Here is a 144,179-nt window from a genome sequence, read left to right on the forward strand (position 1 = left end):
TGGTAATGTTGCTGAACGCCAAAGAGGATGTTTACATTCTCTTTCTGAACATGTCCATTATCTGGTACTTGTGTGATGTTACTTGCCCTTATCAGTCTAAGCCTGAATATTCTTCTATCCTTGCTGCATTTGAGATGGATAGTTGCAGTATCAGAACATTTGCAAATAACACCAAACAGTGTGCCATCATCAGTGAACATTCCCAGTTCTGATTTTATAATGAGGAATGATGAAAAAAAGCTGATGATGGCTGGGCCCAGGACATGAATTTATGGAACTCCTGCAAAAATGTCCTGGGGTTGGAATCATTGGCTAGGTGGATTGACCATGCTAGATGTCCGTTGTGTCCAGGGAAGTGTGTGTTAAGTGGATTAGCCACCTGAAACGCAGGGTTACAGTGATAGGGTAAGGGGTTGGTCTGGGTAAGATGCTCTTTAGAGAGTCAGTGTAGTCTTGATGGGCCAAGTGGCCTGCTTTCACACTGTGATCCTATGAACAACCATAAGTTTTTTTTATTTAAAAAAAATACTTCAATCATAGAATATACAAAAAAACATTTTTATACACCTACCCCATCATGCTAACCGCTCCGGGTTACCCTGGGGGTACGTACACCAAGAAAAGAAAAAAGCAACAAAGAAAAACCCCAGCGATCGTCTCCCCGCACAGCCCCCATTGGCCCCCTGACCTGTTGGGGAAGGTGCCAGCTGGGCCCAGTTGCCAAGTAAGACTCCTGTTACATCTTCCTTTGTACTAGGTATGATGCAACCTATACTTTTCCTCCTGATTCCATCAATTTTGTTCAGGCTCTTGGTAGAATACTCGTAAATGGCTTTCATTCTCACTTCCTGTTGCATTTAGGTCAAAAAATCACAGACACCAGGCTATAATCCAACAGGTTTATTTGAAAACACAAGTTTTTGGAGTCCTACTCCTTCAGGTGTTAGTGAGAGAGCTGGCATCAGACACAAAATTTATAAACAAAAGATCTAAGGGTCATAGAACTGATGCAAATATGTTGAACAAGCCTGCATTTACGCAATCCCCAAAGGGAACCTGTGAGCAACTTAGCACTGTGCAAATGCTGCTTTCTAGCTCTGTCATCATCTCTGCTTATGCCAGAAAACAGATAGTGCAGTAATTGGCAGGTTAGGTTTTTCCTACGGTATTGCGAAACAGGTAATTTTCTACATTGTAAGATAAATATCATTACTGGCATTTCCGAGCCTGTTTGAAATGCTCGTGTAAATACATTCTGATTTACAACTACTGATGTACCCACCAGTTAAGAGTTTCACCCCGTTCCTGTCTACATCTCTGTAATAAACCAGTTTACAAAAATAAAATCAACACACACTTCATTAGTTTTGATCCAGGAAACCAGTGCGTGGTGATGAAAAAATTATGTTAATATGATAAAACAAAAATTCTACAGCTGTGATAGTGACACCGTTTACTCATAATAAATGTGAAACGCAGATAGATGTTTCGACTTGAACAAGAAGTTATATAAAAGCAGCGATCATATTGTAACATTTATCCCCCGTGACAAAAAGTGGGGAATCGCTGGCGCGCTTTAGGTTTCTCTTTAGGTTTCAGGGAGCGGAATGCAGAGCTGCAAGTGGATTAGACCAAGCGGCCGTCAAAAGCAAGGAACTCCATCGACGCCGAAGATTAAAAAAATATCTGGGAAGGAGAGGGAGAGAGATGACGATCACATTTTGTTTACTTGAATTAGCCTCCCTTCATTTACGGGAGGCAAACTGTCAATGACAATCTTATCGGTAATAATGTGTGGCGTGGTAGCAATGAATGGGAATGAAAGATGAATGTGACTGCAGTATTCGTGAAGCAGGTTTTTATCATGAATCGACGCGCACTGTCTACCTTAGCCGGGCAGGATAGACTTCTTTGAATGAGCCGGGGTAATTTTTTTTTGAAAGCGGATATCCTGCACGATGGAGCTGTGATTTGCCGGCTGTCGGCGAAGCTGCTGCTCAGTTTCAGATTTGCGTCGACTCAGTTCGCCCAGGAGCCAGGGCTCGAACCAGATTACAGAGCGAGAGGGAGAGTCTTTGCAGCGCAAGCTGTCAGACCTTCCCCTTCGCCTCTCACTAGCAGGGACAAACCGACAGCAGGTAAATCCACTCATCGAATTACACTTACATTGAGGAGACGTTTTGGCTATTACACGGAATGTAAAAGCGACTAATATTGTAATAATTTTGTCATTTTTTAAAAAAAGAATTGCGGACCAGTGTCTTTTGCACTCAATCAGAAGTCGCTGGGTGCAAAGCTCCCGTATTTCATAAGCAAAAGCGATATGCGGACTGTATGCAGCATATGTGTGTGCGCGCGATATGGTGCATGTTAGCCTTTATGCTAGGTTTATATTTAAAGTATGCGAAACAATAAGTAAAAACGTTTCCAGACTGTTCGTCACATCCCGAGTAGGTATTACTAAGGCTCCTGTGACAAGCCTTGGGGAGTGGGGGGTGGAATTGTTATATTGGAATATCTAATGTTGATAACTTTGAATTACTTCTTTATTCTGGTGATTAAAAATATACTAATTCAAAAATTGCATTTTCTACAGTGCTGTGGTTGTCAACTATAAACTAACATTTATGCAAGGTTGCTGTTTTTCAACTATCTTTGAAAGATTTTGCGGTATGTGAATCAATGTGAATGAATGAAAATCTATTATTTTGTTTAGTAATTGTTTAACCTTTTTAGTTGCTACTCAATTAAATGTTATTACAAATGGTGCATGGAAGGTACTTTTCTCTGTCGTTTAATACCCAAAACACAACTAATTTACTAATCATTCAAATTACTCCATCGTATGTTATTGTCAGCTGTTGTGTACATATATTGCAAATTTTATGTAATGGCTACACAAGGAAATTAACTCAATCATATATTACTATGAATATGGACATTTGTTTTCAGCAAAGTGAACTCATTTGACAGAGATACATTATTAATTTCATCTTTATGGTTAACAATTTTAGACATGAACCAAGAAATAGTTGAATTCCAAAATTACAGATTAAAATTTTCATTTAAGGCTTGATTTTTATTCAAAACAAAAGTAGTGTTTGTCCACTTGTTCTTCATGCTGCTATTTGATGGAATATTAGGGAAGCTGGGGTTTTTTTATAGATAGGAAAGTCAGCTTTGAATATATTCCACTTCTCCCAAAATTGTGCAAGTGCATTGAGAAGTTGTATTTAGTTGATCACTAATTGTTGATTTTTTTGTGACACTTAGAAGTTTAAATGTATAAAGTTCTTAATATTAGAATTCAATTTTAGATTTTGATGATAATATGACAGTATTTCCTGTTGCATTTTAGATTTCACAATTAGTTTGAAAAAATATTCAAATAACTGCTTTCCTGGTTTGTTAAATGATGCTTAGGACACTTGATTGTCATTTCCTCATTTGTAAATCCTTTATCACTTTGCTCAGGTATTATGAGAATGGCATCTGCTGCTTTCCTAAAATTAAGGCATGATGTGAGAAAGACAGCATATGGTGCCTTTAATGGAAGTGAACAGTCTTGCAAAATAAGTAGTCTGTGGGTTACAGTTTCAAACTACACAATTTGCAAAAAAAGTGTCAATTTTTTTTTAAAGAACAAGTAGACTTTTGAGCAACCTCATAATGGTATTCATTCCAATCTTTGAAAAGTTTCAGAAAACTGATAATGTAAACTAAAGCCAAGACAGGTTCGTGACAATCTAGATTCCAGAAATGTGACTTACGTACTTTATTCTTATCTTTTGGAATCAAAAATTCCTCTTGTAATCAATTGCTTGTGTATTCTTATAAACATTTCATTGTATAGCTTTGGAAAATTTGACAGATATGTCCAGCAATTCATGGTTAGATTTGAAATAAGCATAGACTAGATAGCCCCTTAGCCCTGCACAGTCAATCAATTAAATTGTAGCTGATCTGAATCTCAATTCAGCTTACTCACCTTGACTTTGTATCTCTTTGTACCCTTTTCTAATAAAACGCTCTTTCTTCTTCTGAGTTTTGTTTGTATTACTATCCACAAGCATTTGGAAGAGTATTCCAGATTTCTTATATGCTTTGGCTAAAACTCATTTTTAAATTCATGGTAGGACGTGCGCATCGTTGATTAGCTTTTATTGCACATCTGTAGTTACCCTTCTTGCCTGTCCCTATTTACCCTTCTTCCTGATTTTGATTCTTAATAGCCTGTCTGGAATGGTAGGTATCTCAGATATATCTTATCAAACCGTTTTAACATTTTACACACTTTGATGAGATCACTCCTTACTTTTCGATACTCCAGGGAACATCAGCCAAATTTGTGCAATTCGTTTTCATAATATAAACGCTTAATTAATATTTAAAAACTTGTTAGTATCATTAGTTCACCTAAATATATTCTGTCCTGAGCAGGTAACAGTTCCAAACTAATACATGTTTCTTTCCAAATATCTTTAGTCCCTCTCCTATCATTTTCATGTGATATACTCAGTGATGAAAAGAATCTGTGTACACTTTCTTGCATCTAACATCCATCAGCTTGCATGGATTCATTTCAATTATACATAAAATGTTGTAGAATAATTGCTTTGTATTTTTAATTCATGTTGAGATTTATGAATGTATTAAAATAATACAGGAGCTTTGAAATGAAATTTTAACTGTTGTATGAGACTCTGTCATTATGGCTGTTGTGCACAGCCATTAGTGTTTTTTGTGCAATAAATTAAATGAGGTAATGCAAAACCTTCCAAAAAGATAACTTCCATCAGTGATAAGGTATTAATGAATTTCCCATGGACAGTGTACGAGTGACACATAAAAGCATTAAATATTCCACTAGCAATGTCTCCAGATTCAATGGGAGGACAATTGAACAAATACTCGTATTCTTCTTGAAGCAAAGTCTAAAAGAGATCAGGCAAAACTTATACAATTCTTTTAAAAATGTGTTCATGCGATGTGGGTATTGCTGGCTAGGTCAGCATTTATTTCCCTCCATAATTACCCTAGAGGAGATGGTGGTGAACTGTCTCCTTTAAACACTGCATCCTTAGGGTCTGGCTGCATCCACATTACTACAGGAAGTGAGTCCTGGGATTTTGGCCCTCTTACAGTGAAGAAACATCAATATAATTCCAAATCAGGGTGGTGTTTGGATTAGAGAACTACTTTGAAGAACACCTGCAGCAAAGGCCTGGTACTGCGATGACTGAAAAATCACAACCATCTTCCTTTGCACCGGGTATGATTCCAACCAGTGCAGAATTTTCCCTTGATTCCCATTGACTCTAGTTTTACTTGGGTTCCTTGATGTCTTACATCAACTTCTGCCTTGATGTTAAGGGCAGTAACTGTTGTCTTGTTATGGAGTTTTTTTTTGTTCATGTTTGCACCAAGGCTACAATTAGATCAGGAGTTGAGTGGCCTTGACAAAACTCAAACTGACCTTTAGTGGGCATGTTCTTGCTGTACCACTTGATAGCACTGTCAGTGAATCCTCCCATCACTTGCTGATGATCAAGAGCTGATTGATAGAGCTGTAATTGACTAGGCTGTCCATGCGCTGTATTTTGTGAGCAATTTTCCACATTGCCTTTGAGATACCTACATTGTAACTGCACTGAAACAACTTGACTACAGCTACTGCTAGTTCTGAAGCACAAGTTTTCAGTACTATTGCCAGAATGTTTTCAGGTCCTGTAGCCTTTGCATAATTCAGTTCTTTCAGCTGTTTTTTCACTGGATGTGGATTGAATCATATTGGCTGACTACTGGCATCTGTGATGCTGAGGACAGCAGGGACAGTCTGAGACTCTACAAGATGCTTCAGTCTTGTCTTTTACACTGTGCTGGGCTCCCCCATCATAGAAGATGGGGACATTTGTGGAGCTGCTTCATCCTCCTGTTAGTTGTTTAATTGATCACCATTTACAATTGGATGTTGTAGCACTGCTGGGCATAGACTTGATCCATTGGTTGTGTGATCGCTCAGCTCTACCTGTTGAATGCTGCCTTCAATGTTTGGCATGCCAGTAGTCCTGTGTTGTAGCTTCATCAAGCTGACACCTTATTCTTAGTTATGCCTAATGGTGTCAATCCTGCTGGTGGGACAGCAGATACTCAGGGATGGTCATTGCTTGTTTGGGATATTTTCTGTAATGTATAATTCAGAAAAAAATAGGAACAGGAGTTGGCTATTTTGTTCATCATGCCTGTTCCATTATTGATCCACTTTTCATGGCTGATCATCAATGTCAGTGTTACTTTCCTGCATTCTCTTCATGTACCTTTATGTCATAAGTCTCAATAAATTTATTGATTTCTGACTTGAACAATTTGTCAGCCTTCCATAGCTCTCTGGGGTGGAAAATTCCAAAGATTCACCTCCCTCTGAGTGAAGAAATCCTTCCTCATCTCAGCCCTAAATGACCTACCTCTGATCCTGAGATTATGTCACCTGGTTTTCGATTCCTTAGACAGGGAAACGTTTCAACTGTGTCATATCTAAGAATTTTGGACATTTCAATGAGGTCAGCCTTCATTCTTTGAAATTTGAGAAAATACAGATCCAAATGCAGCAAATAGAGAATATGAGTTATAGAGTATGCCGATGGAAGTGGTCACCCTTGCCAGGCCAACTGAACTTAGTGAACATCGCTTGATCAAAGGCAATTACATAGCTTCACTTGGGACAAGAGGCATGGTCGGCATGAGGTCAGGTCCCATCATGAACAAAGTTTGGGTAGATGAGGCAGTCCTGAATAAGCACGTGGACCACATGCAAGCTGAAAACACTCAAAAGGGGCAGGAACAAGACATTCCCAGCCCCTCAGAACAGCCAGAAACCTATGGGTTCTCTCCCTCTGTCTAGCATCGAAGAAACTGCGGAGTCTGAGATAGACATGGCAGATGTTACTGCCTGAAGAAGAGGATGATTTTTTTTCCCCAAGATGGTCTAGGCACAAGTGGTGGGATATGGTTTGATACAGGCTGCCCATATCTGCCCAATTTTATCATTGTTTTCTATATGTGCACTTTTCATTCATAATCAATTCTAATATTTTCCTGACTACTAACTTCATAAAAAAGAAGTATTGCTCTCTACTCTCTCTTTCACCTCTTAAAAAATGAGGTTATATTATATTAGTTTTCAGTCTTGCTAGAACCTTTCCAGAATCACGAGAATGCTAACCATTAATGTTTCCATTATATCTCTTGTCATCTTCTTCAATCCTCTGGGATGTAGCTTCTTGTCTAGATTTATCATCCTTTAATTCAGTTAACCTTTCAAGTCTAACGTATTTACAAAGTACTGATTTTTGTTTAGTTCTTCATAATCATGAGTCCCTTGGTAACCTAGCATTTTTGGAGGTACTTTGTGTCTTTTCCATGAAGACAGACACAAAGTAACTCTGTGATAGTGGGAACTGCCAATGCTGGAGAATTGGAGATAACAAGGTATAGAGCTGGATGAACACAGCAGGACAAGCAGCATCAGAGGAGGAGGAAAGCTGACGTTTCAGGTCAGGACCCTTCTTCAGAAAAGGTCCAGACCTGAAACATCAGCTTTCCTGCTCCTCTGATGCGGCTTGGCCTGCTGTGTTCACCCAGCTCTGTACCTTGTTACCACAAAGTAACTCTTCCATTTTTCCACCATTTCCTTGTTGTCCATTTTAATTTTTCCTGCCTCTCACCTGTAATGGACTCAAATTTATTTGGAAAAAAATTTTCCTTTTCACATACCTCAAGAAACTTTTACAGTGCCTTCTTGTCTGTAACTATATTACATCAATTTGCTCTTTTCCCATTTTCAGTTTAAGTCCTCCTTTCCAGGGTTCTAAAATGCTCAATGTGAATATATTTAGCTTCCGACAAGCACAAGTGTGCCACACTGCAAACCCAATGGATAACCTCAGTGAATGTTAGTCTAATTTTCAGCACACTTCAGGATTGCTCAGCAAGTGCTACTTGTTTGCTGATGCACGTCTAGACATTGAGTTTAGCTTTTCAGGCATGGACAGGTTGAAAATGGTGGGTGAGGTAACATGATACAAACCATTAGTCTGCACATCTGGCATTGCATCAGCGCAGAAATTCATGGCTGCATTAGCCAGAATGTCTTTTTGGTTAGATGAGAGCAAGGTGTTGCTGGAAAATACTACCTGTGTGAAATAACCAGCTTTATCTGATGCTCAAATTCTTGAGATACCTTACCTTTCCTGGATAATTTGAAGTATACAGACACTTTCACATCTGAAAGTGGTGGCATTCAGTGCCTTTACGAGAAAATGTGATACATAGTGAGCAATGATCTGATTCGGGCAGTCATTATCTTTGAGATTGCTTCGTTACACTATACTTCTCTATTTAGATTGCATGGTGAGCACAAGGCTCGGGCCTTATATACACTCAGCTGGTGTACCAGGCTGTGGGAATCATAATACTATATTAAGCAGTGAAGTTAGACTTGCTTCCTCTCAAACTGAAACTCACCTTTAAAATGAAGCTGTCTAACACCATTCCTTTCCTCAATGTGCTTGTTGAGAAAACTGTTGAAAAGGTTTTCTACTACTGTCTATTTCAATCTCAGGAGAAACTGATAAATTTTCTGATAGGACCAAACCCGAACTGACAGTAGATTTGGAAGAGATAGCTTGGAAATTACGGAATACAGGGGACAGAATTTTGTGCATGAAAGCTGACACTGACATGTATTAAGTACTACACAAGAAGAAAACATGGATGGCACACAAATTCCATTGGCAGAATGCTACAGGCTTCCATGTGCGGATTTGTAGGCCGTTTTGGTCAATAAAATATCCTGGATGGCATTTATGTCACTGCTCTTCCTGCCCAGACCTGTCTGCAATTTTATGAGGGACATATGAGATTGTTGAGCAGTCATTGGGTATATTGTTGGAAATCAGTTGAAATTTTCCAGCCTGCTTCCAGCTCATGGAGATATTAGGGAATAGCACAGCTGCCTAGAGCTGACATTTCGCATGAAGGCCAGATACCAGCACTCCAGGCAGACAGAGAAACCCTCCTGGCCAGTTGATTCTATTTGTAGGTGCAGGCTACCTTTGGAGAGGTTCTAGCTGCCAAGTCCACAATAGTGGCTCAACTGCTCAGGGCTTTTCTTTATACTCCAAATATTAAAAAGCTGGAAGGAGAGTCTCCACCATGAATCGCCCTCTTCTTCTTAAATCTGAAAAGGCACCTGCTGCTGCTTTGGAGAGACAGCACCTCCATTGGCCCTCTAACTTCAAGAGTCTGCCTGTCATCGTTAATTGTATGTCCAAACCCACGATGGCCCTTAATGAAATAATTTTAGGAAAATCACAGAGGGGTGACTGTTCCTTACATATTTCAGATTTCGCATCCCCACTTGAATCTGATGGCAGGATTTGGAATTGATATTCTTAATAGACAAACGTATTAGGTCAAGTCACTTGCAAAAGTAAACTTTTTCTTGTGATTGAGAGATAATGGGAACTGCAGATGCTGGAGAATTCCAAGATAATAAAATGTGAGGCTGGATGAACACAGCAGGCCAAGCAGCATCTCAGGAGCACAAAAGCTGACGTTTCGGGCCTAGACCCTTCATCAGAGAGGGGGATGGGGAGAGGGAACTGGAATAAATAGGGAGAGAGGGGGAGGCGGACCGAAGATGGAGAGTAAAGAAGATAGGTGGAGAGAGTATAGGTGGGGAGGTAGGGAGGGGATAGGTCAGTCCAGGGAAGATGGACAGGTCAAGGAGGTGGGATGAGGTTAGTAGGTAGATGGGGGTGCGGCTTGGGGTGGGAGGAAGGGATGGGTGAGAGGAAGAACCGGTTAGGGAGGCAGAGACCAACCAGCCCAGTTCATCCCCTCCCCCCACTGCACCACACAACCAGCCCAGCTCTTCCCCTCCACCCACTGCATCCCAAAACCAGTCCAACCTGTCTCTGCCTCCCTAACCGGTTCTTCCTCTCACCCATCCCTTCCTCCCACCCCAAGCCGCACCTCCATCTCCTACCTACTAACCTCATCCCACCTCCTTGACCTGTCCGTCTTCCCTGGACTGACCTATCCCCTCCCTACCTCCCCACCTATACTCTCTCCACCTATCTTCTTTACTCTCCATCTTTGGTCTGCCTCCCCCTCTCTCCCTATTTATTCCAGTTCCCTCTCCCCATCCCCCTCTCTGATGAAGGGTCTAGGCCCGAAACGTCAGCTTTTGTGCTCCCGAGATGCTGCTTGGCTTGCTGTGTTCATCCAGCCTCACATTTTATTGTTTTTCTTGTGATTGTTTGATTTGACAATATATTGCATTATTAACTTTTAGCATATTATGGTAAGATTTTAAAGTGTAGAGTATAGACAATTCTATTGGATTATGTTAAGCTACTTTGTAAATATAGTTGTGGTGATATTTCAAATGCTTGCAACAAACTAAAAACAATATACGTACATTTATACTCTAAATTTTGAACATCCCAAATCAGAAAATGATTACGTTGTACATTTTTGCTGAAATTTTGTTCAGGTACATCAAGTTTAAGTTCAACTAAGGGCTACCCGCTTCCTAGATAAAACTATGTGGTAATTAAAAAATTGTTTATACTGATAATCAGTAATGTCACATACTTTTAAATCAAAACTAAAAAAAAGTTTAGAGATAAATAATAATGTATAGGAGTCATTTTCAGGCTAAATGGCTCTGGGTGGCTGTCTACCACTAATACAGTATGATAAAAATAGCATACAGAATTCTTCATTGTACCTCCCAGTTCATGTATCGAATTCAAATTTGTGGGTCAAATTTCAAAGAACAGCATTACATCAGCAAAAAAGAAAAATTGATATCAGGATGTCTGAACTTTCTTAACTATCCTCTGAAACCATCTGGGATTTACTGAACAAAATTTAGGCTTTGCAGTATTTACACAATACATACCTGCACTTCAGCAGAATATCTTTAAATTGTGTTAATGTGGCATAATGTTCCTGTTATTTTAAAATAGCACATGCCATGATTTAATGCCATGTTAGATAATTTGCCACCAATATTTCAAAAAACTTTTAAGTATCATCACCATTCTGAAATAATCATTTGAAAGAATTAAACGAAAATGTATTTACAAATTCTCTGCTACAAACACATTGAAGGAATGTCTATCAGTGCTTTTAAACTGTAACTTACTCTTTGCTTTTAAATTAGGACTAACATGATGCTAGGAAAAGGAGTGATATGAGAGGATTTGGGATCATTGTTGAATAGAATGCTAGTTGTGTAAATTGGTCTTCATTGTGAGATTTTGCATGTGCAACAGCAGAGATGTTTTGTTGCAATTGCACAGAGCCTTGGTGAGACCACACACTTGGTGTATTGTGTGCAGTTTTGATCTCCTTACCTAAAAACAGAATATCTGGCTCCTGAGGGAACACAATGAAGATTTGCCAGACTGATTCCTGGGGAGGTAGCACTGGTGTAGGAGGAGAGACTGGATTGGTTAGGATTATATTCACTGGTATTTCAAAGAATAAGGAGTTAATCTCATAGAAGCCTATACAATTCTAACAGGACTGGTCATGCCAAATGCAGGAAGGATGTTCCTGATGACAGGGGAGACCAGAACTAGGGAGTTACAATCTGAGATAACACGATGTGAAGCTGGATGAACACAGCAGGCCAAGCAACTTCAGAAGAGCAGGAAAGCTTGACGTTTCGGTTGGGACCTGGATTTTCCAGCATCGGTAGTTCCTACTATTTCTGTAACAATTTTAATCCCTCTGCGAAACCCCGTGTTATCTCACATTCTCCAGCATCGGCAGTTCCTACTATCTCTGTAACAATTTTAACCTCTCTGCGAAACCCCGTGTTATCTCTCATTCTCCAGCATCGGCAGTTCCTACTATCTCTGTAACAATTTTAACCTCTCTGCGAAACCCCGTGTTATCTCTCATTCTCCAGCATCGGCAGTTCCTACTATCTCTGTAACAATTTTAACCCCTCTGCGAAACCCCGTGTTATCTCACATCTCCAGCATTGGCAGTTCCTACTATCTCAGTTACAATCTGAGGATATTGGGTGGGCCGTTTAAGAGGAGGTGAGTAATTTCTTCACCCAAAGAGGGGTGAACCTGTGGAATTCTCTGCCACAGAAAGCTGTTGAGGCCAAAACGTTGAATACTTCCTGTAAGGACTTAGATGTAATTCTTAGTGATAAAGGAATCATGTGAGTACAAAGCCAGAACCAGATACTGAGTTGGATGATCCGCCATAATCATATTGAATGGTAGAGCACATTTAAAGGGCTGCATGGTCTGCTTCTGCTCCCATTTTCCATGTTTAAATTTTGTATGACTGAAGATTTTAAAATAGGAAGGTCAACCAATATGTATAAGTAAAGTCAATTTATGTTTCTAAGGAACATCGGAGTTGGACATGAACTTAAAATAGAAAATAGTTTTACATTGGGCGTAAGGAAGCATTATCCTGTGCCTTTCTGCCTCCTAATCTCCCTATTTCTCACAACAGTAGTAGAAGCAAATAGTTCAAACATCAAGAAAACCTGGGACAGAAACACTATACCAACTTCTCTGACGCACTGTTTCCATTATTCAATTTCTGCCATGCATGAAAGCTATTTATACATTATAGTTCATATTAAATCCTTCCCACTTGTTCGCCAAGACAGCAGAAACTGTTGTTATTATCTATCCAGGCCCTCTAAAATCAGGGCTATACCCAACAGCTCCCTTATGCTGCTTCTCTCACTGTGCTAACCGTGAGACATTTGGATGAAGCCCCTCTTGTTTTTTCAGTGATGCTGTTAAGCCCTTTCTTGCTTAATGCAGCTGCCGTTTCTGCCATGATCTAATAAACCATTGCCCTCCTGGAGAAAAATAATTAGAACAAAAAATGTTGCAACTGGAGGTGATATCTCTGCCACAGCAAGCGTGATATCATTAGCTGAGGGTGGTGTTCGTAGGCCCACTACTGCAGCAGAAAACAAAAGACAGGAACATTTACAGCTTTTAACTTTAAAGACCACCCATTGATGCTCTATGTCCTCCCAAAGTAATGCATCATCAAACAGACTGTGAGCAAGATGACACTATGACATGTCACATTCCAGTGTAAAGGTACTCGCTATCACCTTTGTTAGCCGTTTGCAGGTCACAACAGCAACAGTAAACATTATGACAGGGATCACGGAACCAAGATTCTGTGTAAGTCTGAGATCTTATAGCAGTGGAAATATTTAGTATTATTGATAAGACATCTGTCTCAACAAGAATCTAGTCTTTGTGGTATATGTGCCAGGGGCTAACATGTAGGGAACACTCAAATTACATCTTACCGGCAGCAGTATTTTGCCCAAAAACCATATCATATATGCCAGCTATCTTGGAGTGGTTCTTCTCAAACTACTTTTCATTGTGACCCCATTTTAATGCTTGAAAATTAACATGATCCCAGGTGACATCAAAAACAACAACAAAGTGATGAGTACTATTTAGTTATTAAAAATTGCATCTTAAATATAAACATACAATACATCAGATATGTATGAAATCTATCTCCATACTATTTTAAGCCCAGTACTTCGAATGTGAAATAGGGCATGTGTAATGCAGTACAATCTCAAAATATGCCTCTGTGGTTGATATGGCACAAATAAATCTGTGAATAACCTTAACAAATCCTGTGATTCAGTCACTCAGTTGAAGAATGTTTCTGTTTTCTCCTTGCCTACTTCCATTCAGATTATTTCATTTCCCAAATATGTGAGAAAAGCAAGAAGACAAATTTTGTTTTCACCCCTCAGGAAAGTAAATAACAAATTATATGTTTGCAATCTATTGCAAACACAAGCAATTGAAGTTTTAGTTCAAAACTGTCACCCTTCCTCTTGATAGCCGATGCATCTAGATGTGAATTAACAGTATATCATGATCAGTGTCTGTGTCTTTGCACAGTTTTGTTAACAAACATGAATTAATTGGGGGGTGGTTCAGCATAGTTCACAACTGATGTGACCTTCTGCATACTTCATCAAGCTCTGGACTTAGTTCATTACTTGCTAGTTGTTCCCTAGTGTGAATCATGCGTGTGAAGCACAAAGTCCAAACAGCAGATGGAAGAAATCTGTTCACTGAGATATGCCGTAACCCTGACTTGTGACCTACTATAGATACAACACAATTAGTACAAAATCAAATCATGTGATCCTAAGGATTTTTTTTGACCTTCATGAATCCCATAACATAATGAATATTCTTTGTACCATTTCATGGACAGAAAATGTGAGACAGAACAGAATGTCTTCAATAATACTGTTCTCCCATATATTGCACAAATGTTGGGTGACAAACCAGTTTGAAGAGCAAAAGCAGCTGCATGTTTCAAGCGCTTCATAGTGTGGGTTCCCGATCAGCTGTTATTTTTTACTTTATGATGTTGGTTGAGAGATGTATAGATTTAAACTTGTGCCTGCCATACCAGACATTATTTTAACCTACCAATGGCAGCAGGTAAATCAAAATCTCCACAATCATGTGAGACTTCTTTGTCAGTGAAATTCCAGAGCTCACAGCCAAAGATATTTTTGGAGCTTGTTTGGAGATGGTTAAGGCCTTCTTAAACTGAAACTTGCCGCTGCAAGAGCTTCTTTATTTGGACATTGTGAAAACGGTTGCATTTCCCGAACTAGTCTTTGCAAATAATCTTGAAAAGGAGTTAGGATTTTTTTGTTTAAAAATCGAAAAATCACATGTGAATGCAGCATCACATTATTCTCATTGATTCATCCAGGCTGTCCCAGATGACTTCAAGCCTATCAAGTACAATAATATACACATCCTACTCCACATAAAGACCATATAATCCTCTGAAAGAGGTAAAAAGAAGTTTGAAAAATTTCTTGCCTACCTATTTATATACATGAAATTAGATGAAAGGGCAATTCAATTTTGGTTGTGTTTAATGTTTTCACTTTTTGTACGAGGTTACCTCTACCCCACTAAGTAAACAGTTGAGTTGCTTGAGGACGTTTAGTGAATAAATCTGCTGGAAGGGTCAAAAGCTTGTTACACAGGGTCACTTCTCATCGGGAAAAGAACTGACTCCTAATATTTAAGCCTTGATTAACTTGAGACTGATATTTTGTCCTCCCTGATCTAATTAGTTAAAACTGCTGTAGACATTTGAACTTGTTCATTCATTTGCATTTTTAGCTGTTTTAAAATGTGCAGTTTGTAAATTGGACCAACTGCAGAGTGGAAAAAAAATGATTTCTTTGGAGAGGTGGAGGATGGAGAAAAATAACTGAGGACAACCTGTATCTAAGATAAAAACATAAATCGTGAAAATACTTAGCAGCTAATCTGCCAAGTTAGGGTTTCGAGTCCCAGAGAAATGTAGAATGTCAGCACCAGGAAAGACATGCAGCTGTAAAACCATCTACTAAATCCAGATAAAAACATTATTGATGCCAAGGTGAACCACCAGCTTCGTAGAGGCACCATATATCATTAGAAAACTAGAAGAGAAGAAAGCAGATAATTGCAGAGTAGTCACATCTGTAGGGAGAAATGGAATTAATAGGACTAATTTTAAATCTGCAAATTGATGAGCTTTGAATGGATTAAAACTGGCCCCCATTGATATTTCAGATCGATTGCCTTTTTGAAAATATGATGAATTAGGGATGTGAGTTTTAAGCAAGTACAGAGGAAGGGAAATTTGATGGCAAGGACGTAAAGGTCTGTGATAGGACATAAGGTAGCAGAGATTATATGATAAACCTGTATCTGCCAGAGTGGCCTTGCAACTTAGGAACTCTCTTATCATTGAATTTCAAACTTTCCAATGATTCAAAAATGTCGATGCTGACTGCAGACTTCAGTATGGCTGAACTTTTTTTTATTTCTAACCAAAATAAGGCACTGCTCTAAGGCACCTCTGACTGAGGTGAGTATTCAGTGCAGTGCCATTGTAGGGATAGGAATCATCCAGTCTTGTGCAAGTTATTTTGTCCTCAGCTTTATGATGTATTCATGTTAGGATCCAAATGGTGGGTGGAAGGTTGAGGCGTTATTGATTGTTGATGGCTTTAAGTAGAAGTTGAATGTGGCAATGTTTATTAAAAATAACATGCTCAAGTGGAAAAATTTAAGGTTGACTGCAAGCTTGCATTGGTTTCAAAAGTCAAAATGTAAATGAAACAAAAAAAGACTTAAGATGTTTTTACTTATTTAATACTGAGTATGTGCAAATATTAATGTTTTATGATTACATTTCAAAGAATTGATTATGAAGATAACTTACATGGCAGAGTAAAGCAAAATGCTGTGTAAGCTGTTTGGTTTGGCTTTCAGCTGTTTAAAATTTTTGCTGAACACAACAGAATTCAAGTACAGAAAGCTTTTCTGGCAAGAAATTTGGCTGATTGTGTCTGACAAAGGCTGATGCACTTTGGAAGAAGGAACAAGACAAGTGAGTATTCAGTGAATGGTGAGACGTCAGAAGAACAGAGGGATCATAATGTGCTTGCCCACAGATTCCTTAAGGTGGCAGGACAGTTTATTAAGGTAGTTAAGACAGTATGTGGGTTGCCTGCCTTCATCAGTCATGGTATGGATTATTCGAGCAGGAAGGTCTTGTTAGAACTGTGCAGAACTTTGGTGCGATCATAGTTGGAGTACAGTGTGCAGTTCTGGTCACCACACTGTAGGAAGGATGTCATTGCTCAAAAGGCAGCGCGAAGGAGATCACAGGATGTTGCCTGGGCTGGAGCATTTCTGTGATGAAGAAATGTTGGATAAGCTTGACGTTGTTTCCTTCGGCACAGGGAAGGTTTAGTGGGGACCTGATAGAAGAGTATATGTTTGAGGGGCATGGACAGTTTGAATACAAAGCAGTTCTTCCCCTTAAGCTTAAAGTAAAAGGCAGGAGGTTTAAATGGGATTTGAGGAAGAACTATTCACCCAGAGAGTGGTGGGAATCTGGAATGCACTATCTGGGAAAGTAGTTCGGGCAGAAACTTCACAACCTTTAAAAAGTGCTTGAAGTGCCATAACATTTGATGCTATGTGTCTAACACAGGAAAGTGGGATGAATGTTGGGAATAATGTATTTTTGATGATACAGAATTGATAAGCCAAAGAGTCTCTTCACTGCTGTATAATTCTGTGCTTCTCAGTGAACTTGGTTATGGACATATATATGTTTTGCTTCCACTTCAGCCAAATCATTCTGCATAACAATCCTTTGGGATGATAATAAACAAGATTCACAGTTCTAAATTAACTGATTATAATATGAATTGAACTTAATGTTGTGTAAAACTGATACAAAAACTCTTCTGAATTTAATTTGAATGAGTTTTTGAATGTATGCTTAACAATGTATAATTAAATGTTTTAATTTAGAATGTTGCCAAGGAGATGGTGTGTGAAACTATGTGCCTGTTTCCATTTTGTTCTTTTTTAGGTCTCATTCTCACTATTCAGACTACCTGTGTGCAATGAATCATTAGATGCTTTAGTTCAACACTATAAAAATAAACGTTGCAGTACTTGCAAACTGTAGCTGATTTTATCTGTGCTAATGCTGATAAAATTACAGTCTTTAATAGTATCAATATATTTCTTGATACTTTATGCACTATTAATAAAAAGTATGCTGAGCTTAATCATATTTTTCAGCAAAATATAAAGAGGTCATTTTGAGCCAGATACTAATTTAATAACTTAATAAATCTTTTAATGCTGAGGTATATTTTATTGAATGAATAGATAAAATGTGAACTGGCTGTTATTGATGAAAATATTTAAATTGAAATTCCTTGCTTGATAGTTTTAACATGATGAAGCAAGCTGGCATTAAGAATTCGCTCGACAACTTAAAGAACTACCAACATTGTCCCATTACAATACAAGCAATTTAACAATGGAAAGTAGTGTTCTTCTAATTTTAAGTATCCATATTTATAAACTGAAACTTTCTTCATTCATACCATTTTCTGAATTTTAGTTCTTGTGTAACTTCATGAATGCTTAAAGATTACTGTGTCAAGTATACTTAAAATATCTACATTAAACTTTGGTATGAATATGTTGTGGTTTTGCAGTTTCTATGAGAGAAATTACTCCTCATCCATCTCCTATCCACCCTGATCCTATTTAGTGAGAACTGAGTGAGTGTATATTAAGAATAGGCAAGGAATACTTACACCATATTCCAGTTTAATTTCCTTTTGCATAATCACCACTTTGCATTCCACCAGACCTGCTCAGTTGAGGGCTTCATTGCAGTCTTGATTAAAATAATGGCCAAAACAGCTGAATTCCAGAGGTAGAGTAAGAATGACTACCCTTGGCATCAAAGCAGCATTTGAATATGTTTGCATCAAAGTTCTCTAGCAAAATTTATGTTGGTGGAATTCAGAAATAGTCTTCATGAGCTGAAGTCATACATAGCATAAAGGAAGATTGTTGGCCCCCAAGAACCACAATTATGTCAGATTTAGGAATTTGTTACAGGAGCTCCTTAGTGTTGTGGCTTTAGTAAAGTTGCTTTAATGAAGACTTTTGCTCCATCGTCAGATCAGAAGTACTGATGTTCACTGATGATTGCTACTTCTCGCAGAATTCACAGCATCTGACATACTCTCGCAACGATCTAATTGCTACTTGCCTTTTGTTGCGCTAAGTCTAGATATTGTCCAAGTCTAGATGAATTCGGACATGAGCTGTTTCTGTGTCTGACGAGTTGTTAGTCATGCTGAAAATTGTATAATCATCAGTAAACATCTCCCCCATATGACCTTACAATGCAGGGAAGGTCATTGATGAAACAGATGAGGATGTTTTAGCCTAGGACCTTCTGCAGAAATGTCCCGGAGCTGAGATGACTGATTTTGAACAACCACAGCCAATTTGTTAGGTATGGCTCCAATCAGCAGAGAGTTTCCCCCATTTTCCATTGACTGTAGTTTTTCTAGGACTTTTTGGTGCCACATTCAGTGAAATGAGGCCTTGATATCAAGGTCAACAACTTTTGCCTCACCTCTGGAGTTTGGCTCTTTTCTATGTTTGAACTAAAACTGTTCTGAGGTCAGCAGCTGAGTGGCCTTGCTGGAATCCAAACTTTCTGTGAGCAGGTTATTGCTAAACAAGAGCTGCTTCATAGCACAACAGTTCAGGAGACATCTTTGGGAAGAAAGCAGAGTCAACATTTCAGGTCCAGTGACACTTTGTCAGAACCAGCTCAGATTAGTTTTGATGAATTCGTTCTGAAGAATGGTCACGACGCAAAACATTGAATCTTCTTTCTCTCCACAAATGCTGCCAGACCAGCCGAGTTTGTCCTGCGATTTCTGTTATTGTTTAAGATTTTCAGTGTCCACAGTTATATTTTACTGCTTGATAATGCTCTTGATGACCCCTCCTTTTGCTTTACTGATGATGAAGAGTAGACTGATGGGGCGTAATTGGCTGAGTTGGATTTGTCCTGGTTTTTATATATAGGACGTACTTAAGAAATTTTCCATCATGCTAGGTGGTCCACTTTGTGGTGGTCACTCCAACTAATACTGTCATGTGAGGATACATGTGCGGCAAACAGCTTGGTGCGGATGTGGTCAAATATGATTTTCCCTCTTTCTGGTTTCTTCACCATGTGCAACAAAACCAATCTCACAGCTTGATCATAAAATCAAAAAATCATTCAGTATAGAAGAGGCCCTTCAGCCCATTGAGTCTGCACTGCCAAAAATATGTTACTACATACTGTCTTCCCACTTTCCGGCTCTGGGTCCATAGCCTTGTATGGTATGACACCTCAAATGCTCATCTAAATACTTCTTAAAAGTTGTGACTTTTCCCACATCAACCACCCTCTCAGACAGTGCACTGCAGACCCTCATCATACCTTTGTGTGAAAAATATCTTAGCCCAAGTCCCCGATGAACCTCCTGCCTTTCACTTTAAAATTATGCCCTCTTGTTATTGATCTATAAGCCAAGGGAAACGCGGCTTTCTGTACATATGGTCCATGCCTTTTATAATCTTATACACTTCTACCAGATCCCTACTTAATCTCCTCTGCTCCAAAGAAAACAACACCAAGCTTATTCAGCCTTTTTCATAACAGAAATGCTTTGTCCCACGTTACATCCTGATGAATTTTCCTTACAACCATCAGTGCAGTCATATTGTTTTTAAAGAGTGGCCTATAAGCCTCTAGTTTAGTTGGTTGTGGTGCACCTGAGCCATTCTTGATGATGATGTTGAAGTCCTCCACCCAGAGTATGCTGTCTGTCCTTAATATTTGTGGTGCTTTTCTCAAAGTATTCAAAATTGAGAAAAACTGATTCATCAGCTAAGGGGTAATTGGTAATCTGTAAGGCAATTTCCTTCCCCATGTTTGATCTGATGCCATGAGACATCCTTGAACAACTCTGTCTTGATTATATACCATGGTGCTGGTACCTTTGGTGGATGGGCCTGATTTGAACATTGTTGTTTCCAATGCCTGGCCTGGTGCCAGGTTGTCCATCCAGTTTCTTTTCTTTCTCCATGTAGTTTAGTGGCTTGATACAACTGATTGGCTTGCTTGGCCATTTCACTGGAAAGTTAAGAGTCGACAACTTTGCTATGAGTGTGGAGCCATGTGTAGGTCAGACCAAGTAAGGACAGCAGGTTTCCTACCTGAAAGACCATTAGTGAATCAGATGGGTTTTAATGACAACCGACATGGTTTAATGGCCAGAATTAGACTTTGGATTCAAGTTATATTGCGTTCAAATTCCACTGTGTCTTGGGTATTTTGAATCTGGTTCTCCAGACATTACCTGGGTCTTCCTCATACAAGGTGACTGACAAAACTACACCATGGCCTTTAATAATTAGAATTATTTTTCTTTATGCTAAGTATGATTGCAACGAGTGGACAGTTTTCTCTTGACTCCCACTAACCTCAATTTTCCTAGGGTTACTTAATGCTTCACTTGGTTAATTGTTACTTTCGTATCCAGAATATCCCTCCCTCACACCATCTTCAGTCTATGTTTAGATTGAGGCCATAATGTGCAGCCCTGGCAGCTCCCAAACTGAGCATAAAATGTAAAAGCACCAGTTCATAGTTTCTTGCTTTGTCATCTTTGCAAATATTTTAATCTACTGTCAGTTGTATTTGGAAACAAAATTAATTTGCTACAGTACACCATAAGATAATTATCTCCCAGCTGTTGTGTATGCACATGTGCTCTATTCATCTGTATTTTTAAACACAAATACCTGTATTATTATTTAATAGCTTCCTAAATTTCTCACTTCTTGTCTCGGCCTGATGCAATATAATTTGATTTTTGTAAACACTGTGGCCCATTCCAGATTTGGTGTGATACTTGAAACTCATTATGAAAAAAAGTGCCAAACTGGTTTCTCTTGCTTTTCAATTCATCTTTTAAAATTTTATATAGAAAGCACCAAATAGTTAAGCTTTCTCAAGTTGTAGAATTAATAATGAACATTAGTAAAATTATTTAATATATTTGCTTTTGCTCCCATTAAGGGGGTTTCTTTAGAATTTTTTTTTCCTTTGACTTTGAAGTCAGTGAAATCCATGCCGTTAAAATGTTGCTGAAGTGCCTTTAGTGATGAAAAGGCTTTTCTATGTGTAATTGACTATTTGTAAAGAATCTCTTTGCGGAATGAGTGTGTGCTGGCATTTTGTTTTTTTTCTCTGCAAAATTTGAATGTGAAAGTGTTTTAATGTTTTCAACCATGCAAAATTCTCATACTTTAATATGAAATCACAAATGTAATCCAGATAAAAGAGTGCTCAGTTTTGTAATGTTAGCTTCACCCAAGGAAAATGCTTTTTATGGAAAATTGTATACATCATAAATACAGAAAAGGAGGGGAAGGATTTGTATTCATATAAATTCATGACTGTTTAAGCGGCTTAAAATACTTCACAGACCAAAGAAGCCCCTTTGATCATATAGTGTGGGAATGCAGGAAACATGACAGCAACCATCACATACTGAGATAATGGTCAATCTCATGTTAAGTTTGACCTCTGATGTTTGCCCATAAGATCATTCCTTTTTGTAAAGGTCAGCCCATGACTTTTGCCCAAAAGTTTCAAATTTATTGTAGTGCCACTCACTCAGTGAAGCCAAACATGCCTCAGTGTGAACCGACTTAATAGAATCATAGATTATCAAACCATTAACTGTTCAACTCTTCATGCCCATGTAATTCAACACATGATGTGAACGCAACCATTTCACTGCTGTTACTGCATTCCCACCAATCCCATTTGTAAATATGACAATGTGGTATTAAAAAGGAGCAATATATACATAGCCCCTTTCACATTTTTAGTTGTTGAGATTGTATAGCAATCAAATATTTGTGCAGCAGCTTGAGAAGTCAGGTATGTGAGAAGGATGATGGAGGATGTCTACATAGCTTAGCCAGACACGTGTGAATAAATGTGCAGAGAAAAACTTAGAATACGGCTGCAGGTGATAGATGACGTGGTACAATATGTGAATGAAAATCTCCAGAATGCCATCTTAGTTTCTTGAAGATCTAACCGTTATTCATCCTGAAACAAGCAAGAAAATTAGGCATTGTAGATTTCAACTTTGAATTCCGTAATTCCTAATTTCTTTGCTTGGATTGTATGCCAGATTTATGACAAGAAATAATTTTATACTGTGACAGACTAAGACTTCACAGAATCTTTCAACAGAATATGACAATAGGCTTATTGCGATTCACTAGTTTGTAAGCAATCATCAGCAGAATGAGACATCCATGAATTTTGATAAGTAAGTCAGACAACGAGTGAGTGAAGTTGGAGACAAACTGCATTAGTGAAAACAATTCACTGTGGAAAATAAAGTAGGTTCTCAGTTGCATTGTTGTAGGTCTGACAGGAGAAGCCTTAAACCAGTGGTACTATTCAAGAGAAATACCCTCCCAAAACTGTAATTGTTGTGCACATTTGTATTAACACTATGGATGAAGATGCCTTGAAAATATTACTGAGGAAAGTTTGAAGTTTCCAACCAGGAAGATAATATCTTCTCATCTGGGACATGTTCAGATCAAACCTTGTTGATAATAGTGTTGCTGAAGATACATCACCATACTGAGATATTTTACTGATTAGATTGTTTTACCAGCCGTGTTCAGCCATTGGATAGCTCTCTAAACAAGCCCTACTATGACAGCATGAAATAAAGTAGAATGATTGGATCAGAGAAGACAGTCACCAAACAAGGCATCATATGGGCTCCATTCACATTCGTCTGTGAAAGGATTCTATTGGTCTGGGTTGAAATCAAAGTAGACATTGCTGCCAAATCATTCAGTAACATCCAGTGCACAGATGATGTTTATCTGTGAAATAATATGGTTGAAGACTGCGCTCATCAGATAGAGCAGATGCCAGATAAAACCGTTCAAGGAGAGAAGCGACAGAAAGGCAGTGGGAACTGTATATTATGGCATGAAATAAAACAGCACCAAAGTGGATTGGACACCAGACAGCACAGTGTAAAAGAGAGAGGAAGCAGCAAGAACAGGAGACCATGGACATATGATTAAACAATTTGAGGAGAGACTGAAAGCAGACATTAGATAAAACAATGCGAGGGAGGGGGGGTAAGGAGGACAGTCATGAATTAATTAGCTGTTGAACAGTTGGCATTATAAACTGTTTCAATGTAAGTAATTTTTAGAATGTAAATTTCTAAACTAGTACAACGAAAGTAGTTCTTTGTGCAAAATAATGTGGGGATTGATTTAATAGTAAGGGCAGAGAATATCTACTAATCTCCAGTTTAAACTTACTTGTTGTGCTATTTACTTCAAATTAGGTAAGGTATCATTAAAGCATAACAGACTAACTTGGCCAAGTGGAATGCCTGTCCTGTGGCATGCGGGGATTCTTAGATGCAGAGGAAGCGTCACTGCTGGACAAGCTTGAAATTTGGGTTTTGGAACTCAAGCAATGGCCATATTCACTGAGGCACATCCACGTGTCAGTGAACAATGTGGACAACACATTCAGAGAGGTGGTCACTCTGCAAGTTAGGAGCAAGCAGGCAGATAGTCATCGGGTAACTAGCAGACAGTCCCAAAGAAACAGGAAGCTAGTCCAGGTGTCCCAAGAAGCCCTGCATTAATTGATTTTCTTTTCTGGATGCTGCTGATGTGATGGATCCTTGGAGGAGTGCAGTACAGGGTGTTCTCCTATAATGTGTGTTCCGGCAATGCGAATTGGCTATAACCCGATTGACGAATAGAGGAACACTATTTCTAAAATGCAAACTTGTGGCGGCTATAACACGATCCAGAATTATTTAAAAACATGGCTTATTCAAATAGAAGAATGGACTCCAATGCTAAATTGATGGTGTAAGTAAATGAAGTATAATTTAAGATAAAATGGATGCTGTTAAAACATGCACTTTTGTGTGGAGTATTTTTGCCTAGATTTTGTTACATATTTATTCTGTAAGAATTTTTGAACTTGCTCATGTAAATCATTTATACCAAAAGTTGTCCAGCACCAAGCCCCTAGCATCTCAAATAGAATCAACTGTGGAACTAGTTTTACTTCATTACTGAGGAAAAACCAATGAATGACCTTGCTACTCTTACCACTACGCAAAAACAAGGTAAGTAACAAAGATTTTTTCAGCATTAAGGTCTGCAGACTTAGATAGATTTGGGCAGATTATTACATGGATAAAATTTATCAAAACAATTATTTAATAATAACGAGAAGCCTGGCCAGATTTTAAAACATTCTTAAAGAATGAGGACAGCTCCGCAGAAGATTATGTTGTGGAATTCAGTGGGTTGTACGCAAATGGAGAAGTGGTGAAGTCATGTAATATTTACAGGACTAGTAATCCAGGACCCCAGACTGTTCTGGGGACCTGAGCTTTTAATCCCACTTTGTCAGAAAGCGGGTGGCCATGGGCACCCTCATGGGCCCCAGCTATGCCTGCCTCTTTGTAGGTTACGTAGAACAGTCCCTCTTCCGCACCTACACAGGCCCCAAACCCCACCTCTTCCTCCGGTACATTGATGACTGTATCGGCGCCGCCTCTTGCTCCCCAGAGGAGCTCGAACAATTCATCCACTTCACCAACACCTTCCACCCCAGCCTTCAGTTCAGCTGGGCCATCTCCAGCACATCCCTCACCTTCCTGGATCTCTCAGTCTCCATCTCAGGCAACCAGCTTGTAACTGATGTCCATTTCAAGCCCACCGACTCCCACAGCTACCTAGAATACACCTCCTCCCACCCACCCTCCTGAAAAAATTCCATCCCCTATTCCCAATTCCTCCGCCTCCGCCGCATCTGCTCCCACGAAAAGACATTCCAATCCCGCACATCCCAGATGTCCAAGTTCTTCAAGGACCGCAACTTTCCCCCCACACAGTGATCGAGAACGCCCTTGACCGCGTCTCCCATATTTCCCGCAACACATCCCTCACACCCCGCCCCAGCCACAACCGCCCAAAGAGGATCCCCCTCGTTCTCACACACCACCCCACCAACCTCTGGATACAACGCATCATCCTCCGACACTTCTGCCATCTACAATCCGACCCCACCACCCAAGACATTTTTCCATCCCCACCCCTGTCTGCTTTCCGGACAGACCACTCTCTCCGTGACTCCCTTGTTCGCTCCACACTGCCCTCCAACCCCATCACACCCGGCACCTTCCCCTGCAACTGCAGGAAATGCTACACTTGCCCCCACACCTCCTCCCTCACCCCTATCCCAGGCCCCAAGATGACATTCCACATTAAGCAGAGGTTCACCTGCACATCTGGCAATGTGGTATACTGCATCCACTGTACCCGGTGTGGCATCCTCTACATTGGGGAAACCAAGCAGAGGCTTGGGGACCGCTTTGCAGAACACCTCCGCTCGGTTCGCAACAAACAACTGCACCTCCCAGTCGCAAACCATTTCCACTCCCCCTCCCATTCTTTAGATGACATGTCCATCATGGGCCTCCTGCGGTGCCACAATGATGCCACCCGAAGGTTGCAGGAACAGCAACTCATATTCCGCCTGGGAACCCTGCAGCCTAATGGTATCAATGTGGACTTCACCAGCTTCAAAATCTCCCCTTCCCCCACCGCATCCCTAAACCAGCCCAGTTCGTCCCCTCCCCTCCCTGCACCACACAACCAGCCCAGCTCTTCCCCTCCACCCACTGCATCCCAAAACCAGTCCAACCTGTCTCCGCCTCCCTAACCTGTTCTTCCTCTCACCCATCCCTTCCTCCCACCCCAAACCGCAGCCCCATCTCCTACCTACTAACCTCATCCCACCTCCTTGACCTGTCCATCTTCCCTGGACTGACCTATCCCCTCCCTACCTCCCCACCTATACTCTCTCCACCTATCTTCTTTTCTCTCCATCTTCGGTCCGCCTCCCCCTCTCTCCCTATTTATTCCAGAACCCTCGCCCCATCCCCCTCTCTGATGAAGGGTCTAGGCCCAAAACGTCAGCTTTTGTGCTCCTGAGATGCTGCTTGGCCTGCTGTGTTCATCCAGCCTCACATTTTGTTACCTTACTGCAAACACGTGTCTACTGCCAATTGTTGTTAAAACCCATCTAGTTCACTTATGTCTTTCAGAGAAAAAGTCTGTCTGTTTCTGGCCTATATGTGACTCTGGACCCAACTGCATGTAGCCAGAGATGCCCAAATGCCCGAATGAATATAAGAAAACTCTATAAAACCCAGCTGAAAACTAGTGAGGCTGCATTGGAATTTCACTTGTTGAACTGTGCCAATGTACCAAGTTTAGACAGGCCTCTAGATTTGCCTGTAGTTAAATTTTCCGATGGATGTGTACTTCAAAATGTCAGAAGCACTAAACAAAAATTATTGGAAAACTCCATTCTGGCAGTGTTCATGATACAAATACTATAATCAGTAATACGATAGAAAATGTTGGACACTGCATTAACAGGCTGAGAGACTGTCTGAATACAGGTCACAGGTGAGAGTACGAAAGAAGAATTTTCACAAAGAGAGATGAAAGAAATGCTTTTGATTATTTTGATAAAAATCTTCAAAAAGAACAGCTATTCCTTGTAAAACAACTGTAATCCGTCATTTTATTAGCACACATGTAAGATCCAGTGAAATAGTAATGCCATTAAGTGGACTGATGATTTAAAAAAAACGTGGATTAAATTGGATATGGTAAATGGCAAAGCTATTGTCATTGGAAAATCTGTGAAATTGCAATTTACTCATTGAGGACACTATTGTATTTCTTTAATGAAACATAATCTCTCCGCGAAAGAAAGTAAAGAAGGCATCAGGGGACTGAAATGTGTGAAAACTACATAGGCAATTTGCCCATCTGGCCTCCAAAAGGTTAGACTTTCTTGAAGGATGTAGGATTATGGGCTGAGGAATGTTTTATTTAAATATTTTTAAGATCCGGGTAGATAGTTTCTGGATTACCGAGGGGGTGCAAGATTTTTGAGCAAATACGGAGATGTAGAGTAGAGGTTAAAGTCAGTTTGATGATTTTATTGAAAGATGGAACAGGCTCAAATGACTGGGCGGCCTAGCCCTGTGTTCATATCCAGCTTATGGAGGAAATGTAATAGATGTTACATTTGTAAGAAATGCAGAAAATAACATCATGTATATCTGCTCTTATGAAAGGATTTCAACAAGAAAGTGGCAATGAATAAAGAGGAGAAAATATTTTTCACATCATCTAGATTAGGCAACCGTATTCAGTCATTCAGCAATAACATATCATAACAATAAGAAAATAATTGTGGCTACAGACTGGATTTGGGCTATTGGCAGAATGCATCGCAGATAATGGTTGGAGGGAGTGGGGACAGAATTTGCTACTAAGGAACTTAGAGATATGTGTGAAAGTTTAAACATAATATTTATAAATAGAGCAGCAGAAAAAACATTTCATCAACTATGGCTTGTAAGGGAACAATGCAGTATTAGTATAAATGATCTATGAAGTCTGGCATATTAGCCAAACTGCAAATTATTGCCTATATGTGCATTGTCTGTCCATATGAAGAATTTGCTGTGATGGTCAGAAGATGTTGTAGAGATCATAGAGCTCCATCAATAATAATTAACCAAAGCCCAGCTTGGAAAGGGATGACAATTAACTCTACTTTTTGGAGCATTTGAATGCACTGTGTACAGACAAAAATGCTTTAATTCAGGCTGAAGTTTTGAAAAGAATTTGGTGAGATGTAAGGCCATTGCAAACTAGTTTCAATCAGGGAGATATGGTTTAATATAAAAGAGAGTGTCTTAAAGCATGGAGATGCTTATAGAAAGGTTATTGGCAAAACCAGGAATATAATAATTGTCCAGCATTGGAACCAAACTGTTCAAAGCTGCTTTTCAGCATTGCTGTGTAGGATAATGAATTAGCAGGTTATAAAAGAGTCAGAAAAAGGAACAAGAAATTGGGAGCCCATCATTGCTGTATGCTGAACAAAAACGAAGTTGCTGGAAAAGCTCAGCAGGTCTGGCAGCATATGTGAATGAGTAAACAGAGTTAACATTTTGGCTCCAGTGACCTCAGAACTCAGTTCTTTTGGTTTTTATTACTGTATGTTGCACAGGTATAAGGATCAGACTGACTTGATTGATAACAAAATGTGAGGCTGGATGAACACAGCAGGCCAAGCAGCATCTCAGGAGCACAAAAGCTGACGTTTCGGGCCTAGACCCTTCATCAGAGAGGGGGATGGGGCGAGGGTTCTGGAATAAATAGGGAGAGAGGGGGAGGCGGACCGAAGATGGAGAGTAAAGAAGATAGGTGGGGAGGTAGGGAGGGGATAGGTCAGTCCAGGGAAGACGGACAGGTCAAGGAGGTGGGATGAGGTTAGTAGGTAGATGGGGGTGCAGCTTGGGGTGGGAGGAAAGGATGGGTGAGAGGAAGAACAGGTTAGGGAGGCGGAGACAGGTTGGACTGGTTTTGGGATGCAGTGGGTGGAGGGGAAGAGCTGGGCTGGTTGTGTGGTGCAGGGAGGGGAGGGGACGAACTGGGCTGGTTTAGGGATGCAGTTGGGGAAGGGGAGATTTTGAAGCTGGTGAAGTCCACATTGATACCATATGGCTGCAGGGTTCCCAGGCGGAATATGAGTTGCTGTTCCTGCAACCTTCGGGTGGCATCATTGTGGCACTGCAGGAGGCCCATGATGGACATGTCATCTAAAGAATGGGAGGGGGAGTGGAAATGGTTTGCGACTGGGAGGTGCAGTTGTTTGTTGCGAACTGAGCGGAGATTGATAGCCTGTTAGATGAAAGACATATAAGTACTAATGGCCAAAATGAGGCCAGCAATCCCATAGGACAACCACCAAAAGTAGTTTTTAAATAAAGGTCAGTTTTTTACCAGATAGGCTAATCAATGGAGAGATGTGACTATTATGAATACAACAGAGAAGGTCAGCAGAAAATATAACAACTAGGTGAATGTACTGAGTGGGGGCAGAATGTAAATGCCATGGATTCAGTGTAAAAATGGACAGCAAGAAAGTATGCTGCAAGATTTAATAGTCACTCAGTCAACAGACTCCGCAAACGAGTTCGTGAACATTTTGAAAGAAACCTAAGTAAGAGGTGAAGTTTGAATTGCAACAATCCAAAAGGAGGTCGAAGGCATTTTAGAGCATATAACTCAATAAATTCAAGGGATATGATATAGGCCAGAAGTGTCAGTGGTTCTGAACAAATTAGGTGAAAAATTAATAAAAGGCACAAAAAGTAAGACACAGAGGAGCCAGATAGTGGAGAGCCGACTTTATCACACTGATCGATATACATGGAAAAATTGCCTCCTGCCTCCTGATAAGGCTACAGCCAGGCCAGTGGCATACATTTGGAAGAAAAACTGGACCAATTTTGGACCAAATTATAAGAGTAGATTCGCCTCGAGAAAGAAGATAATTTTGAAAGTTTTCTTGGCTTTGTTAGCAACAAGTACTTGTTGAGGTTGGTTGGCTCACTGAGCTGGTATGTTGTTCCGCAGACATTTCGTTACCATGCTTGTTAACGTCCTCAGTGCAGCCTCTGATGAAGCATCGGTGTGTTTTCCCACCTTGTTTTTGAACTCTGGGGCCCATCGCGATGGATTGCCCCACTTCCGAGTTTCCTCTGTAGTGGAACCCAACTTGAACATCCACAACCCGAGCTACAGGTCTACTTCAAAACCTTAGGAACAAATACTTGGGCATGTGGATCTCAAAATTTAAATTGTTCTTCACTTTCCAAGTGCCACCAAATATAGCAGAAGTTAAAATACACTGAAATCTAAAAAAAATCTATATACACCCTAACTGATGTCTCTAGAAAGTGGTACTTGTCAGTAAGGTGTGTTTTGTTAAAATTTGGCGATTTACAGGTGAAAGATTTACATAGAACATAGAACAATACAGCGCAGAACAGGCCCTTTGGTCCTTGATGTTGCGCTGACCTGTGAACTAATCTAAGCTCATCCCCCTACACTATCCCATCATTATCCATATGCTTATCCAAGGACTGTTTAAATGCCCCTAAAATGGCTGAGTTAACTACATTGGCAGGCAGGGCGTTCCACGCCCTTACCACTCTCTGAGTAAAGAACCTGCCTCTGACATCTGTCATAAATCTATCACCCCTCAATTTGTACCAATGCCCCCTTGTACAAGCTGAAGTCATCATCCTCGGAAAAAGACTCTCACTGTCCACCCTATCTAATCCTCTGATCGTCTTGTATGTCTCTATTAAATCCCCTCTTAGCCTCCTTCTCTCCAGTGAGAACAGACCCAAGCCCCTCAGCCTTTCTTCATAGGGACTGCACTCCAGACCAGGCAACATCCTGGTAAATCTCCCCTGCACCTTTTCCAATGCTTCCATATCCTTCCTGTAATGGGGCGACTAGAACTGTGCGCAATATTCCAAATGAGGCCACATTAGCATTTTGTACAATTGCATCATGACATCACGGCTCCGGAACTCAATTCCTCTACCAATAAAACCTAAAACACCGTTAGCCTTTTTAACAGCACTATCAACCTGGGTGGCAACTTTCAGGGATCTATGTACATGGACAGCAAGATCCCTCTGCACATCTACACTACCAAGAATCTTTCCATTGACCCGGTATTCTGCCTTCCTTTTACTCCTCCCAAAGTGAATCACCTCACATTTATCCGCATTGAACTCTATTTGCCACCTTTCAGCCCAATTCTGCAGTTTATCCAAGTCTCCCTGCAACCTGCAACATTCTTCCACACTGTCCACATTCCACTGACTTTAGTGTCATCTGCAAACTTACTAACCCATCCACCTATGCCTGCGTCCAAGTCATTTATAAAAATGACAAACAGCAGTGGTCCCAAAACAGATCCTTGAGGCACACCACGAGTAACCAGACTCCAGGCTCAATATTTTCCATCAACCACCACGCATTGCCTTCTTACAGAAAGCCAGTTTCTAATCAAAACTGCTAAATCTCCCTCAATCCCATGTCTCTATTTTCTCCAATAGCCTACCATGTTGAACCTTATCAAAGGCTTTCCTGAAGTCCATGTACACCACGTCTACTGCCCTTCCCTCATCCACATGCTTGATCACCTTCTCAAAAATCTCAAAGAGGTTTGTGAGACAATTTCTCCACATTTTACTGATACAAAGGGAACCTGCTTTCAGGCGTCTTTATGTTGCACAGAGATTTTCTTTTTCTTGCAGAGAAGTTTAAAACAAATTAGACGTGTTTAAAGCAGAACTTAACATTAGAAGTCAGGCTTCTGGACTTTTTTTTAAGTTAGGTTAGTAATCAGGCAGAATGCATCATGTCTTACTTTGCATCAGTAATCGTATTTAGCAAATATTAACCTGTTGTACTTCGTCAAAGTGAGTCCTCATGAAAACTTGCAATTAGTTTACCAAAATAAAATGGAAGATCTGTGAGGCCTAATAGGAGAATTCGGCTGACTGGATATCCAAATGAGACCGGATGCTAGTTTTGAGGCCTTAGAGTTGAGTACAGTTATGAAAAATCTCACATGTTAAGATTATTATTCAGGTGAACAAAACATTGAAAAATTTAAAAGTGGTGCATTGTGTTTTGACATTTCTATAAATGGGAGATGCCAGGAATATGAAACATGCTTCTTATACATCTTTGTGGTAGGTTCTCAAATTCAGGAAGACTTATGATTTTTCTTTTGGGAGATAGAGGGAAATGTTGCCTTTTGGCTTGGGAAGCTAAAAAGATCAGAAGAGTACCAAAAAGTACCTTAACAACAGAAACCCTTGTTCTTTTTGAGGCAGTAGATATGGCCTTTCTCTTGACAAAAATGTTGAAAGAATCTCTAAAAAGGGATTCAGCAGCAATGCCCATTGAGTGCTACATAAATAATAATAAATCACATTAGGATGACGTGCATCCAACAATTGGTATGAATGGAAATAAAACCTGAGAATCAATAGTGCAGTTTTAAAACCCGTGTTGTGGAACAGAGAACTCTCAAAATTATAATGGGTGAATATCAACAGTCCGCTATATGATTGCTTCATGAAGAAAGGATCAAGCTTTAAGAAACTGTTTAGAAAGATTAGAAAGAATATTTGGACCTCTCAAGGATGTATAAAATCGATATATAATATGTTGCCATTTCCATAAAGTATGTTGTAAATTTGTTTTCCTTTCAGTTTTCATTGTTGTTTATATATAAAGTGATCAAAAAGGAATAAAAAATGTTATCATCCAATAGTGTTTGTCAGGGCTGACACAATGGAACGGGTGATGATTGGATATTAATTGAGGGATTGTTGGATGGGCACCTGACTGGGTGTATATGTCCATTTATGGAGAACAAGTAATCAGTATTGTTAGTGTTTGTGAAGTGCGATTAGGAATAATACTCTGATAAGTATGTGCCTCGACTCTGACTCACCTGCATTTAACCTTTGTTATTTAAAAGTCACTGTAAAAGCTGATGAATATGATGTTGATGATCCAAATAATAAAGCTATTGAGTAAGCAGATTGGGCTGATTTATTTGGTTCTAAAGTCAAGGTAAAGGCTGATTTTTATGGATTTAAGTCCATGTTGCTCACATTCTGACATGTGGTAGTGCTTTCTATGTTGTGAAAAGACCGAATTAAATTGTATATGTGTTTTTAGTAACATTACATGAACTTGATGTACAAAAATTTCAGTCTATCTCCATGGTAGTTATAATTGTATGAAGTAGTGGCGCCGAAAGGGTTGACATTGAGTGGAGCTTCTAATGTCTGCACTGTGGTGATGTCATTAAGACTGAGTGGGCAACATTAATTAACCCTTTAATGACCATAATTGGTGGCAGGTCAAGTAGGATTAGCAATAAACCATTGTTGACCTGCCTTGCCACCTCTAAAGGTGAAGACTTCTGCCCTTGTCATACATTCCAACTTATTCATGTAACTTGTACTGCTTGGTATCATGTAATAAACTACATCTTGTTTAAGACAAGAGCTTCCTCTCATTAGGATGCACTTTTGGCTTACCTACCACTTAAGGGCCTTCACTTGCCACCTTCCTAATTGCCTGCCTTCCTCGTGGGTGAGGAGGTGGCTAGTTTGCCAGTTGGGAAGGCAGGTAAAAATGCCTGCTTGTTAGGGTGTGAGCATTGGTGGCTTCCAAATTCCCTAGCTGGGAACAGTTGAAGGAATGGATAGCGAGCACCTCCGGGGTCCATTCCACTTTCCTTGCTTCTAATCCCTCATCATCAACTCGCCCAGAAACCCTCAGCAGTGACAAGATGATGAGTTGCCTTTTGGTTGCCGAATCCCCCAAGGAGTAAGTCTTGGCTGGCTCACCTTAGGACCCAGAAGCTGCCAGCTTCAGATTAGCCGGCAAATTCTAACATTGCGGTACCCCAGGGTCGAGGTTTGTGATGGGCCAAGAGGCTAGCCAAACTTCTGCCAGTCGGTTCCAAATTCTTTCATAGCATATCCTAGCTTTGTCATCTAAAGACCATCGTTTTGCGAGTTATTCTACTTTCCCTACGATAATATTTAGGTTCCATTTGAAATTAAATAGTACAGCTATAAAATAAGAGTCGATTCTGAGACTATATCTGGCTATCTGCTGCTCTAGCTCCTCCCGTATTACATACAAACCTATGAAATAGGTTCTGAAGTATACTGTTTGGATCCATGTGCCTACTATGCTGTTCACTGAAATCAACGCAGATCGTCATGTTTTAATTTCCACATTCCCATCTACCCACAATACCGTTAGATTTTCTCTACCTCGTAAGATCTCCACTCCTGTCTTAAAACTATTCAATGACCCTATCTCTTCCACCTTCTGAAACAGAGAGTTCCAATGTCACACTGTCCTCTGAGAGAGAAGTTTCTTCTTTTCATCCTCATTTTTTCTGGTAAAAATGACTCCTAATTTTAGAACAGTGCCTCCTAGTCCTCTGAACTGTCTCCAGTGCATTTCCAAGCTTCCTTAAGAAAAGAAACCAAAACGGCACATATTTGAGACGTGGTGTCACAAATGCCCTGTATAACTGAAGCATAACATTCTTACATTTATGTTCAATTCCTCTTATGGTAAAGAATAGCATCTGATTAGCCTTCATGATTACGTGCTATACCTGCATATTAACACTTTGACACTCATGTGTTAGAACTCCTAAATCACTCTGCACTTAAGTAGTCATTCTCCATTTAGTAATATGCTGCTTTTCATTCTTCCTGCCAAAGTGAACAAACTTCCTGTTTTCCCATTGTATTCCATTGCCAGATTTTGGCCCACTCATTCAACCAGTGTGCAATTTACTTAAGTCTTACCACAACATAACTTTCCCAACTGTCGTGGAGTCATCTACCATGCCTTTGTGACCCTCGTGTAAGCCACAGATGTAAATTGCAATAAGTTGACACAAAGCCCTGTGGAATTCCAAGCATTGCAGTCAAAGAAAGAACCAGTTATCCATACTCTGCTTTCTGTCAGCCAACCAATCGTTTATCCATGCTGACTATTCACAATTACCTTGTGTTTTCCTAAGTGCACAGTTATAACCTATTTAATTATCAATTGCAGAATCTTCCTCATGACAGACGTTAAGCTAAGCGACCTGTAATGGCTATCAGATTATATGTATTTATTTTGGTATGAATACTTCATGCATTTACATACAGAACCTTTAGTTTTGTATTCCTGTTACATTTGTAAAACCTTTGGTCTCATTTCTGGTTCTTTCTATCTACCTTTTGCCATTCGCTTCCCTTCATTTCCCATATTACTGTGTTCCTCTATTATCTTGTCTCAACTCTTTCTCATGCCATATCTTTACACATTTGTTACCTTGCTCCCACTATTTAATTGCAAACTCCCTAGAATGAAGTTCACAAGAACATTTTCTGATGTAGATGTATGATTTATTTAAAAACATGTATTATTTATGTAGACATTGGATTTATAATTGGTGGAAGTGGAATAAGGTCAATACATGTAATTGGGGTTAATGTTTAACATGTAAGTGTTTCTGGAGCTATGTTTTTTTTTAGAACAAGTATGAGCGAGACAGAACATTCTGGTAAAGTTAATTTGTATTGAGAGCATTTTATGAAGATATCGTTAAAACAGAAGAGCTTTAGCCTCCATTCATTATAATGATCAGGAATCAATTTTCTGATTATTTAGGGGGAAATGTCCCTGGCTTGAAAAGCTTTTGGGTTTAGTTTTAGAGATGTCCTGGTTGGATGTATTAAGCAGATTCTTCTGGAGAATGGAGTTTATTCAGAACTGTTAAGAAATAGATTATCTCAGTGTGAGAGTCATAGTTTGAAAACTCCAGACCAGAAATGTTTGGTTGCAACTGAACTGGGTTTATTTGAAATTGAAAAAAATCTAAACTCAGCTGTGTGAATAGTTAGGAAGAGACTGTCAGTCTCTCATAATTAGGAAATGAAAGTGACAGTTATGTCAAATCTAACTGTGATAGAGAAGAGAATTCTTTCTTGTGGTTTGAGTACTAAAAAGGGATACTATAAGGCATATATGGGATATTGAATTTTTGAGTCAATCACTCAAACAGATCTGACTTGTTCAGTAACAACATCAGCTGACTCCAGCAAGTTTCAAGATCATCCCAGCAATACAGACCCCATTTTCCCTGATGCCAGTGACTCACAATCTGGAACCTGCCTCTCCTGCAAGATGTTTTGAGTCACATGTTCCTCTCAAATTTTCTGCACCGTGCCAATTTGCATACAATTCATGTAATCCAGGGATTATAATCTTTGATGTTCCTTTTATTTAAGTTTAGTATCTAGCCTCTCACACTCTTTCCTAGTTTTGCCCTTATTGATGATACCTAAATGGACCTTGGCCACTGGATCCTACCCCAATCCCACAGCAGTTTCTTTTGCAGCCCTGAGCAGAGCACAGCAGACCAGGCAGCATCAGAGGAGCCAGAAAGCTGACATTTCAGGTTGGGACCCCTAAGAAAGGTCCTGACTCGAAATGCCAGCCTTCTTGCTCCTCCGCTGCCTATCCTGTTGTGTTCCTCCACCTTAACACTGTGTTATCTCAGACTCCAACGTCAGCAGTTCTTGCTATCTCTAAGCAAAAAGTAGTGGTGACTTTTGTCTGGTTTGACGTCTCTGTTTCTAAGGTATCTGTATTAGGGCCGTTGCTCTTTTCTATAACCTGGATTTAGATATATCAAGCAGAATTTTCAAGTTGGTTAACTGCCGACAAGGTGGTAAATAACAGAAGAGATGCTAACAAACTAACAGGATTTCAAGGCTGCTGAAATATGTATACACATTCTGCTCGAAGTTCCTTTGTTACTGATAGCTGTTATATCCCATCAGTCTGCACAGAATTTTTTTACATTTGCAGGCTTTGACTCTGTAGCAGTCCTGTTTCTTAAAATAAAAATGTTTTGGAATTGACGGTTAAAAATGTCCACAGTTCTTCAACTTTCTGATGATTATCAATGCACTCTGCCTCTCCAGACACTTCTCACCAAGGCTCAGAGGCTACAGCCATCAATACTGTGTGCTTTCTGTCTATCCGATGTTTTTCACTTTCCTCATCTTTCCAAACTCATAACCCTTTCTGCTCTCTGTAAATCCTCGTCACTCACTGGGAATATCTCACCAACTCTCCTGTTTACGACTGAATGCTCTTTCAGATACTCAGTACTGTTGTTTGTCTCCTGCTGGGAAAACTGGCCCACCCCCTGGACTGATGTCTCATGGTATCCTGGCATGCTGTAGCTGTATAATTGGATGTAGCATGATGCCACCCGGTGATCTGTCCATCCGCTGTATGATAGGTCACATTTTCAGTGCTCCCAATCATCGCAAGCTGCCTACCTTTCCCTCTGCATTAAAAATGCAAACTAAATTGCAGATGCTGTAAACCTGTACTTCATCGCTGAAGTCAGGGTGTGCTCATAAACAATGTGAAACAGACTTGAGGAAGGCAGCCTCCAAATAAGCACTAAAGAGAGTGAGTGTGAAGAAAACAAGCTAAAAGCCATAAGACTTGTGTCCAGGTCGGCTCAGACGCACTCAAATCAGAGGTGTCTGCCAGCTCCAAATTAAAATGTCTACAAATACATATGAAAAAGAATGAATAGCTTAAGTAAACTTCAGTGGCTTAAAGTAGCTAAGTAAGCCCCACTATGGAATTCATAATAGAAAACAAGGAATTGATCGAGACAAAAGCAGAGGAACTTAAAGCAGTCATGTTTAACCACCTTCAGAGGTCCCCATTATCACAGATGCCAATTTGCAACCGATTTGATTAGCTCAACATGATATTAAGAGATAGCTGGAGACACTGGATTCTGCAAAGGCTAACGGCCATTGCAAATTTCTGGACATAGTACTAAATACACATGTTTTAGAACTTACCACAACCCCAGCCAAGCTCTTCCAGTACAGCGGCGACACTGACCGACAATGTGGAAAGTTGCCCGGTATGCCCTAAACACAAGTATCCAAATAAATCCAATCCAGCTAATTACTATCTGCTATCTACTAATCTACTATCGATTGTCAATAAAATAGTGGAAGGTATCATCAACAGTGCTATCAAATGGCACTTGCTTTGCAATAACCTATTCACTGATAGTTTAGTTCCACCAGGGCCTGAATTCTTGAGCTTGCTACACCCTTTGTTCTAACATGGACAAAAGTGCCGAATTCCAAATGTAAGAGTGAATTTTCATGACAACATGGCCACATTTGTCTGCACAAGATATTAAGGAACCATAGGAAAACTGTAATTGATGAGAATAAATGGAAAATTCTGGAGAAATGCTTGTCCTTTGGGGTAGAATTCGTCAGAGGTTTGGAGAGTGCTGCTGAAGGATCTTCGATGAACTTCTGCATTTATAGATTGTGCACACTGCCGCTACTGAGTGTCTGTTGAGGAGGGAGCAGATGTTTGTGGACGTGCCAATCAAGTGGATTGCTTTGGCTTGGATGGTGTCAAGCTTCTTGAGTGTTATTGAATCTGCTTCCATCCAGGCAAAAGGGGAGTATTCCATCATACTCCTGACATGTGCCTTGAAGATGGTAGACAGGCTTTTAATCGTGTTCCTAACCTCTGACCTGCTCTTCTTGCTGCTGGTTATGTGGCGAGGGGCAAGGTGAAAAGCAATGACAAGGCAAGGCATGGATGTTGTGACCAACAAACAGGCTCAGTGAGTGAGCACGATGTCAGCAAGTAAACAATTCAGAAATACAGCTTTTCTGATGAAGGGCCTAGGCCCGAAACGTCAGCTTTTGTGCTCCTAAGATGCTGCTTGGCCTGCGGTGTTCGTCCAGCTCCACACTTTGTTATCTCGGATTCTCCAGCATCTGCAGTTCCCATTATCTCAAATACAGCAGCCCGTTTCAGTCCATGTGCCCTGAGTGCAATGTCCTTGTTACGGCATTTCAACGATAGTTGCCAGTGCAGCCCATGATACAGCAATGAGGTACAGAAGCATTGGAAGTGTCCTTTGAGCATTCCTGGAGGCTGGCACCTGTCAGATGCTAATCATCATGGATGTGAGGTGCATGTAGCCAATGCCCATTGAGTGTGCCCTGTGATATTTGTGCTCAGTATCCAATCTGAAGGTCCTTTCCAGCATGTGGCAAGCTGCGGTCACCAGGTACCTGCTCTGACCTCCATGTTGTGTTTCACTTGATAAGTTCATTAACAAATAACAATCCCCTTTAATAGGCAATTCACTGCTCCCTGGCAAGAACCTCATCTCTCTGCCCAGAACTTGCTTAAAAGATGCAGTGCATTGCTCCCGATGCTCCCGACTTATCACTCAATTCTGCCACATTTCTCCCCATAACTAGTGTCATTCAGGCCATTATAATGTTCCACCCTCAGTCTTTAATGGCCTCCTGAAAACTAACTACCACTGAATAAGCTCTCTGTGCTGCTTAACTTGTGTTTTTTTGGAATGAGCTTTTTTTGTTTTCTATGCAAAAAATTAAAATTCTTTAGAATTAAAAACTCAGGTTGGCATTTTAACTTCAAACTTAAGCATAAGTGAATGCCTGAATCTTTCATTTTTTAAAAATAATTTTGCAGAAGACGAACATAGGATACACCTGCTTAGAATTTTGTGGTTTGTTGAAAATTGCCAGCGTATTCTTCTACAAGTCCCCAATAACTGCTGCCAGAGTGAAGTTAATGTCAGAACATAGAACATAGAACAGTACAACACAGTACAGGCCCTTCGGCCCACGATGTTGTGCCAAACTTTTTTCCTAAACCTAAGATCTATCTAACCTCCACTTCTATCTTGTACTATCATCCAATGCCTATCTAACAGCTGCTTAAATGCCCCTAATGAGGCCGACTCCACTACCCTCTCCGTGAATGCATTCCACGCCCCAACCACTCTGAGTGAAGAACCTACCTTTGACGTCTCCCCTATATCTACCTCCACTCACTTTAAAACTATGCCCCTTGTAATAACTACCTCTACCCTAGGAAAAAGTCTCTGGCTATCCATTCTATCTATACCTCTGATCATTTTGCTCACCTCTATAAAGCCACCTCTCATCCTTCGTCATTCTAAAGAGAAAAGCCCTAGCGCTCTCAACCTTTCCTCATAAGGCCTTCCCTCCATTCCAGGCAACATCCTGGTAAATCTCCTCTGCACCTTTTCCAAGGCTTCCACATCTTTCTTGTAATGAGGCGACCAGAACTGGACTCAGTACACCAGATGTGGCCGAACTAGGGTTTTGTATAGCTAAATTACATAGATAAATGGCAGAAACCATGAAACCATACCATCAAGCTCACTACATCATTGTGAGAAACACATTGAAATCTGCAATGAGTGACATCACTTCTCAGGCGACAAATTCTGTGTCATTTGGTTCATATGCAGTTGTTAATTTTATTCTTTCATGGGATAAGGACATTGCTGCCAAGGTCATTCCAATCTAATACATCCACTGTGTTTTTTGGGAGGAAGTTTGAAAATTTTGAATCATAACAGTGAAGGAATGGGGATCTTGTTCCGAGCTGGAATAGTATGTAGCTTGCAGTTGGGATTATTCATTTAAATGCAGCTGTCAAAGGAGCTTTGTATTACTATAATGTATTTTGTCAATATTTTACACTGCTGTTGCTGCCTCGGTGGGAGATGGAGTGAATGCCTATATTGGTGGATGGAGTAACAATCGAGCAGGCTGTTTTGTCCTGAATCATTTTAAGGTTCTTGATTGTTATTGGTACCACATTCATGAAAGCAAATGGGGAGAATTCAATCACACTCCGGATTTGTGCATCATTGATGGTGAATAGGCTTTGGGGAATCAGAAGATGCACCAGTTGCTGCAGAATTCATAGCCAAGGTGTTTACATGGCTTGCCCAACTTGATTTCTGATTACTGATAGTTAGGTATTCAGGAATGATAATGCCATTGGACATCGTTAGACTTCCCTTACTGGAGATGGATTTTTTTTTAACAAGACACAGCTGGGCAATTTTTCACATTTTCAGATAGATGCAGGTAACAGTTGTATTGTAACAGCTTGGATAAATGCATAGTTGGTTCTAGAGTGCATCTCTTCTCCATGCTGGGATGTTGCCAGGGCCAAATGCCAACGCAGTATCTAGTATCCAATTCACTGTGTTTGTCTGTTCGTGAAAAGTCTAACCAATTTGATTGCCTGTTTTCTTTTGTCATTGTGGGCAGGTGTGAAATTCAAGTTATATTTGTCTACGCGAAGGAAGTGTGTGAATGCACTTGAGAAATGAAAGGAGGATGTGGGAAGTGTTTGTTCCTCGAGAATTAAGTAGGCAGGAAGAATATTGCTGCAGTTAGGCATTGAAAGCAACTATTAACCAAATCAATGTTTCGAATTGTGAACCTTGTGCAAAAATTGTGTATAGCTAGTGCATGTTTGTTAATCTAACTGAGTGATAAATTACAGCTCATTTTGGTGCTGTTTAAACATTAAATACTCCTCATTCACATGGCTTTTCTGCTGTACATGTTTGCATTTTGATGGCAATATTATATGTTCTTATTCTTCTTTTAATGCATCACAAGTAGTTAAATGTTATTTATGTTCATAACATAGATAATTTTTGAGAACCTGTGACCTGAAATAGAGGGAAAATGAATTTAATTTTAGTTATGTGAAGATCTGACTTTTTATTGAAAGGTCAAAATGTAATTTTGGACATTAAGTGCAAAACAACATTTACAAGAAGTGATTTCAGCTAAGTGATGTGCAAGCCATCTTGTGAGATTATTGCTCAAATATTTGGCAACTTAAGTTTCTCCACTACCAGGAAGAGAGAGTGTAAAGGACCTGCAGCAGGTTCATGCAGGGATAGGGCTAGGCTTAGGGTTAGGGTTACAGCAGCAGCCATTTCCAAACAGTTTGGACTGGAGGTAAATCCTGTGGTATTGAGAAGCCAGGGTGAAGAAAACTTCAGAAACAGAAAGCCATGGAGCTGTCAAGAAGAATAATCATCCTACAAGTCTGTTGAAGACATGAGTTTAGGGAAACCACATTAAGTAATTTTGAGCCGAGTTAGCAGTTTGTTTTAAGACTGCCAGGGAGGGACATTAAATGAAGAAAGCAACGGTAAAATCACCTCAGAACTGCTCTCCTCTTTCATAGAATCTAGTGGCAGTGGCTTAGCCTGCAGGTCACCACACCTCAGGTTAGGGGAGAGGTGGAGAAGGAGAATCTTTAATGAGAATCGCAGCTGGTATGGGAATTGAGCCTGTGCCGTTGGCGTCAGCCTACATTGCAAACCAGCTGCCCAGCCAACTGAACTAAACTGACCCCCAACAAAGGGAATGGCATCTTGTGTTTGCACAGGACTTAATTGCAGCTTACCAGCTTCTTCATTGAAGTTTAAGTGTTTGCACGAGTATTACTGGAATAATGGCGATGAATCTTTACTTCTGATGGTTATAATAAGATTGTTGCAATAGTTCTTGAGTAATAAGGTGGAGTTTATAGTTTTCTTTTGTAAAATAAACCTTTGTTCTTTTCTTAAAAGTCCATTAGCAGCCTTTTGTGAATATATTTGCTGTTACCATCACTATTAACTAAATTCCCCCCAATAACATCCTGGAGGACATCAATGATCAGAAAATCAGCTCAATTCAGCATATAAATACAATGGCCACAAGACTATGTCTTAGGCTCAGAATACTGTGACAAAAGCTCATCTGCTGACTGCCCAAAGCCTGTCCATCATCTGCAAGTCAGGAGTATGATAACATAGTCCCCCATTGCCTGGATTTGTGCAGCTTCAACAACAGTCAAGAATCTTGGCAACATCCAAGACAAAGCAGCCTACTTGATTGTCACGACATTCACAAACATCCACGTCTTCTACCTTCAATGCTCATTAGGAGCAGTGTGTGCTATCTGCGAGATACACTGCAGCAATTCGCCAAAGATTCTTAGACAGCACTTAGGGCCACTTCTGTCTAGAAGACAAGGGCAGCAGATATATAGGAACATCACCATCTTCAACTTTCCCTCCAAACTACTCTCCTCTCTGACTTGGAAATATGTTGCTGTTTTTCCACTGTTGAAACTTGTCTCATAAGACAAACCTGTCATCTCTGGATTGATTGCCATGGGGCGGAGGTTAGACTGTCTCTTGTTGGGGATAGGCGCTCCCTAGCATTTGTGTGGTATGAATGGTTTACTTGAATGCCAAATTGTGTTTAAATCAAGCACAAACACGTGCAGACATGTTCTTATTCCCATCTGTATTGATTGGTCACATCATCAACAGTTCACCTCCATTAAAATCAGCACTGTGACAGCTGTGATCCTGAAATGCTCCCAGTGTCAGATTTCCGACCCCAGATGGAAACCATGCCAATCAAATAAGTCCTGCCATGATCAGTGAGGATGACAGCAGTACCTGCCTACTTGAACTACAAAAACCCAACAAATTATGCCTCAGTGTACAATTCAAATTCTTGTAGTCAGTCAGTGTACAATGTGTAAAATAATTTTCAAAAGTTACTCCAAGCAACAATATGAAATAAATGGAATTTTTCGACATTGCTGTTTTTTTTATTTGTTTAATGTTATGTTAAATTAATGCATTTTCTGAAATAAAGGATGTTCACATCAGCAGAAAGAATTTTCCTATAAGAATGCAGAAATTGCACATAAGCCCATAGTGACAGGGACGTTACCTACCAGCTTGAGAGGTGGTGAGAGACCTGCACTATCTCTTTCAGGGAATGCCTGCCAAATCTTCTGGCAATCGGGCAGTTCTGATGACACGTCAGCATTCCTCTGGAATTAGTGCTTGGGGTAGAAGTGCCTCCTGGTAGGAACTGCTAATTATCAGATGTAGAAATTCTTGCCTTGACTGCTTCCCGAGGAACAAGATAAGTAGTAATGTACATCTGAGAGGGGGTTTGGGGTGAAGTGTCTCATGGAGTGGGAGTGGCAGAGGGGAATAAGGGCAAGGAGCACAGAAAGAAGGGTGGAGGTTTCTCATGAGACATCCCCAGCCCGATGACTGAGCCCTCAATCAGGCACTGAGTGCCTTTGAATTAGGAACAATTTCGGAATTAATCTGTAATCTTTTTGCTGCCAGGAATGTTGCATGTCAGGTGACCCAGGTTAACCCCAGCAGCCAGAAGAGGCCTTTAAGTGGTCCTTAATTAGTGATTCAAGGGTCTCAAATGGCTGCAAGGTGACATACTTGATCATGGGCCTTCGTGTCTGGAACTTAATTTTGGTGGAGTTAGGAAGGTAGTGGGGACCAAGTCTATCATCATTCCACCTAACTAAATGCCTTTCCTACCTCTGACCTTGTGTTACCCAAGAGGAGTTGTCAAACTTTTTACCCAGCTATTCTTGCCCGGTGTGACAGATAGGGAGTTAACTCAGGCTTCAATTTAAACCTTCTTTATTTAACTCCTTAAGCACCAATAGTCAGTATATTTGTTATACCATTTACTACTTACTTTATCTAGCTTAACTGTAACTTTAACTCACCTCATTTAATCTCTACATTGTTTTAATTCACATTTAACTCTAATTTTAACTCTATAAGTTTGGCTTGAAACAAATACTACCCTGATTTGAGTGGAGCAGCCAACTTTGTTCTCAATGTAGATCTTGCCTCATGTTTCTTTGTTTCTCTGAAGATAACTTTGGGGCATGTACTTCTCAAATGTTGGCCTCAAGGACTTGCAGCTGCTCGGACTCAAAGATTCATTCCTGCAAAATCTTGTGTGCTCATTTTCCAGAAACCTCTCTGGCACCCAGCCAATGAATTGACCAAACCTGATAACAATGTATGATCCCAAACAATGTAGTTTACTGCTAAACAACGCCCAAATGCTTGTACCAAGTCATAAACAGCCATATACCATGCTCCATATTAGGTACAATGCTACCAGTATGTCTAGCAGGCCACTATGACACCTCCCTCATTTTCACAACATAGGAAACTGCAGGTCACCGCTTACAAGACAGGTCACAATATATCCTGGCTACAGTTTTAACTGAGGTCAGACTTGAAACTAGCTCGACCAAAGTTCCCAGCAGGCATGATTGTGGCTCTTAACCAGTCTTGTAGCCATTTCTCCTCCTGGCCACCTGACCATACTTGCCGCCTCTGGGAGCACAAGATTCCATCCATAATTTCATATCATAGAAGTTTCTGCCAACAAGGGTGTAGAATTCTGGTCATGTGCAGTGGAAAATTTGCATATGCTTGTTGAAGAACTAAAAATTTCTATCTAAACTAGAAGATGGAAAATTATAGACTCATAAAACTATTACAGGATATGTCTAAGTTAACTACAAGCGAAGCTCCACAGCAGTAAGATTCTGGATACATAATTTCAATCCATGACTTTGAATAGATGAAACTTCAGCATTCCCTGAAACAACCAAGTTATGATACCGGAAACAGTTCAATTCTAATATTTGTTTTGCGTATGTATATGCCAACATGTGAATTAGGAACAGGAGTAGTCCGTTTAGTCCCTCAAGCCTGCTCTAACATTCAATGAAATCATGGCTAATCTGGTTCTGTTTTGGATTCCCATCTACTAAACAAATGCCACCCCAGCCAGCAACTCTCAGGTCCCATACTGAATAAAAACATTTGACTGAGTCAGCTGTTTAACATCAAGGATACAAGCACTGGGCATCCCAGAAGAAAGTTGAGGGCTGGTGCACTATTAGTGGTGGCTAAGAACATGAGTAGACAAATTGGCGAGGAGCAATTGGATCCTGTGTGAGAAACATTTCAATGACCACATTTCCTCTTCCAAGGGGAGTGTAACACACGAGAACCTCTTTATATTGGATTCTGGTTATTCAGCCTCCAACAGACATGCTGGATCAATGCTGACATGGCCATGAAAGAGGCAGAGGGCATTGGTGGAAGCGTGTTTTCCAGGTTGGAGGCCCATGACAAGTGGCATTCTGCAGGGATTCGTACTGAGACCTCTGCCATTTGTGACATATATAAATGATTTAGATGAATATGTTTGCAGACAATACAAAGATTGATGGAGCTATGGACAGTGTAGAAGGTTGTCAAAGGATACAGTGGGACATAGATCAGTTGCAGATATGGGCAGTGAAATGGCAGAAATTTGTTTAACCCAGGTAAGTGTGAGGTGCTGCACTTTGGGAGATCAAACGTTAAGGAAAAGTATACAGTTAATGGCAGGATTCTGAACAGCATCGATGTACAGAAGGACCTTGATGCTCAAGTCCATGGCTCTGAAAGTAGCCACTCAAGTAGATAGGATGGTAAAGAATGTGTATAGCATGCTTGCCGTCATTGTTCGGGGAACTGAGTACAAGAATCAGGATGCCATGTTGCAGCTTAATAATACTTTGGTTAGGCCACGTATAGAATATTGCATTCAATTCTGGTCACCACATTACAGGATGGATGTGGAGGTTTTGGAGAGGGTGCCGAACAGGTTTACTAGGATGCTAGATAACAAAACGTGGAGCTGGATGAACACAGCAGACCAAGTAGCCTAGGAGCACACGATGCTGTCTGGATTAGAGGGTATAAATAAGGACAGTCTGGAAGAACTCAGATTGTTTTACCTTGAGTGGCGCAGGCTGAAGGGAAACTTAATAGAAGTCTATAAAATTATGAGATGCATAGATAAGGTTGACAGTCAGAATCTTTTTCTTGGAGTTGAAATGTCTAATTCTAGGGGGCGTGTATTTAAGGTTAGAGGGGGAAGTTCAAAGGAGACATGAGGGACAAGGTTTTCACACAAAGAGTGGTAGCACTTTGGAATGCACTGCCAGGGGTGGTGGTGGGGGCAGATACATTAGAGGCATTTAAGGAACTTTTAGATAAGCACACAGATATGCAAAAAATGGAGGGATATGGACCAATGGCAGGCAGAAGGGATTCGTTTCATTTGACATCATGTTCCGCACAACATTGTGTGCCAAAGGGCTGATTCCTGTGCTGGACACTTCTATGTTTTATGTTCTAATTGGCCTGAGAGTGTTCTTCATGCTTCCTGAGTATGAGAATAAAATTTGTCTGGGGAACTTATTAGGAGATTGAAAATCTTGGGGCTTTGACACTGATGTATAACAAAATTCCCGGTAGGTTGTCCCAGTGTGCATAATTTTGTCCCACATTTGTTTGTGTATACTTATATGATGTGCCATTCCTTGTCATTTGTATATTCATAGAGTAAACTAGTCTTTGGTAATATTTTCTTTATTCAGTAAAGGATAAGAACATCATTGGCGAGGAAGCCACTTTTTGTCCATTCCTAATTGCTCAGAGTCAACCACATTGCTGTGGGTCTGGAGCCACACGTAGGCCAGTCCAGGTAAGGATGGCAGTTTCCTTCCCTAAAGGTCATTAGCGAACCAGATGGGTTGTTCCCCAACAATCGGCAATAGATTCACAGTCTTCATTGGATTCTTAACTGCAGATATTTTATTGAATTCAAATTCCACCATCTGCCATGGCAGGATATGAAACCAGGTCCCCAGAATGTTATTGAGGTTCTCTGATTTAACAGTTCAGCAATAATATCACTAGGCCGTTGCTTCTCCAAATGGACATACTTCTTCTTGGCAAGTACATAGAACATAGAACAGTACAGCACAGAACAGGCCCTTCAGCCCACGATGTTGTGCCGACCATGAGTGAGTGAAACTTACCAGGCGGCCAATTTTACTCAAATCTGACAACCATCCATCACTTATACATATAGCTTCTGATGCTAATAGGACAATGACAATGACAGTAGAGGCTTGCATATCCTTACATGTTTCTTGTTTGTTCGGCTGAACCAAATAATGATGTATCTGAGAAAACTATGGGAGAAACTGAGAACTATAGGACATTATTGGAAAAAGAAGCACCACACCATTGTACAATTATTATGCATTATTCGGGTAATACCCTTCTTCTGAATACCTGAAATGTTGACTGCTCCTTTCCTGCAGATGCTGCCTGGCCTGCTCTGCTCTTCTAGACTCCTGTTTGTTTATCTTAGATTCCAGCATCTACAGTTTTTGGACTCATCCTCCTATGTTTGACAGTTATCAATAACTCAGGATATGAATGTAGGAAATTGGAATATGAATAAGCCCTTTGGACCCATGAGCCATCAGCCCATTCAGCTAAATTGAGACTGACCTGCAGTGTCAGCACCATTTTCCCACACTATTACTGTATCCCTTGGTGTTTTTAATTTCTAAAATTCAATCAATTTCCGTCTCAAACATACTCTTATCATTTGAGTTTCTATACCCTCCTGACATTAGGAAGTCCAAAGATTAACCAGCTTCTTCACTTTAGTCTGAAATGACCTACCCCTATTGAGACTCTGTACCCTGGTTCTAGATTCCTCAGCCAAGGAATACATCCTTTCTTCATCCATTCTGTTAAACACTGCAGGAATCTTGTACATTTCAATGAAATACTCTCTCATTCTTCTAAATTCTAGAGAATTCAAGGCTAATCTCTTCTGCCATGCTAATGATATTAATCTAATCAGCAATCACTTCTCAGGGATTGATTGACTGCATGACTTTGTTTATTTAAAAAAAGCAATAAAAGTTATGGGATAGACTTTACAGCAGAGCGACTGATTCTATGTGTGCCATCTACATATACTGTATTGACTGCATAATAGATGGAGTCATAACATTATTTATCTGCAACAGAGTTCTTAATGTTGAAGTCTCTTAAAAACAGAGTAGACATGCAGCATTCTCCAATAGGGATCTTGCGGTGCAGGGTAGCTGAAAAGTTTGAGTTCAAGTGGCCTGGAGGAGTGTCTTAATATGCCTGAGTGTCTGAACATACCTGCTGATTTTTTTTCTCTAAAAGTAAAAGCCTCCTCAATATCTGCATATTAGACAATGCCATCAGTCTGGTAAGTTCCACCCCCTCTATGACAAGTGTATCCTCTGTTTGGTAAGAGACCAAAACTGGACACACTATTCATGGTGTGGTATCATCAAGGTTTGATACAACTGCTGTGTCACTATTCCTACATTAAAATCATCTGGCAATTAAAATCAATGTGCAGTTTGTCGTCCCAGTTGCTCTCTGCAGCAGCATATCAGCTTTTAGTGATTCACGAACAGGAACACCCTGACCCTTCAGCACGCCAACACCGCCCAATCCTTCAACATGTAAGAAATGCACTGCATTTCTGTTTCCTGCCAAAGTGGATAATTTCATATTTTCAACATATTCCATCTGCCACATTCTTACCCTTGATCTCTTTTGAAGCCTCTTTTCAGCCTTTCCACAGCTCACACTCCTACCTGATTCTGTGTCATTAGCAAACTTTAAAATATTACATTTGTCCCACTATTTAAATTATTGATCTAGATTGTGGATAGTTGGGTGCAAAGTACAGATTTCTCTGGTGTATCATGAGACAATGCCTGCCAAGTGGGGAATGTCCAGTTTATTCTTAATCTCATTTTCATCTGTTGACCAATTCTTAATCAATGCCAGTATAATACCTCTAATCCCATGCGCTTTAATTTACCTTACTCAATTCCTGTATGGGACCTTATTAAAAGCTGTCTGAAATTTAAATGCATGAAATCCCTGGTTCCCTTCTATCTATTCTGCAAGGTCTATCTATCAAAGCTCCAACAGGACTGTTAAATATAATTTCCCTTTCATAAATCCTTGTGACTGTGCTCAATTCTACTGTTGTCTTCTGAGTATCCAGTTATTTCAACCTACCTAATATATTCTAGTATTTACATTTCTTCTGATGTTAGATTTCACTAATCTGTAGTTTCCATGTTTTCCTTTTCCCTTTTTTATTAGCATTTGCTACATTTGAGCTTGAAGGAACAATTCAAGAAACTATTATGTTTTGAAAGATGACTACTGATGCACCCACTATTTCTATAGCCACATCTTTTGACACTCCTATGATGTTTGGGTCTCAGCTTCAGGGGAGTTTCCTCTTACAATGCCTGCACTACATTTTAATAATACTAATGTCTTTGAGTTCCTCATTCTCACTGGTCTCTTGGTTCATTAGTATTCCTTGGAGTTCTTCTTCTCTTGCTTTGTGAAGATGGGCGCATAATATTTGTTTACTTTTCTCTGCCATTTCCTCATTCTCCATTATAAATTTTCCCATCTCTGCCTGTAATGGATCCACTAATCTATTTCTTCAAACCTTTGTGACATTTACAATTATTTTTGTTTCTCACTAGTTTATTTGAGACATTATTTTTGCCTAGTATTTATCAGTTCTTTGGTTTTCCATTGATGGATTCTAAATAGATGTCCTAGAAAAGAGATGTCTTGCATTGTCATGTGTCAAACAAAATATAGAAAATCATTTTTTCTCATTGATTTGTTCCGCAATTGTTTGTGTCTATTATAGATTACTTCTTTAAATAAAGTGAAGTGCATTAATAATATTTTAATGACATTGCCCTTCACCTATTCTTTTTAATATTGTTAATTAAATAGTGCGAAGATGTGCAAGTTAGGTGGATTGGCCTCGGGAAATGCAGGGTTAGAAGGATAGGGTCAGGGAATGGGTCTGGGTGGGATGCTGTGGGATGGTTGGTGTGCACTTGTTGGGCCGAATGGCCTGCTTTCACATTCTGGGGATTCTGTGATTCTATGAAATAGCTATAGCACTTATAAAATGAAATGACTTGAAACTGGAGTGGTGTTCAAAAGACAAGCCCGTACTATTCTGTATTTTGCAAGATAAAAAAAGAACAAGCTAATAATGAGTAGTAGGAGATTTCAAGTGCAGTAGGATGAGTGAAACCTAGCACCCCACAGGCTTAACCGTACATGACCCAAAAAAGGCAACATTACCCATAAAAACATGTTGTCAGAGCTGAATTCCACCGGTGAGGTGAGACTGACTGCCCTTGACATTAAAACCACATTCAGCCCAGTGTGGCATCACGTAGTCCTTGCAAATCGAGAGACAATGGATTTGGGGAAAAAACTTTCAGTTGATTAGAGTCATACCTGGCGAGTTTTGAGAAGATTTGTAGCTCAGGTTGAGGTTCTGGATGTGAGTTTGCTCGCTGAGCTGGAAGGTTAGTTTTCAGACGTTTCGTCACCATTCTAGGTAACATCATCAGTGAGCCTCCGATGAAGGCTTCGTTGGAGGCTCACTGATGATGTTACCTAGAATGGTGATGAAACGTCTGAAAACTAACTTTCCAGCTCGGCGAGCAAACTCACATCCAGTCATACCTGGTACAAAGGAAGACAATTATGCTTGTTGGGTGTCAGTCATCCAGGACATCACTGCCAGAATTTGGCAGGGTAGTGTCCTAGGCCCAACCAGCTGTTTCTTCAATGACCCTCCTCCATCATAAGGTCAGAAGTAGAGATGTTCACTGACTGCACAATTTTCAGCACCATTTGCGACTCCTCAGATACTGAAACTGACCGTGTATAAATGCAACAAGACCTGGGCGATATCGAAATTTGGGCTGAAAACTGGCAAGTAACATTCATACCGTACAAATGATCATCTGCAACAAGAAAATCTCACCTTCATCTCTTAACATTCAATCTTGTTACCGTCACTCCCACTACTAACATCCATGCAGTTACCATTGACCAGGATTTGAACTAGATCAGCCATATAAAAACTGTAACAACAGCAGGACAAAGTCTAGCAATATTGTGGAGACACACATCTCCTGATATCCCAAAGCCTGCCCAGCATCCAGAAAGCATAACTCAGGAGTTTGGTGCCTGTCCCTGTGCACAGTGAGAGTCCGTGATGGTATTGCCATCAAAGTTATTGGCGAGTTCCAAAATGCAGTAGTTGCATGGTGTGCTGCATTATTATTGAGTCAGGGATGTGCTATGATGATGTGGTGAGGCTAATGCTTATCCAGTGTCAGCTTCCATGGACAAAGGGTGCAGGTGGTTTCAGAAACAGAGAGTGCCCCGAGATGGTAGGGAATGCTGGCCAAGATGGATGCCTTGAGAAGGTGCTAGTGAGCTGCACCCAGCAAGTATCCATAGTGACTTTAATGCTGGGAATTGATACCATCTAGGTTCTGTCCTCAGCCAAGTAAAATGACAACTTGCATACTAATGAAGTGACATTTGGTAATAATAACGTTGGTGTGTGCAAACGAACTCAACATCGCTTAGCAGTGTGACTCTCATCTAGCCGTTAAAGTCTCATGCACAAAATCTGACATTTTCCATCTTGACATCTAGAATCTTATTTTTGCATTTGCTCCATGCTTTCCCAAATGATTCATCATTGCTGACATCATTCAGGGACTGGCAAATTTCATGCGTCAATGACATCACCTGTCATTCTTCTAAACTCCAGGGAACGCAGACTCGTTCTGCTCCATCTTTCCTTGTATCAGGGATCAGTCGATAAATGTTACTGGCAATCTATGCTGGCAGGCTGGTGGGGTACGGAGGGGTAGTGTCTACTCCAGTTTTAGAGCTTTATTGCGTGCTACATGCCATTACACGTAATAAGTTTACATTGACTCGTTCACTCAGATTCACAATATTCTTGCAGTTTAATAATTGTACGTATTACATTACTATAATGGTATGTATTATGCAGTGAAAGAGACTCTTGTTGTGTGCTGCATACTTGATCTATTACTCTAATGTACGGAAAGTGACTTGGGTGTTGTAAATAAAACTATTGACCTGCAATTACAATTATACTGACCTTGACAGGAATTAAAATTAAAACTGTAACAGCTAAGGATGTAAGTGTGCCTGCAAGCTAGCATACATTTGACCCAACTTATTTTTTGTGGGACATGTACATCGGGCAAATAGGAAAAAAAGAGGCAGGATTATGTGGAAGCAGCAGGGGTTTATACTGCTGGTTTTAAAAAAAAATTGTGTTGCCTTCTCTGGCAAAGCTGGCCAATATTAAGTGTCTGTCCAACATTTAATGGATACCAGTGTGTCTTTCCCAAGATCAAGGTCACTGTACCTGGAAATGCACCTACAGAGAGTGGCTGCCCAGTCAAACGCCAACAGCTGTTTTGAATGACAGGGTTACTGGCGAGGCTATGGCTGATGCTGGAATGATAACCACCATATACCAGAATTGCAGAGTGTCCCAGGCCAAAGGTGACTATTATCACGAAGGGTTTTGCAGGAGTGAAGACTTTAGGGGGATCAGCAGGCTGAGTAACTTCGAATGGGTGAACCCAATACCCTGTCCTGCCCAGCTGGGACATAATAAGTCTACCTTCCATGTATGCAGCATGCCAATAGGCCTGTCTGTCACTGTGTTATCACTTGTAGCGTTAGAGTGAGGCTTTGGAGGAGTCCTTTATTGTCCAGCCAAGTGTCTGAAGTGGCAGCATAGCAGGAAGCTCCACCTTGGGGCTTCCCATCCCTGTGGACTCCCCATGCCCAATTTTCTGGCAGAAGTGGGAAGGTAGTGGGTTTCTGGTTCACCACAATCTTGTCTGATTAAGTGCCCTTCCTACCACAAAACACACCACAAGAAAAACAACAAAATTCAATCCCACATGCTGATCTTGATTGGAACCAAATCCTTAGATATGAAAGGACAGTGAGAACCAAATTCAAGTTCTCAATTAATTATTTCATTGACCTATCTGGTTCTTGCCTGCCTCCTCTCATTTCCTAAATCCTGTCTGTAACACACACGTTGAAGCATGATGTGCAGCATCAATAACACTCAAGAATTCCAGCACAAAGCTGTATATTTGATTGGCACAGCATCTGCCACCTTAATCTTTTAATTCCTCCACTGCTGAGTCACAGTAGCAACAATGTGTACTATCTACAAGATGTGCTGGTGCAACTTCCCAAGGCTCCTTCAACAACACTTTTTTACAAACCTACGACCTCTACTACCTAGAAGAATAAGCCAGCAAATACGTGGGAATACTACAACCTTCATGGCACCCCTCGAAGCCCAAACAATCCTGACCTGGAACTAAAACACCATATCTTCATTACCATGATAAAAACAAAATACTGTAGGGGCTGTAATTCTGAAAGAAACACTGAGTTTCTCCAGCATTTTCTGTGTTTATTTCTTCACTGCTTCAACTTGCCTCCGTATGGATCTGGGGGTAAGCCTATGCCATGTGGACTACAGTAATCTAAGAAAGTGGTTCACCCCCTCCTTTCTTTATGAATTTAACAGAGGGGATTAAGTGCTTTCACAGTCACTGATGCCCACATTCAATGAATGAATACATTTTTAAAACAATTGACCGTGTCTCATTTGGATTTGGTGCTCCAATTTGTCTTGATTCAAAGTCAACCAGGGTTAAACAACATTCATTTATAAAGTCAACTTAATTGTTATACCTTGTAATTTCCATGGTTTCATCACATTTCCTTTGAACTGCTTAATGTTTGATAAACAGCCAGTGGTAGGGTAATAATTGTGTCTTACTGCTAACAGTTTTGGCTAAAAGGCCACGTACAACCAATTCAGAGTCATTCGCGCATATGTTATGCACTTCATTCTTCCTTGCAAAAAAAAACCAAAACATGAATGAATCAAACAACTGAATATAATCTGTCCTGTAAAATTATTCTAGTAATCCGGAAACCCAGGTAATGTTCCAGGAACTGTGTTCAAATCCCGCTTTTGCACATGGTAGAATTTGAATTAATTAATTTCTGGAATTAAAAGTCAAATGCTTACTATTAAACCATTGTCAATTATTGCAAAAACCCAGCTAGGTTCGCTAATGTTCTTCAGGGAATAAATGTCGTCCTTATACAGTCTGTCCTACACTTAACTTCAGACCCACAACAATATGGTTAGCTCTTAACTGCCCTCTGAAATAGCCAAGCAAGGCAATCAGTTGCACCAGAGATAACAATGTGGTGCTGGAGGAACAGAGCAGGCCAGGCAGCGTCAGTTGAGCAGGAAAGTTGACGTTTCGGGTCAAAACCCTTCTTTGGAAAGCCTTCCTGTTCCTCTGATGCTGCCTGGCCTGCTGTGTTCCTCCAACTCTTGTATTAACTCTGAATCCAGCAAATGCAGCTCTTACTATCTCTGAATTGGTTGCACCAAACTGATTAAAAAGCCAAATTTTGCTTTTAATTTCAGAAATTAATGAATTCAAATCCCAAATTTAAAAAAGGAATGAAACCAGATGGTCTAACTGGAAGCACCTAGGCTCTGAAACCAAATACAATAAACTCAGTCTTGTTAAGCTTGCAAAGTCCTCTCACCAACTATTGGGAACCAGTGCCAAAATGGGGATATCAGTGTCTCAGAGGAATCAAGCAACAGCCTTACATATCATGCAGGTACTTAATCACCATGGACTCATACTTTACACACGCTATCCCAAACAATACCATGATATCACCATTATTATCCTTGGATGTGTTCTTTTCCACTGCAAGACAGACCCAGCAGAGGTGGTGGCACGGTGTGAGACAGTCATGAGAGTTCCCTTGCAAGCCCTCAACATTAACGCCAGACCCCATGGAGTCTTTCCACACCAGGTTAAACATCTGCAAGGAATCCATCACCCAGCTATGAATCAGGATCTATCGATTGTTGACGCCACTTGTAGGAAGCACTGAGGGCAAGGGCATCAATTGTAATCTGGGTATAAAACTTCAATATCCGTCATCAACAGTGGCTTGACAACAGCACTACTGAATGGGCTGGCTGAGTCTGAGGCAGGTGGTGAAAGAACCAACAAGAGGGAAAAACATACTTGACTCCATCCTTACCAATTTACCAGCTGTAGATGCATCCTTCCATGACAATATCTGTGGGAATGACCACCCCAAAACTTACCCTTGGTTGAGTGTGTGTACTATTACTTATATCATGACCCATTGGGATAGCATGCTGTTATTCAAGCTCTGCCATTGCCCGAGTTGTGCCAAATGGTAAAGTCTTTTCCAGTTTCTTCTTCAGCTAGCCAGGCCCTTTGTATTCACTCATCTTTTTTCTGGTTTGTATGAAGTACAGAGCGACTGCTTCACTTGGAAAATATCTTTGGTTTAGCAATTCAAAAGCCAAAGCTCTCAGCAGTTGCTGCAGGATAGGGACATTTCTGGATGTCACACTGCAGAAAAGATGTGAATGCATTAGAAAGTACAGAAGGGATTTACAAGAATGGATCAGGTATGAGAAACTTCAGTTAGTGAGGAGAGATTTAAGAGGCTGGGACTGTTTTCCATGAAAAAGAGGCTAAGAGGAGATTTGATGGAAGTTTTCAAAATCATGCGGGGCTGGATAGACTAAAAAAAAGAGAAACTGTTCCCTCTTGGCTGAAGATCAAGATGCAAATTTTAAGTTATTTGCAAAAGAAGCATGTATGAGAGAAAACGTTTCCGGACAACAGTTGGTTCAGGTCAGTGCATGACCTGGAAGATCCAGGTTCCATTGAGGCATTCAAGGGGGCATTAGATAATTATTTGAATAAAAACAATGTGCAAGTTTTTTGGGGGGAAAGAAAGAAGAAGAATGGCGCAAAGTGAAAGTGGAACATTAGCATTGGCAACCCTATCATCTGCTCCAACATGGTACTTGTCAAATAATGGGCTGTACTGCATCTGCACTCTACCTCAACCAGAGGTTATGCAATGGAATCATCAGACATGGTCACAATGGATGGCCCTTATCCCCCACTAAACATCCTTGAAAAAGAAATAGATCCTCAGATGCAACAGAGACAGTTCAGTCTTCAGGATATAGGCATTGTGACAATGAGAATACTGGGCACAAACTTTAAAAAGTGGAACCAGTGAGCACAGATCACTTGTACATTGATAGAATAGAAGTCTTTTCTATTTTTAAAAAAAAACAGCTGTTATAATATGGCCCTCTTGGTGTCACATGTGTACAGTGCACCATTTTCTGAACCTGGGCAAAGCCAGCCGTGATGATGAATCCTATTGCTTTGGTTGGAGCACTGACCTTGTAGATGGGAAGCCAGACAAAATGGTGAGATCTGGTAAAAAAATGACATTGGTCACAGTCTTGATGCATTTTTGGATTGATGATTGAGAGATCCTACACAGGACCCCAGTGGCTCCTTGCAAGGAACCAGTCACAGAAACGTTCAATGCAGCTGTCACTTTTACAGTCACTGGGATAGGATGGGCCACCCACCCCTTCAGATCACAGATCTTGATTCAGCAGTTGCCATTGTTCAGTGACAGTGTCCCAGGACATCGTGAGGCTCTGCAGACACTATGCGTTGCTCATCTGTAGGAAATGGCATCAACTTCGAAAGTCTTTGGCCTTCTTGTACCTCCTGCACATCCTGAGGGCTGCTCATCTGTGATGTCTTCATGTGGAGGTTGTTTGGGATGCTCTGGAGGTTGATGCCAGTTCTGGGCTTGCTGGCTCACCTTTTCCTTTTCCACTACTCTGTGCCTTTTTCACAATGCAACAATATCAATATCACACCTCCTCTGGTTGGATTCATCAGTCACGCTTGCAATGACCCTGTGTGGGCACCACAAAAGAATGGAACAGGTCGTCAGCAGTGTCAGCGGTCAGCATTCACGTGACTCATAAATGGCATTTCTACATACCCCTTCGTACATGCAGCATTCAGACAATGGATGACTCATTTTGGCAACTTGACACTGGACATTACTCTAATAACTGTATAACCAGTCACATGGCAAAGAGAGAGCTAGAGGCTGTATGTGCTGCATGAACACTGAGTCCGTCTCCACCAAGCATCACGTAAGCATCATTGCATATAAGGGAGTTTTACATTATAGATACAGTTCAGGTGCAGAGGGAATTAGATACATGCCCCGTGCACCCAAGGAAGTCTAGCCATATATACGGCGGTCTATAGATGCCTCTTTTATGATTACTTGCAACTACTTCTGCCTTACAGAGATATCCACCTTCAATTTGTAAAGAGTAATGACATGGTCAATATTTGCATGGGACTGGTATTTGCACCCTACACAGTTGTAGACCCATTTGATGTACACAATGGTGCAAATGATTTCAGTCTGTGCTTCACAAATGCATGATTAATGCAGTAGCCCTTTGAAGGGCCTCTGATCAGTCAGAAATGAAGCCCCTGTTTTTGGTCTTCAACAGTCATCCACTCTGGGCATGCTTGTAGCCATTTTTCATTGTCAGTTACATTTAAAACTTGACAGCATTAAGTAAGTGAACATTAAGAGGATAAGCAAGCAGCCTTCATGGGCAGCCTGGTCCAATCTCTGAGCTGGATGCCTTTTGCTGTGCATGCAGTGTTCCTGCAGCGCCATACTAACGATCGTTTCTGGTACAACCCAAAGTGCAACATAGCAGTGCAGTTGTTACTTTAAAAAGATCTGAAATGTGCTCTGATAGTGTGGAGAGAGTTGCCAGCATCATCGTGACGTGCATGCAGCTGCTGCCCATGGCACATGCCCTGATGTGTTGTCAGGTGCCCATGATGAAGATGTGGAGGATCAAATGAGAATCGCCAAGTGCCCACTGATTTTTGTGTCAGGAATTCTTGGTGTCTGAATTCCAAGCAAAGTGTGATAGAGTAGGAGAAGCATATCAATTACTTGGACATTAAGCAGTAATGAGGGTTACAATGAGCGATAATCCCTGTCAATAAGCCTCTGGCTGCTGTCTTGTGAGAATCTAATCTTGACATCTGGAATTGGTTGGAAAATGTGATTTGATGCTCCTGACATTGAGAAAGGCCTTATTTGACATCTAACGTGACTGTCCCAAATTTCTCATGTGGCTCATATCATTTAGGGTCTGGGAAGATTTTACCCATTGTTCTTAAAATAGATTGTCAATGTGGAACCTTTGAAATAATTGAGATGGATCTCAATGAAACATAAATGAGCTTTCAGAGAATTCATGCTTTTGAATGAAATAAAATTTCTCCATTCACTCAAGAAACCGAATTAATTGTAAATTTGTATTTCGAAAATGACATGCTGAATAGTAGAAGGCTGACTGAAATAGCCTGGATGCGACTGTGGCAGCATTTTAATGACTGTTATTAACACAGAAAGTGATTGATTGATACAGAAAGCGATTTTTTTTCATCTATGTAAAATGTCATTTCATGTTCTATACCATTACTTATGTCAATAGTATCAATCAGACATAGGCTGAAAACTGATTGAAAAATATCTGTACCACACTGTACATCAAAGAACTCATTTAGATCAAAGAGATTATGGAGAGACAACTGGAATTACTGTAATAAATCCCAACTCTTCAAGAAGTACAATGAATAATTTTGTCATTAGTTGCAATTAATATTTGATATCTTTGATATCATTTGTCGAATTTTACTTTATAAAGATGAATAATAATGTTATTTCTTTCAAAGAAAGAAAGAGGTGAGTGGTCATTTTACTGTGCTCAGAAGTCCAAGCTGATGCTATGGGGACATAAGTTCAAATTCCGTCAAAGAGCTGGTTGAATTTAAAATCAATTAAAATTAATGCATGTTAGAATGTACAGTTGGTGTCAATGATGGTAGCTATGACAACTGTCATAAAACATAGGTGCTGAAGTAGATTATTTTGGCCCATCAACTCGACCCCACCATTCAATGAGCTCATTGCTTATCTGATAATCCACAACTCTACCACACCATTCAATGAGATCATTGCTGATCTGATAACCCACAACTCCATGCTCCAGCCTCTTCACCGCAACCCTTGATTCCCTTCCTGATTACCTCCCTCTGTAGTGAAGAATTTCACAGAATCCGTATCTTCTGAGAGAAGAAATTCCTCATCTGTCTTAATTTGTTCATACCCTCTGGTCCTAGACATTCACACAAGGTGAGGCAATCTCTCTGTATCTATCCCGTAACTACCCAATCTCTCTGTAACCACCCTTGCCACCTATGTTTTGAGTTGCAGTGTAGCTCAGTGGTTCACACTACTGCCTTACAGTGCCAGGGACCTGGGTTCAGTTCCACCATTGGGTGAATTTCTGTATGGAGATTGCACATTCTCCCAGTATCTGCATGAGCCTCCTCTGGGTGCTCTGGTTTCCTCCCACAGTCCAAAGATGTGCAAGTTAGATGAATTGGCCATGCTAAGTTGTCCATAGTGCCCAAGGATGTGCTGGCTAGGTGGATTAGCCGTAGGAAATACTGGGGTAGGGGGTGGGTCTGGGTGGGATGCTGTTCAGAAAGTCACTGTGAACTCACGTGGGCTAACTGGCCTGCTTCCACATTGAAGAGATTCTGTCAAGCTCAGCAAGATTCTTTTATGATTCAGTAAGGTTGCTCCTTGTCTTTTCAAAATTCCATTGAGTTCAGACCCTAACAACTCAAAATCTCCTCTTAAGAAACTGAGTATCATCCAAGGCAATCTTTTGTGTTCTGCCTGCAATTCCAGCATACCCTTCCTTTGATAAGGGAACCAATGTGTTCACAGTATTTGATGTATGATCTGGTGTCTTATATAGGTTTAGCATTGATCATTGTTCTTAGAATCCATCCAGTTCACTATAATCTTTCGGTGAGAAAAGGCCTGTCATAGTTACCCAGTCTGGCGTATATATGACTTCAAATCCATTGCAATTTGATTGACTCTTAAAACTACCAATTAACTGCAGCTACTAATGTTATACTACTTGCATCACAGTAGCATTGCCTCTCACACATGTGCCAGAGTTTATAGTTAAAACATAAAAGGATCTACAGTGCTCAGCAGCTCAACTCACTGTACTTGCCCCACAATGCAGAGAATGTACACACATGATAGCTTTCCACCGAAGGGTTGCATGGGACAAGGATGCAAGCACAAAAACCAAGGCTTAAGCCTGAACATCTTCCAGCTACCTCAGTCACACGCGTCACATAATGCTTCATTGGTATTCATCAACTTTAGCTCTTTGACAAGTCTCAATCTGTTCAGCACTCTTTAATCCTAGTGCCCCCAGACCACAATCTTCTCACTAGTAAGCAGGCTTTTACTCCTTTAAATGTCTGTAGCCTTTGTTATTCCCTGGATACAGCCTTACAAACTTAGAATCTACAGCCTGCATAACAGTTTCACCCTGGTGTCCTTTTAATTCAGATATACCTGCTAATGAAGATGCCTGAACAGTTAGGTTAACCACCATCACCATCATTATCACCACTGTTAGTGACTTCTGGGTTCTCACAGTTAAATTGCTCATGGAATATAGTTGTGAGGTTATTGTTAGGAGTTCATTGTGCCTGTTTGCCTTCATGCTGTAGTGAGTACTTTCCTTCAATGCAAAATTCTAGGCTGACTGCCTGCACAATGGTTAGCTGTCTCAGTTCCCTCAGTTGGGTGGATTGCACGTTCTCTGTAAAATACTGTTTTGCATTACAATTTAAGTAAAGCATCGTACATTTAAATTTTTCACTTGAATTCTTCACCCTGTGCCTTTCCTTGCTAAACTACACCTTTTCCCCATCTTTTCAGATGACCATCTTCTTTCCTCTGACCTTCCTTCTGTCCTGCTTTAGTCTTCCCCTGTAACTCTTAGTCCCTTCACAATCTTCCCCCAATTCCTCTCTTATCCAGATCCACATACCTATCCTTGACTTTTACAGTACCCTTTATTCAAGTTTCCTGCTCTTTCTTGTTCCCCACTGCACCTAATTACCCTACTTTGTCAAAAAGAAGCAAAAACAGAAAGTGCTGGAAAAGCTCAGCAGGTCTGGCAGCGTCTGTGGAGAGAAATCAGAGTTAATGTTTCAGGTCCAGTGACCCTTCCACAGAACCCCGGCTGTTCCTGATTTTAAAAAATAGCCATTCACAACTTTATTTTAAATCTCAATGTTTTAAAAAATAAATATTGTATTCAAATAAGGACAATAAAGGCGTCAGTCATCCAGACCCTTTAAGGTTCCATACTTGAGCCCAGCGGACACTTGAAATCACTTAAGGTTCTGTAGACAAACGTTGTGAAATTGAGAGATCAGACAACAAGAATTGTCAAGCAAGGAGAAATTTGGAATTTCAGCTCTCTGGTCTCTTAACCAGGGATATGTAATGAGGCTTCGTTGAGAGCCCAGACCCCAGTAGCCTGTAGAGGCATCTGCTTTCTGCTGTTGGTCATGAGGTCCATGAGTGGTGAGGGGACATGAGGTGGCATGGATGGCAAATAAAAATTATGGAATGGGTAAGGAATGCAAACTGCAAAGCCTTTTTTTTTACAGATGGCATGAAATCCTACAGCACCAAGGTAGCCAAATTAAATAGCACGTCTCTGCAGACAGCTGCCCTCTAGCTACGTCTGAACTCTTTCCATGGTCAGCTGGCTCAGCTTCAGCCAGCAGCCAGCCCCTGGTAATGAATAACTCATTTCCAGAGCCCATATTTCCCAAGGTGAGCATGTCAGTCTACGAATTTTTCTAACTCTTGCCATCATTGAGGATTTTGGACATTGAGGATAAAAATCTGGCCCAATGTTTCAATTAATTCAGATTGCAAGTCTCTGATTTCATGATACAGTGATATTAACAAAAACAATTTTAGACAAAGATTGTTTAGGATCTGTAATGTGCTGTTGCAATATGTGGTGGAGACAGGTTCAACAGTGAATTTCAAATGGAATTGAATGCATTTAGAAAAGAAAAAGAAATTCAGGGCTAGAGGTGAACGTTGGGGATTTAGGATGAGCAGATTCGAGAGAGAGTCAAATATCCTGACTTGTGCTGTAACAATTCTGTTTTTTAATGATTTAAAATGAAATCTCTTGTTATTTATGAAGACTGGCAGGAAAAACCATATTCAGCTCATAAGAGCTGTTTAACTCTTAACTGCCCTCTGACATAAACTGATAAGCCACTCGCTTCAAGGGTAGTTAGGGATAGGCAGTAAATGCTGGGTCCCATGAATAAATGATAAAAAGAGCATTGTGCAGTTTAGAACCATCCTTTGGATGCTGAGATGATGTTTTTCGCTTTGAATTGTGTCCTGTATACCTGTTATTCTTTACAGTACGTGTTCTGAAGTTACTGCGTCTGACTTATTCTATATTCCCTTTTTCTTTGCCAGTTAATACATTCTAGATTTGTCCTTTTAAGAGTTTTTAAATCATCTTGTTTTGATAATAAGTTATGATGAAACCAATAGCAGCAATGGATGAGTCAAGCAGAAAAATATAAATAATCTGATGTTAACCTCCTGTTTTTTTTTTAAGAACTCATTGAGTTTCCAAATATCTACAACAGATGCAGTGCTACACATCAAATTGAGGAACCCAAGGAAGTTGCATTGAAGTACAGACCTAATGTAATGGATGACTGTCCCTTCGTTCATTTTTTCTCATTGCTTCTCTTGAGAATAAGCATTCTTCAGGAACTGCAAGTAAGATCGTCTAGCCTATCATTTCAGAGGTGGGTAGCTTTCGATTTTTTTTTTAAAAAATCACCATTCAGCTCAGCATGACTCATGGAATATATTAATTTTAGATGAAAGATAAGAATATGGTTAAAGTTTTAGAGAAGACTTGTTAATACGGTTATATTAATATTGAGGACATGGTTAATTATGAGTTCCGTGATGAAGAGGCAATGCTTTGAATACTTGTGATTTCAAATAAAACTGTTGGACCATAACCTGGTATTGTGTGAATTTTGACGAGTTCCATGAAGGTCTGTAAATTTATTATATCTAATGTTTTAATAAGAAAGGAATAATATATTTCTATGTTCTGGTAATCTTTTCACATATACATGACCTGACAGTCAGCAGAATATCCTTGCCTTTGTTAATCTCACAGGGTGAGAAGATAAATATGAGACTGAAATCTGCTTCCCAACCAGTTTACCAAAAGGAGGGAAATTATTTCCAAATTCCATCTGTTTGGATCAGAATGTTTGAAATGTGCAAAACCAAGCAGAATCACAGAGCCCCATTTTCAGACCTCCTACCAAATGGAAGCTAGCAGCCCAAGAGTTGTGGGCAGTTAACTACTACCTGATACTACTGTCTGATCCTTGGCAGCATGGTGGCTCAATGGTTAGCTCTGCTGCCTCATGTTGCCAGGGACCTGGCTTCAATTCCAGCCTTGGATGACTGTCTGTGTGGAGTTTGCACATTGTCCCTGTGCCTGCGTGGGTTTCCTCCCACAGTCCAAAGATGTGCAGGTTATGTGGATTGGCCGTGGGGAATGCAGTGTTATAGGGAGGCGGTGTGTCTGGATGGGATGCACTTCAGAGGGCTGGGTGTGGACTAACTGGCCGAATGACCTGCTTCCACAGTGTAGGGATACTATGATTCAGATAGGAACCCATCTCAATAGATAATACTTTTATGTTTAAATTTGAATAAAGTGTTCTTGCACTGAACCATTGGAAGGCAATGCTGTAGATTTTGCTTTAACAACAAAATATAAGTTTATTACAAAGGGAGTGAAAATAAGGTAGAACAATCCAAACTATCTACTTGTAAATCAAATTCAAAAATTTTAAACGCACAGTATCAATTATAATTTGTTCATCTCTAAATGCTGCTTTATAAAGTGAAAAAAATTGGGGAGGTGATGGACTTCATGGTATCATTACTAGACTATTAAAGCAGAGACCTGGGTGATGTTCTAGGGACACTGGATCAAATCCCACAGATGGTGAAATTTGAAATGGATGAAAAAATCCAGAATTAAGACTCTAATGATGACCGCAAAATCTTTGATGATTATCTGAAAAACCCATCTGGCTCCCTAATGTCATTTAGGGAAGAAAACTGTTATACTTACCTGATCTGACCTACATGTGACTCTAGAGCCCTTGGACTGTGGTTGACTCTTATCTCAATTAGAGATGGCTAACAAATGCTGGCCGAGCCAGTGAGACCCTATCCTATGAATGAATAAACGAAAAGTAGTAAAGCAGAATTTGTATTCAGCCCAAAATATCCCTGCTACAGTTCTCAAAACATCACTCCTGTAATATACATATGCTGGTATCCCTGTGTCTAAAACCTCAGTAGATTTAAGTCACTTGGGACGTCAGCTATTAAACTAGAACTGTGATAGTGTTATCTAAACAACACCCACTATTCATCAATCGTGTTAGTGAAACATGCGTTATAGCAGAACTACTTGTACTTCTTTTTCTTCTCAGGAGCAGAATTTTGCACAGCTGTCCTGTCTCAAAGTCTTCGGGACTAAAACACTCAATATTAATAGTGAAACTAAAAGATTCTGTCAGCCAAGATTCTGGGACTCTTTAATAAACCTTTAAGGCCCCACTATTTGCCATTCATAGACCATAGAATCATAGAGTCTGGAAACAGGCCCTTCAACCCAACAAGTCCACACTGACCCTGAAAGTATCTCCCCTAGACTCATGCCCCTATTAGCAACCTAATCTACACATCCCTGAACACTGTGGAAAATCCACCTAGCCTGCACATCTTTCAACTGGGGGAGGAAAGCAGAGCCCCTGGAAGAAACCCACGCAGACATGGGGAGAATGTGCAAACTCCACACAGACAGACACCCGAGGGTGGAAATGAATCCATATCCCTAGTGCTGTGAGGCAGCAGTGCTAACCACTGAGCCACTGTGCCACCTCAGGCTGAGATGTAAACAATCTAAAGTAAACAAAACACTATGAGTGCACAAAACTCATCCACTCTAAAAAAAATTTTAAACAAAATCACCATGGTTACAGATGTGCATATAAGTTTATAATAAACTACTGACACATAGAAAAACTCACAAGTTACTGACTCAAACATGAAATCCAAGCTTTCAGAAACTAACATTTAAAATTATACGTATAAATCAACCATTATCCAACAGTGCAAACAAAGAGGATCCCAAAGAAAATTTATTTTCGTTTTTGTATGTTTTCACCTCATGACCTCACAAAATCTACTTGAACTGCACAACTCCAACACTTTTTTCTCCCTGTTCTCACCTCATGTTGTGGTGCTTCCGTCTGTATTTACCCACCTACATTGAAGAGGTTCGCTAGTCTATCCAGTAATCTGAAAACCCTGAATTAGCTGACATTGATTTCCAGCAGCAGCCCAAAATTCATCGACAGTGGCCCGCTAAACAGAATAAGCCTCACTACAGAGCTGCCAGGAAGGCAGACACTCATTCAAGGCAACCTCCTTGGCGAGTCAGGTCTGTGGGGGAGGGACGGACCCAACTGAAGTTAAAATTTTAGGGCAGTTTTCCTTGGGATAAATAATATTTAATAATCGTTTGTTTATACTAAATTCTTTGAGGAAGCAGTACTCAAACAAGTTAATTTTGGGAGGAAAATATAAAGCAGTTTGGAATTTTGTTGTTATGTCATGTGGCTTTTTCTTTGAGAGTGGAACTTGCTTCTTTCAATGTTTGAGTCAGCTGACACTGTCTCTGTGATGCATGTTGGTTGTCTGGGAATGAAGAAGCATGTTTTGTAAAGGTCATTGTAATTCTCATAATCAAATGCTTTTTAACTCTTCAGAAATCCTCAAATTGACAAGAGTTTCAATGTTGTTACCACTTTATTTGCTGTTTCTGTTTAAAGATTTGCATTTGTTGTTTCTGAGCAGACAGAATGTGTTCTACAATCCATTTTTATTGATAGGAAGATTGGCAGGTTAATTATTTGTGATTCATGAGAATGTCAGCTAAACACATTAATGCAATGCATGGCATATACAATCCAGATTGACTACCCTGCACTGTTCAATTCTTTCTTTGAGTATTATTGTGAATTTATAACATTACTTTGGAACATTTGCAAAACAATATCAAGAACAAGAGAACAAACAAATTACAGCACAGGAACAGGCCTTACAGCCCTCCAAGCTTGTGTCGATCCAGATCCTCTATCTAAACCTGTCGCCTATTTTCCAAGGATCTGTATCCCTCTGCCCCCTGCCTATTCATGTATCTGTTTAGATACATCTTAAATGACACTATACTGCCCCCCTCTATCACCTCCGCTGGCAACGCATTCCAGACACCTACCACCATCTGCATAAAGAACTTCCCAAGCATAACTCCCTTACACTTTTCCCCTCTCACATTAAAATTGGAAAAGCTTCTTGCTGGATATCCTGTCTATACCTCTCATGATTTTGTAGACCTCAATCAGGTCCTCTCTCAACCTGCATCTTTCTAATATAAATAATCCTAATCTACTCAACCTCTCTTCATAGCTAGCGCCCTCCATACCAGGCAACATGCTAGTGACCCTCCTCTGCACCCTCTCCAAAGCATCCACATCCTTTTGGTAATGTCGCGACCAGAACTGTACACAGTATTCCAAATGTGGTTGAACCAAAGTCCTATACAACTGTAACATGACCTTCCAACTCTTGTACTCAATACCCCCATCCGATAAATGAAAGCATTCTGTATGCCACCTTCACCACTGTTATCAACCTGCATTGCCAACTTAAGGGTACAATGGACCTGAACACCCAGATCTCCCTGTGCATCAGTTTTCCCCAGGGCTTTTCCATTTACCGTATAGTTCACTCTTGAATTGGATCTTCCAAAATGCATCGCCTCGCATTTGCCTGGATTGAACTCCATCTGCCATTTCTCTGCCTAACTCTCCAATCTATCTATATTCTGCTGCATTCTCTGACAGACCCCTTCACTATCTGCTACTTCACCAATCTTAGTGTCATCTGCAAACTTGCTAATCAGGCCATCTATATCTTCTTCCGGATTGTTTATGTATATCACAAACAGCAGTGGTCCCAACACGAATCCCTGTGGATTTCTACTGGTCACAGTTCTCCATTTGGAGAAACTCCCTTCCACTATAACTCTTCGTCTCCTGCTGTGCAGCCAGATCTGAAACCATCTTGCTGGTATACCTTTGACTGCATGTGAGTTCACTTTTTCCATCAACCTGCCATGGGAACCTTATTAAACGCCTTACTGAAGTCCATGTATATGACATCTACAGCCCTTCCCTCATCTATCAATGTCACTTCCTCAAAGAATTCTGTCAAGTTGGTAAGACATGACCTTCCCTGCACAAAACCATGCTGCCTATCACTAATAAGCCCATTTTCTTCCATATGTAAATAGATTCTATCCCTCAGTAACTTCTCCAGCAGCTTCCCCACCACTGACGTCAGGCTCACCAGTCTATAATTACCTGGATTATCCTTGCTACCCTTCTTAAACAAGGGGACAACATTAGCAATTCTCCAGTCCTCCAGGACCTCACCCGTGCTCAATGATGCTGCAAAGATATCTGTCCAACAGAACTGGTCCCAACGTCCCAATAATCTGAACCCCTCCCTCCTGCACCATCTCTCAAGCCATTCATTTATTCTGCCTATTCTTTCGTTTCTGCTCAAACTAGCATGTGGTACTGGTAGCAATTCTGAGATTACGACCTCTGAGGAACTACTTTTTAACTTGGCTCCTAACTCCCTAAATTCTGCTTGTAGGACCTCATCCCATTTATTACCTATATCATTGGTGCCTATATGCACCACGACAGCTGGCTGTTCACCCTCCCCCTTCAGAATGTCCTGCAGTTGATCTGAGGCATCCCTGACCCATGCACCTGGAAGACAACATACATTCGGGAGTCTCATTTTCGACCACAGAATCACCTATTTACACCCCTTACAATCAAATCGCCTATGACTATAGCCCTTCCACTCTTTTTTTCTGCCCTTCTATACAGCAGAGCCAGCCACAGTGCCATGAACCTGGCTACTACTGACTTCCGCTGGTGAGCCATCTCCCCCAGCAGTATCCAAAACGGTATACCTGTTTTGGAGGGAGATGATCACAGAGGACACCTGCACTGCCTTCCTGCTTTTTCTCTGCCTTTTGGTCACCCATTCCCTTACTCCCTCAGCAATCCTAATCTGCGGTGTGACCAATTCGCTAAACGTGCTATCCACGACTTACTCAGCATCGCAGATGCTCCAAAGTGAGTCCATTCGCAGCTCCAGAGCCATCATGCAGTCTAACAAGACCTTAAATTTACAGTAGTTTTAGAATGCCTTTAAGAATTTCCAGATGAATTTAAGATTATTTTATAGAATGTAATGAACATAGAATCTATACCTAAGCAAGCTATATATGTTAAACCTGACCTTGAAATGGCATTTTAGCCAACACCTCATAGGCTAAAAAGAAAAAAAATGCTTCAGCTAGATTTCTGATCTCCTCATGGTTAAAGCTGCTCAGAATATTGATGCCAGCTGGATTCTCCTCACACCTTTGCCTTCCTCGTTACCTCTTGTGAATTAGACAAACAGTGACATGAAGTTCCTCAGCTAAAAGTGTGAGATTATATCACATCTATCTTCCACGCATTGATCATACTTTCAACTTCAATTACACTGAGGAAAATAAGGGTATCCAAAGAATAATTTGCTTTTTACTTATAGATTCGAACCCACCAAAGATGTGACGAGATCGTTATGTTTAGAGCAAAGCATAGACTTTATTTGGCTGGAGGCAATACTGGACAACAATGTACTTTAGTGAAATTCTGAAGCTTCTCAGAGACTTTGATTTTGCATCCTTTCTTTTATTGGATACATTGAAGTTATCTTTGAAAACATTTTCTTTCAATCACAGAAAAATAACATTTTCACTGCCCATGATCTGAAGAATAGTTTGACTTACAATTTTTAAGGTACAAGGTTCATACTTTACACTTACATACTTTAGATAATTTCCAAGAGAGTAATTCAAAACTCCCATTTTGAATTCTGTTTTGACATCTGTTGGAACATTGATGTTTACTTACTATTTACTCACCCGATTTCTTACTATAAGTTGTGGGATACATAAAACCCTCTCTGTCCCTTGTAAGGCAACTGAATTTATTTGATATAAAGAAGTTGTAAATTGTGGTCCATCATTCTGTTAATCAACTTGTGACTTTTTCATTAATTACTCTTCGGCACATTGTGAGAGTCAGTGTGCTCTCCGTAATTGCCCTTGAGAAAATGGTGGAAAGCTGCCTTTTGAATCACTACATTCAAATGGGACTCTGTACACCCAATGCTATTAGAAAAGCAGTACAGGGTACTGACCCAGTGACGTTGAAAACAATATAGTTCCAGGCTGACATACTGGAAGGGAACTTGGATGTGGTGATGTTCCATTGCATCTGCTGCCCTTATTCTCAGGGATGGGGTTCACAGATTCAAAAGGTTAGCAGCAGAGACTTGACATTGCATCCTATGTATAGTGTATATTGCTGCCATTGTTGGATTTGTGGTGGAGGGCGTGAATATTTAATATGGTGGATAGGATGTCAGTTTAGTGGGCAGCTTTGTCCTGGATGGTATCAACCTTCTTGAGTGTTACTGAACTTAAACTCATCTAGGCAAGTTATTCAATACGCAATTCCCAATCTCTGACCTTTATTTGTAGCCACAATATTTATATGGGGGCTGGTGTAGCTTCTTAGTAACTGTCAGGCTGTTTGACATTGGGGAACTCAGTGATTGTTATGTTGAATATTAAGGAAAGAAAGTTATACTCTTTTGTTTTGGAGATCATCTTTGCCTGCCACTTGTGTATCACGAATGTTACTTAACCCATGATTTTCTATTTCCCTCCATCTGAAGAGTGTAAAGATATGAGAACACTGACTTTCCTGTATGGACTGTTGCTGTACACGGTCCTCCACCTCACCTTTGATGGCACATGGATATATAACATCCTGCCTTCCAGTGGCAGAGATTCCCAGTGGAGGGCCCAATATAAGTGGGTATTCCCCTTTCCATCAGATATCTGGCATGAGGATTTCATGTGGCAATCTCATGCAATAGAAAGTTAAGTAGATTTACTCAGCGCCAGGCCATATGCAATTTTTATCCCCTGGGGGAAGCCATGTTTCAAGTTTGTGTTGAAAATTTTCATTTGCAGCCCCATTTAAGTGGTGACTCAATGAGTTAAAGCACCTTCCTAGTAAACAGGAGGTTGAGAGCTTAAATCTCAGCTTTGCTTCTCTCTGTTCCTACAAAATATGGCTGTCAACTAAAAGGGCTCTTGTACTGCAATGGTAGTGCCCATGCCTCTGGGCTAGAAGCTCCAGGTTCAAGTTCAATTTGCCTTAGACATGTGTCATGCTGTTTCTGAAAAGGTTGATTGCAACTCTGTGCCTTTTAAATGGCATGGAAGTATTTTGCAGTTGGGCTGCTGTTACATATTCTCTGCCTCTGTTTACCACTTGGATATGTCTTGGTATGACTTTTTACCTTTCCACGGCAGAGATTGCCAGTGGTGGGCCCTCTATAATGGGGTCCTTCCTCTTTCAACCTGGGATCTGAGGTGGAGATTGGTGCACATGGCAGTCCTCGAATAAACATTTAATTAGATTCACTGGATGCCAACTCTCACATAAACATTATGGCCCAGAGGAAGCTGTGTTCCATGCTTATGTTGAATGTTTTCTTTTGCAACCCCTATTTAGTTTCTTAAAGGGATAGATTTTTAAATGGTTATAGGATGCCTGGGAATAATATTTTCATTGAACATCTTTAAGTTTCTGCTTATATGTTTCTATTGGCTACTTGACTTTTTACACTGTCCACTGGGGATTGCCTAAACTATTATTGTTAATTTGAAAACGTACAAAGCATAGAAAGAAGGATTACCTTTTTTTTAAGAAAGATAGAAAGCGGTGATTGTGCCCCACAATATAAAACTTCTTTAGCACAAGCTTTCAGCATTTGGTACTGGAAAATTTGACATGGTGACCAAAACGGGATAATTGCACAAGTAGTTTATTTTGTGATAGTACTAAGTACAAATTGTATTGACTAATCCGGCATAATTACCAAGACTATCAGGAACAAGAGTTTACATATCCATCTCCAGTGGAACATCATGCTGGATCCTTTCTTGAGCTAATGTCTGTGTGATATCATTATATTGGATGAACCTCATTGCAGTTTGAGCATTAACTCTTCCAGAATCATTGTCTTACACAACATCTCCTCCCAAGTTTTGTTTTGATCTCCCCATGGCTAACATTTATATATTCAGGTACACATATAAACGCCCCAAAGTCTCTGCCTTCACAAATTCACGTAGTTTGTATTTGTTTCCAAATTCTTCCAGATTAGCTGGACTGACCGTACTAAATCGCTCATAGTTCCTAAGGTGGGTAATGCAGGGACAGCATAAGGGGAGGGTCTGGGTGGGATACTCTTCGGATGGTTGCTGTGAACTCGATGCGGTGAATGGCCTACTTCCACATGTAGGGATTCTACAATCTCTGTAACCTATGAATAATTTCTCTTCTGATTTAGAAGATTGGTAGATCTTTTACTTGAGAGTTTGGTAAGCTTGATTCTGGCTGTAAATCATTCTTTTCTGGAGGACATTTTATCTCTTAGATGTCATTTTCAGAGAATGCCTTTCCTGCTAAACCTGATAGTTGGTCCATTGACTGATCTGGAAGTCATTTGATTTGCCAGATTTCCTTTACAGATGAACTCTCCCTTGGTTATCCAAGTAATTATCTCCTAAACCCATCTGCTGGTGTCTTTAATCACATGAATCAGAGACAGAGCGTGAGAGAGACATGGCATGCAAGAGATAGAGGAGAAGAAAGTGTGAACATGTTTGCATGAGGGGCACATGACGCTAGTAACGTATTTGATACTTGGGTTATATTTTTAACAGTTCAATGTGACAGGCAGATTCAACATCATTTAGTAAAAGAGAGGTCATGTTTAAGCAATTTGCTGGACTTTTTGGGGGAAGTAACATTGTGTGGATAAGAGGGTGAATCTATTGTACTTGGATTTTCAGAAGGCTTTTGATGAGCTGTAGCATCAAACGTTATTGCAGAAATTAAAAGCTCATGATGTCATGGGTAATATATTGACATGGATAGAAAGTTGGCAGTCCAATAGGAAACTTAGTACTCATGAATAATCACTTTCTTGTTGGCGAGTGGTAACAAGTGGTGCACCACAGAGACCAGGACTGGGGCCTCAAAAGCTTACAGGTTTTACAGGTGACTCGAATGGAAGGATAGAAAGCATGACTGGTAAATTTGCTGATGTACACATAGATAAGGAATGAAAAAAGTTATGATGAGGAGATAATGAAACTACAAATGGATTTAGATAGGTTAAGAGAGTAGATAAGGATGTGGCAAATGAAACGTATGGTGGGAAATTGCCCATAATGGGAGAAAGAAGAAATGATATTTTCTAAATGTTACAGGATTGCAGAGTTCTGAGAAGATCAGGAATCTGGGTTTACTAGTTTTAAATCACAAAAAGGTGGTATGCAGGTACTGCAAGTCATTAAGATAAAGATTATAATGTTACTATGTACTGCGCATATAATTGAATGCCAAGGTACGGTAGGTTATGATTCAGTTATACTGAATGGACTTAATGAGACCACATTTGGAGCACTCTATACAGCATTGGTCTCTTCACTCAAGGATGGATATAAACTGGTGGAAGTTTTCAAAGGTTTACTAGATTGGACATTTTATCCTAAATGGAAAGGTTGGACAGGTTAGGCTTATATATGCTGGAATTGAGAAGAGTATGAGGCAACCTGATTGAAACATATACAATTCTGAGGTGTCTTGTCTGGGCAGTTGTGGAGAGGATGTTTTCTCTTATAGACAAAGCTAGAACTAGGGGTAATCATTTAAAACAAAACAGGGGTTTTCAATTTGAAACAGAGATGAGAGGCAGTTTGTTCTCAGAGTCATGAATGTATGTAACTCTCTTCCTGAAAAGGCGTTAGAAACAGAATCATATTACAGAAGGGGTGTGGATTTGAGGTTATAATCAGATCATCCCTGATTGCAATATAAGATGGAGCAGGCTCAAAAACTGAATGGCTTACTCCTGCACTTTGTTTGTAAATAATATTGAGAGATTGAAAAGTGTTGATGTCCGAAGGGGCCTGGTCCGTCAGTCACTGAAAACTAATGTTCAGGTGCAGAAAGCAATAATGAAAGTCAATGATATGTTAGCCATTAGCACAAGAAGATTTGAATACAGTAGTAAAAATGCCTTACATCAAGTGTGCAGAATCTTGGTGAGAGCACACCTGGGGAATTGTGTGCGATGTTAATATCCTTGCCAAAGGAAAAATATACTTTTGAAATAGATGGTGTTCAACGAAAATCAAAAGAATTGTGGATGCTGTAAATCAGAAACAAAAACAAAGTTGCTGGAAAAGCTCAGCAGGCCTGGCAGCATCTGTGAAGGAGAAAACAGAGTTAACATTTCGGGTCCAGTGTTCTGAGGAAGGGTCACTGAAATGTTAACTCTGTTTTCTCTTTCAAAGATGCTGCCAGACCTGCTGAGCTTTTCCAACAACTTTATTTTTGGTGTTCAACAAAGCTTGATCAGAATGATCCCAAGGATGGCTGGGTTGTTATGAGAAGAGGTTGAGCTTATATTCTTGGAGTTTAAATGAATAAAAGCTGATCTCATTGAGGTATATAAAATTCTTACAGACCTTGACAGGGTTGATCCACAAAAGAAATTGCTCTTGACTTGGGAGTCTGGAACGAGGGGACAGAGCCTCAGAATAAAAAGTTGGTCGATTAGAACTGGAATAAGATAGAGTTTCTTCACACAGCATCGAGGTAATTTTTGGAATTCACAAACCTACAGGATTGACATTCAATTCTTAAGTATACAGCGGGAAGCAATGGCTTACTAGTATTATCGTTGGACTGTTAATCCACAGACCCAGATAACATTCTGGGGACTCAGTTCAAATCCTGCCATGGCAGATGGTGGAGATTAAATTCAATAAAAATATTTGGAATTACAAGTCTAGTGAATCCATTGTTCATTGTTGGAAAAACTCATCTGGTTCACTGATGTCCTTTAGGAAAGGAAACTATCATCCTTACCTCGACTGGACTACAAGTGACTCTAGACCCACGGCAATGTGGTTGATTCTGAACTGCCCCCTAGGCAATTAGGGTGGGCAATAAATGTTTCCTAGTCAGATACCCTCATCTTGTTAAAGGATAAGGGATATTCAGGACAAAGATTGAGGGATTTATAGATATTAAAGATATCAAGAGATATGGGGCAAGTGTTGCATGTAACATTGAGGTAGAAGATCCACTTTAATCTAGTTGAAGCAAGTTCAAGGGATCAAATGGCCAATACCTCATTTGATTTATGCTTGGATAAGACTTCTAACCTAAGCTCTGTCTACTTCTTCGGGTGGACCGAATAGATCCCAATGGCACTATTTATCAGAAGAGCAGTGGAGGTATCCATCCTGGCTAACATTTATTTCTCAATAAATGTCACATTAAGTGATTGCCTCATCATTATCACATTACTATTATGGGAGCTTGCTATTCACAAACTAGCTTCTGTGCTTCCTTCTCTTGAAAATTACTTGATTTTGCTGTAAAGTAGTTTTAAGATATCCAGCGGTCATGGAAACCCCAATACAAATACAAGCCTTATTTTCTTATCAAAGTTTGGATTTTGAGTGGCTCAAATTTCTTGAATGAAAATCTGCAATATTGCAGATGGACTAATCTTTGCCTTTTTAGGACAATGAATACATCTTCAAAAGGTTAGATTAAGAGGAATTAAATGAGTACTATGATTATGAAAAATAAAAAGCTAGAGAAATTAAGTCCTATACCTGAATAAGATAATAGTTACAATTTTTCTCCTAATTTCATCTGTCTTTGTAGGTCACTTTTTTAAAAAATAAATGCTAAAACATGTAAAATTTGCATACTTAAATTATTCAAAGGTATTACTAATTAGTGAAAATATTGTTCTGGTGAGTAGAAGTAAGCTAAATCAAAACACCCTGGTTTGTTTCTGAAATGTAATTCAAACTTGATTTATGGAGAAAATTATTGCAAAACAATATCTTTCCCTTTGACAATGGAAGGGCATAGCATGTCATTATATGATAAGAATTGTGGCCACTTTATGAATGTGAAGAATTACATCTTTACAGGATGTTAAGACTGTCTACTAAACCTATAACTTAGGGTAGGATATGAATGTGACTTAATTAATTTGTATAAGTTCATTCTTCAGTACATGTTGATAGTGAAATTGTCATTTTGAATAAAATGGCACTTTTATATCATTGATCTAATATAATTTTATAACTTGCAGCTTCTCAATATTTTCCATTTGGGCTGGATTTTCATGGAGGTGAGAGACTCCATGGAGGAGTGAAAGTGGCACCCGGCACAGATTTCAAGACTCATGACCAGTTTCCAGTTATTTATAAATTTTATGGACTGAGGCCGACTTTTAAAGGACTTGTAATTCACAGCACCTTGGATGTGTTGTGAACCCTAGTTTCGATGAGAGAACCTTTTGAAAGGTAAGTTTCAAAGATCTTACCCATACCTCCTATAACAAACTATGCTGTGTTTGCATGATATTTCCCCCTCCCCACCTCGCCACCAAATAACCCCTCATCTCTTCCATTCCAGGCTATTGTGCTTCCAGACCTATGTACATATTGTATAAAACCAATGAACTGTATAATTACAAATGTTTTATCAAATAGCTTCTTAAAAAGTGATTCATTCAATACTTTTCACTTTGTTTAAAGAAAATACTTTCTTCACAACAGGGTAAGGAATGTGTCAATCACCTAGGCCCTTTAATGTGTTCATGAGCAGAAATTACAAGTAGTTGAAACAAAGTTGTCATCACGTATTCTTGGCTGAGAGAACTGGAAACCATTCGCTGTTGAAATAGCTAAACCCTAGGGAAATATTGCTTGATTGACTACTCTGGCTCTCTAATCCATGTTATCAACGTCACAATGTTTATTTACACAAGGAAAAAGGATTTCAACTGCTTGCAATTTCTGTCATCAATACTCCAAATGCCTGAAAGTGCAACATTATGAATGAATGTCTTTTTAAATGCTCTTTGCAGCCTTATAGCTTCTCTAAGGTTCGTGATTCTATATGGCACCATAGCTTGGGTGGGGACCGTGAGAAGTTGTGGGGGGAGAGGCCAAGAAGAATGGGGCAGTGAGGGACCATGAGCTGACGTGGCTGGGGCCTAGGGCGTAGGAGGAAGCTCGAAGGGTGAAGGCAGGAGGACCTTAGGGAGGAGGAGGAAGCTCGAAGGGTGAAGGCGGGAGGACCTTAATCTTTTTTCTCATCTTAATTTGAAAGAAGTCCTCCTGCACTAAGATAAACCTTTGACACAGGACACTTCAGGACTGAGCTGCCCTTGTGGCTGTTTCACACCTCTTTTCTGGAGTTGGCTGGACTGACAGCATTCACAAACAGCCACCTAGAAATGAAAACCCTATCTTTGTGGACACTTTCTCCCGATGTGGGCAGATGAAGCCAGGAAATTTCCTTGCTCTTGTTGACCTGCTATGAAGATGAAAATCCAAGCAACATGAAACAAATTAGTGAGATACTTATTTAAGTGATAGTCACCATTTGGAATAAAAAGCAAAATGAGCCAGAAATAATAGCTAACTGTAAACAATATGATTAAAAAGTGACAGTTGACTAAACAAAGCCAGGAGCCCTGAAGATATAACTCTATTTCCTGATTTATTTGTAAAAAAAATTACATTTTCTATCAAAAAGTTTTTTTAAATTCAGTTCAAAAAATTGATTATCAAGGGGATCAAGGGTTATGGGGAGAAAGCGGGAGAGTGAGATTGAGGAACTTATCAGCTATGATTGAATGGGAAAGCAAACTCCGTGGGCCGAATGGCCTAATTTCTGCTCCTATGTCTTATGGCCTTGATGTCTAAATTACAGTGTGACATCCTCTCCACCAATTCACATTCCAGCACTGATTGCACAGGGTTATGGTTATGTAGAAATCATGTTAGTGGATCACAAACCTCAAGGCCTCATCAACTAATTTAGACTTCATTCAAATCAACTCTGGCAGTTGGAATTCATTAGTTTTTGAAGTTGTTGTTATTATTAAAAGCAATGATGAAACTTGCAGATTGCTTTAGAAACCCAATTGGTTCACAAATTACCTTGGTCAGAGGAAGATATGTGATGTTCCAGTAATCAGGGAAGTAAAGCATTCAATCATTCAACATGGCTGGTTTGCATTTGAACCACTTCACCAAATGAAACAGCAGCTATTGTACGACAATACTGTCCACTCACCACCAAGCCGTTGACTGTGACTCTGGTGGTTAACCCTCATGCACGTGGTCAGAATGGAAATAATGAAAACCATCCACCCGCACTAGATATAAATGAACAAACTAATGAATTGCTTTTGAAGTCATGGTTTCAAACTCTCTGGTCTACTCTGAGGGAGCCCTGACGTCGTCATCAGAGCGAATGTCATTGTGGTCTGCTGCATGCACACAACTTCAACATTGTAAGCACGTAGTCCTTGCCACCAGATGTCTTGTGACCAGCTGTGGAGGAATGGGAAAAGATACTGAAGGAGGAAGAGGAAAGGCCAGCAAGCAAAGCCTTTTTGACTGCTCTGGCATTGCCTACCCAACCACTATACTAGTGAACACAGCCCAATTCACTGTTTAACAATAACAAATTTGTGGACCCAAGCACGATGCAGCACCTGATGTCTGATCTCTCAGTTTTCATTGCAGTACAAGCAGAAACATCCTTACTGTGGGATACAATGGTAATATCGCTAGACTAGTAATCTAGAGGACAGGATAATGCTGCAGGAACATGGGTTCAAATAGTACAATGGCAGCTGGTGGAGTTTGCGTTCAATATATAAACCTAGGGCAGAAGTCTAGCCTCAGTAATGATGAGCATGAAACTGTCATTAGAAAACATGTAATTCACTAATGTCCTTTAGGGATAGAAAGCTGCCAGCTTTATATGGTCTGTCCTAGACATGACTCCAGATTCACAGTGATATGGTTAACTGTCCGTTTGAAACAGCCAAGCAAGCCATTCAGATCAAACCATGCTGACCTTCTCAGGGATGAAAGAATGAAATTTTAAAAAGTCACACAACTTCACAAGAATAGTTATATTTTAAGCAATTGATTGTAAAATACTTTGGGATTTCAACATTTAAATAGATAGAGTTCTAAGTTCTTTGTACAGTCTCATGCCTGACTCCTCCATGCTCCTTGATAGTGACCCCAAGCCATTTGGCAGGTATGCTAAAGCAACAGGCATTTCAGCTTGCATACCTCACAGCCTTCGGTAGGCCACACCACCAAAAACCTTAATTTGTTCATTGCAGGGATTTGCAGGTGATTTTTCCTCTGGTGAGTTGACATCTGCACTTTCCTTGCCCCTTTCCCAGACTGCAAGCCACTTGAGCCTAGTATCTCAACATGTGCAGATCTGAGGTATTCTGTCAAGTTTGAGCAGTTTCAGTATCTGCTCTGATGGATATAGGATAGAGTGATGAAGCTTCTTTCTAACGATTCTCTTCCACCATTGCCTGTCCAGGTGGATATCTGAAAGGAGAAGTGTACAAGGTTAGGGTTGTGGTAAATAGGGTGGAGATGGAGAAACAATGTCAGCAAACGCTATCTGGGCAGAGACGGTGGGTTGAGTGTGAATTGAGATCTGATGAGAAGGTTTACGTTTAAGCATCCTTGGTTCAACATTGCTGCTGTCCATTGCTGGTCATTTGCCGGTGCAATGATTGCAAACACTGTCACTTCAGTGGATTTAAGGATATGCAGGTGTGTCTGGCATATTTCTGGGATTGATCAGTATTCATTGTCATGACTATATATTCCCAGTGTTTTCTGAAAGTATGTCTGGAGTGTCTCCTGGCCAAGCTGTTTGATGTGGAATCAGAATACCTTGAACTCCCTTTCATGTTGTGTTATCACTTAATGTTGTTCTTACTCAATTTTTCTTCTGCAGCCCCCAGCTCCAGCACCTATTGTAGCCATTCACCACCATTTAAAAGTACAGACTGGCTTTCATGTAAACAAGCTTAAAACCAAAGCTTGCATGCTGCCTCTGCCATGAGCAACAAGCACGGGCTAATCAAGCTTTGTGATATTCATAATTACAAATAGAAAGTTCTAGAAAATCTGGGATAATCATGTCTGGTTTAGGGGCAAAATTTAGGAATTTTGCAGCCTAGATCTTCTCATATTTGTACTTGCAAGTTAATCACAAAATGCCTTTTTTTGCAGAGGTATTTAGTTGCTGTAGGATAATGTCTCGCAATTACTCAAACTATGCTTTTTTGATAAATTGCCAAAATTGCTAAGATTGTTGTTTAAATTTTAATTTAAATAAAACTTTTTTTTAGTTAATAAATGTCTCCTGTATGGAGTATGAGATAATATATAGTATTATTGTTTTCTTCCAATAACGAGGAGTTATATCTGAGCCGAACACTAAGCCTCTCTATAATTAGGCTTAGTTTATAACCTGGATTTCAACACAGATGAGCTAGTTCCTGAATAACGAATATGATGTGTCTCATGAATCCTCTGTGGAAAAAGTCTGAGGCTAAAGCTAAGGTAAAAATGTTTAATGCATGCATCTATCTATTTGCAGAACAGCATGGTGTTGGTTGCACAGTTAAATTGGGTTTTATCAAAACAATCCTTATACCCATGGTATTACCAAAAAAGAACTGACTTCACAGCACTGAAATATACAGGAATGTGAATTCTAGCATTGTTAACACAGCCCAGTCCATCAAGCCAACCAGAAATCTTTCTGAAGAAGGATCTCTGCCCAAAATGTCAGCCTTCCTGCTGCTCTGATGCTCTTGGCCTGCTGTGTTCATCCAGCTCCACACTTTGATATCCCAGACTTGAGAGGGTTGGCTTATGAGAGGGAGTGAGTAGACTGGGACTATAATTATTGGAATTTAGAAGAATAAGGGTGGATCTTATAGAAACATATAAAATTGTGAAGTGAGTAGACAAGTTGGAAGCAAGGAGGTTGTTTCCACTGGAAGGTGAAACTAGAGCTAGGAGGCATAGTCTCAAAATAAGGGGAAGCAGATTTAGGACTGAGTTGAAGAAGAAATTCTTTACCTACAGGGTTGTGAATCTGTGGAATTCCCTGCCCAGTGAAGCAGTTGAGGCTGCCTTGTTAAATGCTTTTTAAGGCAAAAACAGATGGATTTTTGAACAGTAAGGGAATTAAGGATTATTGTGAGCAGGTGGATGAGTGGAACTGAGTCCATGAAAAGATCAGCCATGATCTTATTGAATGAGGGAGAAGCCTCGAGGGGCCAGATGGCCCATTCCTGCTTCTATTTCTTACGTTCTTATGTGTAAAATTTACAACCATGTGCACATAACAGAAAAAAATTATCTGTGCCGATTCAAATACTTGTGACCCACCCATTTGTCTGCATTTAGAAGTGCGTAGCGTTTTCCTACAAATTGGAAAGGACATTCTGGAATAAGAAATATACAAAATCATTGAAACCCTGTTGCCAGTGTGTAGTAATTGCACTTTACAACCCAGGAGTACATTTGTATGAGTCGCATCATCTCTTGGTTGTTGTATTCCTGGAGCTACGGAAAAATGTGTTATCCAAACAACAATGAAGAGTGCCCGGGTAATACACTAGTCCATTGTACATTTGGAGAGAAGGTGAATGGTTGCTACTTAGATAAGTTCCTCCAAAAAACTGCACAACATTTAGGCTGGAGACTTATTAAAGTGCCTTGTAGGAAAGTATTGTTAAATGATTGAAATTATGAGCACAGTTGCATGGCATCCTTGAGCAGCCACAAAAAAAATCTTTTTTTGCTTCAGCCTAGTCCATGTTAAAGGTAACAGTGTTGTTTGTTTTTTTCACCTACATCTGGTGCCATAGCAGTATTTTTTGCATTTTCACAAGTTCCTTCTCTATAGCATCTCATGTGAAAGTAGCTAAAGTGAAAATCTTGGAATAATTCTATTCTGCCTTTGTACTTTCTTCTGTCATCAGATTTTAAGTTCTGGGTGTCAGTAGGTCAGTACGCAATCTGCTACTGATTATGATTTTGGATAGAAATGCCAGTAATTGATTTAAATTAGTTCACCTCATGTTATTGAAGAAGTTCAGCAACTTTTGCTAAAGGCAGTCACTGTTACCAATTAATGCCTCAATGCCAGGGTTACATTACTCATTCTGATCTGATAGATGGAGCAGTTTATTCTTGGCAGTGAAATTAAAAGAATATAGGGTGTCTTCCTAACTATTTTTCTTCTTCATGATGCAGACTGAATTCTGAGTCAGACACTTCATGCGTTAGATTCTTTGCCCCTCCTGATGGATGGATCTTTGCTTTTAATACACCTGTAAAGAAAACAAGTACACGTTATTCAGAAGGTTGTCATCTACCAATATTACGAAGGTATGTGGTTACCTCATGCTCAGTCTCTCCCTGCCTGAAGCCAAAATTAAGATGCTGCATAAATGGAAATTATTGCAGGTTTGTAGTGGGGGGGGGGGGGTGTGTATTGCTGATATATTGACTCATAGTTAGCATAAGAATGAAAAAGAACTAGAGTGGGAGTTGACTATATGACCCTCAGACCTATTGAATTTCTAAAATTATAGAGACAGTTTTGATAAAATCAAGTGGAAACGATTAGAAAGACACACATAAATCCTGGGGTGTACTTAGAGTTCAAAAGAAAGAATTTTATGCTAGATCTTTGTAAAATACTGGTTAATCTGCATCTGGATTATTTCTGTTAATCCTGGGCATTAACTCATAGGCCGGCAGATTGTTGAAAAGTGCAAACGTAGCAGGGTTGTTGTTATGGGTGACTTCAACTTTCCCAATATTAATTGGAATCTCCTTAGTGCAGATGGTTTGGATGGAGCCGTTTTTGTCAGGTGTGTTCAGGAGGGTTTCCTTACTCAGTATGTGGACAGGCCGACGAGGGGGAGGCCATTTTGGATTTTGGTGCTCAGCAATGAGCCAGGACAGGTGTCAGATCTCGCAGTGGGAGAACACTTTTTTGCGATTGTGACCACAACAGCCTCACATTTACCATAGCCATGGAAAGGGAAAGGAGCAGTTACCAGGGGAAGATATTTAACTGGGGAAAAGGAAACTATGATGCTATCAGACAGGAGTTGGGAAGTACAGATTGGGAGCAATTGTTCCACAGAAAGGGCACAACATGTGGAGACTGTTTAAGGAGCAGTTGTTGCGAGTGATGCATAAATTTGTTCCTCTGAGACAGGTAAGAAGGGGTAAGATTAAGGATCCTTGGATGATGGGAACAGAAATGCATCTCGTCAAAAAGAAAAAGGAAGCTTACGTAAGGTGGAGGAAGCAAGGGTCTAGCACAGCTTCAGAGGATTACAGGCTTGCTTGGAAGGAGCTCAAAAGTGGACTGAGGAGGGCCAGGAGGGGGCATGAGAAAGGCTTGGCAGGAAGGATTAGGGAGAACCCAAAGGCATTTTACTCATACGTGAGGAATAAGAGAATGATCAGGGAGAAGGTAGGGCCGATCAGGGATAACATAGGGAACTTGTGCATGGAGTCTGAGCAGATAGGGGAAGCCCTAAATGAGTTTTTTGCTTCGGTTTTCACTAAGGAAAGGGACCTTGTTGTGAATGAGAACTTTGAGGAGCAGGGAAATAGGCTTGAACAGATCGAGATTGAGGAAGTTGATGTGCTGGAAATTTTGGCAAACATTAAGATTGATAAGTCCCCAGGGCCAGACCGGATTTATCCTAGGTTGCTCCAGGAAGCGAGAAAGGAGGTTGCTAAGCCGCTGTTGAAGATCTTTGCTTCCTCTCTCTCCACGGGAGTCATACCGGAAGATTGGAGGGAGGCAAATGTTGTTCCTCTTTTCAAGAAAGGAAATAGGGAAATCCCTGGAAATTACAGACCAGTCAGTCTTATGTCTGTGGTCAGCGAGGTTTTGGAAAGAATTCTGAGGGATATGATTTATGACTATTTGGAAAAGCATAGTGTGATTAAAGGGAGTCAGCATGGCTTTGTGAGGGGCACCTCATGCCTTACAAATTTTATTGAGTTCTTTGAGGAGGTCATGAGACAGGTTGATGAGGGTCGAGCATGGATGTGGTGTACATGGACTTCAGCAAGGCATTTGATAAGGTTCCCCACGGCAGGCTCATTGATAAAGTCAGGAGGTATGGGATACAGGGTGATTTGGTTGTCTGGATTCAGAGTTGGTTGGCTGACAGGAGGCAGAGAGTGGTTGTAAATGGTAAGTATTCTGCCTGGAGGTCAGTGCTGAGTGGTGTCCCACAGGGCTCTGTTCTTGGGCCTCTGCTGTTTGTAGTTTTAATAAATGACTTGGATGAGGAGGTTGAGGGGTGGGTTAGTATGTTTGCTGATGACACAAAGGTTGGAGGTGCCGTTGCTTGTATCGAGGGCTATTGCAGACTTCAGCGAGACATTGACGGTATGCAGAGCTGGGCTGAGAAATGGCAGATTGACTTCAACCTGGATAAATGCGAAGTGATGCATTTTGGAAGGTGCTGAATATAGGATTAAAGGCAGGATTCTCGGCAGTGTGGAGAAACAGGGGGATCTTGGTGTTCAAGTGCATAGCTCCCTCAAAGTTGCCACCCAGGTGGATAAGGTTGTTAAGAGTGCGTATGGTGTTTTGGCTTTCATTATCAGGGGGATTGAGTTTAAGAGCCGCGAGGTTGTACTGCAGCTCTACAAAACCCTGGTGAGACCACACTTGGAATATTGTGTCCAGTTCTGGTCGCCCTATTATTGGAAAGATGTGGAGGCTTTAGAGAGTGTGCAAAGGAGGATTACCAGGATGCTGCCTGGACTGGAGGGCTTGTCGTACGAGGAGAGGTTGACTGAGCTCGGACTTTTCTGTCTAGAGAGAAGGAGGAAGAGAGGTGACCTGATGGAGGTGCACAAGGTAATGAGAGGCATGGATAGAGTCGATAGCCAGAGACTTTTCCCCGGGGCAGGATTGACTGCCACGAGGGGTCATAGTTTTAAGGTGTTAGAAGGAAGGTATAGAGGAGACGTCAGAGGGAGGCTCTTCATACAGAGAGTTGTGAGCGCTTGGAATAGTTTACCAGTGCTAGCCGTGGAAGCGGAGTCATCAGTGACATTTAAGCGACTGCTGGACATGCACATGGACAGCAGTGAATTGAGGGGAATGTAGGTTAGGTTATTTTATTTTTGGATTAGGGTTATTCCACGGGACAACATCGTGGGCCGAAGGGCCTGACCTGTGCTGTACTTTTCTATGTTCTGTGTTCTACTAAGATTTTGGGTGGATGTCTTGGCCTTGGTGATGCTGTAAAAGAGATTTTACTAGAGGGCACCAAGAGTGAAGACTTTAGTCTTATCGAGATAAAGAAAAGAACTGCATTCCTTCGAGCAGAGAAGTCTAAGGAGAAGTGTTCTTAATCTGAAAGGATTTTAACAGAGCTAATAAGAAACAATAATTTGCAGTAGTGGTAGAAAAAAACAGTAATATTGCATTCAGCACTCTTTTACCTTACTGGCTTTCTTGCCACCTTACAAGGTTTGACCCTGTTTTAAATTAGATTCCCCACAGTTTGAAAACAGGCCCTTCAGCCCAACAAGGCCACACCATCCTTTGGAGCATCCCACCCAGACCCATTCCCCTATAACCCACACACCCCTGAACACTAGGAGCAATTTAGCATGGCTGATCCACCTAGCCTGCACATCTTTGGGCTGTGGGAGGAAACCAGAGCACCTGGAGGAAACCCACGCAGTCACGGGGAGAACATGCAAACTCCACACAGACAGTCACCTGAGGCTGGAATCGAACCCGGGTCCCTGGCACTGTGAGGCTGCAGTGCTAACCACTGAGCCACCATGCTGCCCTTAGATCAGCAACAGCTTCCTCTGAAAGATTCATCAAGTTACCTGCCTCTGGTCCATTAGAAACAACAGCCCCAAATTTCCCAGTACACTCTCTCATGTCAAATTTCCCACCCATTGTGCCTTCTGGGAGCTAACCCCTCCAGTCCTTACCACTCCTACTCTGCTAATTCAGTGAACTTGACCAGTGGGTTAGCTTTCATCATTCCTCCAAGCATTTTCCTCCAGACTGTTCACAGGTACACAATGTCTTTGCCATCCATGAATTTATTGTAAACAATTTCATTGACATCATAGTTTAAAGAGTAACCTGGTTTGGCGTATTTCCACAATGGAGACTCACTATGTGGCAGTATCTTCCACCATGTTGCTTAAAACAATGATATGTTTGGTGCCATACTTATCACAAGGTCATAATTTAGTTTGAACCCTAATCCTGACATGTTCTCATTTTTTGAGCACTCACCTTGTTACAGCCCTTTTGACTTCATTCAAAGTCATCATTCTCAACCAACCTTCCAATTATGAAAAAATCACAGATATCTTCAATGCTTGCCTCCCGCAGTCTCAGACTGACTTCTCATTTTCAGTGATTACAACCTCATCTTAAGTCATCTTGTTCTACCTCCTCATGTTCACTATGGTGAAGCTGTACAAAACTCTGGTGCGGCCGCACTTGGAGTATTGCGTACAGTTCTGGTCACCGCATTATAAGAAGGCTGTGGAAGCTTTGGAAAGGGTGCAGAGGAGATTTATTAGGATGTTGCCTGGTATGGAGGGAAGGTCTTATGAGGAAAGTCTGAGGGACTTGAGGCTGTTTTCATTAGAGAGAAGAAGGTTGAGAGGTGACTTAATTGAAACATATAAAATAATCAGAGGGCTAGATAGGGTGGATAGGGAGAGCCTTTTTCCTAGGATGGTGACGGCGAGCACCAGGGGACATAGCTTTAAATTGGGGGGTGAAAGATATAGGACAGATGTCAGAGGTAGTTTCTTTACTCAGAGAGTAGTGAGGAAATGGAACACTTTGCCTGCAACGGTAGTAGATTCGCCAACTTTAGGTACATTTAAGTCGTCATTGGATAAGCATATGGACGTACATGGAATAGTGTAGGTCGGATGGGCTTCAGATCGGTATGACAGGTCGGCACAACATCGAGGGCTGAAGAGCCTGTACTGTGCTGTAATGTTCTATGTATAGGTTTAAAGATAGGCAAATCGTTTCTTAGATATCATGTACAATTGATGTCTCTTCGAAATCCAGGGCCTGGAATTTCATTCTGTTGTTCAAATGTGCAGAGATAAAAGAATTACTGGCTTCATGAACCTGATCTTAAAAATGCATGGACACCAGATTTATGAATGGGGAACAAACTAAAGTTGCAGTTGGCAATGATCACTCTGGAAGATCAGATTGACTGACAATTTTCAAGGGCTGGATTTCCTGTCCCTAATGAATGGCAAACCCACTATGCTGATTTCAGCCAGTGGCAGTATGTTATTGGCATGAAGTGTCCTTTTGTTTTTGCCAGTCAATCTGATGATCTAACAGTTCTTGCCATGCTAAATCTTGGTAGTGGGAGTTGCTTGGACCACAGTTACGGTCACAAAGAACATTGATGGTATCTGGACTGAATTAATTCCTGGGTTTAGACATATGAGGAAGGAGGAAAGAGGGAGTAGAGGAGAGATTTGCAGACAAGATCATGAGGAACAACAGCTGGGGATGGTTATGTGTTTTTTTTCATTGCACAGATCTTATAAAGCTATGCAATATGACAAAGTAAGACTCTAGCAAAAAGGACCTCTATCTTACTTTCTGTACAGGAAATTAGCAACCTGCCAGTCGGACAACCAGCTAACCTGTCAATCAGCAATATATAATTTTATTTTATGTCAAATAAATCTAAAATATTGTGGATCCTGGAGATCTGACTGAAGGACAGAAAATGCTGGAGAAGCTTAGCAGGTTCTGCAGCATCTGTCGACAAGGAACTTATTAGTTTTGAATCGTATGAGACTCAAAATGTTAAGTTTGTTTTTCTCTCTCTGCAGATAACGCCAGATGTGTTTCTCCAGCATTTTGTTTTCGTTTTGTTTTAAGTCAGTTGGTTCTCTATCCCTTTTGTGAAGGAATGTTGAGCAATATATTCGCCTGTATAATTCTGTCCACTGCTTTCAAACAGTTCTTTGATGTCAGGCTCATCCGCCTATAGGTCTCTGTTTTCCCTGCCTGACTATTGAAGTCACATGTGCTCACTTCCAATTCACTGTACTGTTCCAGAATCTTTGGAAGATTGTAACCAATGCAGTTCATCCACTGTCTCAGCAGCTACCCCTTCTAAACTCTTGAACGTTGACCATCAGGGACTGGTCAACTTTTGGACTCTTTAAATTGCTTCTTTTTTTTCGGCTGATATTAATTTCCCTCATTGCGCCAATCTTAATTGCCCCTTCGTTACCTCTGTTCTGGTATATAATTTGAGTCTTGCAGTACCAAGAGACGCAAATATTTGATTTATTTTTTTTTCCATTTCGTCATTCTTGCAATATCTTTTACTGTGAAATTGAGTTATAATTGGCTCATCGTGCAATAATTTGAGATTGTTTCTTATCTAGTTGTTTTTACTTTATCTTGTTCCAGAAAACTGTCATGAAAGTATTCTATGGTCTCAACTTCTAAATTACCTTTGCCAATTTGATTTGTTTAGTCCAGATGAACATTTATAGCCCCATATTTATTGCAGTGCTTTTGTTATAAACTCTAACTGCTTTTCGCTTTGTGCTTTGTTCAGTGATAGAACAAAGAACAAAGAAACCTACAGCTCAGGAACAGCCCCTTCGGCCCTCCAAGCCTACGCCGATCAAAATCCTCTGTCTAATCTGTCGTCTATTTTCTAACGGTCTGTGTGCATTTGCTCCCTGCCCATCCATGTACCTGTCCAAATATATCTTAAAAGACGCTAACATGTCTGCGCATACCACCTCAGCTGGCTATATTCTGTTGTAATCTATATTCTGTTGTAATTTCTGACAGTCCCCTTCACTATCAGCTACTCCACCAATCTTAGTATCATCAGCAAACTTGCTGATCAGACCACCTACACCTTCCTCCAGATCATTTACATATATCACAAACAACAGTGGTCCCAGCACAGATCCCTGTGGAACACCACTGGTCACAGGTCTCCAATTTGAGAAACTCCCTTCTACTACTACCCTCTGTCTCCTGTTGCCTACCCAGTTTTTTATCCATCTAGCTGGCACACCCTGGACCCCATGTGACTTCACTTTCTCCAGCAGCCTGCCATGGAGAACCTTATCAAACACCTTACTGAAGTCCATGTGTATGACATCTAGAGCCTTTCCCTCATCAATCAACTTTGTCAGGTCCTCAAAGAATTCTACTAAGTTGGTAAGACATGACCTTCCCTGCACAAAACCATGTTGCCTATCACTGATAAGCCCATTTTCTTCCAAATGGGAATAGATCCTATCCCTCAGTATCTTCTCCAGTAGCTTCCCTACCACTGACGACAGGCTCACCGGTCGATAATTACCTGGATTATCCTTGCTGCCCTTCTTAAACAAGGGGACAATATTAGCAAGTCTCCAGTCCTCTGGGACCTCACCCGTGTCTAAGGACGTTGCAAAGATATCTGTTAAGGCCCCAGCTATTTCCTCTCTCGCTTCCCTCATAACCTGGGATAGATCCCATCCGGACCTGGGGACTTGTCCACCTTAATGACTTTTTCGGATATCTAACACTTCCTCCTTCCTTATGTCAACTTGACCTAGAGTAAGCAAACATCTATCCCTAACCTCGACATCGGTCATGTCCCTCTCCTTGGTGAATACCGATGCAAAGTACTCGTTAAGAATGTCACCCATTTTCTCTGAATCAGTGCATAACTTTCCTTCTTTGTCCTTAAGTGGGCCAATCGTTTCTCTAGTTACTTTCTTGCTCTTTATATATGAATAAAAGGCTTTGGGATTTTCCTTAACCATGTTTGCCAGCAATATCTCATGTCCTCTCTTAGCCCTCTTAATCCCTCGTTTCAGATTCGATCTACATTCCCGATATTCTTGCAAAGTTTCGTCTGTTTTCAGTCGCCTAGACCTCATGTATGCTTCCTTTTTTCTCTTGGCTTGTCTCACAATTTCACCTGTCATCCATGGCTCCCTAATCATGCCTTTTCTATTCCTCATTTTCACAGGAACATGTCTCTCCTGCACGCTAATCAACCTCTCCTTAAAAGCCTCCCACATATCAAATGTGGATTTACCTTCAAACAGTTTCTCCCAACCTACATTCCTCAGATCCTGCCGAATCTTGGTATAGTCGGCCTTCCCCCAGTTTAGTACTCTTCCTATAGGACCACTCCCATCCTTGTCCATGAGTATTGTAAAACTTACGGAATTGTGGTCGCTATTTCCAAAGTAGTCCCCTACTGTAATATCAACCACCTGGCCGGGTTCATTCCCCAGCACCAGGTTCAGTATGGCCCCTTCCTGAGTTGGACTACATACATACTGCTCTAGAAAACCCTCCTGGACACACCTTACAAATTCGGCTCCGTCTTGACCCCTAACACTGAGTGAATCCCAGTCAATGTTGGGAAAATTAAAATCTCCCATCACCACCAGCCTGTTTCTCCTACACCTTTCCATTATCTGTTTACATATTTGTACCTCTATCTCATGCTCGCTGTTGGGAGGCCTGTAGTACAGCCCCAGCATTGTCACTGCATCCTTCCTATTTCTGAAAACTAATGTAGGGATCTACATGATCCCCAAATATGAGTTTTGTGATCCTTGTTATTCCTAATTTCTAACCAAACAAAGTTTTTGTTCCAGTTCTTGTTCTTCTGAACCAAAAGCGGTCCTCACTAGTGTACTTACCTAGCCAACAATAATTTCTAACTTTGGTCACCCTGTAGCCATAGATTTTCAGAGGTCAATCTGAATGAATTTTGGCTCCTGACCCCACTACTCAACACTGGTATTTTAGCATCAAGTATCGCCAGGCAAAGACAGACTGCCTCGATGTGTGCTGCCTCTGTTCTGGCAAAAAGAGCAAGCATAACCTCAGAAGACCAACAGCACTCTCAGGGCTGGAAGGAAAATTAGAGATACAGCACCTACAATCGATAAAACTTTAAACTTGATCCAGTGATGAATCTAAGATAACTACATCAAGCTGCTTATTTGAATTAGCCAAAAAAGACTTCAAAAATTGAATTCTGAACAGGACAGGCCTCTTGACAAATTTGAGGAGCTGAACGCTGTTAATTTGACTGAGTGGGAATCTGTTTCAAAGGCATCAGAATACTGACATGATCTCTATGACTGACAAGGGTGGCGCAGTGGTAGTATGGCGCACTGACCTCTACATCACCGAGGCCAGACGCCAACTCTCCGACGCCACCTCCTACCGCCCCCTCGATCATGACCCCACACCCGAGCACCAAACCATCATCTCCAACACTGTTCATGACCTCATCACCTCAGGGGACCTCCCACCCACAGCCTCCGACCTCATTGTTCCCCAACCCCGCACGGCCCGCTTCTATCTCCTTCCCAAAATCCACAAACCTGCCTGCCCTGGTCGAGCCATCGTCTCAGCCTGCTCCTGCCCCACCGAACTCATCTCCACCTATCTGGACTCCATTTTCTCCGCTTTGGTCCAGGAACACCCTACCTACGTCCGTGACACCACCCACGCCCTCCACCTCCTCCAGGACTTCCTATTCCCTGGCCCCAAACACCTCATTTTCACCATGGATGTCCAGTCCCTATACACCTGCATTCCGCATGCAGATGGCCTCAAGGCCCTCCGCTTTTTCCTGTCCCGCAGGCCCAACCAGTCCCCCTCCACCAACACCCTCATCCCGCCTAGCCGAACTCGTCCTCACCCTCAACAACTTCTCTTTCGATTCCTCCCGCTTCCTACAGACTAAGGGGGTGGCCATGGGTACCCGCATGGGCCCCAGCTATGCCTATCTCTTTGTAGGTTACGTGGAACAGTCCCTCTTCCGCACCTACATAGGCCCCAAACCCCACCTCTTCATCCGTTACATTGATGACTGTATTGGCGCCGCCTCTTGCTCCCCAGAGGAGCTCGAACAGTTCATCCACTTCACGAACACCTTCCACTCCAACCTTCAGTTCACCTGGGCCATCTCCAGCACATCCCTCACCTTCCTGGATCTCTCAGTCTCCATCTCAGGCAACCAGCTTGTAACTGATGTCCATTTCAAGCCCACCGACTCCCACAGCTACCTAGAATACACCTCCTCCCACCCACCCTACTGCATAAATTCCATCCCCTATTCCCAATTCCTCCGCCTCCGCCGCATCTGCTCCCATGATGAGGCTTTCCACTCCCGCAAATCCCAGATGTCCAAGTTCTTCAAGGACCGCAACTTTCCCCCCACAGTGGTCGAGAAAGCCCTTGACTGTGTCTCCCGCATTTCCCTCAACACATCCGTCACATCCCGCCCCCGCCACAACCGCCCAAAGAGGATCCCGCTCGTTCTCACACACCACCCCACCAATGTCCGGATACAACGCATCATCCTCCGACACTTCCGCCATCTACAATCCAACCCCACCACCCAAGACATTTTTACATCCCCACCCCTGTCTGCTTTCCGGAGAGACCACTCTCTCCGTGACTCCCTTGTTCACTCCACACTGCCCTCCAACCCCGGCACCTTTCCCTGCAACCGCAGGAAATGCTACACTTGCCCCCGCACCTCCTCCCTTACCCCTATCCCAGGCCCCAAGATGACTTTCCACATTAAGCAGAGGTTCATCTGCACATCTGCCAATGTGGTATACTGCATCCACTGTACCCGGTGTGGCTTCCTCTACATTTGGGAAACCAAGCGGAGGCTTGGGGACCGCTTTGCAGAACACCTCCGCTCCGTTCGGAATAAACAACTGCACCTCCCAGTCGCAAACCATTTCCACTCCCCCTCCCATTCTTTAGATGACATGTCCATCATGGGCCTCCTGCAGTGCCACAATGATGCCACCCGAAGGTTGGAGGAACAGCAACTCATATTCCGCTTGGGAACCCTGCAGCCCAATGGTATCAATGTGGACTTCACCAGCTTCAAAATCTCCCCTTCCCCCACCGCATCCCAAAACCAGCCCAGTTCGTCCCCTCCCCCCACTGCACCACACAACCAGCCCAGCTCTTCCCCCCCCCCACCCACTGCATCCCAAAACCAGTCCAACCTGTCTCTGCCTCCCTAACCTGTTCTTCCTCTCACCCATCCCTTCCTCCCACCCCAAGCCGCACCTCCTCTCCTACCTACTAACCTCATCCCACCTCCTTGACCTGTCCGTCTTCCCTGGACTGACCTATCCCCTCCCTACCTCCCCACGTATACTCTCCTCTCCACCTATCTTCTTTTCTCTCCATCTTCGGTCCGCCTCCCCCTCTCTTCCTATTTATTCCAGAACCCTCACCCCATCCCCCTCTCTGATGAAGGGTCGAGGCCCGAAACGTCAGCTTTTGTGCTCCTGAGATGCTGTTGGGCCTGCTGTGTTCATCCAGCCTCACATTTCGTTATCTTGATCTCTATGACCATGTGATTCACATCCCGATGCATTAGTTCGTGATCCTGAAACCCTCTGATCCCATGTTTCTGTTTTAGCAATTAGACCTACACCAGTTACATCTGTTCCCCATAGTATCAACTTTATTACAAATCATTTTAACACTTATATTATGAGACTTTTGTTCTTTTTAATTGCTGTTCTTTTGATGGACAATATTCACTTAATCAGTAGTCTGATTAAACACCTTTTCTTCTCCCACTCAGCTTGTCTTCACTGAAGTCATTAAACTGTTCTCGTGCATCAGCTTTTTTGTTTGGATTTCTACCTCTCCCTTCACCTGAACTAACTTAGGCTCCCAGTCTTGATCTAAAACTTCTCATCATTGTATTCACATTCTTCCGTGGTCCTAATTATTTCTGTAGTCGGCAATTCCTCCTTCTCTTTGCAATCTGCTACTACCTCACAAACCTCCGAGATACCTACTCACAGAATAGTGGTTTCTAACGTCCCTGATTTTAAGTGCTCCACCATTGGTGGCTGTGCCTGATTTTGCTTAATCCCTAAAGCTTGAACTCTTGCCCTGCACCTTTCTGTATCTCACTTTCCTCCTTTGAAACACATTTTAAATGCTTTTGTCCTAGTTTTTGGACATCTAACGTAATATTTCCTTAAGTGGCTGTGTCATAATTTGTTTTATAAATATCCCATGAAGCAGCATAAAATGTTTTATATCATTGAATGACCCTATATAAGTATAATAAAATGTGAGGCTGGATGAACACAGCAGGCCAAGCAGCATCTCAGGAGCACAAAAGCTGACGTTTCGGGCCTGGACCCTTCATCAGAGAGCCTATATAAGTATGTTGTTTTTACAATCTGCAACATCTAGAATATATTTTATACATCAAATTATTATGCCTGGAATGTACTACTTGAAAGGGCAGTGAAACCAGATCCAACAGTAACTTTTAAATCAGAATTAGATAAATACGCGAAAGGAAAAATTTGCTGGGCTTTGGGGAAAGAGGTAGTGAGTGAGACTCCTCTGTGCTGCATCATTCTTTGAAACATAATTGGTTCTAGCCTTGTCAGCTTCACTTCAAAAATGAGAAGACTTGTTCTAGTTTCTATAGCAACCTGATGAGCTTGTCTGTATTCCATAGAATGCTGATAGTTTGTTATTACAAATAGTATTATTCTGCAGCTTGCAAACATTCCACTCATTTTAATGGAAGGTTTGAATATTGTCCTGTCTGTCTTGGTTATAGTAAACCCAGCTGTGCCTGTTCCTAATGATTGCACATTTCAAACATTCACAATCAAAAGTCTCAAAAATTCTGACCTTTATCTCATCCGTGTAACTGACCTACAGCTAATTGGTGGTGGAGGTTTAACTGGCAGTGAGCCTGGAACCAAGTTAAAGGACTGGCTTTTTTGTGGCTGCTTATTTCAGCCAAGAGATTAGCAACTCATTTCCAGATAATCCAAACAGTCTGCATGTGGGTAGAATGAGAATGTATACCTAGAAATGGAAGGCCATCAATATGGACTCAGTATTGAATTCAATAATTTTAGTGACTGAATACCTTCTTCCATGTCCTTTACCCACACCCACACTCCAGGCCTTGTCATTACATAGACAGTTTTCAGCAAATCCAAAATATTTTCAACTACTTTGGTCCCCATTATCACCTTTGTGCTTCCTTGGTTTATCATTGTTTGCCTAACTTTCTTTCTGTCCCTCTGTGATCCATCTCCACCTATCCTCTCACTCCTTTGTCCCCAAGTCACACTCCAACCTTCAGCATATATACCATCTTTTTCCTTGCTATTGCTAGTTCTGCTGAAAGCTCACTGGACTAGAAACATTCACTCTGCTTTCTCCCCACAGATGATCCCACTCCTGCCCAGTTTCTCCAGCAATTTTAGTTTTTGTTTCAGATTTTCGGCATCAACAGTTCTTAGCTTTTTAACAGAAATGGCGGTACCTCCATTGAATTTGACCAGCAAGTAGGGTTTAGAATGATTCCATTATTAGTCTCTCAGTGAGGCTGCAGTAACAAGAGAATGGATTTGCAGCGTGAGATGACTATATGATCAGACATCCACACAGTGGTAGCTTTGAACCCTTTATCCATGTCAGTTCCATTTACGTCTTTCATCTCCCACTGGTCTGTCAGAGATTATGCAGGAATGACTGGATGCTAAGGAATTCTCATAGGTAGTTGTGGAGCTTGAAAAACACATCTCATTCACCCTGTCTGTTAGAAAAAGGTATTCAATCCCTAAAATTATTGAATTCACTGTTGAGCCCATATTGATAGTCTTCCATTTCTGAGTATAGATTCTCATTCTACCCATATTCAGATTGTTTGGATTATCTGGAAATGAGCTGTTAATCTCTTGGCTGAATTAAGCTGCCACAAAAAAGCCAGTCCTTTAATTTGGCTCCGGACTCACTGCCAATTAAACCTCCACCACCAATTAGTTGTAGATCAGTTACGTAGATGAGGTAAAGGTCAGAACTTTTGAGATTAGGTAGCAATTAGGTAGGTTGTCATGGGGTAAATCCCACATTATGTAAATAGGAGAAGTTGCTGATGACAGCAACAACAAGGGAGAGCCCTTATCAGAAGATACTCTTGCACAAAGTTCTGTTCAGCTGGATGGTATCATCCATAAAGCCAAAGGGAATAGAAACAGAAAGAGGACATTCTGCCCTCAAGCCTGCTAAACCAGTAAACAGGATCATAGCTGATCTGATATTCCTCATGATAACCCTAGATTCCCTACTGATCAAAAATCTATCTATCTCAGCCTTAAATATATACAAGGACTTTGCCACCACAGCTGTCTGTGGCACGGTGTTCCAAAGACTCTTAATCCTCCGAGAGAAGAATTTCCTCCTTATCTCAGTTTTAAATTGACACAGATTATGTCATCTGGTCCTCGACCCTCTCATGAGGGGAAACATCCTCTCAGCATTTATCCTGTCAAGCCCTTTAAGAATCCTATAAGTTTCAATGAGTTCACTTCTCATTCTTCTAAACTCCAGTGAGTACAGTCCCAACCTTTCAATCGTTGCTCATAAACCAATTCCTCCATACCAGGGCTCATCCTAGTGAACTTGCTCTGAATTGCCTCCAAGGAAAATGATATTCTCCCTTAAATATGGGCCAAGGTGACTGAGATGTTAAGGTGATGATCTTGGTGTGTCATGGTGGCTCAGTGGTTAGCACTGCTGCCTCACAGCACTAGGGACCTGTGTTCAGTTCCACCCTTGGGCAACTGTCTGTGTCAAGTATGCACATTCTCCCAGTATCTACGTGGGTTTCTGCTGGGTGCTCCAGTTTACTCCTACAATCCAAAGATGTGCAAGTTAGGTGGATTCGCCATGTCAGATTACCCATAGTGTTCAGGGATGTGTAGGTTAGGTGTGTTAGCCATGAGAAATAAAGAGTAGGGGGATGGTTCTGGTTGAGATGCTCTTCAGTGGGTTTGTGTGGACTTATTGCGTCGAATGCCTGTTTTCATGCTGTGGAGATTCTACAAAGAGGATCAAAACTTTTCACAGCACTCCAGATGTAGTCTTACCAACACCTCGTACAGTTACAATAAGTTCCCTACTCTTATACTCCAACTCGCCTTGAAGTAAGGGTTAATATTCCATTATCTTTCCCGATTATCTGCTGCAATTATGTGATAGCTTTCTGTGTTTCATGCACAAGTACCCTCCAGTCCCTTTGCTTTGCAACTTTCTGCATTTTCTCTCCATTGAACTTGTACTCTGATCTTTTGATCTCCCTTCCGAAAAGAACAACTTCGCATTTTCCTGTGTTACACCTTACTTGCTAACGTTTTGCTCACATACTTAATCTTTTGTATACTTCCCATTGCTGTTCCAGAACAATGCCCTCAACAGAAGAATTGGCAATTGGGCAGGAAACAGCAAGTAGGACCAAGGAGTTTCTTTTTCAGTTTGGCAACCCATGACCAGTGGCATGGGTTTTCCACCTATTTTAGTTTTGTCTGCAAATTTGGTTACTGTACATTCCTTGCTTCCTCAAAGCCATTAATATATATTGTAAACAGTTATGTCTCCAAAATTGATTCCTGTGGAATGCCACTGGTCATGGGTTGCCAAACTGAAAAGGAACTCCTTGGTCCTACTTGCTGTTTCCTGCCCAATTGCCAATTCTTCTGTTGAGGGCATTGTTCTGGAACAGCAATGGGAAGTATACAAAATTCTGTCAGCATTTCTAAAGGGACTGTGCTCTCTTGGAGAGGAATTACAAAACTCCATGACTGGCGTGATTGCTTCGGTATCACTGGGCTTTGCTCTGATATTCATTTTTGTAGAAACAGTTTCACAAAGAATTAGAGATGTACCTCCACAGTCCACTTAGTTTTATTTTTGCCTCTGGCCTGCAAAATGGATAATAATCTTGAGGAGCATGAATGGATTGGGTAGAAAATAAGAAAAATGAGTGAACAGATGGAGGAATTCTTGAACGTTGAGATGCGTTGGTGGGTGTGTGGGACAAAGGGTGGTGAGCAGGAGACTCGGCATTGTGCAGTGTAACTTGGCACATTCTGGTTGTCTGAATCATACCTAGATGAGCCTCTCACAGGTTTCTCAGGCAGATAGGCAAAGGGGCAGGTAGAGTGACCACAGCAGACTGTTTCTCAACCTTCTCTGAGGATGCAAGGCAGCAGTTGATTTCCTCCTCCTGCAGTTCCAGTCCTCTTTGCAGAACTAGATGTGGCAAGATTTGGCACACAACTACTGCCTTGTACACTCAGACTGATACATAGAGAAGAGTGGACTCAGATATGTCCATGCACTGGAACTGCATTTCTTCTTAACGAAAAGCTTGCTGATTGTGTGTTCTTGTGCCAATTGACTCCAGCAATATCTGAGCTCTGTAATGGTGATTGGATTGTCCACTGGTGAGAGCAGCCATGCCTCAGATAGCAGCCTTTATCTCTGCAGTCATTTTTCTTATTCTGTCTGTTGTGTAACAATGTACGGGAAATTTGAGTGTTGCATTATGAAGGTGTCCCAGAATGTGCAGGTATACAAAATAGGAGCAACAATAGGCTATTTGGATCTGCAAGCCTGCTATCCATTCATTAAAATCATGGCTGAAGTCATTGTGGCCTCAGTTCCACATTCTTGCCTATCCACGATAACCATTGACACCCTTGTTGGTCAAGAACCTATCTACCGTACCTGAAAAGTATTCAATGACCCTCCTCTGTCGCTCTGGTGAAGTTACCAATTAATGAACGTGCATGACCTGCAAATACATTAATAAAAGAGTCCCATCACTTGCCATCGGGAAGCATGATTTTCTTTCAATCTGCAATCAACTTGCTGCCACGGATTCAGCCTGCCCATCAGAAAACTGACTTTTGGCCTCCTCCATAATTAACTGTCCCTCCTGGCTTGTTCCTGAATGAGGGAGCTTCACACATTTACGCCTATATATGTATATGTATACATATCTCCGCTGCTCTCGTGAACCGCACGCATCTGAGAAGAAGACAGCTGCTGTGCTTAATCCCGTTGGTACTCTTTGTTTTGCTTCTCATCAGAGGAATCTGGTGCAGCTGTATCGGCTGCTCCCATGATGTAACAAAGGCTAGTAAACAGGGAAGTACAGATCAAGCTGAGTAAAATTGAACGTAGCTGAGGTTCAGATTCAAGTTTGGCAGCCGTGGAAATTTAAATTACACGAATAAATCAAGAATTGAAAGCTCATATCAGGAATGTAGATTATGAAACTGTCAATAACTTTTCCAAAAATCTACTAATTCAGTAATGCCCCTTTGGGAAGGACATCTGTCATCCTTGCCTAGTCTCACCTATTTGTGACTCCAGGTCACAGCAACATGCTTGCTTCTTAGCAAGCCACTCAGTTCAAGGGCAATTTGGGATGGGCAAGACATGCTGCCTTGCCACCAATGCTCAGATCCCATGAAAAAAAAGAAAAGTGGCTTCCAAAATTTCTCTCCATACAAGTTCTGTGAATAAAAGGCTTCCATCCTGTAAAAGATGTAATGTTAGTTGTAGCTGTGGTTTCAGTACAAGGGCTTTTCCAGACAGTCAGTTTCACAGAGAGCACTCCCTACTGTGCTCTCACCTTGGTAATTTCAAAGTGTATCTGTCAGCGTGGGAAACCCATGCTCAGGCTGGTAAAGCTGAAATGCTGCATTAAACTTTCGCTGACAAAATTTTTGACAAATTCAAATAATGAATCCACCATCTCCATGAAGGTCCCTGCATGTTAGCCAAAGGCCATGTTGGAGTACGCATGATCATGTTAGCTTTCAAACATGTTGCCATTTGTTTGTTGATTAAACACCTGACCTTTATCTAGCCCCCCCACCACTACTGTTTACAGGATAAATTTCTGCTTAAACTGTCATTGTACTACATTGATTTAGATGAAATAATTACCAACAACAATAATTATCGATTATTAAAAATGTTTACAAAGAGAACAGACTTTGATTTTAAGTTGAACGAAATCAATAAACTGACAGAAACCTGATTTAAATTATAGAGTCAGTAGCGAACAATAATGCTCATCAACCATTACACATATACTTGTCAAACAGCACAATTCTGTCTGCAGTGGATCTGCATGAAGGGGTCCCGAACCATGTATCTTCACAACCAATCAGATGGCAAAGCCCATAACAGGATTTCATAATATTCTCATTCTTTACTGGTAGCAGGATGAAGGGATTTGTGGGACTTCACCAGGATAGAAAGAAACCTGATTGTCCAAGGCAACATTGTGTGCATCTGTGCAGTTTCTTATTCAATAAATCTGCAGTTGGTGTTTTTCCATGCCAAGAAAATTATCCTGGTAAAAGCCTTTAATCATGGCATAGTCACAGTCTCTTTATCATGCACAAGTCAAAGTTATTTGATGCTTTTGCTCATAATTAGAGAGGAAAATGGGTTCTTCCTCTACAGAGTAACTGACAGTCCCCTCCACAATTCGAGAAAGCTGTTTCAGATGTGAGAGCCTGCATGCCCCTTAGAGCCACTAAGATCCACGACAGTAATGCCAGCAGTTTGAATCTGCATGGCAGTGACCTGGACTTAATTGGAACCGAATGTAGGCTTCATGGCCTTCCACCACAACACTGAAACATTGGGTAGCTTTGAGGACTTCAGTGGTTTTGATTGGAAGACTCGCAGCAGTGGGTGAGGCAGCTGCCATCAAATGCTCCAATTCCACTCCCTCACCTTGTGTTGCTTCCTTCAGTAATGGATGGGCTTCCCCTGAATAAAAAAGGAAGTCAAATCTTTCTGATTATGGGGCACCATGCTGGCTGATGTGCTATGACCTCTGAAATGAACTTGTGTGGACAAAATTAAGTTCTGGAGTGATGTCACCTTGATCAACTACATTGCTGATATTTTGGTTATTAGCATATCTAGTAATTTAGGAAAGATACTGTGGAGTAGCAATATGTCAGCAAGTAGTTAGTGCTTTTAGCAGAGTAGGAGAGCAAAGAAAATTGCCAAAAAAACTATGCTAATGTATAAAAACCAGGCTGAATAGCAATAGACCAACTATTTAGAGCAATATAATAGTCTCCATTTACATTACAGACATTTCTTATCCACTGCCAAATTGATTAATGGACACAAAGGAAAATGAGTCATCACATAAAGTTCATCTTATTCTGGGGAATGGTTATTTTATCTGATTACCAAGTTTAAAAATGGAAATTGCCAATTAAACAATTAGTCACATAATGATGTCAACATTTAACAGTTTATTAAAAAGGTAAGATATCACTGTGAAAGCGATGTTTGCAGTTCACACCATAGAAGGTGTCGTTCTGTGATAGCAGGAACTTCCTAGCAGTCAATGTATCACCTCTCGATTGAAAACTGAACTAGTGATTACAAATGGATGATGAAAAAGAGTTTGTCTAAATATCTGATCTGAATGGATTACACGTCACAAAATAAGGAAGAAATATATTCTAAAAGTCAATGATACCAATTTACCATTTTAGAATATATTAACAACATTCAAGATAAATAAACTAGAAGCCCAAAAGAAAAAAAGATCGACCTTAAATGAATAAGAATAAAAAAAACTGCAATGAAACATGTATAGACAGAGGATGAGTATTGATTTACTAAAATGAAAAGAAAATGTTAAGGACATGTGATTTATTTCTGTGCAGTAAGTTGGGGCTGCAACTTTTAGATGGTTCGTTAGGCAAAGGCTCCATCTGCCAATGCAGGAAAATGTAAACAATGTAATGGCATTAGTCAATAAAGAACAGAGCAGTTCTCCCAGTTCCTGCCAATTATTTAACCTATAAGTATCACTGCCAAAAGTAGAACATTTGTACCATTCTTACTTAGGGATTCCAAGAGTAAAAATTTCCCTTAAAGTCTGAACAATGTGGGTTATGGCAGGAAATGTATCAGAATCACATGAGGCCTGTCTCAATGTTGGGAGCAACTTGCTCCATCTCTAAACTGAGCCCCAAGCATGGAGGCAAGATTCTTGCTAGGCATTCTCAAATTGCCGATTTAAGGAGGTTATTGCATACTAATATTGTTATTAACTGCAATTCTCATCTTTTTAATATGCAGTTTCCTATCCTGCCACCCAACTGAGCAAGAACTAGATGCTGAAAATTCTCGATATGGAAGTCAGAGCGGTCCGAGAGAACTTCGGCCTACCGCTTGCTCCAAAGGACCTGCATGTTGGACACCCGGCATCTGGGGCATGGGCCCTTGGCACCCCGTGTCCACAGATGCTGACGTCTGATATGTCCCAGCCTATAAAACCCTCGTGGCTCGTTTCTGATCAAGTTACAGCATGCTTCTGAACTTTAATGCTGCAAATTGGGGTGCAACATTAATTGAAATTGAAATGCTGCAGTCAGGACACTGTGCTTTCAGCGACGTAACCCAGCTCATGGACTGGACAGGCTGCATCTCTAGTCTGTCCACTTGCTCACTTTGAGCCTACCTGGGTGCTAACAGCATCCCTGCCTTACTTTGCCTTGCTACACCTTTTTGTACTTTGGAGCTGCTGTCTTGGCTTGCCATTTAATGCAGATACAAAGCCAGAAAATTTGTCATGTTTGTCCTCTACCCTCAGTCAGTTTCAAGGGAGATTTCCTTCAGCCAGGGAATCAAGTAAAGGCAGCATCTGTTCCCAGCTCAGGGTCTTGGACATTGTCGGTCACCCATTCATGGGAGTCACAATCAGGTTGTTCTCCACATAAGGGGCAAGGAGCTAAATGTTGGGTAGCTCACAATCTGGCTTGCTTCAGTCCTTTTGTGGGCTGTTTTCCTCCTGCAGTGGGAGAGAGGCAGGTGTTAAGGAAAGAAATTGACTGGTATAGCTTTCCTTTCTGATGCGGATGGGTAAGTGTTCCATGTGAGTGGGTAGGCAGTGCAGAGGGCATACAGTGTTTGTTGTATTGAATGACAGTGAGTCGGGTAAGATTTTGCAGGAAATAGCGAGCACGGTATAGCATGATCCCTGATGAGAAGAGGGTGCAGTAAGTGTCAGGCATCAGAATGATGGTGGCACTTAGCTGGTGGAGCAGTAAAGTTCATTGGTGAAATTACATGGTGCTGATGAGAGCACAGAAGGAATAATGTGTGCAGTTTTGGTCTCCTTATTTGAGGAAAATCATTCTGGCTATGGAGGAAGTGAAGCAGAGGTTTTCCAGATATTCCCAGGATATCAAGACTGACATATGAAGAGAGAGTGGATCAGTTAAGACTTTATTGACTGAACTTTAGAAGCATGAGGGCATATCTCATAAAACGTCATAAAATTATAACTAGACTAGTTAGGTTAATTGCACGAAGGATGTTCCTGATGACCAGGGACTTCAGAAGCAGGAGTCACCAAGGATACAAGGTATGCCATTTAGAACTGAGATGAGGAGAAATTTCTTCAGCCAGAGTGGTGATGCCATGAAATTCTCTGCTAAAGAATGAGGTTGAGATCCAAACATTGAATGTTTTTGAGAAAGATTTAGATATAGTTATTAGGGCTAAAGGGATTAAAGAGTAAGCAGAGAACGTGGTGCTGAGATGGATGATCAACCATGATCATATTTAATGGTTTACTCCTCCTCCTAGTTTGGACATTTCTAAAACCATTGGCTTTTTTCCTACAGTGCTGTATATTTCTCCTGATGACTGAGAGTACACTGACCCAAGTGGCAACCTCGGACCAGGCTGGCATGGTCTCCTGGGGAAAAGAATGTCCCACCTCTGCACCAGTCCATCCGCTGGTACCTCTGTGTCCCTTTTCCACAAAGTGAGACATTAATTTCCCTTTGTTTGCCATATCAGATGTGAATGTCACAAACTTTGCAGAGCAGATCCAGACCGATAGTGTTTGACTGACTGCACAAGCATCTTTTTTTAACAATGATATTGGTGCCAGGATTGCTGGCTGATTCTGAGGTTTCCCAGCAGTGGTGACCTGTTTCAAATACGGCAAGTGGTAAAATGGGGCTAGAATTGGGTGAGGGGAGAGCCGTTGGGGTCGGGGGCAAGTCTTGAATGAACTGCATTTGGTCATATTTGTCAAGAGATCTTGCATACCTACCTCATGATGTCAAACTTCAATGAAACTCAACAAAACTGACATTCTGCCAAATAAACAGACATAAGATGCAGCCCTTTTAGCTTTCAATCAGCTTCTACACTTATTCACTCTATGATGTGGAGGTGCCGGTGTCGAAATGGAATAGACAAAAAAAAATCAGAAATCACACGACACTAGATTAAAGTCCATCAGGTTTATATGTAATCACAAGCTTTTGGAGTGCTGCTTCTTCATCACATATCGTGTGACTTCTAACTTTGTTTGCTCTAGTCAGTAATGACCAGGGCTCCAAAATGTTATGTTTTTTGGCAACCACTTCATATGTACCAAGATCATGAAAGGCATTGTATTGTGCAGGTTGTTAATTTGGAACAGGCCTCATTACCTGTGTACAATTAGTGAGTAAGACAACTTTTAGAACAAATGTGTATAAGTCTGACACTATTCCCTTGTAAAATGATCACTCATTAATTGTCAGCCCACTTTACATTGCACAGGCATCATATTTATCATGTAATTCATACTTCAACAAAAATGTCTAAGCAAACACAAATTTCCATTTATGCTAGAGAATTCATTTGGCATGGATTATAAGTATGAAATGAAGTCAATATTATCTGAATAGCAAAGGTATGTTGCTAAAGATTTTGGGGATATACAGTAAGGTGAACCACGAAAATTACAGATAGGAAACGATTTGTGCATCACACCACATGCAAATCCCAAGCCACCGAGGGCTATGTTAATCTCCTGGGAGAACCCAATAAAAAGGTCATATTGGGACATTAAACTGGAAAGATTCTCTGATTCCATTGTGTACAAACTAGCCCAAGGAAGCATACTTCCCATGATTGCATGATATTCTTAATAAGATGCAGGTCCTTTATTGCATGTTTGCATCTCGTATGGCACTTGCTGATGGAGGGAACATTTTTGCTTTGGTGCAGGGAAAGCTTTTTGTATTGCACTGTGTATGAGTCTGCTTTTCCCAATACTACCATCAACTCATTGGTTTGGTCCTTTCTTGCATTATTTTCATAATCTTGCGGCACATTTCAAAAAGATTGACTAAGTTACGGAATTTATGCGAAAGTACCATTAGTTTCCAGATGAAGGGTCTAGGCCCGAAACGTCAGCTTTTGTGCTCCTGAGATGCTGCTTGGCCTGCTGTGTTCATCCAGCCTCACATTTTATAATCTTATATTAGTTTCCAGATGGTCATGTTGTAATAATGAACTGTACATTAATGAATTAATTTCATTTTTTTCCAGATGCCTGAGCAACTACACCAATTAGCCATGAAGAAGCTGTGAACCTTACAGAAAACCTGCAAGGATTCCTTCTTTTACAGACTTCTTGAGCTTTCATGAGATTGTTGTACATAACTGCATAAACTTCAAAAGTTGATCATTTGATTCTGAATCAGTTTTGTCTTATGTGTGATGTAATGTAACATAAAATCAACATCAAAATGGCTTCAAAGGTCTCATGTTTATATATTTTAACAGTTGTTTGCTGGGCAAGTGCTCTTTGGTACTTGAGTGCAACTCGTCCTTCATCTTCTTATGTTGGGCACAGCTCATTCTCCCGTATTGCAGTTGAGCGAAAAAATTTCAGCTTTACTAATATTCGAACTCGTTCCCTGAATCCACATAATTTCAATTACCTTATTAATGAGCCTAACAAATGTGAGCAACTTAGCCCTTTCTTAGTGATTCTCGTAAGCACAACACACAAAGAGTTTGATGCAAGGCAGGCCATAAGGGAGACATGGGGAGATGAAAACAACTTCAAAGGAATACAACTGGTCACTTTATTTTTGCTTGGAAAGAACACAGACAATGTTTTGAATGAGATGGTAGAACAGGAGAGCCAAATTTTTCACGACATTATTGTGGAGGACTTCTTGGATTCCTACCATAACCTTACTCTGAAAACTTTAATGGGTCTGAAATGGATAGCCAACTTTTGTTCAAAAGCGAAGTATGTAATGAAAACTGACAGTGATATTTTTGTCAATATGGACAATTTGATCTACAAATTACTGAAACCAAACACAAAGCCACGGAAAAGATATTTTACTGGCTATGTTATTAACGGGGGGCCGATAAGGGACATTCGCAGCAAGTGGTATATGCCCAGAGATTTATACCCCGACAACAATTACCCACCATTCTGCTCAGGCACAGGATATGTCTTTTCTACAGATGTGGCTGAAGCTATTTACAAAACATCTCTTCATACTAGGATGCTGCATCTTGAGGATGTCTATGTTGGACTATGCCTGCGGAAACTTGGCATTCATCCCTTTCAAAACAGTGGTTTCAATCATTGGAAGGTTTCATACAGTTTGTGCAGGTATCGTAGACTTATTACAGTGCACCAGATATCTCCTGAAGAAATGCAGAGGATTTGGAATGAGATGTCAAGCAAAAAACATCTTCGATGCTAATTGTACAGAAGTACATGAATGATTTACAAATGCATTTTGTTGCCACTCAACCTCCAATCAGCAATCTATGTTGATTCACTACGACAGTGAAAATGTTTTTACAGCAGAAAAGGAGCTTAAACTGCTCATAATGGCACCCACTGTCACAAATATAAATACTGAATAATTTATCCTAACAGTTAATGACTGCAATTACTATCATAAAGAGTGATTAATTGAAATGCTGTTGTTTGTTTGTTGGACTACACATTTTAAGTAAATCAAAAAGGCTGGGTGTATGTTTTAGTTTATTTAAAAATAATTCATCGTGTATTGATATGTGTGTCAAGGGATAAACAGTGCTATTGCTAGAAGTGATATTTATTATACATTTATTGCTTATATAATTGTGTTACTTAAGAGGAATGTGCGATTGGCAAGATTTTCAACTTAAATTTACCTTGCGGTAATTAAGCGTTTCATATAATTTCAACTAAGTAAGTGATGAATGGATCAGAGAAAACTGATACAAAGTTGAGTTTAATTCAGGATTGCAGAACTCAATCATTCTGGTCAACTCATCCAGGATAGTATAATTTGCTAAACCTGAATAATATCCATAATTTTTTCATTCCTTGTACATGGGAAGTGCTGCCTTTCTTTTTGAAAAGGATGCATCTGGAAACCTTGAGTACATTATCTTACCTGGCCTACAGAATGTACAGGGTATCATTCTGCTAAAATATGTCAGATTATAGTTTTATGAAGATAAACAAATTGTAATGTGTTTGATTTTATTGACATTGAGTTATTGTAAATGGTGTGAAAATAAGTGTTTTAAGTGTGGATTGGATAACAGATAATTGAGTGATTTAATAGTTATATTGTATGTATATGAATATTGAGAGCATTAACTTTGACCAACGTTAAAACTGTGCTGTGAATTTGTGTTATGGATTCAAACATTTACAATCTTGTAAATGGTTTGTCATATTAAATTGAGGACGATTTGAAGAATTCAGTGTTCAAATCAAGCTTAAAAATTGGCATTCATATGCATAACAATCTGTAAGTTTTTATACATACAAAAGTGAGAGAGCTTGAATATCTTAATCATTATGATATCATAGTTGTCTCCTCTATCAAGATGACTAGTAAAAAAGCTATGAGCACAGATTTAAATGTTACAATAAGTAATAATTTAGTAAGCATTTCAAGAAATCATTTTCAGTGTTCAAGTTAAGGTGTGGTTGAATTGTGATTTTGAGTTTGAATGCATATTTTTGCGATGTGAACTAAATTAAATTCAAATTTAGAAGGCTGGAATTGAATGAATGTAGAGCTGACTGAAAGCCAGTTGTTGTAAAGTGGTGTGGTATCTTTGTAGAATGCTGTAAACTCATCAGTACACGTATTCTCAAGTGTAAATTAGACTTGTTCTTGTTTTTCACCGTTTGAAAAGAAAAACAAATTGAAAATGCCCGATGGGTGCTATATTTTGTGTTTGTATTTTTTAGAAAAGTTATATAAAGTTGATTTGGTTGCAAGTGGCGTTTTTCAAACCTAGAAATGTAGGTTTCTATAATTATTCGATTCAATGAAGTAATTAAATTATTTAATTTACTGATTTTAATTTAATTGCAATTAATTTCAGAAAGAAGAGAATGCATGCTTCTAAAATTAAAGTTTCGGGGGAGAGCGATGTTTAGCAGCTATTTTTGTTAACCAATTGACTGCTCAGTATATCAATCTTAGCATTTCTGGCATATTAAACGAGTAGCTGAGTTAAGTACCTCAATGTCACAGCATTTCATCTATTTCAATACTTTCACTGAAGCTCTGTTATCACATAGCTTTTGAAGAAGCAGAACAGCTCAGATGGCAAATTCCAGATCTGTTAAGTGCATTTCCAGAACTTGCTGTCTGATTTGCTCATAATAACTGTGATCACAATCAGCTTCAATGTTATTAATTACAAAGCCCAGCCTGCATTTTAAAAAAATGCATCAGCGAAATGAAACCAGTCCTGCTGCCACATGCTTAATTGTCTGCACTTTAAAAAATTGAGATTGAATTTTTAAATGAATAAGTATTAAAGAAGTATAAGCCTTTCATCTTCATTATTGCATTACAGTCATCTATGGTACATCATGTTCTCAAGGGTGGAAAAGATCACTGAGGATCATTCTTTGCCATGCATTGAGGAAATTGTAATTTGGTTTAACTGTGCAAAAGTTTACTGAGGGACAGATGATCCTGCTTTAATCTTAAAATGCTGGGAGGATAGTTTAAGCATGAGCAGATAACAAGCACAATTTGTAACAGTAGAACATAGTTAAATTGAAAATCTGCAGCAAGATGAGAAACAAGATGTTTTTCTTCTATACAAAACTGCAAGGAAAACTTGTTTAAAGCAAATATTGATGAATACCTAGTAACCTTCATGCTTTGATTAAAAAACTAGTCTTGGCAGTGGCAAAAACAGCATGGCCTAGATACCTCACGCCCCAGTTTTAATCTTACGTGTGTAAAGAAGCAGGCACTTCAGAGCCCAATAGAGTGTGCTTATTTAATTCATAGGCCAATTTCTATTTTTGGTTGAGTAAGCAACTGATCAAAATGCATACCTTGTATATGATAGTCAGTTCTCAGAATAGCCAAGCCACAGGTCCATAAAGGGGCAACTGGAGGCTGCCACCTGAAAGGTAAGTTTGAAGCTATGTCCTGAGCTAAAAGAGTTGGAAGAGTGTTTTTACTGGCTTCAAAAGAAAACTGAATGCTGTTGCTCATTCATACAATGCCCTCACATAAACCATAAATTTACCTTCCTTGGGTACTCCGGTAGGCCTGCATCCCAGCTGGCCGATTTTACTCCCTATCAACCACCCTCCCCATCCGCATCATTGTATCGCCATGCCCACACCTGGCAAGCTGTGTCTAAAGCCAGGAAAGGTTCTGTTAATAGGAGTTAACACTACAGAGGTTGAAGGAAATAATTGCCAAGATTCTGTCATCAGTCTCCTGAAGCTACAACCAGATTGCAGTTTGGTTACAATATATAGGCTATGTATTGCATACACTTGCACAAATCATATGACAATCAAAACTTTAAATTATTTGACTAAACTTACTAAAAGGCAGCAGGCAGTGAAGAAGGCAAGTGGTATATTGGCATTCTTAGTAAGAGGATGTGAGTACAGGACCAAGGATGTCTTGCTGTAATTGTACAGGAACTTGGTGAGACCACACCTGGAGTACTATTAAGAGAGGAAGGATATTCTGACAATAGAGGGAGTGCAACAAAGAGAGAATGGATTGATTCGGACTATATTCACTGAAGTTTAGAAGAATAAGCAGGGATCTCATAGAAAACTATAAAATTCTAACAGGACTAGACAGGATAAAAACATAGGAAGGATGTTCTTGATGACTGGGGAGTCCAGAACCAGGCATCATTGTTAAGGATATGGGGTGGACCATTTTGCACCGAGATGAGGAGAAATCCCTTCTATCAGAGATGTTGCGCCTGTGGAATTCTCTGGCACAGGAAACAAGTGAGGCCAACGCATTGAATATTTTCAAGAAGAAATTAAATATTGTTCTTGGGGAGAAAATGATAGATGATCAGCCATGATCATATTGAATGATGGAGCAGGGCTGAAGGGCTGAATGGCCTACTCCTGACATAATAAATAATTAACATCAACTTTATTCAAGAGCAACTGAACGATGGTAAAGGTGATGAATCAAAAGTGATGTTTTACATATTAAGCATTTTCAGATTGCAATTATATCATGGTAATATAAATGAATTTAACATTTCTGATTTGGTTTTGGAGAAAGGATTTGATTCTGCATACTGTTTTCCATTGTGGCTACCTTTATGGCAGAATCATTAATCTTTAGTACAAAATGAACCTATGTTATGTGTCTCGATGCTAGTATCACATCAGACCTATTTATTCCTAATTTTATTTCCCTACTTTATTATATACCTTAAAGATGAGGTAGACAAGTGCAACAATATGCACCTTACATGGAGTTGGGGTGCCAATGAGATCAGCCATGATTTTGTTAAATGACAGAGCAGGCTTGAGATGGCAAAAATCCAGCTCTTGCCCTTAACTTGAGTGTTTGTAATCGATCACCATTTCATTAGCTGGAAAAGATGTCTGTTGTGCTTTGCATTTCATTGAAACAACTACCTTATTTTGAATTAACAGCACAGAACTATATTCCACATAAACCCACTGAAAATGACACTGTCCTATCTACAACTTGTACATTTTTTTCCCCTTGCTTGAATATTTCAAGCTTTCCTTTAAAACATGAATGAATATTTCAATGACACCACTGACAGCACGTTCCACAGTCCCACCACTCTCTTATGCAAAGACATGTTTCCTAACATTGTTCGGATCTGTATTTTGTATCTTTTTCTCCAATTCGCCCACAAATAAAAACATGCTATTAAATGTCTCAGAAACATGAAACAGTTCATTGGGCCTCCTCTTACTCACATATTTTTCGAATAAAAAAAGACTCACCCTGCTCAGTACTCCTGAGTTGCATCATCTGCAATCTGGTAATGCATGTATAAATAGTTGCTACATTTTCTGCAGTGCCTCTGTTACGAAGATGGCTCCTTCCAAAATATGTCAAATGTTTTCCAAAGATTTACTTACATTTAATATTAGCTCCCTGCATTTGTATTCTAATCCCATTAAATTGAATCTTGGTACTTTGTCTGCATTCTTTATGGCCGTATCAATGTGTCTGATACCTATCGAGTTGTAGTCTGGAAATTACTGAGTGGATTTATTGTGCTTATAATTAATTGTATTACATTTACTTTTCTGTGGCATTTTAGCATGGCTATTAACCAATTGGAATAAACTGGATATATACTCGCATTGCAAGACTAAGTTAAAGTCAGTGCATCAAGGTACTACTTGCGCTAGCATCCAGGCTTATAATTTCTAGTCAAACTCACAACACTGAACAAATATATTTCTGGTTAATAAATATTAGCTGTATTTTTCACCTAGATGGTGTGGAACCAAAATACAAATCAAGTAACATAACTATTGTGCATAAATGTGTAAAAACAGTTTATTTGTAATAGTGTCACATATCAAATGAAATATCACTTCAGTAAGGCAAATGTTTATATGTTTATCTACCAATTTGCAAGCAATTTTACAAAATATGTCTGAAGACACTGATATACCAGTTACAATGCAGTTGGCGGCAGCAATTATTTTTGTACGATTACTACTTTTTTTCAATCTTTTGCTTTTGATGTGACAGATATTAGCTTGCAATGTATAATAGTCAAATTTGCTGAACTTTTTCAACCATTATTTTTGTGTTGCTTGTAATCAAGAAACAAGTTTAAATCAAGTGTTTGTTTATTATTGGTTTACTGTTGATAGGGTGTATTTAGTTAGATGCATTGCAACGTTACAGAGAATGGCCTGGTGAAAACAAGAATTAACAGGACCATGGAGTTAACATTGCTGAATATAGTGCCTTAATCAACGTAAATACGGATCATATAACGTACAAAGAATTTCTTTCAAATGTTAATGGGTTTCTGGTCAGTACATCCAAAATTAGAACAGTGCAAAAAATCCAAAAGGTATGCTAAATCAATTTGAAGTTGCTGGATACACCAAAACTTTGAGATTTGGTATCTAAATTGCTTGTAAGTAATTCTTCCTATAATGTAACATTCCTTCACATTACATTTGTAAACTCCAGGCTAATGTTCCAGGGATGTGGTTTTGATTCCCACCACAACAGATAGTGAAATTTGAATTCAATAATTTTTTTAAACTGTGTAGAATTATTTTTTAAAAGGCTAGTCTCATGATGACCATGTAACCATTGCTGATTGTTGTTAGAACCCATCCGATTCACTCCTGTCCTTCAAAGAAGAAAATCTGCCAAACCTTTCCTAGTCGGGCCTTAATGTGTGACATGAAACCAACAGCAATGTAACTGTTTCTCAACAGCCCTCTCAGCAACTTGGGATAAATTCAGACTTAGTCAGAGATCATAGAATCTCTACAGTATGGAAACAAGCCATTTGACCCAACAAGTCCACACCAACACTCTAACGAGCATCTCACCCAGACTCACCCTCCTACACTATCCCTGCAACCTTACATTTCCCATGGATAATCCATCTAATTTTACACATCCCTGGGCACTATGGGCAATTTAGTATGGCCAATCCACCTAACCTGCACGTCTTACTTCCCATTTTTTAAAAAACTTCGTTGGGATATACACAAGAATGCCAATATATGGCATAGGAAGAGGCCACTCATTGGTTTAAAAGTCAAGTTAGGTTGAGGCATTGCCATGGAGAATGCACCAGGGAACTATGGTTATACAATCAGTTTTATTCAAAAAATGACATAATACCTGAACTTGTTCTTTTTTCCTGTAGAGGGCAGGTGTATAGATGTAACTTTGAGCAAGCAGAAGTGAGCCACGGTGCCAGCCCAACTGATAATCTGAAATTGGGAATCATTATCATCATTCTTAGCATTGCTGGTATTCTTCAGCAAACATTATCCAATTGTAGAATGTCCTGAAGTAACTCCACAAATGCTAGTCTCCCATCGCCAAGTGACCCTTGATTTTCATGTACGTGGTACATGACACTATCCCAGCTCGCATGGAGCTGGCTCCTAGGGTGAACAGACTTCCTGACACTTCTTTTTATATCTGTCAGCCAGAACACCCTGTTCGGACCAGGTTTACTGTCAGGCAACTCATATTCTATGAGATGCACCTGGTTGACATTGTTCCAATTACTCCAGTCCCTAAAGGGAAACCAGTGAAACTTGCTAACAAAACATATGTTTGACTCATCTGAATAATTCAAATGGAGCTGCAGTGCAACCAATACATTCATTTGTAATTATTACTTCTATGAACTTCCTTTCCCTCTGAGTCAAATCAAATGTTCTACATTGTGATTTGCATTTAGCAAGTATAGTGCAGTTGACATCAGTTAATCATCTGCCTATTGTGAACAGTCACAAAGGGATGTTTCTGTTTGATATGATTAACCAGTCATTTTAGCCTGAGTTTTTTACTCACCTTGCAAGTCTGACACTGAAATGAGGTACATGAAAGCTATCCTGTAGGGAGAGCCATTATCCTATGAGATAGTTGATCACGAGATATTGAACATTCTCAAAAGTGGGCCCAATGTCACCCCTGCTTTGAATTTAAAATGTCTTCCATTTTCCTCATTTCACTGAAAGGTTGTCAAAAACTGACTCCTGTAAAGGATCTGAAAATTTTTATGCAACAGATGAAGTTAGCTATTTCATACTTTTACAATGCAATAGCAATGTAAGTGGTATTTTCCATGAAGTCATCAAGCCACAAAGATGTTCTGTCCACTTCATAAATGAGTAAAATTGTATATGAATTTGTGAAGGCATGATGTCAAGTACATAGACTTTATGTACCAATGACAGTACTGAACATGCTAGTACTCGTATCATCTGATCTGAGGATTTGTTTTCTCTGTTGTCTTCCATTCTTTATTTGCGTTTTGGTGCGGAACTAGAAGTTTCAAAATGGAGTTTGTGAAGCAATGGACATGAACCGAGACCTTGACTGTTGGTTATTCTCCAAAATTCAAATCTCTCAAGGCCACTAAATATACAAATGTAATTCACTATCATACAGTTTGTTTCATTGCACATACAAAGAAAGGTAGTTTGGATAAAGGTAAGGTTTCTGCTTGCTCCTTCATCAAACTTGTGCAAATAGCAAGGATACGGGCATTGCAAAAACTACCTTCTAGTTGTGTATATTTCGGGTCCAGTGACCCTTCCTCAGAACTAAAAAGCAAGGGTCACAGGACCAGAAATGTTAACTCTGTTTTTTTTCCTTCACAGATGCTGCCAGACCTGCTGAGCTTTTCCAGCAATTTCTGTTTTGTTTCCTGGTTTACAGCATCCACAGTTCTTTCATTTTTTTTCCTCCAGTTGTGTAGTTACTGTACTGCAGCAAATCAGATCATTAAATACCAAAATCCTGGTAGTAACTGCAATACCTTCAAAATTGGGCACTTTACCATCCCCCTGGTAAAAAAACACAGGTAATGGCAGTCTGGGAACAATGGCTAATGCCAACGTTCACTCCTGCTAATGTATCCTTCACGTGATCCAAGCATAAAATAAAAGCAGTGACACAGAACATCAATGCCTCAAGCACCATTTTCAATGTCTGGGTCACTCAGGGGAGCCAGCCATTACATTAGCTAATTGTATCTGAGATAATAGGAACTGCAGATGCTGGAGAATCTGAAATAACAAGGCGTAGAGCTGGATGAACACAGCAGGCGAAGCAGCATCATAGGAGAAGGAAGGCTGACATTTTGGGCCTAGGCCTTCATCAGAAATGGGGATTCTGAAATAAATAGGGAGAGAGGGGGAGGCGGATAGAAGATAGATAGAGGAGAAGATAGTTGGAGAGGAGACAGACAAGTCAAAGAGGTGGGGATGGACCCAGTAAAGGTGATTGTAGGTGGGGAAGTAGGGAGGAGGCTGACCTATCTCCTCCCTACCTCCCCACCTCCACACACCTTTATTGGCTCCATCCCCGCCTCTTTGACTTGTCTGTCTCCTCTCCACCTATCTTCTCCTCTATCCATCTTCGATTCGCCTCCCCCTCTCTCCCTACTTATTTCAGAACTCCCTTCCCCTCCCCCATTTCTGATGAAGAGTCTAGGCCCGAAATGTCAGCCTTCCTGCTCCAGTGATGCTGCTTGGCCTGCTGTGTTCATCTAGCTTTGCACCACATTAGCTAATTGTTCAGATTTTTGGTGACTCGCTAAATCTTTTGTGTGATTATCATACCAGTGTCGCCATTGCTACCATGAACCTATTTGCAACTTTACTCGTAAATCCCAACTGTCTAGCCTTAGTCCCTGCACATGCCACAACTTGTCCAGAGCTACTGATTTACTCAATTGAACCCTAAACTCCATTCTTATTGACCTGGCTGCTTGAAGTCTGTTACTCTCTCTCTTGTCCTGTCCATTCTCTCTGGTAAAACATCTCTTCCCCAAATCCCTTAAACTCAACAGATACAAACATGAAAGAATATGACATACGTCTAGTTTCGCTAAAGCCTGACTGGACCCTGTGTCTATTACCAAAACCACTAACTACTAAAATGCAAAGATAACCCTCACATTGTTTTCTCTTCTGCAATGAATATCTTAAATACCTTTACTCAGTCTCCTCCACCTTCACCTCCAACAAGTGTGAGGAGCTAATGGCTTCTTTCTCACTAAGCTTAAGGCAAGCCAATCAGTGACCTCTGCTACCTTTCCCCCCTTTCTCGTGGCCAAGCACAGGGGCACAGAGTGACGAGGCCGAAGCACAATGACATGAGTATAGTACTAACGTGGTGGGAATTCAGTGCAAAGAGGGAAGGAGATGCTGCTGTTCAAATTTTTCGCACCTTCCAGAAGCAGGTGATTATGCAAGGTTTTAGTTATTTGAAGAGGGAGTGATTGGTGAGAATTTTAACATTTTATCCTCTATACATGGACAGTATACTTTAAACTGAAAGTGGAGTGAAATTTTTAAACTTAAAGGCTGGCTAGTTAAATTGAAAACAATACAATTGACAGGGCAGATGATATTTTGCAACAGAGGGTGTGATTATGTGTGACGCAGTTTTGGCGATCCAGAAAGCAGCAATAAAAAAGCCTCAGTTCATGATATTGTCCAACAGTCTTGAGGATCTTTGAAATTGTGAGGCTGACTTTTCCTGACTATATTGATTGTGACTGTTTTAATTTTCTCCTCCCTTTGCCTTTCATTTTTCTACTGTTCTTGGGATGCTCGTCTGTCTTTTCGATCTATTCTAAGTTTCTGCCACTTCCCTGTTTCACTTTATTAATTCCCAATCCGATATGCTAAGGGACTGATGCTTATTTTAGTTACTCTTTCCATGCACTCGCAGAAGCTTTTACTGATCAGAGATAATGGGAACTGCAGATGCTGGAGATTCCAAGATAATAAAATGTGAGGCTGGATGAACACAGCAGGCCAAGCAGCATCTCAGGCGCACAAAAGCTGACGTTTCAGGCCTAGACCCTTCATCAGAGAGGGGGATGGGGAGAGGGAACTGGAATAAATAGGGAGAGAGGGGGAGGCGGACCGAAGATGGAGAGTAAAGAAGATAGGTGGAGACAGTGTAGCTGGGGAGGTAGGGAGGGGATAGGTCAGTCCAGGGAAGACGGACAGGTCAAGGAGGTGGGATGAGGTTAGTAGGTAGATGGGGGTGTGGCTTGGGGTGGGAGGAAGGGATGGGTGAGAGGAAGAACCGGTTAGGGAGGCAGAGACAGGTTGGACTGGTTTTGGGATGCAGTGGGTGGGGGGGAAGAGCTGGGCTGGTTGTGTGGTGCAGTGGGGGGAGGGGACGAACTGGGCTGGTTGAGGGATGCAGTAGGGGAAGGGGAGATTTTGAAACTGGTGAAGTCCACATTGATACCATATGGCTGCAGGGTTCCCAGGCGGAATATGAGTTGCTGTTCCTGCAACCTTCGGGTGGCATCATTGTGGCAGTGCAGGAGGCCCATGATGGACATGTCATCAAGAGAATGGGAGGGGGAGTGGAAATGGTTTGCGACTGGGAGGTGCAGTTGTTTTTTGCGAACTGAGCGGAGGTGTTCTGCAAAGCGGTCCCCAAGCCTCCGCTTGGTTTCCCCAATGTAGAGGAAGCCGCACCGGGTACAGTGGATGCAGTATACCACATTGGCAGATGTGCAGGTACCCACTGTACCCGGTGCGGCTTCCTCTACATTGGGGAAACCAAGCGGAGGCTTGGGGACCGCTTTGCAGAACACCTCCGCTCAGTTCGCAACAAACAACTGCACTTCCCAGTCGCAAACCATTTCCACTCCCCCTCCCATTCTCTTGATGGCATGTCCATCATGGGCCTCCTGCACTGCCACAATGATGCCACCCGAAGGTTGCAGGAACAGCAACTCATATTCCGCCTGGGAACCCTGCAGCCATATGGTATCAATGTGGACTTCACCAGTTTCAAAATCTCCCCTTCCCCTACTGCATCCCTCAACCAGCCCAGTTCGTCCCCTCCCCCCACTGCACCACACAACCAGCCCAGCTCTTCCCCCCACCCACTGCATCCCAAAACCAGTCCAACCTGTCTCTGCCTCCCTAATCGGTTCTTCCTCTCACCCATCCCTTCCTCCCACCCCTAGCCGCACCCCCCACTACCTACTAACCTCATCCCACCTCCTTGACCTGTCCGTCTTCCCTGGACTGACCTATCCCCTCCCTACCTCCCCACCTACACTCTCTCCACCTATCTTCTTTACTCTCCATCTTCGGTCTGCCTCCCCCTCTCTCCCTATTTATTCCAGTTCCCTCCCCCCATCCCCCTCTCTGATGAAGGGTCTAGGCCCGAAACGTCAGCTTTTGTGCTCCTGAGATGCTGCTTGGCCTGCTGTGTTCATCCAGCCTCACATTTTATTAGCTTTTACTGATGGTGTTTTTAGATTTCTTACTAGTTTCATATGATATTCCAATTTCTTCTTTATTTCTTTGTTGGTCATCCTTTGCTGGCTTCTAAACTTTGCCAAAACATATGAGTTACCACTAATCTTTGAAGTGTCTGCATCTTTTTTTTAAAAAATAGACAGCACCCTTTTTTAGTCGTGGATGATGCATGCTGCTTGTAGTTCTTTGCAAAAGTGATAGCAACAACTCCTTAAATATCTACTGCTTCTTTGCCATTTTATCTTTGAACCTACTTTCTCATTCCATTTTAGCCAATTTTGACATCATTCTACTGTAATTGAATTTATCTAGTCAAAGACATTAGTTTCAAATTCACTTGCCTCACTGTCAAACTGGGTGTGAAATTTCATAATTATATCTGAAGTATCCTTTATAGTATCATTTCATAAACTGTCTCATTTCACATTGCCATATCTAAAATGATCTTTTTCCTGTCTGAAATAAAAGCAGAAAGTGCTGGAGAAACTTGACAGGTCAGGCAGTTTCTGTGGAGGGAGAAACAAGGTTAATATTTTGAATCTAATATGACCCCATTCAAACTCAGAGCAGACTTGAAACATTAGGGGTGGCACGGTGGCCCAGTGGTTAACACTGCAGCCTCACAGCGCCAGGGACCCAGGTTCAATTCCAGCCTCGGGCGACTGTCTGTGTGGAATTTGCACATTCTCCCCGTGTCTGCGTGGGTTTCCTCCAGGTACTCCAGTTTCCTCCCACAGCCCAAAGATGTGCAGGTTAGGTGGATTGGCCATGGTAAATTGCCCATAGTGTTCAGGCGTGTGTAGGTTACAGAGGGATGGGTCTGGGTGGGATGCTTCAAGGGGCAGTGTGGACTTGTTGGGCCAAAGTGCCTGTTTCCACACTGTAGGGAATCTAATTAACTTTGCTTCTTTTTCCACATGTGCAGCCAGATTAGCTGAAATTTTCCTGCACTTTCTGTTTTTATTTCAGATTTCCAGCTTCACAGTACTTTATTTCATTTGTCTGATTCCTAGATGGTTCCCCAACCTATTGTTCTAAGAAATCTTCCCAAATATACTCAATGAATTTATCATAGATTCCCTACAGTGTGGGACCAGGCCCTTCAGACCAACAAGTCCACACCAACCCTTGGAGCATCCCACCGGACCCATCCCCCTATAACCCACCTAATCTACGCACCCTTGAACACTACAGGCAATTTAGCACAGCCAATCCACCTAACCTGCACATCTTTGGACAGTGAGTGAAAACCGGAGCACCCGAAGGAAACCCATACAGAAACCCTGTATTTTAACAGGGTAGCTATTGGCACTGGTTTGTCAACCACTTGCCTGGGTTACCTCCTTTGCTGTTTCCTGTTTCTGCCAAAACTACTGCATTTTGATTCCCTGAACCAATATCTTTCCTCATTATTGTACTAACTTCAGCTTTTATTAATAGAATAACCCCACCTCCTGTATCTTCGTAAGCTTCTGAAATGTCAAATAATCCTGAGTATTCAAGTCCAAGCATGGTCACTTCACAATCATATATCTGTAAAAGCTATCATCACATACCCACTTATTACTATTTATGATATCAATTTATCCATGTTGTTATGAATTCTGCATGCATTTCAATCAAGATCCTTTAATTCTGTCTTTCCACAATTTTCTCCCTATTTAATTTTATTTTTTTTGTACACTTTTATATTTGTATGCTCTCCCCCTTCCTGTTGCACTTAAGTTATTATTACCCACATCACAAACTTGCACTATTGCCTTGTCCTTCCTCTTTAAATTGCCAAATTATCTTTCACATGAACCCTCACTGTCAACGTCTAGTTCAAAGCTGATTGAAAAGGCCGAAGTATGATTAATCAGTACACCGTTACCAGTGCATACCGGGCGAAGGTCATCCTGATGGTACTGTTGTCTTACCCCAGTATTGGTGCCAATGTTACATGAATCAAAACCCATGTTGTTCTTTGAGCCAATCTAAAATCTTATTAGACTCTCTAGTATTTTTATTTAACAAATGTCAATTATTCTGTGGCTCAGAGAGTAATTCAGCGATTATCATTGAGGTTCTGGCTTCTCATTTAGTCCTTAGCCATACAAACTGCCTCAACAGAAACTTTCTTCATCTTCCCTATGCTGTTGGTAACCTTGTGAATCACGAAAACTTAATTCTTCCACCACCCCATTCCAAGTTCATCTTCAGGATGAAGATGTTTAAACCCTGGCCACCGACGTGCAACATAACCTTCGGGTGTCAGAATTTCAACTGCAGAGAACAGATTCTAGCTCCCAAACTATACGGTTCCCTACTGCAGCTGCATTCCACTTTATTCCGTCCACTCGAATGGTATCCTGCAACATGGTGCTGACATCATTTTGCTCATGTACCCCGTAGTCCTTGCTGTCATCCTCACAATTTCAAAGATCCTCAAGCCTGTTGGACAATTTCAAGAATTGAGGCTCTGTTGCAAAATATCATCTGCCCTGTCAATTGTGTTGTTTTTAATTTTACTAACCAGCCTTTAAGTATAAAAATTTCACTCAACTTTAGTGACGAAGGATGCTGTAGGTTGCAGAGAGACATAGATAAGCTGCAGAGCTGGGCTGAGAGGTGGCAAATGGAGTTTAATGCAGACAAGTGTGAGGTGATGCACTTTGGTAGGAGTAACCGGAAGGCAAAGTACTGGGCTAATTGTAAGATTCTTAGCAGTGTAGATGAGCAGAGAGATCTCTGTGTCCACGTACACAGATCTTTGAAAGTTGCCACCCAGGTTGACAGGGCTGTTAAGAAGGCATACAATGTTTTAGCTTTTATTAATAGAGGGATCGAGTTCCGGAACCAAGAGGTTATTGGTAAAGCTGTACAAAACTCTGGTGCGGCTGCACTTGGAGTATTGTGTACGGTTCTGGTCACCGCATTAGAAGGAGGATGTGGAAGCTTTGGAAAGGGTGCAGAGGAGATTTACTAGGATGTTGCCTGGTATGGAGGGAAGGTTTTAGGAGGAAAGGCTGAGGGACTTGAGGCTGTTTTCATCAGAGAGAAGAAGGTTGAGAGGTGACTTAATTGAAACACATAAAATAATCAGAGGGTTAGATAGGGTGGATAGGGAAAGCCTTTTTCCTAGGATGGTGACGGCGAGCACGAGGGGACATAGCTTTAAATTGAGGGGTGAAAGATATAGGACAGATGTCAGAGGTAGTTTCTTTACTCCGAGTAGTAAGGGAATGGAACGCTTTGCCTGCAACGGTAGTAGATTCGCCAACTTTAGATATATTTAAGTCGTCATTGGATAAGCATATGGACGTACACGGAATAGTGTAGGTTAGATGGGCTTGAGATCAGTATGACAGGTCGGCACAACATCGAGGGCCGAAGGGCCTGTACTGTGCTGTAATGTTCTATGTTCTATGTTCTATGTTCTATTGTTTGCAGATATACCAAATCATTTAATTAGTTAAACTACAAATTTTCTTGTCTTCTTCCAAAGCTTGTACTACCCTACTGTCAGTTTAATGTATACTGTCCATGTATAGAGGATAAAATGTTAAAATTCTCACCAATCACCTACCTCTTCAAGTAACTAAAACCTTGAACAATCACCTGCTTCTGGAAGGTGCAAGAAATTTGAACAGCAGCATCTCCTTCCCTCTTTGCACTGAATTCCCACCACGTTAGTACTATACTCATGTCATTGTGCTTCGGCCTCGTCACTCTGTGCCCCTGTGCTTGGCCACGAGAAAGGGGGGAAAGGTAGCAGAGGTCACTGATTGGCTTGCCTTAAGCTTAGTGAGAAAGAAGCCATTAGCTCCTCACACTTGTTGGAGGTGAAGGTGGAGGAGACTGAGTAAAGGTATTTAAGATATTCGTTGCAGAAGAGAAAACAATGTGAGGGTTATCTTTGCATTTTAGTAGTTTTAGTAATAAAAACAGGGTCCAGTCATGCTTCAGCTAATTTGTTGAACAGACACTAGAGGAGCAGCACTTCAAAATCCTCCTTGGGAGACTACAGTCCAATGGGTCTCAATGTGGATTTTACCAGTTTCAATATCTCCCCATCCCCAGCCTCAATCCATGACCACCCCTCCCTCTCATGCCCACCTTCTTGACTTGTCACAATCTGCCCATCTTCTCTCCCACATCACTGGCCAATCTGCACCACTCCCTACCTGAACTCACCTCTCACCATCCCACCTGCCTTCCCCAGCCCCACCCCTCCTGTCTATTTACTTCAGAGCTCCCTTCCCCTTCCCCCAATTCTGAACAAGGGTCCCAACCCGAAACGTCAACTTTCTTGCTCCTCTGATGCTGCCTGGCCTGCTGTGTTCCTCCAGCTCCACACTATGATCTCTGGCTCCAGCACTGGCAATGCTTATTATCCCAGAGTCAGGATAAATGGATCATTTTAAGTTTGGCAAATAATAATGTGTAGATTCAAAGAGATTGGTGCAATGCTCTCAAATATTTACAATTTATATTAATGATTTGGATGAAGAGTCTAAATTTATTTCATCCAAATTAGCTAAAGATACAAACAGAAAAAAAAGATGCAAGGATTAAGTGAGGGGAAAATGTCAGGCAGATGGAGTACAACATGGGAATATGTGAAGTTGTCCACTTTAAGGAAGAATAGAAAATTTTAAAAAAATATTTATATAGAACAAGGCTACAGAATGTGGCAGTAGAGAGAAACCTGGGTATCCTTGGACATGCACTGTAAAAAAAAATTTGCTTGCATGTACAAGTGATTAAGAAGGTTAATGAGAACATTGTATTCAGAGGAAGTGTCACTGAACCCAAAACGTAAACAGATTTTTTTCTTCACAGATGTTGCTAGATCTGCTGAGCTTTTTCAGCGACTTCTGTTTGTGTTGTTGTTGTAATGGAACACTGGCTTTTAGTACAGGGGTAAATGGACAGTAAAAGTAATATGTCTTACTCCAGTTGTGCAGGCCTTTAATGAGGTTGAGCCTGAACTATGGTGTAAAGTTCAGAGAATGTTAAAGAGTAATTTCTTGAATTAAAGTCTTATTTCATGAGTAAAGACTGAACAGTCATTGGAGTTAAGGTGCCTTTATTTGAAACAGATGAGTTTCTGAGGGAGATTGACAGGTAAATGTTGTGGGGATATTTGCAGACATGGCAGAATCACAAGCTAGGAGGCAAAGTTTAAAAACAAGGGGTCACCCATTTAAAACAAAGACGAGGAGGAATGTCTTCTCACAGAATTGTTGTTATTGTGTGAAATTCCTTACAAAGAGGGCAGTGGATGCTGGGTTGTCAATTTTTTTCAAGGCTGAGTAAGACCAATTTTCAATTGACAAGGAATAAGGGTTATGGCGACTATTAGGAATGTGGTGTAGAAGTCACAATTGGATCGGCTATGATATTACTGACTGGCAAAGTAGGTTAAAAGAGCCAAATTGGCTATTTCTGAATCTAATTCTCATGTTCTAACAGTATTTGAAGGTGGAGTTGTCAACATAAACAATGTAATGGAGAAAATTTTGAGTTAAATTTTCCCCTCTGTGGTATGGGCAATAGCAAAACATAATGAGAAAGAAAATGACTTTAATACAGATGTCAAGAAAAGGTTTTGTGATTTTTATCCACTTAGGTTTAAAATGGCCACTTCAAAACCTTGCTACTGAGCAGCAACAGAACTCATTATTAGCCACCAACTCTCCATATTTTCATGCAACTTTCAATTTTCCCTTCCATCCTTGAGAAGCTAGAATTGAATTCAGAGTGGGTACCTGGCAGTTTCAGTTCACCAAACATTTGGCCTGCCCATCATGCAAATATACAAGCAACACAACATCCCTGCATGCTGGGACGCCACCATCCTCTTCCTCCTCCACCCTTCATCCATGCATGTTGGTTTCAGTAAAACATTATCGCACCATCATGACTACACCTGGACCAATCCAGCCCTTCAATATGACTATGGAGATCAGGGACACTTAGGATTTGTATGCTTCTTCCAAGGTTGCCTTGCACACAAAGGCACACAGGCATCTCATGTTTCTGCATATGTTGCAACTTGGCTACTTAGCATTCACTTATTTTGTGTTTACATGCAAGTTGCCAGTATCAATGGCTTGCATTGCTTTATAGTGCTTAGATTAAATTGAAGTAGCTTTATTGTCACATGTATTCAAACACACACTGTGAAAAGTTTACAGGTGCCACATTACAGAACGACCTGAGGTACAACTGTACCCAGGTATAGATACTTAAGATCAAATTCTTAGGAAACAAAAACAAAATTAGAAAAGTAAGGAGATAAATAGTCCCGCATCCTAGGTCAAAGGAATAAATTAGAAAAATTAAGAAGTGAAAAATTCAGAATGTCAGTCTTTTTGATCCAGCCCACGCTGGCACCCAGTCTCAAGGGAGACTTCCACGACCAGTGCTAGACACATCAACATAGAGGTCACCCTACTTTAAATACCATCTCTTCGCCGTTGGGTGTACTTTGTTGATGCTGCTGAACCCACACTCAACCAGCAGCCAAATGCCCCTGACTCCACTGTCAGGCCAGGCTGCTACCAGGCCACGAGTCCCATTTTGGCTACAGATGTCACATTGTCAGCACTGCTACCTTGAAGAGTTCACTGCTGCCGGCGCCATCATCCTGATCTCTGGAAGGTCTTTGCTGCTGCCGCCACAGGTCCTCAGTACTTGGAGAATGACCCCGTTGCTGCTGCCACAGGCCCTGAATGGCTGGAGCACAAACTCACCACACTCTGCATGTGGCCCACTGTCGCGGCCCAGCCGGTACTGCCAACCAACTTGCCACAGAAAAGAAGAAAAAGGAAACTAAAAGAAAAGGAAAATAAAGTGGAAGGAAAGAGCAGATTTTTTCATGTTAAGCTACACACAGGCAGTCTGTCACTTTCACTTTTATTTAACTACAGAGGGAGAAGCAGGCAGCTTGTCACAGTGGAAGCATCACCTTGTCTCCCTGACAGAAGGGAGTCCCTGGAATTACACCAAGATATTTTGCCCCTCTCTTGTCTTCTCTGCTTACAGAAACGGAAAGCAGATCTGTGTACATTTTTGGCAGACACTATCCTTGGGCGATTTTCATAAGTGTTGCTAGACCCTAGACAAGAGGCGAGGGGGAATTATTTGTGTAACAGGAATGAAAGATCGTCCATGTCAGAATTGAATTAGGAGTGATGTTAATGGGAGCAGTGCAGCGCAGCACATTGAATCTTAACGAGTTTGTTTGTTATTGATGTTCCCACCCACACGAGCCATCCTGCAATGTGACAAAGGGAGGGATTGGAGCATGATGTCAGTTGGTAGCAGAAGATAGAAGAGCAATTAGTGGAGGTGCACAAGCAAAATTAGTGCTGAAGTATCCTCACTGAGTGAATCGACAGTGCAAAAAGTGTAAAGCCTTACTTGTTTGGAGAATGAGGTGGGTGATAAGGGTTAAGAAACATGATATATCTAATTAAGAGAATTGTAGTTCATGACAATGATCGAGCACTACAATATAGGGCCAGCTCCTCACTTGCAGCAGAGAAGAGGTTGGTGGCTATGAACTTTAAATTCTGTGCCACAACACGAAAAGTAAAGCTCCTGGCGGTATGAGTGGTTCTGATTTTTCTTCTGCCATGCAATCCCATAAGGAGTGTACAAAAGCATCTGGTTGCATAATTAACTAAGAGCAGACAACATGAGAAAAAGTGTACTGAGTTCTAATGGACTTGACCATGAATCTCACTTGGCAAAATACTTCCACTGAAAATGGGAAAAAAAACTTAAAAGTCATGGCAAGCACAAGGTCTGCAGGAATGACTGTGTTTAGTTTCTGCTACAACTCTGTGTGAACAATTGCACTGGTAATCAATCCCCACCACTCCACAAGTCAAACTAGAAGAGTAAATGTTTGACCTAATCACAGTTATCTAGAATAAAAGACACTTTCACCAAATTTCTTAAAGAAACAAAAACAAAACTCGAAAACTAAAGAACTGCAGATGTTGGAAATCAGAAGCAAAAGCAGAAATTGAAAAAAAAACTCACTTCAGAACTGGACTGGAAAAATAAACTCTGCTTTGTCTCTGCAGATGCCAGATGTGCTGAGGTTTTTTGCAGCAATTTATGCTTTTGATTTTTTTTTTGAACAATTTTTCAGAAACAAGCATTCTTTAAACAAACGGCAAAACTAATTGTCAATTAAGCTACAATGCAGAATTAAACTTTATCCACTTGCTCCAATGCACACATATTCAGACACCATCAGACCATAAAATATAGGAGCAAATGTTGAGTCTGCTGCACCTATGTAGACGAAACAATACAGCTCTGCAGTGATATCACGTGTCAGATGGGGACAAAGAAAAAGGGAGCAACACCTCTGTAGGTCAAGGGTTGGGATTCAGAAGATAGAATGTGTCTCATTTGATTCCCTGTCAATGAGATCAAATTATCATCAGTTTCAGAATGATGGAATTATTTGATTCAGAATTTAGATTCAATTTGAAAATATTTAGAAACCTAGTATTTGAGACTTTATCAGTTTCAAACTACTTCAGTGAGAGAAAGCTTTTAGCTGGTTTTGGTTTAAAGTTTGTCTCTTCTTTACAGAGAGAGAGAGGGAAAAAGAGGAAGATGCTTTCAACTGACAGGGTTTTCAGCAATGCACTTCTCAGTTCTGCAAAAACAGACATCAACTTGACCCCAGAAGCTGTTGCTAGGCAATGAACGGGACAGATCCAAGGCTTCTCCAAGTCTGTTTGTCATGCAATTAAAATTGCAGCTAAAGGGTAGATTCAATGTGATGTGTGAAACATAGTGGGCAGGCTTATTTAGTTAAGGGGAAAGCCCCTAGCCTTCCAATAGTAGCTAAATCTCCCTGATTAAACTAGAGAGCCGAAGACAGTGATGTTGCATTCACTGCCTCTGTTGAAGGGAGTAGATATGTTTCTAACCAATCTGTTCAGAGATTTTATTACATGCTTCTAGAGCAAATGGGATTTGACCTTGGGCCTCTTGCCTTGGAGATTGGGACACTACCACTCTAACACAAGCACTTACTGATGGTGGGTATTGGTTAATGTTGCTACTTAACCATTAATTAGTTAATAATTAATGTCTGAAGGCCACTTAATACAGGCAGGCCTCTCCAAAGGAACTGATAGGGTTTTGCTGGTTGTTCCTGACCAATGAGCTTGTCAGATGGATTAAGTCCAACATTATGTTACAAGAAAAGTTGGATTTTAACGTGAAGGAACATGGGTTCACTTGGGAAGGAGTGGCAAATATATGTCCACGGACTTTGTGTGGGGAGAAAGCAAGCAGCATTCTAGGCTGTAAGGTGGAGAAAGGAATTTAAGATTAAAGAAATGATGATATACAAGTGCCACAAACTGGTTTGTGTATTAAACAATGTTTTCTGTTACGACTTAAGCATACAAGCAGAAATCTTACTTAACCTACTATGGTAATATTATACTGTGAAACTTTCATGTACTCATGTTTCATTGTTGTTTAGCCTGAGGTAATCTTATTTTAATCAATTCTCCATCCAGATGAAGCACAACCAAATGTGACATAGAGGAAGTAAGTATCTTCCAAATCTGTCTCCTGCTCTGTCTGCTCACTATCTCCTGCACATAATGATTATTTTCAATTAATTCCAACAATAACACAATCACACAAGGGATTCAGACTATGTGTGGAAAACATGCAGCATAGAATCATATATTCTGGAGAAGGTGAAATTGAAGAAAAGGATGGTGACATCTATAAATGGAAGTGTGGAAACTGAGTGCATAACAGAGTTCAGTGAGAGGAGTGGTGGGACATTAGTCATCAATTTTTTGTTATGAATATTGTTCTTAATGTTTACTCTTGTCTGTAATTAGCAATAACATTGACTAAGTTTAATTCCTCCTTACAGTCTAGACAGAGTAAACACTGTGTTGTGAGAGCAGTGTAGTTAATTATCTAACTGGTTGAATTAATTCCAGGGTGTATGAGGGCCCGAATGACATGGGCTATGGGGGGAGATGTAGCAAAATTGCATGACAAGTTACATGAGGTTTATCATGATTTTGGAACAATTCGTTGCCCGTTTTAACTAAATGCTGGATTTCAAGATGAAATTTGCAAGGCAATGATGGGTTGCCTATTAACAGGGATTATTGCTTGCTAATGAACTAATTAATTGCACACTTCATTTATTAATATTCTACCACCTGCCACAATCAAACTGGCCACTGAGAACTTTCAACATTGCCAGGAACTCTCTCTAAATTCAATGTCAGTTCACACTTGCTGCAACGTGTCTGCATGTTGTTCAGCATAAAACAGCATCACAGGGCAGTATCCTTGAGCACAAGACATACATTGGCATATGATATTTGCCAACCCCCTCAAGATCCTCATGGCATCTCTCTGATCCACTTAGGATGTATCGACCTGCATTGCAGGACACCCTGGCAAATAGCGTTGAAATGCTGCAGTAAGGACCCTTTGCACACAGGGACAGGCAACTAACTCACAGGATGGATCAGGCTACATTTTAGAACTGCTTGCTTACTCACTTAATGCTCATTCACTTAGCACCTGCCTTCATATAAGCAGCTTTCATGCATTGTTACGTCGTGCCATGCCTGTTAGCACATTAGCACGTAAGCCAGAACTTAAAGTCTATCAGCACTGCTGTATAGATGCTTATCAGTAGTGATCTGTCCAGGGTTGGAGGGAGACATTTAGTTGTATTATGCATGAAATGTCAATCCAGCACCTACAGCATGTGTCAGCTGCCTGCATAGCAAACACACTGCATGCTATTCAACCAAATGGCCATGTCAGAAGGTGGTTGGCGCCTAGTTCTCAGTTTAGTCAGTTGGGTCTGTAGTCAGAGATAATGGGAACTGCAGATGCTGGAGAATTCCAAGATAATAAAATGTGAGGCTGGATGAACACAGCAGGCCAAGCAGCATCTCAGGAGCACAAAAGCTGACGTTTCGGGCCTAGACCCTTCATCAGAGAAGGGTCTAGGCCCGAAACGTCAGCTTTTGTGCTCCTGAGATGCTGCTTGGCCTGCTGTGTTCATCCAGCCTCACATTTTATTATCTTGGGTCTGTAGTCAGTCAGGGGGTCAGCACAGGCAAACAGAGGCACAGTCTGTGCACTCTTCAGGGGCCTGGTCATGGTCAGGCATCCACTTGGGCCTGCCAGGGAGGTATCTGACTATGGTTTGTGGAATCAGCAATGGTCAGTCCTGTAGGCCCATCACAAATATTCAGGGGGATTCCATATCTTTGGTCAGGGAGCTGCAATGGCAAGGGTCAAGGGTCTGGTCACTCTTGTCCAAGGGCTGTTTGTTGGGGCCAGTCAGAAGGCTGGGGCACCTGTGAGTTGATTGAGACAAGTGCAAGAAAGTGCTGTAGGGGCAAAGGAGTGGTTCATTGCCAAAAGGGGATGGTAATCAATGCTGAGGAGTGGGAAGCAGCGGCGTGTGTTGAGGTGGGGGTTAGGAAAGGTAACAGGAGTAAAGTTAAGGTAAGAGGATGGTATGCCAATCGCTCAACACTGTTTCAACAAACATATAGAATTGGACCCCATATACAAATCCTTACAGACCAAAGCGGGAAATGACGCAACTCACCACAACAGACTGGACAGTATAAATTTCAAGTGGAGTAGGACTACATTGCTTCATCGCAGGCCTCACTGATGATGATTCCTAGCATGGTGACAAAACCTCTGAATGAAAACAAGACAGCTCAGTGAGCAAGTTAGCAGGCTTATTGAAAGTGCAATCAAAAGTCAACCACATTGCTGTGGGCTTGGAGTCACATGTATAGCAGACCAGATACTGATGGGACTCTATAAAATTCATTTGTGAACCAGGTAGGATTTTTCCTAACTATCAATAATGGCCATCATTAAACTCATAATTCCAGATTTTCATTGAATACAAATTTTACCATCTGCCATTGAGAGATTAAAATCCAGGTCCCCAGAACATTCCCCAGATCTCGGAATCAATAGCCTAGTGATAATACTATTAGGCCATCACCTCCCTACCAGTAAAGGCACTGTGGGAGGCAGAAACAATCATTTCATCATCATCATCATCATAAATGAGTGTTATAATGGACTCTACTGAAAGCATTTAAAAGTTTCATGGTTGATGCAGATCTGGGATGGGAAGTGATCAGAGTGCAGTAGCCACTTCCTTTTTGATGTGATGTGTTGGTCTCTTAGCTGACGCGGCACTTTCCCTAAATTAGTACAAGAGGCTGAAGCTGAATGCATGGAGACATGACCCTTGTGACTGGGGTCTGCATGTCTCACTGAGACTAGGCGCTTGTGCGGTCCTCACCTGCAGGGCATGCCACCACTGACTGTTCTCAGAGCTAAGAACCTCTTTTAGCGCCTACGTTCCCAATAAAGATCATTGTCAGCAAGAGTCATGTACCCAGCTTGTAGCAGAATGTTGGTCACTGCCTGACTAAGAAGGACAAAGGTGGATGCAGGAGGACCAAAGCTGACAACAAGCTCAGAAGCAGCTGTAGGCTGCCACAAGGACCAAGGAACACCCAACTCAAGCAGAGATCACAGCTGTAGAGCCCCTCAGGATGCATTCTGTCTGCTGAAGGATTAGAACTCCCTGTTATTGACTGTACTTCCTGGGGATTAGCAAGGTACAGCGTTGACGCAGGCTCCACATGTCCACAACATTGCGACAGAACTATGCCAGATGCCGAGTGGGACCTGAGAGCTGCTGCATGCTGTGATTTTCTCTGTCTGGTCTATAATTGGGGAACCTCCAGACTATTCCAAGCAAAAGAACATCTTCAGAAGCCTGAACTTCTGTGCTCCACTACAGCCCTGGTTGAAGCGTGGGCAGCAGTAAACCTCTGACCTGTATCAGTTAAGGGGTTTTGAAGTAGTGTTATGAGTCATGGTCATAATGTGTATCCCTGGTCACCCAGCAACCAGCCTTGTAAGGCACCTAGACCGTCAACTGCACCAGGTTCGGGAGAGTGCTCCAGCTTGTGAGATTTATGGCAGCTACAAGGGGAGTGGTCATACCTGTCCAGGAAGTGGTACCAATGACCATAGATTACCTGGACATTAATGGAATGGAACCCATTCCCATTAATTAATTCCACAACATTGTAATACAGCCTCTCAGTGCCACATGTGTACAGTCAATTTCACACTGCAACTGGGGGAAACCAGCTATGTTTCTGAACCCTCAAATGAATGAACCAAAATGACCTTGAACTAATGACATCAGCTATTGTCCTGATGCATTTGTGGATGCATGACTGAGAGACACCACACTGGATCACGCGTCGCTCCCTGGAGGGTGTCAGTCAGCTAGAAGTTCAATGCAGTTGTTAGCCTCACAACCACTCCTGCAGATCTCACATCCCTCTTTGGTATCTCGCTCTGAGGGCCCCTGCAGCTGCTGGCTGCTGCTCTTGGACTTGTCATCTGGTTTGATACTCTTGTATCAACCTTCTGCCGGTCTTGTGGCAGATATCTGCTGAGTGGCAAGTTGTTCCGGGAATGGCAAGTGCTAGGATAGGGTAGAATTGAGCAGAAGGGTCACCATCAGCTTGAGGTGCATAGTTAATGAGGCGAGTTTGTTAAGATACTGCAAGTGGTCTTGCTAGGCCTTATGTAGAGAAAGACTGAGAAGTCTTTAAACTTCCAGATAGACTTTGTCTGAGGATGTTAAAAGAGATGGCTAATATAATTGTAAACTGAGCAGGTTAGTTCTCTCAACAAATTGTTTGGCAGCCATTCTCTGATTCATTTCTTGGGACAATGTATTGACCAATCAGAGTTAGGCAGCTTAGTTTAAAATGTAAACAACACTTGGCATTTTACTGTCCTCCATCATGAACTGGCACATTCTCCATGGAAAAATCTCCACCAGTCAGAGACCACTTGCCAACCAATCAGCATTCTCTGCTCATACAGTGTAAATGTTGTTTTCCTTTTACTGTGATATTTATTACAACTGGTCCAGATTTGTGCAAAATGAAAATCTTCAGTAAAACTCAAATGACAGCCTGTTATTTATGTGGCTACAACAAAACAAAAGCTCAATGTAAACTGGATAGCCAGTAATACAAAAAATGCTCAAAATTGCTTTGTTTTTAGGAACTGCCTTCTTTGGTGAATCAAATGAAAGATCCATCCCTAGTAGCAAAGTTTAGAGACGTGCCTGATTCATTGGTAAACCGCCGATTCTGAAATATTGCGGGAATTCCCTGTAGTCGACTGAATGATCGCACAGCGCATAAGCTATTCCAGAATAAGTTTAAAAATTGAGGGATCGAAATTTGAGAGAGCTACTTCTGCATGATAAGCATATTATTAACAAAAATACAAAATTTCATAAAATTGATATGTATATCTCCTTTAAAAGTCTCAATCAGCAATGCTCAAATATCTGCTGATTATAATGTGTTTGTAATAATGATCAACACTGAAGCAGTTAAAATGACTACTTATCTGTAAATATCCCAAACGTCATTATTCCAACAATGGAATGCAGAACATTACTGCTAAATAGGTCAATAAATAAGAATGGGTGCAAACTTTAATTCATAGAACATATAGAACATTACAGCACAGTACAGGCCCTTCGGCCCTCGATGTTGTGCCGACCTGTCATACCGATCTCAAGCCCATCTAACCTACACTATTCCATGTACGTCCATATGCTTATCCAATGACAACTTAAATGTACCTAAAGTTGGCAAATCTACTAATGTTGCAGGCAAAGCGTTCCATTCCCTGACTACTCTCTGAGTAAGGAAACTACCTCTGACATCTGTCCTATATCTTTCACCCCTCAATTTAAAGCTATGCCCCCTCGTGCTCTCCGTCACCATCCTAGGAAAAAGGCTCTCCCTATCCACCCTATCTAACCCTCTGGTTATTTTATATGTTTCAATTAAGTCACCTCTCAACCTTCTTCTCTCTAATGAAGACAGCCTCAAGTCCCTCAGCCTTTCCTCGTAAGACCTTCCCTCCATACCAGGCAACATCCTAGTAAATCTCCTCTGCACCCTTTCCAAAGCTTCCACATCCTTCTTATAATGCGGTGACCAGGACTGTACACAATACTCCAAGTGCGGCCGCACCAGAGTTTTGTACAGCTTCACCATAACCTCTTGGTTCCGGAACTCGATTCCTCTATTAATAAAAGCTAAAAACACTGTAAGCCTTCTTAACAGCCCTGTCAACCTGGGTGGCAACTTTCAACATGGCAGCAACGAGACTGAGATATTCAGAGACACAATTGTAATCCATTACCCCTTGCTGCTACAGTTAAAGAAAGAGGATTAAACAACAAGTATTTGTTTAACTTAAAGAAACTAAATGTGGGCTGACTTAGAATGAACTAAATCATTTTTTGCTTAAAAATATTTATTCCCTTGTTGCCTTTAAATGCAGCCTGGGACTATGACATGCTCTATATTTTGTTGTAATCTCTCAGGAAATATAGTTAAGAACAAAGAGTGTTACAGCACAGGAAGAGGCCCTTCAGCTTCCAAGCTTGGGCTGATCCAGATCCTCTATCTAAACCTATCCCCTATTTTCCAAGGATCTGTATCCCTCTGCTCCCAGCCCATTCAAGTATATGTCTAGATGCATCCTAGATGACACTGTCATGCCCACCTCTACCACCTCCACTGGCAACGCATTCCAGGCACCCACCACGCCCTGCGTAAAGCTCTTTCCACGCATATCTCCCTTAAACTTTTCCCCTCTCAACTTGTAATCGTGACCCCTAGTAATTGAGACCCCACTCTGGGAAAAACTTCTTTCTAGCAAGTTTTGAAGAGATTTGTAGCTCAGGTTGAGGTTCTGGATGTGAGTTTGCTCGCTGAGCTGGAAGGTTAGTTTTCAGACGTTTCGTCACCTTTTTTTTAAATTTGAAAAAATATACTTTATTCATAGAATGTACAAAAAATAAAACATTTATACACCTACCCAGTCATGCAAGCTGCTTCTGGTTACCCAGGGGGTACGTACACCAACTAAAGGCAAAAACAAAACAAAGAAGAAAAAAAACAAAGCAAAGAAAATACCCCGGCAGTCGTCTCACCACACAGTCCCCGTTGGCCCCCTGACCAGTTGGGGAAGGTGCCAGCTGGGCCCAGTTACCAGATAGGGCCCTCTTTTTCTATTCTGGACAAGGGGTTTCAAACGGTGATCTTTCCCCACCGCGCCTTGGCAGCGGCTGCCCCAAGCTTTAGCGCGTCCCTCAGCACATAGTCCTGGACCTTGGAGTGCGCCAGGCTGCAACACTCGGTCGGGGTCAGTTCTTTCAGCTGGCAGACCAGCAAGTTGCGGGCAGACCAAAGAGCGTCTTTCACCGCATTGATGGTCCTCCAGGCGCAGTTGATGTTGGTCTCGGTGTGCGTCCCAGGAAACAGCCCGTAGAGGACGGAGTCCCACGTCACAGAGCTGCTCGGGACGAACCTCGACAAATACCACTGCATCCCCCTCCAGACCTCCTGCACATAGGCACACTCCAGAAGGAGGTGATCGACAGTCTCGTCCCCCCAGCAGCCACATTGAGGGCAGCGTGCGGTGGCACAGAGATTCTGGGCATGCATATAGGATCTCACTGGCAGAATCCCACTCACCGCCAGCCAAGCAATGTCCTCGTGCTTGTTTGAAAGTTCTGGCGATGAGGCATTCTGCCAAACGACTTTGGCAGTCTGCATGGGGAACCACACGACGGGATCCACCCTCTCCTTTTCCCGAAGGGTCTCGAGGATACTAAGTGCTGACCACTGCCTGATGGCCTTGTGGTCAAAGGTGTTTCATTTCAAAAATTTCTGCAGGAAGGACAGGTCTTAATGGGACGGTCCAACTACTCGGAGCATTCTGCAGCAACGAATCCAGGCCCATCCTTCGCAACACCGGGGACAGGTAGAACCTCAGTAAGTAGTGACACTTGGTGTTTGCGTACTGAGGATCTACACACAGCTTGATGCAGCCGCACACAAAGGTAGCCGTCAGGGCGAGGGTGGCATTCGGTATGTCCTTTCCCCCATTTTCCAGGTCTTTGTACATGGTGTCACTGCAGACCCGGTCCATCCTCGACCCCCAAATGAAGTGGAAGATGGCCCGGGTGACCGCAGCGGCGCAGGTCCAGGGAATAGGCCAGGCCTGTGCCACATACAACAGTACCGAAAGCCCCTCGCACGTGACAACCAGTTTCTTACCCACGATGGAGAGGGACAGGAGCGTCCACCTGCCCGGCTTCTGCTTCAGTTTGGTGATACGCTCCTCCCAAGTCTTAGTGCACGCCCCAGCTCCACCGAACCAAACACCCAGCACCTTCAGGTAGTCTGTCCTGATGGTGAAGGGGATGAAGGAGCGGTCGCTCCAGCTCCCGAAGAACATGACCTCGCTCTTACCCCTATTGACTTTGGCACCCGAGGACAGTTCAAACTGGCCGCAGATGTCCAACAGCCTACTCACCGACCGACAATCGGTGCAGAAGACGGCGACGTCATCCATGTACAGGGAGGTCTTAACCTGAAAGCGTCTGCTGCCTGGGATAGTCACGCCCTTCAGGCTCACGTCCTTCCTGATGGATGCGGCGAAGGGCTCCACACAGCACATAAACAAGGCAGGAGAGCGCGGGCAGCCCTGCCTGACTCCAGATCTGACGGGAAAACTGTCCAATTCCCACCCATTGATCGAGACTGCGCTAACAATGTTGGTGTGGAGCAGCCGGATCCAATTGCAGATGCCCCCCCCCCGAACCCCAATTTGGAGAGGACGTCCCTCATGTAAGCATGAGAGACCCTGTCGAAGGCCTTCTCCTGGTCCAGGCTGACGAGGCAGGTGTCCACCCTCCTGTCCTGCACGTAGACGACCGTATTCCTGATGAGCGCGAGGCTCTCAGTGATCTTTCTGCCCGGCACAGCACAGGTTTGGTCAGGGTGAATCACTGACTCCAGGACAGACCTGACCCGGTTGGCTATGACATTGGCCAGGATTTTGCAGTCCACATTCAATAGTGAAATGGGACACCAATTCTTAATTTCTTCCCTCTCCCCCTTCCTCTTGTAAATTAGGGTGATGATGCCCTTCCTCATGGACTTGCACATTTCCCCTGCCCGAAGCGCACTATCGTACACCTCCAGGTCCTGGCTGACCAGGTCCCACAGAGCGGAATACAGCTCGACCGGTAAGCCGTCACTCCCAGGAGTCTTATTCCTCTCCAAGGACTTGAGGGGTCTGGTCAGCTCGTCCAGGGATATGGGCCGTTCCAGCCACTCCCTCATGCCGTTGTCTTAGACCTGTGTGATAGACGACAGGAACGACTCAGAGGCCATGCTGTCCGTGGGCTTCGTGTCGTACAGTCCGGCATAGAAGGATCTGCTGATCCTCAAAATGTCGGGCCGAGACAATGTCACCAAGCCGTCATCCTCCTTCAACCAGCTAAGCACAGAGCTCGCTTTGTGCACCTTCTGAAAGAAGAAACGCGAGCACGTCTCATCCTGCTCCACGAAGCGGACCCTGCACTGGAAGATTATCCTGGAGGCCTCCGTGGCAAAGAGCGAGGCTTGCTGGCCCCTCACCTCACGGATGTCCTCCGTGACATCGACCCCCATCAACTGCAGAAGGAGCAGATTCTGCACCCTTTTCTGGAGTCGCAGCAGCTTTCCCCGCCTCTCTCTCGCCTTCCGAACACCCTTGAGGACAAAGAACCTCTTGATGTTCTCCTTCACCGTCTCCCACCAGTCTCCCGGAGACTCAAAGAGGGGTTTCATGGTTCTCCAACCAGCATACTCCCTCTTAAGCTCCTCGACGTTCTCTGGGGTCAACAGAGTCGTGTTGAGCTTCCACGTCCCCTTGCCGGCCGGCTGGTCGTCCTGTAAGTGACAGTCGGCCAGCAGGAGGCAGTGGTCAGAGAAGAACACCGGCTCGACGCTGGTGGACCTGACCGAGAACGCCTGTGACACAAACAGGAAGTCTATCCTTGAGCGGATAGACCCGTCTGGCCGCGACCAGGTGTACCTCCGCTGCACTCCGTCTGCAGGGGTGCTGAAGACATCGAGCAGCTTGGCGTCCTTCACCGTGCCCATCAGGAATCTGGACGTGACGTCCAGTTGACTCACCCCACCTGCTGCCCCCATGCTGGATCTTCCATCTGCATCGTTGATGCAGTTGAAGTCTCCGCCTAGGATGACCGGCCTGGACGTAGCCAGCAGCGGTGGAAGCCGCTGCAGGATGGCCAACCGCTCACTCCGTACCACTGGGGCGTACACGTTGATCAGCCTCAGGGGAGCGTTCCTGTGGGTGACATCAGCCACTAGGAGGTCCCTTCCGACCACCTCCTGCAGCAGAATAGCCAGGCCTGAGGACCCACAGTCGTTACCCGCCGACCAGATCGAAGGTCCACAGGTCCAGGCGCCCGACCATTTCCCGTACCTGCTGAGGTGCGGTATCCCGCACTACTGCAGAAACAGGAGGTCTGCCTTGACGGTGGTCAGGTAGGCCAACATGGACACACATCTTGCGGTGGACTTGACACTGCGCATATTAATGCTCGCAACTCGTACCCCCATTGTGGGCAGTGACCGCAGTACCCTCCCCAAGTCCAAGGTCCAGCCCCCCCATCTGTCCCTTCATGCCCATTGCCCGGGCTAACTGCTGGACGCTCTCCGGGCTCAGGAAACCGTCCGTGCTGCCTTCCGGATGGCATTCCCCCCGTCGGGGGTACAGAGGCAGGAGAGTCCGGCTCTGGGTCAGGCTGGGGACGGGCTGTTTCCTGCTTCCTGCCTGAAAGTTCCAGGGGGCCCTCCAGGGCCCCAGCGGCATGTGGCTGGGTGTCGGAGGGAGCCTCAGGACGCCTCCAGTCACCTGGAAGCGTGGTTCTGCTTTCCTTCTCCCTCGAGATCTTTAACTTCTGCTTCAGGCGGGCCCTCTCCGAATCCCCCTCGTCAGAGGAGCTCTTATAGCCCCCCTGTAGCTGCCTCTTCCCGCCTGATGGGTGCGGTGTCTGGGCCTGCCGGCACGCCTTCCTCCTTGCTTTCCAGACCGTCGTCCACTCCCCTGGGTCACCTCTCGCCTTCTCCATTGATTCCGGGTTGTCGGGGGAGAGCGGAGCCTGCAGGGGCGCTTTGCTGGCCTCAGGTCCATTATGCGGGGCTGGGCCCTCCTGCACGACCTGGCCCTGCTGCACATTAGGGGGGTCCTTGCAGGGCCCTGGTGCCTTCCTCTCCTCCGGGGTGGCTTGCCCCGCATTGCCCCTGCCGGCGACCTGGGCGTAGGTGGTCCCCCGCTGCGGGCATGCCCTATAGAGGTGGCCCGCTTCCCCGCAAAGGTTGCAGCTTTTTTCTTTTGGGCAATCCTTTGCAAGGTGTCCCTCCTCCCTGCAGTTCCTGCAGATGGTGGCTTTGCAGTCGGCCGCCACGTGACCTGACCTACCACAGGCATGGTAGATTCTAGGCTGCCCTGCATAGATCAGGTAGCCCTTGCTCCCACCGATCGCAAAGCTGGATGGTGGGTGTACGATGTTCCCCTCCGAGCCCATCCTCAGCGTCGCCCTGACCTGCCTCTTACTGGTCCAGATCCCGAAGGGGTCCATGATGTCAGTTAGGTCCCCTTCCACCTTCACGTACCTTCCGAGGAAGGTCAGGACATCAACTGCTGGCACATGCGGGTTGTACATGTGTACAGTCACCATACGGCTCCTCTGCGCTGGCATCACAAACAGCGGGACAGCGGTCAGTACAGAGAGGGGGCCCTCACCTCCTTTCTCCTTGAAAACCTCCAGGAAGCACTCGCAAAGCTTGGCACTCCAGAAGGTTACTTCGTAGAAACCTCCTCCGGGCAAATCCTGCAGGCAGTAAATGTCCGCAGCAGCGAACCCACAACAGTCCAACAGGATCCTCTTCACGAAGAAGGTGCGGTCCACAGGTGCACCTTCATCCACCTTCTTCACGGAAATACGGATGATGTTCCGGACCCCCTGACCTGGGGCATGAGCACTCGCCACAGCGATCATTGCAGGTTGGCTGCTACCCTGAACCTGCATTAGGCCGAAGCCAGCATTAAGATCCACCAGTTTCAAGGGTGCACAGCCAACCTGACGTCTTCCTTCCACCTCCAACACAGTCACGCTCTCCACTTCTCGGTCCACAAAAGAGTGGGTCTTTATTTTGTTCCGGATGTAAGCTGGTTCACTGAGCTGGAAGGTTTGTTCCCAGATGTTTCGTCACCATTCTAGGTAACATCATCAGTGAGCCTCCGGTGAAGCACTGGTGTTATGTCCCACTTTCTATTTATCTGCTTAGGTTTCCTTGGGTCAGTGATGTCATTTCCTGTTCTTTTTCTCAGGGGGTGGTAGATGGGCTCCAAATCAATGTGTTTGTTGATGGAGTTCCGGTTGGAATGCCATGCTTCTAAGAATTCTCATGCATGTCTCTGTTTGGCTTGTCCTAGGATGGATGTGTTGTCCCAATCAAAGTGGTGTCCTTCCTCATCTGTATGTAAGGATACTAGTGATAGTGGGTCATGTCGTTTTGTGGCTAGTTGATGTTCATGTATCCTGGTGGCTAGCTTTCTGCCTGTTTGTCCAATGTAGTGTTTGTCACAGTTCTTGCAAGGTATTTTGTAGATGACGTTCGTTTTGCTTGTTGTCGGTCTCGGGTCTTTTAAGTTCATTAGCTGCTGTTTTAGTGTGTTGGTGGGTTTGTGGGCTACCCTGATGCCAAGAGGTCAGAGTAGTCTGGCAGTCATTTCGGAAATGTCTTTGATGTAGGGGAGAGTGGTTATGCTTTCTGGGCCCATTTTGTCTGTTTGTTTGGGTTTGTTGCTGAGAAATCGGCGGACTGTGTTCATAGGGTACCCATTCTTTTTGAATACGCTGTATAGGTGATTTTCTTCTGCTCTTCGTAGTTCCTCTGTGCTGCAGTGTGTGGTGGTTCGTTGGAATAATGTTCTAATGCAGCTTCGTTTGTGGGTGTTGGGATGGTTGCTCCTGTAGTTCAGTATTTGGTCCGTGTGTGTTGTTTTCCTGTAGACGCTGGTTTGAAGTTCCCCACTGGCTGTTCGTTCTACTGTGACATCTAGGAATGGCAGTTTGTTGTTGTTTTCCTCCTCTTTTGTGAATGTTATGCCAGTAAGGGTATTATTGATGGTCTTGAAGGTTTCCTCTATTTGCTTTGTTTAGTGATGACAAAGGTGTCATCCATGTTGCGGACCCAAAGTTTGGGTTGGATGTTATCACCAACACAGGAAATGACTTCACCGACCCAAGGAAACCTAAACAGATAAATAGAAAGCAGGACATAACACCAGCACTTCACCAGAGGCTCACTGATAATGTTACCTAGAATGGTGACGAAACGTCTGAAAACTAACCTTCCAGCTCAGCGAGCAAACTCACATCCAGAAGCTTCTTTCTATCTACCTTGTCTGTACATCTCATGATTTTGTAGACCTCAATCAGATCCACCCTCAACCTCTGTCTTTCTATTGTAAATAATCAACCTCTCTTCATAGCTAGTGCCTTCCATACCAGGCGATATCCTGGTGAACCTCCTCTGCACCCTCTCCAAAGCATCCACATCCTTTTGATAATGTGGTGACCAGAACTGTACGCAGTATTCCAATTGTGGTCGAACCAAAGTTCTACACAACAGTAACATGACCTGCCAACTCTAGTGCTCAATACCCTGTCCGAAATATGAAAGCATGCCATATGCCTTCTTGACCACTCTATCGACCTGCATTGCCACCTTCAAGGTACAATGGATCTGAACGCCCAGATCTCGCTGTGCATTAATTTTCCCCAGGGCTTTTCCACTTACCATATAGTCTGCTCTTGAAGTTAAAGGCAAATACTTGGTTTCAAGAAACATCTTTATTTATGAGTCTGTTAACATTATTCTGACAATGTGCAATAACATTGTTCAGAAAATATTTAAGGAATCCATACACAGCAATAGTGTGAAATAAATAAGTAGGGGTTTGTTGAATGTGTTTAATGGTGAATTAAAGGAAATTTTGGACTGAATCTTACTTTTTTTGGCTTCAACATATCGTTGTGTTCCCTGGCCAACATTTTTATCTCAGACCTGCTGTAGTGCTCCAACAAGGCTCCACTCAAGCTGGAAGAACAGTAGCTCATTTCCAGTAGCTGACCCTGCAACCTTCAGGACTCCATATTGATTTCAATAATTTTAGGGCCTTTACCCACCCTACACATGGGCCTTGCTACCACATGGGCTGTCTTGAGCAATGCCAACCCATTTTCTCCTACTTACAGTCCCCGTTATTAACTTTTTTCTTTCCTTGGTTTACCATTATCCATCCTTTTGTCTGCATGTCTTTCTCTCCCTTGAGATCTGCATCCACCAGTCCTCTCACTCCTTTAAACCAACCGTTCCCTTCCCACCCCTCTATTGAGCATAAATACCACTTTTTCCTAACTTCTACTAGTTCTGTTGAAGGGTCACTGGGCCCAAAACATTGATTCTTCTTTCTCTTCACAGATGCTACCAGATCTGCTGAGTTTCTCCAGAAATGTGTTTTTGTTTTCAATTTCCAGCATCAACGTGTATTACCTACAAGATGCACCACAGAAATTCACCAAAGATCCTTCGACAGCACCTACCAACCCATGACCACTTCCACCTAAAAGGACAAGGGCAGCAGATACATGGGAATACATCACTAACAAGTTCCCCTCCAAGCCCCAAGGCAGGATCTTCACAGTGACATCAACCTGCACAGAAATTTAGCATGAGCTTTTGGCATCATTTTGTATGGCAAACGAGCCATCAACCTAACTTAGCTTACCAACCCCCAAATAAAATATAATTGGTGGAAATCATAGAAACATAGAAAATAGGAGCAGACTCGGGTTATTTGGCCCTTCGAACCTGCTCCACCATACATTATGATTACAGAAGATCATCCAAAGCAACAGCCTGCTTTCTGCATGCCCATTGATCCCTTTCACCCCAAGTGCTATATCCTATTCCTTAAAGTTATACAATGCTTAGGCTTCAACTACTTCTGTGGTCATGAATTCCACAGGCTCGCCATTCTCTGGTTGAATAAATTTCTCATCTCAGACCTAAATGGCCTACTCTGTAGCCTATTAGCTGTGACACCTGGTTCGAGACTTTCCTGTCATTGGGAACATCCTTCCTGCATCTACTCTCTCTAATCCTGTTAGAATTTTATTGCTTTCCACAAGATCGCACCTCATTCATCTGAACTCCTGTGAAATCAAAATCAAAGATGTTTTAAATCAATGTGCAATTGCCTTTTCATTATACTCTGAAAAATAGACATGATTTTAGGACTCATCTTTTGAAGCAATAAATAAAGGTGGGCAAGGCAGATGTAAAAGCTTTTCTCCAAAGAAACTTCACTTCTGCAAAGAATGGTTCTGCATAATGATCACTTTTAATAAAGCTGAAAACCACACACCAGAATTTAAATTAAACTTAATCAAGGATTAAGCCAGCATTATTACAAATTATGCATTTATTAAATTTTCTAAAAGTCAAAACATTGCCACCTGCAACTATCACCTTGGTAAAATTTTGCATTTTAGGGGAACGATAACATTGGCCATTCTATGTTTTTGCACCTGGCAATTGTAAACATAAATATGGAGTAAACTCAACTTGTATGTCTCAACTGTTTTCTGCAAGTCCTGAAGACAAATATAATGCATATAATTACAATCTAATTGAGCAACATATCATTCAAGTAGTCAATTTTACAATTCTAATGTAATCAAAATGTGTTCATTAATTTGCAATATACGGTTATAAGTTTTACTCAACCATTTTAAGAACAGTAATGATGATGTAAAGTAGTTCAAAGAATATATACACTGGATTCTGTTCATAGTATTGAAACGTAAGTCAAAAATCAAGATTCTGAATTTTCCAACTGAAGATTTGGATACTACTAAACTGATTCTTAGAGATCTTGGTGGATTAAATGCATACAGGGTATTTTCTCTTGTGGGAGAATCTTGAACCAGAAAACATAATATCAGAATAAGGGGTTGCAGTTTAAGACAGAGGTAAGGGGGAATTTCTTTTCTCAGAGGGTTGTAAATTTGTGGAATTTACCACAGAGGGCTTGAGGTTGTAACATTAAGTATATTCAAGGTTGAAATAGCTAGATGCTTATTCAGTAAGGCAATCAAGGCTTATGAAGATAAGGCAGAAACGTGGATTTGAGGATTGTCACATTAGCCATGATCCTGTTGAATGATAGGCTGAATGACCTACTTCTGCTCCTATGTTTTATGGTTGTATGAGGTGTTGCAGACCTGTTTGCATAAATTAAATTTTATTGCATTTCATGGTCTACCAGTAACATTGAGCAGAATAATTCTACGCTACTATGTTTAATTAACTCAAAGCAATTTCCTGAATATAATCCCATATGTGAGAGGGCAAAATGAACCAGCATCATCTAACCGTACCACTAATTACATTTTAGCATCGTACTTATGTGATGTATATGAGGTAGAAGCACACTGAAGGCAGTAAAACTTAGTAACATAAATCACATACCTAGGATAGAGTCTTCTGCCACTCCAAGGAGCAGGAATCAAGGTGGTTGTGGGAATTTAAGTGAGATAGAGGGCAAAAATCAACTTCTTGATAGTGAGATAAAACTAGATAATCAAGTTCAGGGAAGTTTGAAGGAATTTCAGCTTCTGGATATTATGCATTGGGAAGCTCTTTTGTATGAATTTGCTCTTAACGATCTAAGAATTCAGACCCCTTCTAACTGAGTTATCTTTGAATAAGTGATATATACCTTTGGTTTCCAACACCAGATCATGCTGGGCAGCAGGCAAGTTCAGTAACTTGCTGGAATTAGTATGGTTTTTCTCTACCTCCTTTCTTTCATGGAAATGTTGTCAATGATGCAATGATTGAGATCAAGTGGACGGAACGCAGCATAGGGTGGTTGTCCAGGAATTGATGGTTTAAGAGATAGGGTAATATTGGACAGTAGACAGTAAAGGGTGTAGGTTCAAATGGAAGTGAAAGTACATGGAGCTTGATGATTATAAAGTTGTGTGAGGTTGTGGGGTTGGGGGTGGGGTAGAGATTCAAGGGTGTCAGAAGGTATGAAGAATGATTACATTTAGTGGATCAAAGGTGCTGGAGCAATGTTGATGGGTGAAGGTGCTGGAGTATTGCCAAAGGTGATAGACACCAGCTTTGTTCTCT

General features: G+C 41.5%; 1 protein-coding gene across 9 annotated transcripts; it reads left to right on the forward strand.

Annotated features, from left to right (window-relative positions):
* Positions 1 to 1,571: 1,571 nt before the first annotated feature.
* Positions 1,572 to 107,996, forward strand: b3galt1b (UDP-Gal:betaGlcNAc beta 1,3-galactosyltransferase, polypeptide 1b). Of its 9 annotated transcripts, none has more exons than XM_048535363.2 (6): positions 1,572 to 2,138; positions 2,597 to 2,670; positions 63,224 to 63,419; positions 76,123 to 76,336; positions 82,145 to 82,279; positions 105,204 to 107,996. In XM_048535363.2, the coding sequence occupies exon 6, from the start codon at positions 105,404 to 105,406 to the stop codon at positions 106,382 to 106,384; it is 981 nt and encodes a 326-aa protein (XP_048391320.1). In that variant the 5' UTR covers positions 1,572 to 2,138; positions 2,597 to 2,670; positions 63,224 to 63,419; positions 76,123 to 76,336; positions 82,145 to 82,279; positions 105,204 to 105,403; the 3' UTR covers positions 106,385 to 107,996. The 9 variants fall into 9 exon arrangements, with proteins under 9 accessions (XP_048391320.1, XP_048391321.1, XP_048391324.1 ...); XM_048535364.2 differs by having other exon boundaries at positions 63,255 to 63,419; XM_048535367.2 differs by lacking the exon at positions 2,597 to 2,670 and adding an exon at positions 74,469 to 74,600.
* The last annotated feature ends 36,183 nt before the right edge of the window (positions 107,997 to 144,179 follow it).

The sequence above is a fragment of the Stegostoma tigrinum genome, chromosome 7, assembly GCF_030684315.1.
Source record: "Stegostoma tigrinum isolate sSteTig4 chromosome 7, sSteTig4.hap1, whole genome shotgun sequence".
In the NCBI taxonomy this organism is placed as follows: domain Eukaryota; kingdom Metazoa; phylum Chordata; class Chondrichthyes; order Orectolobiformes; family Stegostomatidae; genus Stegostoma; species Stegostoma tigrinum.

Excerpts from the sequence above, each read along its gene's own strand:
- b3galt1b (XM_048535363.2), top strand. The coding sequence starts at position 105,404 with ATGGCTTCAAAGGTCTCATGTTTATATATTTTAACAGTTGTTTGCTGG.